We start from the raw sequence: 125,262 nt of genomic DNA on the forward strand, positions 1-125,262 counted from the left end.
CCTCATGCGGTGGCGGCCAGGACTGAGCTGACACCACTCAGGCCGGCTGGGTTTGAATGAGGAGGAGCGGGCGCGGAGAGGAGGGGGCGGGGAGGGCGGGGAGGGCCGAGGGAGGGAGGGAGGCGTCGCGGAATTTTTCTCGGCCTTTTGTGCGGACACCTCCCGGATTCCGCGCCCGCACCCGGCCCCCCAAAAGACACGGGGAGCTGAGGGCGAGGGGTGCAGCCATTCGCCGAGGCGCCTAGTGCCTTCGCGCCTCCAAGACCACCGCCCCAACAAAAAAGGAGCGTCCCTCACCCCTACCCCCGCCCGGAGGATTTAGGGCCTGGGCTCACCTCGGGCGCGGAGCTAAGTGTAGGCGCCAGGGGTCCCTAGAGCCGCCGGGGCGCAGCGAGTCCGGCGCTGGGTGACCGTTGGGTCAGAAAGTGTTGAGGTAGCAGCTGTTGCGCCCTCCCTTGGCCCCGCCGCTCGGAGACGCCCCGCCCCCTGCCTTGAACGGCCGCGCCGGCCCCGCCCCCTGCCTTGAACGGCCGCGCCGGCCCGCCCCGGCCCCGCCCCAGCGCCCACGTGACTAGCATAGGCGCGCCCCTGCTCCTCCCGCCGCCGCAGACTCCGCCTCCGGGACGCGAGCGAGCGGCGAGCGCGCGCACTACCAGTTCTTGCTCGGCGACTCCTGCGCACGCGCGCGCCGTGCCACCCTCCCCGCACCCCGTGCCCCGCACCTCTCCTCCCGCCATCCGGCTTAACCTGGTGGGCGCGCGCCGCGGCAGTAGCCGTGACAGGTACCCGGCGGGGGGGTGGGGTTGGCCCGCGAGGGTGTGCGCAGGCACAGACCCGGGTCCTGTCCCCGCCGCCCCCTCCTCTGCAAGGTGTGCCTGGGCGAGGGGAGGGGCCCGAGGCCCGAACCCCTGGGTCACCCCCGAATTACAAACAAAAACCTTAAAGCCATTGCTCGCGGGTTAGAAGGCAGCTGTGCGTGCTCAGGAAAAGAAGCCACGCACAAGAGACCGCACGCATCGTGGATACAGTGACACGAAACACCCAAAATCTCTTTTGAAAGGGAAACCAGGCACAGTGGCTCATGTTTATTATCCCGGCACTTTCGGGGGCCAAGGTGCTCACCTAAACCCGAGAGTTCAAGACCAGCCTGGGCAATATGGCGAAACCCTGTCTCTAAGAAAAATATAAAAATTAGCTAGGCATAGGGCTGGGCACGGTGGCTCACGCCTGTAATCCCAGCACTTTGGAGGCCGAGGCGGGCGGATCACGAGGTCAGGAGTTCCAGACCATCCTGGCTAACACAGTGAAACCTTGTCTCTACTAAAAATACAAAAAAAAATTAGCCGGGCGTGGTGGCAGGTGCCTGTAGTCCTAGCTACTTGGGAGGTTGAGGCAGGAGAATGGCATGAATCAGGGAGCGGAGGCTGCAGTGAGCCGAGATTGCGCCACTGCATTCCAGCCTGGGGGACAGAGTGAGACTCCGTCTCAAAAAAAAAAAAAAAATTAGCTGGGCATGGTGGCTGGCACCCATGGTCCCAGCTACTCAGGAGGCTGAGGTGGAAGGATCTCTTGATCCCGAGGAGGTCAAGGCTGCAGTGAGCCCAGATGGCATCACCGCACTCCAGCCTGGGCCACAGACCTTGTCTCAAAAAAAAAAGAGAAAGTGGGGAAGAAAATGTAATACAAATTAATATACCAACAGCAATTAGTGAGTACTTTTTCCATGGAGCTGGGAGAGAGAATAAATGTTTGTAAAATTAAAATGTTCTACGCTAGAAATCAACTTTCCTTCTATGCTTTCTTTACTTCACCCCTTATAGCTACTTAGTAAATCTCACAAATCCTATCCTTCTAATGTCTCTGAAATGTATGTACCCTTTCCTTTCTATTCTCACCACCCATGTTTCTTTGTTTCCTTCTGGCCTGAGTAATAAGCTCATAATCGCACCTCCTGTACCTGCCTTCTTTCTAGTCCAGAATACGTTTTCCTAAATTCCACCAATAACCATCCTGCTACTGCTTTGTGTGAAATTCTCCAAAAAAATATTTTACTTCTCCAAAATAAGTCAGGCTCCCTCTCTTAGGATACAAAACCACACCATGGTCCCAGCCAATCTTTCAGCCTGATTCACTCAGTATATATTTATTGACCTCTCCTTTCTCCCAAGCACTTGGCTAGATAGTAATTAAAGAGTGTGGCGCAAAACAAATTGGATTCCTCCCCTCATGGAGCTTGTATTTTAACAGGAAGCACAGACATTAAATAAATTAAAACACACAAAAAAAGACAAGCATATAATTACAGTATGTATCCTAGAGAAATATCACTCATGCAGAAAGCATACACAAGGATGCAGCACTGTTTCCAATAGCGAAAAGCTAGAAACAACCTACATGTTCTCCAAAAGAAAATTGCCACATAAACTATACCATATCCAAATTATCCAAATTTTAGAATATAGACAACAGGTTGGGCGCGGTGGCTCACACCTGTAATCCCAGCACTTTGGGAAGCCGAGGCAGGTGGATCACGAGGTCAGGAGTTCAAGACCAGCCTGGCCAACATGGTGAAACCCCGTCTCCTCTAAAAATACAACAAAATCAGCTGGGCGCTGTGGCAGGCGCCTGTAATCCCAGCTACTGAGGAGACTGAGGCAGGAGAATCGCTTGAACCCTGGAGGCAGAGGTTGCAGTGAGCCAAGATCGTGCCACTGCACTCTAGCCTGGGTGACAGAGCAAGATTCCATCTCAGAAAAAAAAAAAAAATAGAATATAGACAACAGGCCAGGTGCAGTGGCTCATGCCTGTAATCTCAGTACTTTGGGAGGCAGAGGTGGTCTGATCACCTGAGGTCAGGCGTTTGAGACCAGCCTGGCCAACATGGCGAAACCCCGTCTCTACTAAAAATACAAAAATTAGCTGTGCGTAGTGGCTTGCACCTGTAATCCCAGGTACTTGGGAGGCTGAGGCAGGAGAATCACTTGAACCCAGCAGGCAGAGGTTGCAGTGAGCAGAGATCATGCCACTGGGCAACAGAGCGAGACTCCCTCTCAAAAAAAAATACACACTGTGAATAAAATGTTTACTAGTTCCATATCCTGCTTTTGGATAAACATTTGATACACCATTCTATACTTACTCCTCTCTTTGCTCTATTCTGAATGCCTGCACCCCTCTCCGCCACCCAATCCCCCAACGTATATGCCATATATATAAGCATCAACCTGTAACCACCCTAATCGGCCCCAAGGTCACTCAAAATGCCACCTCCTTCAGTTACTCTCTCCTTTGTTCAATGCCTCCTTTATAACACTGTCTGCATTATGCCTAGCCCTGGGTACGTTATTTCTTTTACCACCTGAATAGTGGGGAGGTTCTTCCAAGGGAAGACCAGTTTCCTCCATGCTGTGGAACGGTCAACACACAGTAGGTGCTCCAACATTTAGCTGTTCCAATATGTAGCTGTTCTGTGCTCCTTGGGTTTTTGTTTGTTTGTTTGTTTGTTTGTTTGAGACAATGTCTCACTCTGTCGCCCAGGCTGGAGTGCAGTGGCGTGATCTCAGCTCACTGCAACCTCTGGGGTTCAAGTGATTCTCCTGCCTGAGCCTCCTGAGTAGCTGGGATTACAGGCGTGCACCAGCACACCTGGCTGATATTTGAATTTTTAGTAGAGATGGGGTTTCACCATTTTGGTCTCCAACTCCTGACCTGAAGTGATCTGCCCGCCTCCCAAAGTGCTGAGATTGATTACAGGTGTGAGCCACTGCTCCTGGCCTCCCTGGATTCTTTTTTTTTTTTTTTTTTGAGACAGTGTTTCACTCTTGTTGCCCAGGCTGGAGTGCAATGGCGCAATCTTGGCTCACTGCGACGTCTGCCTCCCCGGTTCAACGATTCTCCTGCCTCAGCCTCCCTAGTAGCTAGGATTACAGGCACCTGCCACCACACCCAGCTGAATTTTTGTATTTTTAGTAGAGATGGGGTTTCACTATGTTGGCCAGGCTGGGCTCGAACTCAGGTGATGCACCCGCCTCAGCCTCCCAAAGTGCTAGGATTACTGGCATGACACACCTCACCCGGCTCCTGGATTCTTTAATACACTCGTTTTTTTCCTCTTTCATGTGACATGTACCTAAAAAGCACCCACTATGTACACCAGGCATTGTTCTATGTGCTGGAGATGCCGCAGGGAACCAAATAGATCAAAATGCCTATCCTCATGGAGTTAACATTTGATATTATAGTGTGTTAGATATTATAATAAGTACTATGGAGAGAAATACAAGGGGCAAAGGGGCTACAGAGTGGAGGGGTGGTGAGGGAAATGTTAAATAGATTGGCCCTGAAAGGCTTCATCATAGACACATCTAAATAAAGATCTGAAGGGGGTGACAGTGGCAGCCACAAGGAGTTCTAGGGGAAGAGCATTCCAGGTTCAGGGACAGGCAAGCGAAGTCCTTGAAGCAAAGTGCACCCAGTGTTTCAAAGAACAGCAAGGAGGCCAGCATGGCATTGTGGCTGGCGTGGAGACAAGCCAGGAAATTAGGATAGGGATGGTGCATCTTGATTGCACGGATCTTTCTGGCCATGGTAAAGATTTTGAATTTCATTCTGAATGGTCCTGAGAGCTCTGAATAATCTGAGCAAAATGGCCGGGCTCGGTTAGTAAGTGGTGTATTCAATGGGTTCACACAATCAAGAGCACTCCTAAAATAGTAACACAGGGTCTCTCTCCTTTGCTGAAATCACTCAGATATTTAAATGTATCTCTATTTCAGGTTACTTCTACAACCATAACAGTAATAATAATAATAGTAAGAAGAGGGCTGAGCGCAGTGGCTGGCTCATGCTTGTAATCCAAGCACCTTGGGAGGCCAAGGCCGGCAGATTGCTTGAGTCCAAGAGTTCGAGACCAGCCTGGACAACATGGCGAAACCCTGTCTCTACAAAATACAAAAATTATTACAAAATTAGCCAGGAGTGGTGGCAGGCACCTGTAATCCCAGCTACTCAAGAGTCTGAGGCAGGAGATCACTTGAACCCAGGAGGCGGAGGTTACAGTGAGCCAAGATCATGCCATTGCACTCCAGCCTGGGCAAAAAGAGTGAAACTGTCTTAAATAAAATGAAATGAAATGAAATGAAATGAAATGAAATGAAATGAAATGAAATGAAATGAAATGAAATAAAATAAAAATTTGGCGGGCTTGGTGGCACGCGCCTTTAATCCCAGCTACTCAGGAGGCTGAGATGGGAAGATAATTTGAGCCCAAGGGGTCGAGGCTGCAGTGAGCAGTGTTCGTGCCACTGCACTCCAGCCTGGCTGACAGTCTCAAAAAATAAAATAAATAAAATAAGAAGAACAGGGAGGAGAAGAGGAGGGATAAGAAGGGGAAAAACAGGCCAGGCTCGGTGGGAAGCCAGCACTTTGGGAGGCAGAGGCAGGAGGATCACATGAGGTCAGGAATTCCAGACTAGCCTGGCCAACATGGTGAAACCCTGTCTCTACTAAAAGTACAAAAATTAGCCGGGCATGGTGGTACGTGTCTGTAATCCCAGCTACTTGGGAGACTGAGGCAGGAGAATCGCTTGAACCCCGGAGGCAGAAGTTGCAGTAAGCAGAGATGGAGCCACTGCACTCCAGCCTGGGCAACAGAGACTCTGCCTCAAAATAATAACAATAATAAAAGGGGAAAAACAAAATGATTTACTGCACCCCCACTATGTACCACTCTCAGCTCCAAAGCTGATTTATATTATGGTGTTACTTAGTTCTCCTGATAACCTTCATGCTTAAATCCATTTGCAGATGAGGAAACTGGGGCCTGATGTTAACTTTCTGACTTAATTCTCTTACTTGAAGATCTACAACTAGAAGAAAGTGGGATTCTAGCCCAGATCCAATGCCAAAAGCCATGCTGACTCATACCATTCTTTTCTGTCTTAAGTGGTTGACCTTGGCCTTAGGAAAACAGAATAATAACAATCACTGATTGGGCATTGACTCTGCGGCAAGCACGCCATCCTCCATTTTGAGATCCCCCGGCAGAGTTGGAATCCAAGTCTCCCAGAATACAAAGTGGCACCTAGGAGCGGTGACCCCCACAGCAGGTCAGGGCTGAGCTCTTGAAAATGGCTCTCTGGGTTCAAATCAAAACTCGATTCCCCAGCTGTGCCACTTTGGGGCTTCCTTTGAACTCTCTTTGACTCCATTTTCCCCATTTTACAGATGGGGATAACAGAACTCCCTAACGGCCGGGCGCAGTGGCTCCCGTTTGTAATCCCAGCACTTTGGGAGGCTGAGGCAGGAGGATCGCTTGAGCACAGGAGTTCTAGGCCAGCCTGGGCAACAAAGTGAGACCCTGTCTTTGCAAAAAGCCTAAAAATTAGCTAGGCATGGTGGTTGTGTGCCTGTGGTCTCCAGCTACGTCAGAGGCTGAGGACAGAATTGCCTGAGCTCAGGAGTGCAAGGCTGCAGTGCAGGCCAACCTGGGTGACATAGTGAGACCCTAAGATAGACAGATAGATAGATAGATAGATACATACATACATACATACATAGATAAAAATTGAGATGCACTGTCACTTGAGAATTTCAAATTATGTGATAAGTATCTAAGGCAGTCAAAGAAAGGCTTTGGAGATGACCAGAAAGTACCTTATGTAACTAAGTTATTAAGTCCCTAAGCCATTTATATTTAAATATAGAAAATATATTTAATAACTTGATACAGGAAAAAAGAGCTTGTCAAAAAATCCCAAAAGAATAAAGTCTATTGGATTTAAACCATTTCCTTATAGAACCTGATTGCTGTATTACAGATATGAACTCTATATGCACTCAAATCCTTTCATCAATAAAAGGCAATAAGACTCTTATTGAGTAACAATAAGAGGCAATAAGGTTCTTATTGACTGTAACATTATTTAGGATAGTTCTTTCCAATAGAAATATCAGGATCAAGGGGTTACATAAAAAAAAAAAAATTTTTTTAAGTCAGTACTATACCATCATCTCTGCAAGGTAACTGCTCAGAAACAGAGCCTGAGGAATCTTTTCTGATCACAGATCTTTTGGTTTTCCCTTGCCCAGTTCGACTTCTTTGCCGCACCATAAATCCACCAATACCTATCCAAAAAAGAAATTGGGTAAACTGATAAATAATTTCTCCCTACGTTTCCACAGTACACAGGATAAAAATGCTTTATCTTGAATAGTAAGTCATTTTCCAAAATTAAATCTGTGCTAGTCTAAATAAATAATCTGAGTTTTAGGTAAAATAGAAGTTAAAAGCAACTAAAAAAAAAAAAGGCAAAACCACTGTTATCACTTATCAAACAGAATACAAAAAGACCTGTGTGCACTTCCTCTTCTAAACAGTATCAGTGTAAATATCAAACACTAAATTACGCTGGCTTATCTATTTGACAAATATTAGTGTCTCATACATCACATAACAGTCATGCACTGCATAATGATGTTGGTAAACAAAGGGCTGCATGTTAAGGCAGTGGTCCCATAAGATTATAATGGAGCTGAAAAATTCCCACCACATACAGACATCACCATAGTTATAACACCGTAGCACAATTACTTTATTTTTTAAAATGAATTTAGCGTACCATACAGCCTAAGTGTGTAGTAAGCTATACCATCTAGGTTTGTGGAAGTGCACTCTATGATGTTCACACAAGGATGAAAATGCCTAATGATGTATTTCTCCGAACTTAAGTGATGGATGACTGTGTCTGTATATTAACCGGCTAACTGGTACATTAGCTGGAGGACAGAAGACACGAACTACCTAGATGACACAAATATTCTTTGACTGATATGATTTCAGGGGGACGGTGTCTGGTACTCCAACGTATGAGGGCATTTATACATGGGACACATAGAGCCCTGTGGTTAAGAGCATGGAATCTGGAGTCAGATTATGTAATTCTGCTTACTCACTAAATACTTCTCAATGCCTCAATTCTTTCACTGGTTAAAAATGGGGGTAAGGCAAAGCAGCTTCTCATACATATGTTAAAAGGACAAATAACATAAGTGAAGTGCTTAGAATAGAGGTCTGGTACACAGTCAACACTATAAGCTTTTGTGAAATGATATCGCTGTCTAGCAATATACTCTGTGACCTAATGGGTCCCTCAATTAGAGGGTTGACTTCCATGTGAGGCAGAGGAAAAGAAAACAGTAAATACAAGTTCCTGGAAGAAATCTGCAATGTCTAAAAAAGTACACTTATAAGTCTCATGATTAGGAAGAAATGAAATCATTTTCATAAAACGATTTAGAAGCAACTCATCTTAGGTCCTTATTATAGATATGACCTATTTAAAAGACAGGTTATCTTTTAAGGTCTCATGGAATACTAACGAAGTAAGAAAGTTCTTCCTTACATATCCAAAGGGATTTAGATCACTCTTACCAATAAAATATAAGCAATAAGAAGCATAAAGATTGTATGAATCTAATTTAAAACCTCATTGGTAAACAAGATATTAATAAACTGGCTAAGGAAAGCCTACTCAACACGTGTGAAAAGCGGAAAATAATTTTTCTTAAATAAATACATAAAAGCCTACAACTTCTGTATTGTGACAATTTTAATAATTTTTTCCAATAAGGCAAATAAAACTGACAAGCAAGACCGCTTTTCTCTCCACTCCTGAGGCAGATAAGAAATGAGTGTTTAATCAGTCATGGTTTTTAACTAGACTATAAATTCTAGGAGCCATAATAACTCTGTCTTATTCCCCTTCACACTGTATACTTGCTGGCACTCCTGCATAAACACTGAAGTAAGTTTTTTCAAAAAAAGATATTAGAAAGTGAATACTGAAAATTAAAAGCGTTACAGAAGTACACATCCAGAGGAACTATATAAATGGCCTTCAAAGTCCAAGTATGAACAAAAGCCAATCTAGTAAAGCATTTAATAAAATGGTTAACATTTGGGATAAGGCATTCAATAATGGTTCATTGTGAAGTATTCACATATTCAAAATAAAGAACTCTGGAGCTAAAAAGTCGTATTCAAATAGTTTAGTTCTTTAATTTATGTGCACATATTTTTGTTTAGACAGTTCTTAATCCTGAATATTTAATTTTAATTGAAGTCTTCAGTATTGCATTTTTCTTTAATTAACCAAGTGTTGATGATATTGAAATGTCTACCTCAGGCACTATACCTGGTCTGTATGGTTTCCTTTTTCTCTTTTTGACACCATCTGTTCCTTCCACTCCCTTAGTTTCATCATCCACAGCTTCCCGCTCAGGACTAGATTCTGATTTTCCATCACAATCCATAAGTTCTCCTTCTGGAAAAAAGTAAATATATACACAAAACTGGAAAAACCTATCAAATATATAATCCCTACATAATGGGGAATAAAAAGTAGGGTTGTTGCTGAGCCATTTTAATTGTACATCCCTGTTGGTAGGGAAAGTATGAAAGGAGATAGAAGCAGCCCCAAATGGTTGTAGAAATTGTGCTGCTTAGTGCAGTGTTCCCATGAAATAAAACATAATCAGAGAAGGGGAACACAGAACTCAGAGTTCTGTTAAGTGCAATCCATTTGCACTTAACAAATTCACTTGCTTTTAATTATGTCTTCAGGTCCAGGTCTCTAGACTAGAACTCTCTTCTGAGCTTCAACCACAGCTATAATTGAATATTACCTAGTTACTGAAAACTGTATATCCAAAATGAACTATTAATTTAAAATAAACTTTCTCCTTTTTCCCATGTTACCTATCATCATTAAAAGGCATGGAAATGTAACCTGGAGAAGACAGAGGCCTGGAAGACCACCTTAATCATTCCTAATCTCTTTCCTCCTACAACCAAGACTCCTCAATACCTCTGAAATGCATTTTATCACTCTCTACTACCATCTTAGTCCAACCTCAGATGACTCACTATTAATACAATATGCTCCTATCTAGTTCCCCACCTCAAAGCTTACCTCTCTCCAATCAATTCTTTAAATTACTGCATAAATGATCTTTCTATAAATATGTATCAATTTTCTGCTTAAAATCCTTTCATGTCTTCCCAAATGCCCTCAAAATAAACTTCAAATTGCAAGGCCCATTACAACAGTCTCTTGTAAACTTTCCAGCTTCATCTCACTCCCTCCAGTGAACTATACTCAGTTATTTGAATGTATCAAGCTGTTTCTTCCACTATCTTCCCCAGTTTCTGCCTTCTACCTAACTTATCTTTCAGGATTTATTCTAAACTTCACTGTATTAAAGAATTCCTGATATTTAGATAAGATTATGTCAAACAGTTTTATGCTTGCATGTATGAACGTCATGCTTCATTTTTATTGGTTCTTTAAAATCTGTGTCCCTGCTAGATTATACTCTCCATGAGAACAGGTACACAGATTTTCTTAGTAACAGATGTATTGTTAGTAGGATACCTAATACATGTTCAATAAATACTTCACTGAATGAGGTAAATGGAATGCTTAGAGAATGCTATTTTAGAGAATGCTATTTTAACACTGTGGTAATCAAACTTTTCCAAGTTATATATGCTTTACATTGTATTACAGGAAAAAGACATGTTTATCAAATATATTTTAAAATCAAGTTGTTAACTCCTTCAATATTCTCAGTATTAGAGATAACGTATTTCTGTAATGGCATGAACAGGGTATTTGTCTTTTCTTTTTTATTATATTTGGTCTATATTTGAGGCCAATTCCATAACAATCTGATAATGGCTATGGACTTATGACTAAACCATGAAAATAAAAGTTTATAGACCAGGCACGGTGGCTCATGCCCATAATCCCAGCACTTTGGGAGGTCAAAGCAGGTGGATCACTTGAGGTCAGAAGTTCCGTACCAGCTTGACCAACATAGTGAGTCTCTACTAAAAATACAAAATTATCTGGGCGTGGTGGTACACGCCTAAAATCCCAGCTATTCAGGAGGCTGAGGCAGGAGAATTGCTTGAACCCGGGAGGCGGAGGTTTCAGTGAACCGAGATCGTGCCATTGCACTCCAGCCTGAGCAACAAGAGTGAAATTTCATCTCTCAAAAAAAAAAAAAAAAAAAAGCCGGGCGCGGTGGCTCATGCCTGTAATCCCAGCACTTTGGGAGGCCAAGGTGGGCGGATCACGAGGTCAGATCGAGACCATCCTGGCTAACGCGGTGAAACCCCGTCTCTACTAAAAATACAAAAAATTAGCCAGGTGAGGTGGCTGGTGCCTGTAGTCCCAGCCACGTGGGAGGCTGAGGCAGGAGCATGGCGTGAACCCGGGAGGCAGAGCTTACAGTGAGCCGAGTTGGCACCATTGCACTCCAGCCTGGGTGACAGCGAGACTCTGTCTCAAAAAAAAAAAAAAAAAAAAAAGAAAGAAAGAAAAGAAAAGAAAAGAAAAAAGAAAATTACTGAAAAAAACAAACACCAAAGATGAGAATACCAATTGTTTACCTTCAAATAAACCCACCTAAAAGTTAATGACAGGGAATTTTGGGTTAAGGTGGCAGACTAAATTCATACATTAAAATTACATTCTCCTGAAACCCTACTAAAAACACACTGAAATAATCTATTTTTAAAAGATAAAATCAAGCTGTGGCATGGTGGCATGCCTGTAATCCCAGCTATTTGGGAGGCTGAGGTGGGAGAAGAGAATTGCTTGAGCCCAGAAGGTTGAGGCTACAGTGAGTTATGATCACACTACTGCATTCCAGCCTGGACAACAGAGAAAGACCCAATCTCCTTAAAAAAAAAAAAAAAAGACAATAGGAAAGGAGAAAAACAACTTAACAAAGGCAAATTCTCAGTTGAGAGCAGAAAGAACTGAAAAAAAGAATCCAGTTTATAACAATCCTCAGAAGGCTGAGAAACTAGGAAAACTGGCCACCTTTGGAAATAAGTGGGAGAAAACTGAAGCAACAAGAGATTTAATTATCTGCAGAAGTTATACTCCCTACACCTGCTTCCTAGGTTTACACACTGAGAAGCTGCTACTCTCATTTGTGGGATGCAGGATTCCTGGGTGACCTTAAACGGAACAACGGGATGAAGATCGAAAATAGGACCAAGAAAATATGGGCATACTAAGTGTGGACAACCCCATTCTGCTCCCGCTGCCGGACCCCACATTTCCCCACTGAATTCTCAGAAAGCTAGCAGCCAGATCTCTAGCCTCCAAGTATGAGGTTTGAAAAGACTGTTGTGGGGAACCTGATCAGTTCAAGAAGAACATCTAAAGATACTGAAACCAGAGGGTTCACCAAATGGTCAGCACAAATCACCCCACTAAACTTACAAATCGACAAGCACCACCACATACTCAAAGCTTTCTAATCAACTACTTAATTCCTTTTTTAAAAATAAAAATACTATCTATCCAGTCTCCATCTTTAGTTCTTCACTTTTAATCATGCATGTACCATAAAGATTATCTGACAATGGTCTATAACAAGCTTGTCCAACCTGCAGCCAAGATGCTTTAAATGCAGCCCAACACAAATTCATAAACTTTCATAAAACATTATGAGACTTTTTATGAGGTTTCTTTTTTTTAAAAAAAAGCTCATCAGCTATCATTAGTGTATTTTACGTGTGGCCCAAGACAACGCTTCTTCCAATGTGGGCCATGGAAGCCAGAAGATCTGCAACACCCTTGATCTGTAACATAAAAGACAGAGACCTGAGAACATAAAAGACAATTTGGAATTAACAGACTAAGTAGGAAGTAAAGAAAATCTTCAAAAAGATTAAAATCCTCTGAGGGATAATATAAGATACCCTTGAGGCAAGAATAGGATGCTACAAAAGAAACATTCAAAGGGAGGAAAGAAAGCTCTTGAAATAACTGAAATAAAAACAAAACTCAGTAGAGGAAGATAAAATAAGGACATGATTGGAAAGAAGCAGAGAAAAACTGAGTATGTTTCACATCTGAAAAGCAGAATTCTGGAAAAAGAGAGGGAATTGTTATCAATAATATAGTTCAAGAACATCTCCTACCACTGAAGGATATAAGACAGCAGACTGAAAGAGACCACTCAGTGCCTAACAAAACAGATTTTAAATGTCAAAAATAGACAAAAACAGACGTTATCCTCGTGAAATTTTAGAACACTGAGGACAAAGAATTTCCTAAAATCTTAAGAGCTTCCAAGAAAACACAGGTCACATAGAAAAAACCGAGTTCTTCATATACTAGAAACTAAAAGACGGTGGATCAATTGACTAAAAATGATAAATGAAAATGTATTTCCAACCTGGAAAAGATGAGTCAGGTAGGAAGGTAAAATAAAGACATTTTCAGAAGTATATAATGCTCAAAACTTACCTTCCACACATTCTCTGTCAGGGAGCTACGGAAGATACGTTCCACCCAAATTGAGGGAAGAAATAAAGGGAAATTCATGAAATTGCAGAAAACACATGTAACACAGGAGAAAACAGAAGATGATCTCCAGGATGATAAAGAGGAAATCCCCAAATTAATCATATGCAATGGTTTGTGGCCAAGGATAGCACTGGATCTAGTACAAAGACCACCTTTCACCTGAAACAATGCACACAAGGACAGTAAAAACCAAGAGAGCACTTTTATTGATGAGGTTCATAGTGACACCAGTAAGCATACATGTTGAGACAAATGGCATAAAGTAGCACATACAGTGCCCTAACACAAGTGGTATCACTGTAGCTAAAGTCTCTTCTAACCAACATCTTCACAAGGGCCTTCTGATTCCCACAGGCTGAAATAAAGAAAAAGACCGTTATCGGCCAGGCACGGAGGCTCATGCCTGTAATCCCAGCACTTTGGGAGGCTGAGGTGGGTGGATCACGAGGTCAGGAGATAGAGACCATCCTGGCTAACACGGTGAAAACCTGTGTCTACTAAAAATACAAAAAATTAGCCAGGCTTGGTGGCGGGTGCCTGTAGTCCCAGCTACTCCAGAGGCTGAGGCAAGAGAATGGCATGAACTTGGGAGGCAGAGCTTGCAGTGAGCCGAGATTGCACCACTGCACTCCAGCCTGGGCGACAAAGCAAGACTCCGTCAAAAGAAACGAAGAAAAGAGAAGAGAAGAGACGAGAAGAGGACAGAAAGAAAGACAGAAAGAAAAGAAAAGAGAAAAAGACCGTTATCACCCAAATATGAGAAATTCTCCCATATATACATACTTGTATCTAGATGACTAATCTCTGGAAAGTTATAAGAAAACACTGGTTCTTTCCAAGGAAGGGATGGCCAAAAGGTAGGCTAACTTAACATTGTTCACTCTTTTTAAGACTTTTGTATTTCTTGTATCATGCACAGGTATTGCCTATTCAAAAACAAACCTACCACAGGGAAAGACTGAAAGCTTTTCTTCAATATCTGCTACAAGGCAAGGATGCCTACTCTTAACACTTATATTCAACATAGTCCTAGCCAGAGCAATCACATAAGAAAAGGAAATAAAAGGCATCAGCAGAAAAAAGGGGGTAAAATTATCCCTGTGTGCAGATGACATGATCTTGTATGTAGAAACCCCTAAAAATTCCACAGTTACTAGAATAAATGAATTCAGTCAAGTAGCAGGATACAAAATCAATATACAAAAATCAGATGTATTTCTTTATACAAATAATGATCTGAAAAAAGTCAAGAAAACATTTCCACTTAAAATAACATCAAAAAAATAAAACACTGAGGAACAAATTTAATGAAGGAAGTGAAAGCTTTATATACTAAACACTATAAAATACAGACAAAGTAAACTGAAGACACACAGCCGGGCATGGTGGCTCACGCCTGTAATCCCAGCACTTTGGGAGGCCAAGGCGGGTAGATCACCTGAAGTCAGGAGTCCAAGACCAGCCTGGCCAACATGGCGAAACCCTGTCTCTACTAAAAATACAAAAATTGGCCAGGCGGACGTGGTGGCAGGCACCTGTAATCCCAGCTACTTGGGGGGCTGAGGCAGCAGAATTGCTTGAAACCAGGAGGAGGCGGAGGTTGCAGTGAGCTGAGATCACACCACTGCACTTCTGCCTGGGCAACAGAGTGTGACTCTGTCTCAAAAAACAGAAAAAAACTAAAGACACAAATAAATATAACGATATCCCCAAGTTTGTGGATTGGAAGAATATTGTTAAAATGTCCATACTATCCAAAGTGATCTACAGATTCAATGCAATCCCTATCAAATTTCCAAAGGCATTTTTCATAAAAATAGAAAACACAATTCTAAAATTTGTATTAAATCATAAAAGACGCTGAATAGCCAAAAGAATCTTGAGAAAGAAAAACAAAGTAGGAGGTATCACACTACCTGATTTCAACTTATATTACAAAGTGATAGTTATCAAAACAGTATGGTACTGGCATAAAAACAGACACATGGATCAATGGAACTGAATACAGAGCCCAAAAATAAACCCAAGCATATATTATGAGCTAATTTTTGACAAGTCCAACAAGATACAATAGGGAAAAGATGGTGTCTTCAATAAGTAGTGGTAAGAAAACTAGATATCTATATGCAAAAGAATGAAACTGGACCTGATGCCTATCTTACACATCATACATAAAAAGCAACTCAAAATAGATTAAATACCTAACACCTGAAACCATAAACCTCCTTGAAGGAAATTTAGGAGAAAAATTTCTTCATATCCTCCTTGACAATGATTTTTTGGATATCCCATCAAAAGCTCAGGTAGCAAAAGCAAAAATAAGCAAGTGGGACTACATCAAGCAAATAAGCTTCTGCATAGCAGTAAAAAAAAACAAAACAGGGGTAAAAAGGTGGCACAGGGATTAGGGGAAAATATTGGCAAACCACACATCTGATAAGGGGTTAAAATCCAAAACATATAAAGAACTCACACAACTCAGTAGCAAAAAAAAAAAAAAAAAAACCCAAATAACTGGATTTTAAAATAGGCAAGGACCTGAATAGCCATTTTTCCAAAGTCACACTAATGGTCAAATGGTATATGAAAAGATGCTCAACATCATAATCATGAGGAAAATGAAAATTAAAACCACAATAGATATCATCTCATGTCTCTTAGAATGACTATTATCAAAAAGGCAAAGACATAAGTGTTGGTGAGGATGTGTAGAAAACGAAACCTTTGTACATGGTTGATAGGAATGTAAATTAGTATAGCCATTATTGAAAACAGTATAGAGTTTCCTTAAAAAAAATACAACTACCATAAGATCCAACAATGCCTCTGTTGGGCATATATTCAAAGGTAATAAAATCAGCATCTGAGAGAGACATCTGCACTCCCACGTTCATGGCGGCATTACTTCCAATAGCCAAGATATGGAAACAAACTAAGTGTCCTGATGGACAATTTACTTACCCATTCAAGGACAGATGAATGGATAAAGAAATTGTGACGTTTGTATATACATATATTAAGTCCTCCCTTAATGTCATCAATAGGTTCTTGGGAACTGAGACGTTAAGCTAAATGAACATACAGCAGGTCCTCAAGTAACACTGTTTCCTTCAATCTAATTTTGGCATAATGCAAAATGAAAAAAAAAATCAGTTTTGTCATACTTTTTTTCCCCTCTTAACCACAGTTTCTAAGAACTTACTGATGACAATGAGGACTTTATACAATGGAATAGTTAGCTTTAAGAAAGGAGATACTGCCATTTGTGACAACATGGATGAACCGGGAGGAAAGTATACTAAATAAAGTAAGCCAGACACAGAAAAATACTGTATGATCTCACTTAATAAGCAGAATGGGAGGCAGCGGGGTGAGAAGCTGAACGTATAGAGAGTAGAATGGTGGTTTTGAAGGGTCTGGAGGTAGGGGATGGGTGGGATGGGCAGAAGTAGGTCGGAGGGTACAAATCTGCAGTTAGGTAAGATGAATAATTCTAGAGATCAAATTAATACACAGCATGAGAACCATAGTTAATAATATTGTGTACAGAAAATTTGCTGAAAGAGATTTTAGGTGTACACACACAGAAACTATGGAAGGTGAAGGATACAGACATTTGTTTGACCATAGTAATCATTTCACTATGTATACAAAGCATGTTATATGCCTCAGATATGTATAATAAAAAAATGAAAAAAAAACAAAAAACTGTATCCTACCTTCCAAAAACAGTTTCAAATGCATTATGTCTTTGGATTTAGCAAGGAATTCACCTTTGCAGGCCCACTTACATACAACATTATAAATATACCAGGTGATACATTGTACTATTCACAGCAAAAGATTGAAAGAAAGCCGGGCACGGTGGCTCACGCCTGTAATCCCAGCACTTTGGGAGGCCGAAGCAGGCAGATCACGAGGTCAGGAGATCGAGACCATCCTGACTAACACGGTGAAACCCCGTCTCTACTAAAAATACAAAAAAATTAGGCGGGCATGGTGGCGGGCGCCTGTAGTCCCAGCTACTCAGGAGGCTGAGGCAGGAGAATGGCGTGAACCCAGGAGGCGGAGTTTGCAGTGAGCGAAGATCGTGCCACTGCACTCCAGCCTGGGTGACAGAACAAGACTCTGTCTCAAAAAAAAAAAAAAAAAAAAAAGATTGAAAGACACCCAAAGGTCTATCAACAGGGGAAAGAACAGGTAAACTAAATTGTTTATATTTCCATACAAAGGAACATTTGCAGCCATAAAAAAATGAAGGACAGTAAAAAGTAGTAAGACAAAAGGAATAAAATATATATATACACACACACACACACACAAATATATATATATATATACACACACATTTCCTTGTACATGCATAAAACACATCTGGAAGATTACACGAGAAACCTCTGAGGTTTCTGGAGATGTAAACTGGGGGCATGAAGGCATGGGAAAGGGAGAGACTTCACTGTTTACCTTTTTATTATTTTCCAATTTCAAATCATTTGAATGTATAACTTGTCTAAAAATCAAATTTTAAAAGTTGAGGGAATTAACATTACAGAAAGTAACAAACCTCAAGGAAGCAGCCACCTTCACCAGATGGACAGTATACCTCACTCTTCCCATGCTCCAGTAGTTACTGAATGCCACTCCCCTCCCTCCATTCAGTCTGCCCCACCTGCTGGCCTTCTAGAGCCTCAGTGCAGTCCTATTCCCACACCTCCAAACACATCCATACACTGTGATGGTCGATCTGGGACCACCAGTTGAGAGGAAATGTGTTGTGTTTCCACTCTTGAGACAAACAGAGTGTTATTTTATTGAGGTTTGGGATTTTTTTCTTGCATTAACAGGGTTTCTAGATCCCAGTAGGTGAATGAGAAAGAAGTATGCTTTTATTGCATAAGGAATTTGTTTCTGATACACCAAAGTGATGATGTATGACTTTTCTTAAAGAAGTGGTTATTAGAAGAGTTAAAAATCAATAGAAACAAAAAGTCATAGGTATTGTTCCAATACTCCAGGAACATCACAATTTGGATTCTGTAGATGTGTGTAATATAATGTGTAATATTACATTCTGACAACCTCAAGTTGAAAACTGCACAGCCGAAGATCACTTATAGTCAGTAACACTTTTCAAACTTTAATTTTAAATTCATCAAGTCTCTACCTAATATATCATACTTTTTAATAAAGGAAACTGTCAGATACGCTATAATACAGAGGAAAACGTTTATAATACAGAGGAAAATGAAGAGTATGCTCTTTCATTATAATTTTTCCACAACTTCCAAAATGAAGAAAAAGACATGGAAACATTAAGTTCAGAGAATAATTGTGGCAGACAATTCCCTCCTCCTGAAAGTTCAATTACCCCAACACAGGCATAATTTCTTACTAACTCAAAAGGAACTGAATTCACATATAAAGACAAACGTGGGATTCTGTTGAGTTCTGTTGGACAGAGAACACAATTGCTCAAGCACTGGTTGGGCACTTGTATTCTAATAGCTCATGGTTACTGAGCACTCCATGTCTGGGAAGAGCCAGTGCTGGGTGCCTGGCATGCATCCTTGCACCTCATCAGCACAACTATCCTATGGGCTCATCCTGGTTAACCTATTTTATAAATGAGAACACTAGCATCAGAGAAGTTAAAAAATTTGCCTAAAAACATCCAGAGTAGGTTTCATCGTTGCCCACTACTTTATAATGCTTTCCCAAGGGTACTGAGACGTTATCAAAACATGTTAGTGAAACAGTCTAAAACATCACAAATTTTAGGTTAATAAAAAATACCCAGAAAAGGGCAGCGTTATTAGAAATCTCAGCATAACGTAATAATAAGAACTTATGATGATTGTATTCTTTTCGTATTTTTTCTCCCATACAGGCATATGAAATACCATAAAACTTACTTTAGGGGTGTGTGTGTACATGTAGTTTCAGGATAATATAGTAATCTAAAACATTTTTAATATGGCAAAGCGTGGCAATACTAAATTTTTAAAAAGGATTTTTATTTAGCAAACAGAAAGCAAAAATGTTGTCCAATTAACATGCATTTATTTTATCCCTAGGAATGTACCTTTCCTTCTGCAAAGGATGTGAGATCCTGGCATGTAAATGAACATGAGGGACTAGTCATGAAAATACTGTATATTCAATTCCTTAAATTCTAAAATTGTCGTAGCATTTAACATCCAACACACTAACAATCTTTTTTCATATTCAATAAAAATAAGGACAAATTCAGTAAACTCAGATGGGCTATTTTATCACGTAAATTTTAAAAAAGCAAGGGCAATTTTTCAACTGATTTTCTTTTACCCTGATACGAGTCAATGAGAAAATATGAAATTGAAACATATCACCATTTCTCAGTGTTTACAAGTGGTAAGTCACAAGGAAAACCTTCCAAGGTCTTCTGTGTTGTTTTAAAAAGGTATTATAATCACATAATTTGGGAAACAATGTGTACTATTATCAAGAAACCTTTCATATTTTGTGAAATGGAGCACTTCCCAAATTTAAGAGACTATGGAAACCTTTTTCAGACATTTTTTAACATCCTCAGAAATGGAAATTCTTGTTAATGCTGATCTGATCAATTCCTCCAAGTATATGGACTACTTCTTTGCAAACTCCAAGCCCCCAAATCAAATTACCTGTTCAACTGTATCTGAAAATCAGTTACATACAAGCATCAGAAAGTGTTTCTCCCAGCAACATAGACCCAAAACACACTAAAAAACAAAAATTATCAAGAACATACAAAAGACATATCTTTTCATGTATTTATTTATTTTTTGAGATGGAGTCTCACTCTGTCACCAGGCTGGAGTGCAGTGGCTCGATCTTGGCTCACTGCAACCTCTGCCTCCTGGGTTCAAGCAATCATCTGCCTCTGCCTCCCAAATAGCTGGGATTACAGGTGCCTGCCACCACGCCCAGCTAATTTTTGTATTTTTAGTAAAGACAAGGTTTCACCATGTTGGCCAGGATGGTCTTGATCTCCTGACCTCAGGTGATCCACCCACCTTGGCCTCCCAAAGTGCTGGGATTACAGGCATGAGCCACCGAGCCCGGCCACAAAAGACATACCTTTTCAAAGCCACAATTACCTCTCACCTGGACCATTGTTTCTCACTGATCTACCTGTCATAACTCTTGCACCTAATCATCTACTTATATCATAGGAGAGAGTTCCTCTTAAAATATAAATAAGATCATGGTGTTCTTCTTTTCAGGAACATTCAATGGCCTCCTATTCCATTGCTATTAAGCACAAACTACTGACACATCACCTTATGGTTGTGTGAGATATACTGAGCCGTCCTTCTTGTCCTTACATCTCTAATCTTCTCACCTTCTGACTGTCCCCTCTGCTCACTCTGTTGGTCTCCACAACACTCTTCAAACATGCTCAGCACACTCTCACCCAGAGCCTTTACACTGGCTTCCTCACTGTCTGGGATGCTCTTCTCTCAGGTAATCAAGTGGCTCACTCACTCACCTCTTTAAAATCTGTGCTCAAATACTGCTTTCTGTTCATATGGACCCTAAATACCTGTCTGTACTTCCAATTCCTTTTTTTTTTTTTTTTGGAGACGGAGTCTTGCTCTGTTACCCACGCTGGAGTGCAGTGGTGCAATCTCGGCTCACTGTAACCTCCGCCTCCCAGGTTCAAGCAATTCTCCTGCCTTGGCCTCCCAAGTAGCTGTGATTACAGGTGCATGCCACTGAGCCTGGCTAATTTTTGTATTTTTAGCAGAGAACGGGTTTCACCATGTTGGCCAGTCTGGTCTCGAACTCCTGACCTCAAGTGATCTACCTACCTTGGCCTCCCAAAGTGCTGAGATTACAGGCATAAGCCACTGTGCCTGGCCAGGCAATTCCTCTTTATCAAACTTAATTTTTACCATGGGACTTGCCAAACACATTACAATTAACTGATTTTTTTTAAGAGTTGAGTTACCTAACATTAAAATATAAACTCTATGCAGAGAATTCTACCTGTTTTGTACACTGATATGATTTCCAACATCTGACATACAGTAGGTATTCAATAAATTCTATTGTCTCAAAGCCGGCTGCAGTGGCACATGCCTATAGTACCTGCTACTTGAGAGGCTGAGGCAGGAGGATCACTTGGGCCCAGGAGTTGGAAACCAGCCTGGGCAATGTAACAAGACACTGCCCCTTAAAAAAAAAAAAAAAACTATGAAATAAAATGTAATGGAACAGAAATAATTATCGCTTCAATTCTGAATCAGTTGAAAATAAATAACCACCCCAAAAATGAGGAAACCTACAGTAATCCTCTTTAATTCATATCGGATTTTAGGTTACTATTAAAATATTTTGCTATCTCAAGAATTCAGCAGGCTGAGCAGAGCAGATGGCTTGAGCCCAGGAGTTCAAGACCAGTCTTGGCAAAATGGCAAAACCCCATCTCTACAAAAAAATACAAAAATTAGCCAGGCGTGGTGGCCCGCATCCATGCTCCCAGCTACTCAGGAGGCTGAGGTAGGAGGGTCGCATGAACCCAGTAGGCAGAGGTTGTAGTAAGCCAAGATCATGCCACTGCACTCTAACCTGGGCAACAGAGCAAGACCCTGTCTCCCAACCAAAAAAAAAAAAAAAAAAAAGAATTCAGCTAGAAAAACCTTATATTTACTTTGATTAAGAAAATGTTTATAAACCAATACTTTATGATGCACACTGGTGAATATTAAGTTATACCTGAAGTAATATTAAATGACAGCTTTTCCATTTCTAGAATGTATGCATCAACTACCTTCACTTAAACATGGTATTATCCAAGCTCACAGTATCTGAGAAGGTTTGTGTCGTTATCTAGCAAACTAAAGTCAAGCCCTCTGTATTTCCCCACCTGTGATCTTCAAAGATATGGTGCTCCTTGAGATTTCTGTAAGGTAGGTCTGTTCTAAAACGTGTGAAAGGAAGAGAACCTGAAAAGGCAAGGTCTAAGAAGATCACTCATTTGGAGATGGCAAGGGTCACATCCGGGTTATCTAAGTCAGTGTGATTTACCCTTTGGTAAATCATACACATATTTCAAAAGTTACTTTATATGCTGTAATTCTTGCACACATATTTCATGGCAAATAAATTAGTATTACCTCGACTATCATCCATATCACCATCCCTTGAATGTTCTGATTGGATGTCTGGAGGGGTCTGAAGGATGGCCACGCTATTCTGATTTATAATCTTTAATTTCAGTTTTGGTTTTGACAGTTTTCTTCTTGGAACTGCAACTGTGAGGCTCTGTAACTCAGTCATCCCTGATTCAGTCAAACACACACCATCCTGGGTATAAGTCTTGGGTGGGTCTAAAATTACAAAATCCGAAGAATACAAATTTAAACTTTCATTTTAAATTTGACTGATTACTGATTACCGATTACTGATACCCATGTCAAGGGAATGTGACTGTAGTTCTAGAAAGCAATTACGTATCTATGAAATGCATGAATAATTAACTTCATGAAACCCAATAAAAACTAGGAAAAATAGGTCAAACTTCCTTGGATTATAGGCAGAAATGTTACATGTTTTTAAAAAAATGGTCTTCCTGGGCCGGGTGCGGGGGCTCATGCCTGTAATCCCAGCACTCTGGGAGGCCGAGGCGGCAGGCAGATCACGAGGTCAGGAGATCGAGACCATCCTGGCTAACACAGTGAAACCCTGTCTCTTCTAAAAATACAAAAAATTAGCCGGGCGTGGTGGTGGGCACCTGTAATCCCAGCTATGCGGGAGGCTGAGGCAGGAGAATCGCTTGAACCCGGGAGGCGGAGGTTGCAGTGAGCTGAGATCGTGCCACTGCACTCCAGCCTGCGTGACAGGGTGAGACTCCATCTCAAAAAAGTCTTCCTGGCATTTCTATTTTCATGTCCCAATAAAAAGAGTTAGAAGCACTGCAAAGAAATGCAATGCTCAGCTAATCCACTATGAGCTTTTTCCTGGAAAAGATCAAAAGGCAGGGATCTATTTACACAAGAAAAGAGAGAATACTCCAGAAGCTCATCTGGAAAAATCAGAGTATCAACATAATTACTAATAGGGAGAAGTAATAAATAAGTACAAATCCTGCAGATTTAATTTTAAATGTACAAAACTGTTGTTCCTTAGAACAATTCCTGTACTATCCAAATGTTTTTGTATCAGGTGCTATTAAATACAAGTATTCAAAAGAATGACTGTTTAATAAGAATATCATATTAATCACCATACTAGGCTTATTAATTATTTTAAAAAATTAAGAGATTGAATTAATTCTAAAAGAAATCTGCTTGCTAACTAGGCAGTATTTTCTGCTAACTGATAATTAAGCACAGTAATATATCAATGAAACCAAAGTAAGTATGGCATTAATGGTTATTCTAAGAGCTGTTATTTTTGTTGCCAACTTGCTGAAATTTATAGGAATACTGCCCCAGTAAAGCTGGATGACATTTTGTATATCATTGTGGAAATGATTACCAACATTATGGAATTTGGATAGAACACCCATATGATTGAAGCAGATTTTACAAGTGGTAAGCCAATTATGTAAAAATTAAGCAAAGTAAATTAATTAAATTAAGTAAAGCATTTCAAATTTTACCTAGCTCTTTTACTTTTGTGACAATTTGTGCTACAAGTGAAGATCCACAGCAGTCTGAGGAAGGCACTGAAATGAAAAAAAAAAATCCAGGTAATTCTTTTCAGAAAAGGTAAAGTGTATTTACATACTTATATATGATTAAATTTTCTGTTTCTATACTCATTTTATTAAAATAAATGTTTGAACACTAAAGTTAAAAGCACTTTTTAAAGCAACAACAAAACAAGAAGTGATGAAGGAAATACTCAAGTCATGGAGGAAAACCTGGCTAAGAAAGAATCAACACATTGGATTTTGACATATTGTCAATAACTACAAGATCATGTTCCTTGGAAGCAAAATTATAGTTTACATCTAAAGTATGTGCTTTTTATTGTTTCATGTAAATTGTTTTATAACAAGTTGTGATAAGTCATGTATAACCAACAATAATATTTTTCATAAAATACTTGTCAAAGTAAGTTTCACAAAGATAAAATAGAGTAGAGCTAAGCTAATTCATTGGTTATGGACAGTAAGGTGCAAATGAGTGGTGCAAGAGTGCAGACTCAGTTTAAATTATTCTCTTACCATTAGACGCAGGCATATAGGGTCTGCACATGTTACAATCAAAACCAATGTCTGCTACATTTTCCACTTCTTCCTCAGTATTTAAGTTCTGACGAACTGCATGCATCCATCTGAAAAGACCATATTTGTACATTTTTTTAAAAAAATGGAATATACTGAGAACTGCTACCTTTTAAACCTGTAACACTGAGTCTTCAAACTTAAAAGCCCTAAGCCTCACATGCTCCTCCTACCTTGCCCTTTTCTCCTAACTATCCCTATTAACAGAAAAACTTTCATAGAGCTAAGGAGGAAATAAAAAGGAATGAGAACAACTATTAGAGAGGAAGCAAAGCACATTACACAAGGAAGCTAATTATTTTATAATCATATATTAAATATTTCAAAGACAGCAAGGAAGCTAGTTAGGGCAAACACAAAGGTATTCAGAAAACTGCAAATGGCAGTGCTAGCATATATGGGCTCCAGGCAATGCATCTAACTTGAAGTAGACATATCTCATGGAAAGCGATGTTGAATGGTAATTGGGAAATAAAGTAAAAAGTTGTCTTGCAATGGAACAGATAATTAGTAGCCAGAGTCCCAAGAATACTGTACTACTGATAAAATAATACTATCAATATATGTTCACTGCTTAACTTCTGAAGAGTACAACAATATACCAATGAAAGCAAGGAAACATTCTTGATTTTGAAATTCCACATAATTATGTAGGGAGGGCAGAAGGTGCTATCTAATACCTAGATATCTAGTATCTAGAGCTTTAAGAGAAAGTGGTTTAAGGAGAACAGAAAGTGTTAGATATTTTTTATAATCTATTAAAAGATTCAGAAACCCTTCATAAGAAACGGCATAGATGAAGGCAATAATTCTCCATCTAATTTCAAGGGATTCCTAAACCCTCAAAAAGGCCTAAATTAAAAATCTTTAGTGTTGGGTGGACACAGTGGCTCACGCCTATAATCATAAAACTTTGGGAGGCTGAGGTGGGCAGATCACAAGGTCAAAAGATGGAGACCATCCTGGCCAACATGGTGAAACCGTCTCTACTAAAAATACAAAAATTAGCTGGGCGTGGTGGCATGCACCTGTAGTCCCAGCTACTCCGGAGGCTGAGGCAGGAGAATCGCTTGAACCCAGGAGGCGGAGGTGGAGTTTGCAGTGAGCCAAGATAGCGCCCCTGCACTCCAGCCTGGCGACAGAGCAAGACTCTGTCTCTAAATTTAAAAACAAAACAAAACAAAACTTTAGTCTGGAGTTGAGAATTCAAAACAGGAAATCAATTCTGTAAGTTTCTAGGTGACTAAAAATCTACAAGGCAAAAAGTTCTGTACCTAAAACTTGTGATTAAGGAAAAGCTATTTTCCATTTTTTTTTGCTACATTTCAAAGAGAAAAGCTTTAAAAAGATGAAAAAATAGCACAATACCTATCACGTTGTCTACATTGCAGAATAAGATCTTCTTCTCTATAGTTTCAATAGCAGACTGGACAGGAAGATAAGCTTGCACAAGGAGCGCACTGTGTGTAATTGTTCTGCCATTCACATCTTAGACCTGCAGATGTTGCTCCACAGTGTCTGCACCAAATACACCTGAAATCCAAATCCCCCCGAAAAGTCTCAATTTTATTTTCTTAGTTATTCAGTTACTGTAATTCAGGAAGCTACATACGAACATAATGGGGCTAATGATTTAATGTGTATGTGAAAATTTTTCTGATTAGTGCTATCTATCATAGAATATGTGTATTATTCAATTAAATAGGTATGGCTAATTTTTAAAAACTAAAGTGGTATGAAAAAGCTCTGAACTTGAAAGACTAACAAGGCAAACAAACCCTAGAGAACCATTTGCACTTCCAGCCTCCTTTGGGAACTGTCTGCAATGGAGGGTCTAGGCACTAGGTGTGATAACTTATGTCACAATCATCACACAGCAAGAGTCTTCCTGGGTCAGTTGCCTTCCCACAGGCCTCACACACAGTGCACTCAAGACACCTCCAACCTTTGCTAAGAACCACTTTAGTGATCTGTAAAAGAAACAACCAATCCATGTGATTTATGCATTAACCTAACATAATCAAATATACTATATAAATTAATATGGTGCTTATGTACCTAGAAGCAGAAAGGGGCAATCAACTAACATTTATTGAGCACCTACGGAGGCCCAATACTGGGTTGGGCATGTTCATACACGCTTTTAGGAGCCTACTGAGCAGAATAATAGAAAATGGCACATATTTTAATGCCTTTTTAAAGTCCACATAATTACCTTATGCTGTACATTTAATGTCCACTATATTTATAGATATAGTGACCAGATTTTGAAGAAATCAAGTAAGCTTCACTATTATTGATACATAATTTGAAAATACATCAACAAAATCTCCATCTAGATTTCCATGCTTAGAATCAATAGAAAAAATACCAAAAAAAAAATAATGTAAAGCATGAGTTCTTAGGGACATTTTATGATCTTAGAGGATTTCTATTTAGACTATGAAGCTAGGAATTCTGAAGTTCACATTCACTCCTCTGTTTATTCTCCCCTCTCTCAAGGGTATAAGTTAGCAGAATATTTGGGAATCTCCAGATCCCTAACAAACTCCTGAAGGAAACCACACCATGTAATATTAAGATTGTGGAACTTCTTTAACATCTCAAAAGACTAGGTTCATCAGACAGAACCAATCAAGTGCCCACATTATAATGAAACAGCAAGTAATGAGGGTACAGAATAAAAATTCAGATCATGAGGTACATGAAAGCCTAAAAGCTACCAGAGAAGAAAATAAAAGAGTTAAATTCAAAGGAACACCCATCAGAATGGCACAAAACTTCCCAACTCCAGATGCTAGAAGAGTATAAGTTTCCAATTCTACAGGAAAATACTTTTCAAAGTACAATTCTCAACCTAGCTACACAAGCAACTATGTGTGAAGACAGAATACGTTGTAGACACAGGAAGACTCAAAATTCAGCTCCTTCATTCTCCTTCTAATAAAGTTACTTAGAGATATGCGGAACAGAATGAGGATGTATTACAAAGAAAAGGAAGACTTGGGATCTATAAATCAACAGATCCAACAAAGAACATCAGGCCAGGGAAGTTTAAGGATGAGAACAACACACTCAGAAGCCACTGGCACATATCAGAGCAGGAGAAGGGAATGTCTAGAAGGAGGGTAGGACTTCTCCCAGAAAAAAACAGTACTTTAAAAAATAATCTTATATGATAGTTCTATAGTAGGCAAAAACAAAGAACGAATGGAGAGTCACTATTACTTTCTTGTTATTAAAAACTCCATGAAAGACAAAAGAAACTCATAGTATACTGTTTAGATCTGCAGTGAACATTTACTGAGTCATAACCAACACCTTATTAATTGAACTAAACATAGTAATAGAACTATATTGGGAGAAGGAAGGAGGTGTATTTTAAGACCTAAATCAGAATTTATTTATTCATAGCAGAAAGTCAACAAAATCTAGCATTGATAAAGCAGTAAACCAGTTGATTATTTAGAGCTGTAACATTAACCACAAGAAAAAAGACCTGAAAAGATTAAAAGTGATTGCCTCAGATGTGGAGGTAGAGTAAGACAAGAGTTGGTTGTTCATTACAAGGCCTTTTTTTTTTTTTTGAGATGGAGTCTTGCTCTGTTGCCTGGGCTGGAGTGCAGTGGTGTGATCTCAGCTCACTGCAACCTCCAGCTCCCATGTTCAAATAATTCTCCTGGCTCAGCCTCCTGAGTAGCTAGGACTAGAGGAATGAGCCACCACACTCGGCTAATTTTTGTATTTTTAGTAGAGATGGGGTTTTACTGTGTTGGCCAGGCTGGCTTGAACTCCTGCCCTCAAGTGATCCACCCACCTCGGCCTCCCAAAGTGCTGGGATGACAGGTGTGAGGCACCACACCTGGCCCATTACAAGGCTTTTAATGTCATTTGATTTTTAAACATGTATATTTATTATTTTGATTAGCTTATTGATTTTTAAGAATTTGTCTTAGATTACCAAGTTAGTATATTATTTGCCCAAATGAAGGAAATGGCCTGGGGTAAGATCAGGGTGGCTTAGAGCAGTAGCCAGCAAACATTTCCAATAAAGGGCCAGAGAGTAAACACAAAGTTTTGAGGACCATATGATCTGTTGCAACTTTATAAAAACTCTGCCAGTGTAATGCAAAAACCGCTACAAATATATGTAAACAAAAGAACATGGCCATATTTCAATAAAAGTTTATTTGCAAACACAGGAAATGGGCCAGATTTACTCTGTGGGCCAGTCTGCCTGACCCTGGCTTAAACAATGACCTGAAGACAAAGTGGCAGACAGATCTGAGGTGTTTAGTGGCAGAATTTTTAAAATATTTATCTTCATTCCTATTAAGTTTTCTTCACAGATACCTGTGGTCCCTTTTACAACCAAACTCTCAAGTTTCTCCGCTTATATTCACTCTTCAAAACACTACAGTCTGGTCTCTACACCCACATCCACTCATAACTGCTTAAGCCAGGCTTGTCAAGACCTTCTTATTCTCAAATCTAATGGAAACATTAGTGTTTGTGTTTCTTGACTTCTAGTACTTCAACACTTCAACAATTTCTCCCTCTTTGAAATTTCCTTTTAACTTAGGTACTGGGGTTGTACTATCATTTTTTTCTTCTGTTGAACCAGTTTAGCCTTAGTTTTAAAAGTTTTTTCAAATAAGATGTCATCCAGGATTCCATCCATGGTACCATGTCCAAAGTTGTTACAGATATGTTTTATAATCTAATACGGATACATGCTTCAACGATAATGGAGTAGATGGGACCAGCCTGTTCTCCCATAAGATAGTAGAAAATTGGACAAAGTGTATGAAACAACTGTTTTCAGATATTGGACAACACATAGTAAAGGAGACACTGGTCTCTGAGAGGAAGGAAACACTCAGGGAGTCCTATGATATTCTGCCTAGAAACATTTTCCAGAACGCTGCCCAGGGAGGGAGAACCTCAGCAGAGTACAATCAATGGCCTCGCTGAGGTTAGGGAAGGTGAGGCAGTGGAATTTGCAGGACACAGTACTCAAAATGAAGAAGCAATAAGGACTCAGAGCTCCAGAAATCTACAAAGGATCCCCTGAAGTCTTTGGTGGAACACCAAGCCGTACTTCTAGAAGCCCAAAGACCCACCACCAGGGGAAAGTACATCTACTGGGAATTTGTAAGCTGCACAATTACCAGAGCTTGCAAAAGGCTCAAAGACAAGTGAAGCACAACCAGTCAGAGTACAAAGACACTGGTGAACAGGGGGTAGAATTCAGTAGTGATCCCAGAAAGGCCAAGTCTTAAGTATAGGGTTAAACTAATGCTAGGACTGCAGCTACCAAAATGTGGACTAGGGAACCCCAGTGGGTCTGTAAAGTTAAAACAAGTTTAAATAATACTAAGATTTAATTTGCCTTTTTTCACTTTAATTTATTCACGATTATACAGTGGTGTTTATAGAAGCTACATGTTGTATCATAATATTACACTGACATTGTACAGGTTGTGCTTCTGTAGTCTTGTGTTACAAAATGTTCCTAGTTTTAATTTCTAAAATGCTGATTAGTCCATACTTAAAATCCTCATGAACAAAAACTATGGCATCCCCAGTAATTTTAAAGAGTGTTAAGGTTCTAAAACCATAAAGTTTGAAAATATCCACCTTACAGTGAAGGCTTTCTAGACTTGCCCCAGCAAGCTTAAAAAGAAGCTTCAAAGGTATCAAGCTTATCCACAAACAATTGCCTCCTGCAATAAAAATGCAAGCTGAGCCAATTCACATATCCCTAGTATATTTCTAGATACTGCTGTATTTCTCAATGAGACTGCAGTATTCTATACTGTCCAAAACAGTGTCGTGTAAAAGGAACCACACATAATTTTTAAAAACAGGAATAACTAGGTGTCTGATAGTGCACTAATTGTCCAATCTTAACTTATGTAAGTCGTACTCATCTGTAAAATGGGAATTCGGTAATTGTTGGATGGGTTAAAAGAAATATATTACTATCTTGAAAGGGATCTTATTCAATTTCCTTAGGTCCAAAACATTAAGTATTCTAAAAAACAAAATATAATGATAGCAGCTAATTTATACAGAATATAAAGCACAAAGAAGAAAAGAAACATGTTTTATGCATATATAACTCCATCTTTAATTGGCTTTATATACTCTGTGTTTTTCAGTCACATACCATGAGCAACTAATTTTAAAAATCTACATAAATTAACCGTACTAGTCTTCTATTTTGGATAGTATTAATTACAATCTTTCATTTTGATTCCTAAATTCACAAAAACCTGTATTACCCTATAAAATAAATACTAGTGTAGTTATCAACAAAGAATTCTGAAGGAGATAATGTTGATTGGCTTACTATACTGACATTTTACTGACAATCATATAACACAGTGATGTCTGAAGGGCAGGGAGAATGGTATAAAAATCACTCATGATTCACAACCTATTATTGAAACTGAGGTTAGTATTTATATTACGAGGTATGGCAATACTAGAAAAGATTTCCTTGTGGAGTATACAGTTTAAGACCTCTGCTGTACAGCTATACCTCCATGCTTGCTTCCAGTGGCCATGACACTTTATTCAAATATGTAAGTTTTATTAAGACTGAGTTCTTAAAAAGATAAAACCAAGAACCTTAGATACAACTAGTGAAGTATTGAGACCTGTCCATATTTAAAACCAAGCACACGATACCACTTAAAAGGTTCCCCAGAAAGCCTCTATCCTGAAATGCTTGAAAGTGAGCAGTGCTGACTCTCGATTATTACCAATTGCATTAAATATGACACTTGTTTTGTTTCTTTTGGCTGTAAGGAGAAAATGTCATTTTGTGTATGAGTGAGCACAGAGGAGAGAGAATGTGGGAAAGAACAGAATGGGCTAATAATTTTTTACTAAATACTCCAGTTCTCAGCTTTATAAATCAACAGACAAAATGAATCAGCTAAACCTAAAATCTTTGTGAATAGTATAAATTGTCTTTTAAATTAAATGCATATATTTTTATGTTTTACTTTTTCAAGACAAAAGCAGGATATTAGTACAATATAAGATTTATAGAGAAGCAAATTTCTTGAGATAGGAAACCCTTAAAAGCAGTATTTAAAGTACTTAAATACTGTCACATATGTTTAATAATCATAATACTTAATTGTGAGAACTGGGAGCTCATGTTACTACTAAAACCAAATAAAAATTCAATACATATTTGTTAACTCAATTTAAGGATGTTTACCTTAATACTGACACAGTATGGATGGTAACACTGACCACACTGAGAACAGGCAAGTAATCTTCCTTCTGCTCCTTGGCCAAAACTGCCACAAACTACACACATATCCTGAAGTTAAGAAAACAGAACATATTTTAAATGGAGACTAAGCTACAAACCTACAAATTTTACTTTAAAAATACCTTCTTAACTAATACAGCTCTATAGCTAAATATTGGATCACTTCTGTGTATATGAGATAAAGCAGAAATGTACAAGGAGGAATTCAATGAGGAAGACAGTAAATTGTCAAGTTCAAACCTGATTCAAAGTGAATTTGTCACTGCTGGAAAACAACACAACCGTAGTGTGCATAGAGTTTTCTTCATCATCCTTATTTGATGAAATATCTGCAGTAGACACCTATAAAAAGCAAAATACACAAAATACAAAGTTATATTTTTCACTTGTTTTACACTTAACTGGAAAGCTTCAGAAAATTCATAATCAAAACATATATTTTTGCTAAGGTCTAGAATAACAATTCCAAATATTAATGCTAAGATACTACAGTAAAATGGAGTCATGACATTTTATTATTCAACTCATTCTCTCTTTAGAGGTAGAATTCCTTTAGACCAAGAAGTAATGAGAAAATATAATAAACCTGTCTTAGTAGGACTTGATTATGCAGAATTCTAATCAAGAAACTATAAATGATAATATTATAAGTATGTACACACACAAATCTATCACTATTTTAATGACACACACTTGGGATCTGCAATGTAGTCTGAACTGAGATGTCCTGCAAACATAAAATACAGCACGTAATTACATATTACATGTTGAAATGGTAATATTTTAGATATATTGGTCAAAATGGAAGGCATTAAAATTAATTTCGCCTGTTCACTATAACCTTTATTTTGTTTCGAGATGAGTTTCACTCTTGTTGCCCAGGCTGGAGTGTAATGGCGCGATCTCGGCTCGTTGCAACCTCTGCCTCCTGGTTCAAGCTGTTCTCCCTGCCTCAGCCTCCCAAGTAGCTGGGATTACAGTTGTCCACCACCATGCCCAGCTAATTTCTGTATTTTTAGTAGAGACGGGGTTTCACCATATTGGTCAGGCTGGTCTCTTAACTCCTGACCTCAAATGATCCACTGCACCCAGCTCACTGTAACTTTTCAATGTGGCTACTAGGAAGTTTTAAATTGCACATGTGGTTCTCATTATATTTCTATTAGCACCGCTTTAGAATATTATTTTTAATAACATCCAAATTTCAGTATCAGCTAAATGATTATCAACCAATATTGTTCAGTCTGGACTTAGTTCTATTTGACTAAATCAACTAAGTACCCACTGGTTTGTTAATAATTTCTAGAGTGATTATGAAACAAAATAAAGCTCTGAACTAGAAGTTGTAGAAAGAAGACAAGAAGGGCACTGCCAAAATCATAAAATACAATCCTGTTTCTTTAAAAAGCTTATAACCTAAGCCTGGAAAGACAGAGTTGAAACACAACAGGTTATGTTCAAGGTCAAAACATAAAACAACTGAATTACTTTTCTTGAGGAACAACTGAAAGAAGATTAACCAGCTGGGTGTGGTGGCTCATGCCTATAATCTTAGCACTGTGGGAGGCTAAAGTGGGTGGATTGCTTGAGCTCAGGAGTTGGAGACCAGCCTGGGCAACATGGTGAAATACTGTCTCTACCAAAAATACAAAAAACAGCCGAGCGCCGGGCGCGGTGGCTCACACCTGTAATCCCAGCACTTTGGGAGGCCGAGGCGGGCGGATCACAAGGTCAGGAGATCGAGACCATCCTGGCTAACACGGTGAAACCCCGTGTCTACTAAAAATACAAAAAATTAGCCGGGCGTGGTAGTGGGCGCCTGTAGTCCCAGCTACTCGGGAGGCTAAGGCAGGAGAATGGCGTAAACCCGGGAGGTGGAGCTTGCAGTGAGCCGACATCGCGCCACTGCACTCCAGCCTGGGCGACAAAGCAAGACTCCGTCTCGAAAAAAAAAAAAAAAAAGACAGCCGAGCGTGGTGGCACATGCCTGTAGTCTCAGCTACTCAGGAGGCTGAGGCAGGAGAATCACTTGAACCCAGGAGGCAGAGGTTACAGTGAGCCAAGATTATGCCACTGCACTCCAGCCTGGATGACAGAGTGAGACCGTGTCTCCAAAAAAAAAAAAAAAAAAAAAAGAGGAAGGAAGGAAGGTTGGTTGGTTAACTAAATAGAAGGACTACATCTCAGTATTTTTCAATACAAATACATTTAAAAGCAGTTTTTTTTTTGTTTGTTTGTTTTTGAGATGGAGTCTTGCTATGTCACCCAGGCTGGAGTGCAGTGGCACAATCTCAGCTCACTGCAAGCTCTGTCTCCCAGGTTCACGGCATTCTCCTGCCTCAGCCTCCCGAGTAGCTGGGACTACAGGTGCCTGCCACCATGCCCGGCTAATTTTTTGTATTTTTAGTAGAGACGGGGTCTCACTGTGTTAGCCAGGATGGTCTCGATCTCCAGACCTCATGATCCACCCACCTCAGCCTCCCAAAGTGCTGGGATTACAGGCATGAGCCACCGTGTCCAGCCTAAAAGCAGTTTTAATGGATAGTACTAATGCTTTATAAGAGCAATTTATAGTCATATGAACCCTAATGACTACAAGTGTTAATAATGCCAATATTCATCATTAGGGAGTAAGTAAAGCCATGACAAATCCAAACATTAGAAAATTATGCAACATTTTAAAAGTAGGGAGGTAGAAACTTGTATAGACTGCCATGAAAGAAATTACAAAAGACGTTGTTGAGTGAAAAAATAAATTGCAGAACAGTATTTGAGGTATAGCACTATAATATAAAAACCTGCAAAGTCATTACATGTAGTCTATGGGCACATATAATAGGTTGAATCATAAGAAATTGCTGCTTTTCATCAGTTCAGAAATAATATTGGCAATTTCATATGGATCAACCTAATATATAAATATACCAAACTGGTAACAGGGAAATAAGGAGGACTGAGGAGTTAGTAATGGTAAATTCTGATCTACCTATAGCGCTTTAATTTTTTTAATAGAGAAAATGTATTGATGTGTTATATGCATAGCATTAACAAAATTAGCTTTCTAAGATTTTAGAGAATCATCCAAGATGATTCACAGAAGTAGAATCATCATCATCAGTAAGAAATTAAGTGACTACTAAAAGTAATCATTAATTCAGTCATAGGACTAATGATGCATTGACAAGACTATTGAGATATATAATTAGGGAAATGGCTAAAATAGAGATAAAGTATCTATTTCTACCTCCCAACTACTAACAGAAAATTCAACACATTATACACACTGAGCAGCTCAAAGAAATTGTAAAGATCCATTATTATTTTTAAAAGGAAATTTAACCAGTGGATGCTTTCACTGAAAATGATAAACAATATATTCCCAGTATAAACCAGAAACAAAGTCTGCAGTAGAAAACTGCAATGTCCCTAGATTCAAGTGGGGGTGGGGAGTCATATTTAAATAATAAGCGCAGAAAAACCAAAATATTTTAAAATAATTGTCCACGCAAGAAAGAAAACAGTATCATCTAGCTTGAAGACCCACTGTTTTTATTTTATAATTTATTTCATGACCTTTAGACTGCTAGAAAAATAAAACCTAACTTGAGGGCAAAGGTAATCTTTGAGAAAATATGTGCTATTGTTGCCTGCATAGATAATAGTGTGATTTATCCAGAAGGTGATAGAAATTTCATTTTCCTAGACCACAGATATAAGCCAAGGAGAATAGAAAGCTCTGACCTAAACTTCACAAGTGTCCCTTCCAAGCAGGGACATGTAAGAGTAAACAAAAAAAGAAGATCAAATTAAACTCAAAGTGAGAAGATAGGAAAAAATAAAGATGAGAATATAAATCAATAAAACAGAAAGAGGAAAGAAAACAGAGAAAAGTCCATGAAAACAAAGGCTGACTCAAGAAGATCAATAAGATTGATAAATCTCTAGCCAGACTGATCAGGAAAAAAATAAGACAAGATACAAATTATTAGTATCAAGAATGAGGAAGGTGAAATCACTACAGATTCTACAGGTATTAAAATAATAAGAAACATTATGATCAACTCCATTCCTTTAATTTGTCAAGATAGACAAAATGAACAAATTTCTTGAAAGGTGCAAATTTATGCAAGGAGAGACAGATAACCTAAATAGGTACCTATTAAAGAAATACAATTTGTTGTTAAAAACTGTCCCACAGGCTGGGCACCGGTGGCTCATCCAGTAATCCCAGCACTTTGGGAGATGGATCACCTGAGGTCAGGAGTTCGAGACCAGCCTGGCCAACATGGCGAAACCCCATCTCTACCCAAAACACAAAAATTAGCTAGGCATGTTGGTGCATGCCAGTAATCCCAGCTACTCAGAAGGCTGAGGCAGGAGAATTGCTTGAACCTGGGAGGTGGAGTCTGTAGTGAGCAGAGATCACGCCACTGCACTCCAGCCTGGGCATGGTGGGTCACGCCTGTAATCCCAACACTTTGGGAGGTCAAGGCAGGTGGATCACCTGAGGTCAGGAGTTTGAGACCAGCCTGGCCAACATGGTGAACCAGGGGGCTGAGGCAGGGGAATCACTTGAACCTGGGAGGCAGTGGTTGCATGAGCTGAGATTGTGCCATTGCACTCCAGCCTGGGCAACAAGAGCGAAACTCCATCTCAAAAGAAAGAAAAAAAAAGAGAAAACACAACAAAAACCCCCCACAAAGAAAATTTCAGGCCAAGATGCTTTCACTAATAAATTCATGTATAATATAAGAAGATACATTTCCACTACTACACAACTTTTCCAGAAAACTGAAGATGAGAATATACTTTCTGATTCATTCTATGAAGCTGGAGTTATGCTGATACCAAAACCAGATGAAGACATTACAAGAATGTAAGACTACAGGCTGGGGCATGGTGACTCACGCCTGTAATCCCAGCATTTTGGGAAGCCAAGGTGGGAAAATTGCTTGAGCTCAGAAGTTCGAGACCAGCCTGGACAACATAGTGAGATGCTGTCTCTATTAAAAATTTTTAAAAAGTAGTTGGGTGTGTTGGCACACAGCTATGGTCCCAGCTGCTTGGGAGACAGAGGTGGGAGGTCAAAGCTGGAGTTAGCTATGATCGCACCACTGCACTCCAGCCAGGAATTAGAAAGAGAACCTGTCTCAGAAAAAAAAAAAAAAAAGAAAAAAGTGCACAGGTCTACAACTGTGGTGCATCCACAGTTTTATTAATACTCAGTAAGAAAAGGGAGTACACTGTTAACAAGTACAACAGCATAGATGAATCTCCAAATAATTGTGCTGAAATAAATCAGTCCAAAAAGCATACAGTTCTGTATGATTCCACTTATATACAACTCTAGAAAATGCAAACTAATCTTGGGGACAAGGACGGATGGCATGGGGAATGCAGAAAATTACAGAGGGACATGAAGAAACGTTGGGAGATGAATATATTCACTATCATGATTGTGGTGTCGTTTTCAAGGGTGTATATGTATATATCAAAGCTTATGGAATTGTACATGTCAAATATAGCTTATATCAACTATACCTCAATAAGCCTGGTTTGAAAATTTTTCTTTTTGAAAAAAGGACGAGAATCTAAGCTTCCTTATTCCTGGTTTAGTAGTAAACTTGAACAATTTCACCTGTCTCCTATACTTAAAATGACATTTCAGAATTTTAAAAACAGGATTTTAATAAATAGCAAAGTTATTACATAAAATATTTGCTAGTAGTTAGCAAATATATTTGTAATACACATATAAATAAAGCCTCATAACGTGATAGTAAGCAAATATAAATCTTAAAATTTTTTAAATTAAAGAGCAACTATATTACATACTGACTTTTTAGAGAGGGTTGGCATAGAAAGATAAGGAGTCAAAGAGGAAGGTAAGAAAAGAGAAAGGATGAGAAAGTAAATATACAAGAAAAAGTAACCAGAGGCTCAAAAAAAAAGCAAAGTAGGACAGTAAAATAAACATTTTGACCTATTTATATGACTCTTAAGTTCAAAATAACTTGCTATGAGATTTTCATCATTAACTGACATTTAGATTAGAGAAAATATACATGAAGCAAGCCTCACCCCAGGCAATACAACAGCTCCGATTCCACTTTTCAGCTTTGACCTGCCTCGGCCACCTCGCCCCGACAGTCCTGCACCTCGAGGTCTCCGCTTTCCTGGAAATCCAGACCCATGGCCCTATGTAATAGATTAGGAAAAGTCAACATTCTGTGACAGCCCAAAATAATTTTTAAATCCAAATGCCACTGAGATAAAACATTTTATTAAATGTTATACAAACACTTCTTTAGATAAGTATTAAGAGACCTGGCTTATTATTTTTATCTTTAAAAGTATACTCCACAACTTAAAAATCTAAATATAAAATGCTTACAACCTTAGAATCATACTTTCGGGCTGTCACTGTGAATGCTATCAGCAAGCCTTTGCATGATTTTTCTCTTTCCCACTCCTACATTCTCGGTGACGACAACAACTATAGCCTTATCCAGATATTTCGAAGTGCAACAAATTGTATTCAATATAGAGTAAGGATAAGGAAGAACTCTCTCATTAACTGGTCTCGCGGTGATTACAGTAATAGCTAACATCTGTTGAGTACTTACTATGTACTAATCTAAGTATTTTTTACTCTCAACAATCCCATATAGTAGGTTTTATTATCCTCATTTGAGATGAGTGTGCTGAGGAATAAAAGGGTTAAGTAATTTGTCCAAGGTCGCTTAGCTAGCAAGTCTGGCTCCAGCGTCCCTGGGTTGGAAGCATATTCTGTACTGCTACATCAGCATGAAAGTTCATTTTTGCTAGTGTGTAACAGTATTCTTCCTGTCACTAAAATTAAGTCAGTTTCCTTCACTATTCAACAGTTCTCTTATGAACTCAACATTTCTACCTCATTCACCATTGTATTTAGAGGAAAATTTATTATTATTGTTATTACTTTTATTTTTGAGACAAGAACTTTCTTCGTTACTCAGGTTGGAGTGCAGTGGTGTGATCACAGCTCACTGCAGCCTAGAACTCTTGGGCTTAAGTGATCCTCCTGCTTCTGCCTCCCAAAGTGCCAGGATTACAGGAGTAAGCCAAAGCGTCCAGCCAGGAAAAATTATTTGAGGATTACAGGAAAGCTGACAAAAGGCTTTGTGAAAGCTTTGCTTTAAATAATCTGAATAATAAATACTTGAAATGGAAATAATTTATCTGACTTCTTACACAAGAAATAAACCTATTGGAAAATGTGTTAAATTCCCTGATAATTTCAGACATTAAGTACCAGAGTATGGTGTTCCCTGCCCCCTCACCCTTGTTTGTACTAATTAATTACTCCTTGAAAAAACCTGGCACCTACCTAAGTAGATGAATTATGTATATTTAAAATTATCCAGATGCTCAGGAAAATACTTAGGTGTTTCCCTCACCATAAGTTAAATAATATGCCATATCTTCAACTGATGTCCCTATCATAGTTTGAAATGAACTTATTCCCTATTTAGCAGAATGGTTTCCAAGTCAAAAATTGATGGTGATACTGTAAGCATAAAATAGAAACACATGAACAAAAGGAATGGGAGGAATGGCTTTTTTCCCTTTGGATGTAATAAATACAGCCAGCTCCCAGCTTCAAACTGCCACTCCTGTCTTCTCTTACCCTGCTCTCCTTGAGATCCCTTTTGAGAAGTGCATCAGCTTCTTTGCACAACAGATGGATGGGGTCAGGTTAGTTTTTTGGGTTTTTTGTTTGTTTGTTTGTTTTTGAGATGGAGTCTCGCTTCTTTGCCCAGGCTGGAGTGCAATGGTGTGATCTTGGCTCACTGCAACCTCCGTCTCCTGGGTTCAAGCTATTCTCCTGCCTCAGCCTCCCTAGCAGCTGAGATTACAGGCACATGCCACCACGCACAGCTAAATCTCTTTGTATTTTTAGTAGAGACGGGGTTTCACCACGTTGGCCAGGTTGGCCTCGAACTCCTGACCTCCAGTGATCTGCCCCCTCAGCCTCTCAAAGTGCTGGGATTACAGGCGTGAGCCACTGCGCCAGGCCGAGTTTGTTTTGTTATTAAATTGGTATAAAAGATTTTTGAAAAATTAAGTCAGCGATTAAAAATCAAGACTACAGTAGTCTCTCAATTTATTTTCTCAAACATGAAATGCTGACCCAGAAAAAAAGTAAGTAAAAATTGGTGGTCTATATTATCAAACTGTCAAATGAGGTATATTTATACCTCAATATCTTGGATGATATCATGGGGAGGTAGGGAGGTTAAAAAAAAATAGTTCTTCCAGTCATGAAAGAAAATAAAGTATAATCTAGAATTCCTTAAAATCCTTGATTAGTCTGAATTAAACAGCCATATTCCAGAATATTAAATATAGAATATGAGGAAAAACTGTCATCTCCAGTCAATGAAGTATTTTAACTTTTGAGTTAATACTTTTTCAAATTAATTTTTTTCTCTTCAAAATGCATCACACTACTTAACTCACTTCAAGGACTGGCAGAGCCATCAACCAATGTCATGGGGGGAAAAGCCTTGTCATTTTAAGGTATTAAACAGACAATGAACTCTGCCACAATTTTGCTATTTCTTCTCCATGAGAACATAATAAATTAATGGAGTTTTTCTTCTGCTTTTTTCTAAGCAACAAAGTTTTATGATATCATGAATGAAAAGGTCCTTAATTACCTTTTGGTCTACATGTCAAGGACTTCTCCTTCATAAAACCAGTAGTAATCACAACAAAAGGAATTAACCATAAAAAGAGGTATTAAAAATGTATACTTGATTTTTAAATGCAAGCATATTATTTCTTTACATTAAAATTTTTAGATTTAAATAGTGTTTCTAGAAGCTCAATCTAGAAAAGAAAGATTTAATTCTTAACACCCAGTAGGGCAAAACAAATCAGACAGAAATGATATATGAATGTAAATGCAATTTTATTTACCACTTTGATGCTCCAAATGGCACTGCCAGGAAGCTGCCTGGGTTTAAAAATTTCCCGACCTTCTGAAATGTCTGGGGACCAGGAAGGTGGGCTCACTGTATTATGGGTACTCCAAGCCTCCTAGAATATGGCAGTTGAGAAAATAGATGTGTAAAACTCAGCAACATAAAAGGTCAAAGCCAGCAACTAAGGAATTTTAGAACAGCAAAAACAAATGCAAACGTATGGAAATTTAGGACAAATTGCTTCAAGGAAGGCAAAATAAGCTAATCACTAACAGTGATTTAAACATTTAAGTATAACTTAAATAACTTAAATGTTTGCTGCTACAGAGACATCACTACAATGAAACTTTAAAAATTAAGGTTTATATGATATCAACATTGACTCATGAACTGCAATTACTGCACCAAAAAGTAAATAAAAGTCAATCACACTTTAAGAATTAACACTAGAAGAAAGTATTGGGGGGTTATTTTTCTTCTAACAACTATCATTCTACTTAAAAGGAGAAATGGATAACCATAAGGAATTCTATATTCTATAGCTATAAACAACCAAAACCAGTAGGCCAAAGAATGCAATGAGAAACATAAGCAATCGATAAATGCATAAACTTTACACTGTAGAGAGCTGGTAACATTCAAATGCAAATACCATTATAACCTTAGCATTTAATCACTCTTTCTTCAGTGACCATTAGTTGTCGGTTTGGTTTCGGTTTTTACTTAGAGAAATGAATACTTTATGGAAATTACATCCAATGGACAAAAGTGAAGAAACGTTAAAGCAAATTGTCCTAAATTTGCAAATTAAAATGCCTAAAGTACCTGATAAATTATATAGAAAGTATTATCTTATTAAAATCTATATAACTAAAACTAAAGCATTTTACTTCCAAACAACCACATTCAGCAATACCCTGAACTAATCTGAAGATGCTAAACAGCATAAAGAAAAATGTTTACTCCACAAAGATAACATTTTAAAGAAAAACAAGACAAATGTCAAACAATAAATGAATATATTTTGAATTAGGTAATTCAATGGTGCATGCATAATTTTACCAATCAAGTAACCAAAACTTAAGACAAGGTACATAGTACTTACCAGGTTTCTGGAATATCATCAAATTAACAAGTACTATCTCATTAATCACATACAAATACCAGGAATTAAAATAACCAGGAATAAGAATGTGACTACTCTTGGGGTAAGAGATAGGTAATGGAATAACAGTGTTTTGGAAAAGCCACACAAGCAATAGACTGGTTTCATTTTTAAGTCACAAACTCAACCCACACACATTGAAGTCCAGCAATCCAACTCATTCTCTCCAGCAAACACTTTATTTTTTTCCCCTCCAGGATTACCCTCAGGTGTTCTTTCTTACCCATCAAATCTCTAACCTAGCTCAGGTAATCACTATGCTGATTTCACTGAGCAGCAACCACTGCAGGTCAATTACCTCACTTTCATAATTTGAAATCAACTTGAATCTGTACCTATGTCTTCTTCCCTACTATTAGTAGGGAAGTGTTGTCAAAAGCCATTTCTCTTTTCTCATTTTACTCATGCTCCTAACATCTGGCATACTGTTCTGCTGGATTTGGCAGCAGCCCACCTGTGGATATTTCACTGACTTCCTCGCTAATCTTTCTTCATCTCCTGTACGTGTTCTTCCTCTATTTGACTTCCAAAGCCCTGAAGTTTCCCAGGGCTTGAGCCTAGATCCTAAATGGTGTTATCTACAATGAGGGCATCTTGGAAGTTGATGCTTCCCACATTCTTATTTCTAGTTTTAATCAAAGATCTCCAAGTTAGCAGGATTTTCAACTTCCTTCTTAGCATTTCCATTTTCTCACATAAAACCCCTCTTAATTTTGCCATGTTTAAAATTTCTCCCTTAACCGGTTTCATCCCAGTCTTCCCCATCCTTATAAATGGCATCCAGTCCCTTGTCACTCTCCTCTGCTCCTTCAGTCCTCTCCCCCAACACTTCGTCAATGCAAATCATCAGCAAATTCAAGACTTTTTATCTTCAAGTTTTGTCTCCGATCCTTCTACTTCTTGTCACTTCCACCACTAGCAGCACAGTCGTGGCCACCACCATCTCTCACCTAACCTGCCACAAGAGTCTACTGCTGGTTATGCTTCTCCCACCCTGCATCTACTCAAGCCTTTCCCCACAGCAGCCAGAGGAACTTTTCAAAAGTACAAATGTGATCAAGCAAGTCACTATTCTATTTCAAATCTTCAATTGCTTCTCAGAGCACTTAAAAGATAAACCTTTCCCCAACTCATCTTGTGGCACTTGTCTCCCTGCTGCTATGCTCCAGCTATTCTGGCTTCCTTGCTGTCCTTCAAACATGCCAAGCTCTTTATCAATCAGAGCCCAACTGACTCAGAACACTTCACTATACCATTCCAGCCCTTCAATAAATGTCTGGCATTTTCTTTCTTTCTTTTTTTTTCGAGATGGAGTCTCGCACTGTCACCCAGGCTAGAGTGCGGTGGTGCGATCTCGGCTCACTGCAACCTCTACCTCCCAGGTTCAAGCAATTCTCCTGCCTCAAGCCTCCTGAGTAGCTGGGATTACAGGCATGCACCACCACGCCCGGCTACTTTTTGTATTTTTAGTAGAGAAAGGTTGTCTCCAAGTTGCTCAGGCTGGTCTCCAACTCCCGACCTCAAGTGATCTGCCCACCTTAGCCTCCCAAAGTGCTGGGATTACAGGTGTGAACCACTGCGCCAGGCCAATATTATTTTTTAAGAAAATACTAATAAAAAGAAACAATTGATAGTAAATAAAATTTAACTATTGACTATAAATATATGTTTCAAGAGATTTGAGTGAAAATACCATTCTATGTTAAAATAAAAAACATGACATTCGATAAATATAGTAATAACATGTTCTCAAAGGTTCAAGGGGCTAAAGCTAATGAGAAAAAGTTAAATATAAACACCTTACAATTTACCTAATTACTTGAAATAGAAACTTATGTTCATTCCTGTATTTCTCCATTTTTCCAATTTCTAATGTCTACTTCTTTCCATTTTGTATTTTCTTGTATTGAGGAAATTTAAAGAGGATATGCCAGGTCTTCAGAAAGCCAAGAAATGAACATAAGCACTCTGGAACCTATCTGAACTTAATTTTTCCAAGATTTTTTTAATGGTTAAAAATTGGCTCAACTGGGGATACTAAGAGGAAACATCAGGGGCAAAGGGGATTTGGGTTAAACAGATCGAACAGGATTCTTACTGAAGGCAGGCCAGGCTGATCAGAAATCATCTGGAGGGTGGTGGGAGATAACAAATTTGATCAGATATCAAAGGTGATCAGTACTGAGAGTGGGGGATTCTTTGCAAGTTTCTTCCTAAACCTGAGAGATGTGGGCCAGACTAGGATGAACACTGAAGGCTGAGGCTGAGAGGAGGCTTAGAGGATCCTGACTAGAGTTTGGGCAAGGGGAGAGGCTTTGTCAATAAAACATGCATTCAGCAATATTACCAAGTACAGATGCATGCACATAAAAATACTGAAAGGAAATATAAGAAAATGTTTAAAAATTTTTAGTGGCTTATTTATTTTATGTAATTTAAATATATGTATATATAAAATTAAGGTGTACTTTGAACACATACTAACACATTCAAAGAATTAAGTATACGTTTGATAATACATAATAGTTACAAAATAAGCAAGGTCTTCATGCAAACGAGTTTAGAATTTCCAGGGTTTATTACTTAGCATTTGATTAGCAGGCCTGTAAATTCTTCTGCTGCCCATTCATTGCCCACTTTATTAAAAATTCCTCAAGTGGATGCATTGGAATGGAAGAAACACTGACTCTTTCCTTCAAAGAAGGAAACAACAAACCTTGTTTGACAACCCTGTCAAACAAGACAAGGACCAAGTGGCCAGTGGTAAGGAAAGTTGGTCAAACTAATGAATGACATTTTAGATTAAAAGTGAATTTTATTTAACCCAATTATTCTTATCCTATGCACACAAATTTGAATTTAAGTTAGCTTGATGCAGATGGTCACCCCATTCCAAAGCATGGGTCCAAATACCCTAAGGTTCCAGGAGGAGCCAGCTTTCTTCAGAAGGTGGCAAGTGCATTGCAAAGTACTGAGGAAAACTTTCTTTAAAGTATCTTTTTTCATCATTCCATATTTTGCTCCTTATAATTGCAACTGCTCTCCTTATACATGTCTCTTTTGAAACTTCTCACTTGTCTAAGATGCTATTGTTCCTGCTCATCTTTTTTTTTTTTTTTTAATAGCATAGTCTCTCTCCCTCGTTGCCATGCTGAAAAGGCTTCTGACTTGCTGTTCTTGCCAGGAAACATTTCTGCAGGGCGTATTGGAGTGGAACTACTTACAGAGTGTCAGGGCAAGTCCTTACATTTGTTTATGCTTAGGACACAACACAGAAGATAATTTTCTAAGTTAAAGATTGTATGATTTTATCTTGACTTCAGAAACTGGTCATACTTTTTTACTTTAGTTTCTAAGAACCTCAGAGCTGAACTTGAAACAACTTTAATAATTCCAATGAGACATTTGTTATTTATCCTTTTTAAAAAAGACTTTTCTAATTTAAATCATTTTATTATTGCTCTAAATTTGCCAGGTTCATTTTAGAATTTTATAAACTGTTTTAAAACTAATTTACATTAAGTTGGAATAAAGTTAACCAAATTAATACAAACATATTTTATTGCACTTCTCTTTATTGTGCTTCACAGATAGGAACATTTTTTCTTTTATTTACAAATGAGATGTTTGTGACAACCCTGGTGAAGCAAGTCTATTGGTGTCATTTAACAAACAGCCTGTGCTCACTTTGTGTCTTGGTTTCACACTTTGGTAATCTTCACAATTTTTAAAATATTTCCTTATTATTATATTCATTACAGTGATCTGTGATCAGTGATCATTAATGTTTTGGGAGGCAGAGTTTGCAGTGAGCAGAGATCATGCCAGTGCACTCCAACCTGGGCAACAGAGTGAGACTCCATCTCAAAAAAAAAAAAGGAGTTTTTTTATGTAGGGTACAAAATGCTATCTGACCTTAAGGTGTGTGCAAATTTTTCTGAATTAATTAAGACTTAAATATCAACAGGAGTGATTGTTTTTGTTACAATCACCAGGTGGGTGATCTGATACTTTCCCCTGAAAAATGCATATACAAAATTTTCACATAATTTAAAAACATCCACAGATACATAGCTATGGATTCAGTTTATGGATCAATAATTCAACTCCTCAGAAGTAAAAGATTACATGAGAAAGTATCTGATATTGAGGTGACAAGGAATAATGTTGAAATGTATCTCATTAAAAAGTGCAGACAGTTGTGGCTAAGACATTGGGTATTACAGAGGTGCATCCATGTGTCCAGTGAGAAGACTTTAAGAATCTGTTTGGGAATAATGAGAACATGAGCATTCCCCTCCCTACCTCTAGCACTCCCCTCCTGCTATTTGGATATGGTGAATTTACCAAACACAGTGATTTAGGTCACTTTTATTATTTCAGAAATTCCAGATACCTTACTACTTATATAAAATAGCCCTTGAAAGGATGCTTACCATTAAATAATGTCTAATACAAAGAAAAGACAAATGTATGTGATCTGTAGTGCATAGTTATAATACAATCTGAATACTACATTTAAATTTTTTACTCCACTTTCCAAGAAATAAAGCATTGATTCTAAATATATTCTCTATTTGTCAAAACAAATAGAAACTATCTAGTTTCATTTATAAAAAAAAATTAATTAATGGTGTCTCTAAGTTAATTTTTTACTTCTTTTCCCCATATCATTTTTATATTATATAAGAGAGCATATTTTTCTACTCTACCCCGGGATTAATAAACAAAAAATAAGGTATGATATTTAACCCAGGGCTACCACATTTTTTTCAGTGTATTTAGTAGGTTCTCCTAAATCTGGAAAAGAAAACTTCAAATATAAACATAACCAAATTAAAATAACACCTTTTTTCTTCTATTTACTTTATTTCTTGAACTCAGTGACGTAATATGTCTTCATCTGCCTCTGAGAATACACTTAAAACTACAGAAGCAAATTAACATTTTCCCAATTCACATGTAGTGCAATATTTAAGATTTCATCTAATTGAACACGTGTTGGATGAAATTTATAATACTAAAAGCACTCTTCTACATACTGCAATGTCTAGATGGAAGACAAGCTAGTCAGGTGGCAGAGTGAACATCATTCTGGTAGGCTTTTTCAAGCTGTCACTTGCAAGATGTTTGGACTGCTGAGAATGTTAGCCATAATTAATTGCAGAGATAGGAGGCTGCAAATGGGTGAGGTAATGTTCAAATGCATGGAATGATGACTAGTCATAGTAAAAGATAATAGATGTGGCCACATTGCTTTGAGAAAATTTAGAGAATATTTTGGGTCACAATGATACATTTCTGCGTTATTTGTGGAATGTTTTCAATGTAATTACATCACACAGGTAGACTTCCAGATCCTGTGTCTAACTTACTTTCCTTGGCTCTGTGGGAGAAAACATATTCTAATGAAGTTCATTTTAAGGCAAATATTTCTTGAAAATACAAAACTGATAGATATATGTATGCAGGTTTCCTTCTTATACATCTTTTATAAACAATGAAGTTGTATTTCTCCTTTAGTGTTTAATGTGTTTCATCAGATAATGCCCTAGAAGTTTTATCAAATTTTTCTGTCCACCATTTGAAGGTGTATGAGAGGGAAAAAATGCAGTCTGCCTGCTTCACTAACAAAAGTAGGACAAAGGCCATCACAACTGAAATATGTGAAACACTTGGTTTTATGAATTTCAAGCATTTTATATCTCTACATTTGGACTCGAGTAAAGACATTTCATAGAAAAACAGAAATATTTTTATTTGTTTATTTTTTAATCTTGATAACCTGCAATAGTTTACAGCCAGAATGGCAGCTTTTATATATGTACACTCATTTAAATACAGTTTCATACCGTAAATAGCCATGGGACAAAATATCTGCCTCTAGGCACAAAAAAAAATCTTTCCCGCTAAATAAACACCTTTAAGTGATACTGCAAAGAATAGATGTGAGGTAATTTTTTACCTAAATGACTCTGGCCTGTATTAAGACATATTCACTGTAACAATTCAAGTTTTAAAATCCTTGTTTTGTAACTCAAAAATATATCTTTTTTACAAAACACATCTTTACATTTATTGCTATTGTACATTTATTTGGTGGGAAACAGGGATGTTTGATGTCTTGCAATGATAAAGCAATCGTATTCAATAGAAAATTGTCTCACATTCTGCATGACTTTTGAACATTCTATAAGACAATTACATAAGTGAAAAACAAATTTGTAGATATTTGAGTAAAACCATTTAATATATGAATAAAAGCAGTTCAGAACATTTTAATGTACACTGCATTTTCTGATAGTAAGATTTTAGGTTAAAATAAGATTATACTTCAAAAAGCATACCATTTTGAAAAAAAAATCATATCACTGCTGCCAATGCCGTTTTCATACTAGTCCAACATATTGCTTATCCATCTGTGTTTGTTTGATTTTACTGTTATTACATTCATGGTAATGCTAAGGTACATACATACACGCACGCACACACACACACACACACACACACCCCTAAGGTGTGCAGGCTTTCATCCAAGCTTACTGGTATTAATTAAAAATCAACCAGAGGTAGGGAAAAATAAAACTTATTCAAAAATACTATTGCAATAGGGAGAATATTCCAAATTCAATCTACAGGTGTCTCAGGATCAAACAGGAAAAGGCTTTCCTTTTCTAGGGAAGGACAAGCAGGGCTGGCAGAAGCCTCCTTGGAGAGAAGGACAGGCAGTGGGGTGAGCAGGTGGCAAAACCAGGATGCTCCAATAAAAATAGTTTCTCTGGGAGTCCTGCTCATTTTTGGAGTGAGCTGTTAGCGGGCTGGTCTGTCCTTTAGTGCTTGTTCAGTCTTAGGTGGTGAGCCAAGGTCCAGGGGCCTGAGGAGAGGAGACAAGACTGTCTGAAGTTTGATAAAATCAAGTCAATGGGTAGTTATGAGTAATTGTGAGCAATCGGTCAGCTTTGGGCTCAGCACACACCCCACCTTATGTTGTTTACCACAAACAAAACTTGTCCCTAAAAATTTTTAGGAATGGCATCAGACATAGCGAAGGTTTGCAAACTGATTTTCAGGGTTGGGCTGGTCTTCATGTGTTTGTTAACCTTGAGGACTAGGTATATCATTTGTTAAGTGTGTTATTGGACTGACAGCTGCTGTCTATGAAAAGTAGATAATCATTGAATATAATAAAAAGAATAATTATTGAAGGTTGGATAAAGAGGTCCGCGATGGGCGAGTACGCGGGTGCCACACGCTCCTCGCCTTCTGCTGCCTGCAACTGGTGGCAGCGCTGGAGCAGCAGATCTTTGACTTCCAGGGCCGCCTACCAGTGAGCTCCCACCCTAGCCCATTTCCTGCGCCTCGTGGCGCTCACCCTGGGCATTGTGGGCACCGCAGTGTGGCTGACGCTCCGGGCTGGCCTGACTGCGTTTATCACCTGCTTCTACCCGAAGGCTGGACCCAATATCCCCAGACTGCGACTTCCCCACAGCGTCCAAATGCCCCTGTACCGATCCAGGGATGGAGAATCGCCGGGCAGCGGGCGACTCCGGTTCTGAACTTCCCCTGGCCATGGGGGGCTGCCGTGCAGTCTTGTCCCTGGCTGCCTGCTGCACTGTCCCTGCAAAGAAGCCCTCAGCAGCGCCCGCAGATCCTCCTGGCGCTGCTCCACTTCCTGTTCGCCAGCTGTGGGAGCAAAGTCTTCCTGAAGGAGGAGGCAGCTTTGACTTCATCAGCGGCTTCCACTCCTAGGGATGCCAGGCGCCCCAGAAGACGTCACGTTGACACCAGCAGCCTCTATGCGCTTCGGGTAGCCCTGCCCTGCCTGCCCTGGCCCTGTGCCCTTGGCGCTGGACAGACCTCGGCAGCCGCGATCTTGGTCAGGACCAGTGGGCACAGCCCTGGGGGCTCGGGACCCACTGCAGCCTGTGAAGGCCCCATGGCTCTGCACACAGAGAGGCGGAGCAGCAGACTTTGGGACTTGGCCCTTCACAACCAGGACTTCAGAGAGGAATGGGGCGGGTAAGGGAGGGGCCACGGAGTCCGCATTTAAAAAAATTTCAGACTTAGTGTGAGCTGGAGCTTTTCTCCCTTCTCCAGCCTCTTCCTTTCACCCTTCACCCAGCATCCCGCCCCTGTCCAGAGAGAAACAGCAGGAGGGCTTGCCCTTTCTATTCACCGCACTCACTCCCCAGCCTGAGGAAAGCCGGGGGAACTAGGGGCAGGAGTTCTGGTTTCTCATCGCAGGTCCATCAGACTCTAGGTGACAGCTAGCAGAGCCCTAGCCCTCTCGGTGCCTCAGTTTCCCCACCTTGCCATTAAAAGAGTCCCTTGGTAGGTGAGCTCTTCTAGCCTTCTCATATAACTCTGAATTCTGTGGGCTGGGGTAGGATTATAAATCCCATTTTGCAGATGTAGAAACTGAGGCCAAGAGAAGTGAAATGGTTTGCTTGAGGCCACACTGCTAGATTTTGGTGGAAGCAGGCCTTGAACGCAGCGGACTTTCTGTAGTTTCAGCCTCTAAAACCCAGTGTCCTCTCTGAGTTCCGTTTTCAGGCCCCTCACTACATTCACACATCACCGCTTGCCAAGACCTCTCCTCAACCACCATCTTATCAAAGGTGACAAGAGTCACCTTTGCTCCAGTTCTCAGCAAGTTCCTCATCTCCATCAGAGACTGCCTCAGCATGGATTTCATTGTCCATATCATTATCAGCATTTTGGTCAAAGCCATTCAACAAGTCTGTTGGAATTTCAAACTTTCCCACATTTTCCTGTCTTCTGAGACCTGCAAATTGTTCAACCTCTGCCAGTTACCCAGCTCCAAAGTAGCTGGGATTACAGGCACACACCACCACACCCGGCTGATTTTTGTATTTTTAGTTTCATCATGTTGGCCAGGCTGGTCTTGAACTCTCGACCTCAGGTGATCCTCCCCCCTTGGCCTCTCAAAGTGCTGGGATTACAGGTGTGAGCCACTGGGCCTGGCTGCTGCTCCTTTTTTTGTAATGGACCTGGGAGATCTTTAGGAATGAGGGAAATGATCATTTCTTTGAATAAGGCAGAATACTAAAGACTAGCCAGCCCTCAGGCTCATGGTGGTTGCTGCTATTCTGTTGAACGTGAACCATAGCCTTTAGAAAGGAGCAAGTCTTTGTGGAATACACAGGATTTGAAGTGCAACAAAGGGGTGGAAACCCAGCTGACCATGATACCTTCAAGTGAGTTTTTCCACTGAATTTGATTATTTTCTCATTTGGCACTTCTTTCTGGGTTTTTTAAGCAGCCCAAAAACTCTAGGTGATTTTACTTTTGTAATTGTATTCTCTTGGGAATGCTCATTCCTGATTCCTCGTTTCACCAAATAGGTGTGTAACCTTCTTGTTTCTGCCTATAATAATTCTGGAGTCTTTAAACAAAACGACTGTGACTTTTCATGATGAGTAGAAGATAGGTTTTACTCATGCTACAATCAATATTAATTCCTTGCAGTTCAAAGACACTGAGGCCCTGTCTAATAATATAGAAGTTGAACTTGGACTTGGGAGATGACTCCTGCCTCTCGTCCTCTCTGTGGCTCTGCTTTCTATTATTTTACTCATAAGCTTGTTTTGTCTCCTTGCTGAGAATTGTCAAACATGAAATGTAATTTCAGGCTATAGTGAAGAAAGATGACATAGGCAGAAGAAATTGGCAATCATTTGGCCTGTACATGTTGCTTTTTGTTTTTTTTCTGGACTTAGGATATAGACCACACCTTGACATTTCTGGCCTTTGAGTCTTTCACAACTGTGATTATAATACATTAGCTCTTCTAGAAGTTAGAAATGACTTTGGATTAAGTCTTTCATAAGGTGGCTAAATGAATTTATATGGCTCATCACAATTCACTAGATTGGTTAAGCAGGAAGTTTACAGAGATTTTTTTCTTTGCTGTAAATGTTTTTCTAAATTGAAAAACTTCTATTACTGTCTTCTGGAGTACTAGAAATAAGTGCAAGTGATTGTTTTTGGCAGGAGGCCACATAAACATTTCTGCTTCTCTGTGCCTTATGGGTAGCATTGATATAAATTGTTAAAAATAAAGATTGTAGATAGATAATGTATCAGAGTTTGGGCTCAGCCGTGGTAGCTGCTGTTGACCCAGAGGGACCACTGGGATCCTCACATCTCAGGGCAGCACATCGTTTGCAGCAACGGTTGGTTCTACACAACCTTTTATGAAATTAGGTGAGGCCCTTGCTTAGAATTTTTCAAAAGCTTAATATGAGTTTATATCTCTTTAAATATCAGTTTCTAATATTTTTTTAAAGGCCTATGTTTACAACAAATTTGAGAGATACCTATATGCACTACTAACTAGTGTTCTTTTGTGGTGCTTTAGAAATTCTGGCTTGCTTGTATTTTTGCTGGCCTTCTAATGATTTCACTCATCAATCAGAAGATATTTGTATCCACCTCCCTGCTTCCTCTCCGGTGATCTTGTCTATTCTTGGCCATTTTAGAGTTGACTTAGCAGCCTTCACAAAACTGATTGGAATTTCCACTGGGATTAAATTGATAGGTCATTTTTGGGAGACCTTTGCAATACTGAACTTTCCAATCCATGAACTTTACTTATCTGCCCATTTATTATGTTTGTTTTTGGTAGATTACAAAATTATATGATCACTCCAAAAATTACCTTGCCCTTTATAGTAAAACCTTCCATTGTAAACTTCTGGCAATCACTGATCTGTGTTCCTCTAGCATTGCTTTTTTTTTTCAGAATTTTATACAAATGGAATCGTTCAGGATGTAGCCTTTTGAGTCTGGCTACTTTCATGTACTGTATCAACAGTTATTCCTTTTTATTGCCAAATAGTAATCCATTGTATAAATACTACATGGTTTGCTTATTGGTTTGTCATTGGAGGAATATGGACTATTTTCACTTTTTGGTAAATTATAAGTGGATTGGAATTCACAAAGTGCTTTTTGTCTGAGCATAGGTTTTCATTTCACTTGTGCAAATGCCTAAGGGTAGGATTGCCGAGTCACATGGTCCATGTACATTTGACTTTATCAGAACCTGCCAAATTGTCTTCCAAAGTGCTGTGCCACTTCTGTTTCTTTAATAAATACAGGGGTATTCAAGCTGTCTGTTTCTTCTTGAGTTTTGGTAGTCTGTCTTTCAAGGAATTGATCTATTTCACCTAATTTGTAGAATTTAGAAGCATATAGTTGTTTGTTTTGTTTTTGTAGTATCCATTATAGCCTTCTAGTGTCTACAGGATTTGGAATAATATTCCTTTCATTTCTGGTATTGGCAATTTGTGTTTTCTCTTCTTCCTTTGTCAGTCTGCTAGAGGCTTCCTCATTTGATTGATTTCCACCTCCCACCACCCCTGCAAAGAACCAACTTTGGATTTCGTTGAATTTTTTTCCTTTACTGTCTTTGTTTAAATATTACTGATTTACTCTGTTTTTCTTATGCCTGATTTGAGTTTATTTGGTTCTTTTTTTACTTAAAGTAAATGCTTACATTATTGATTTGATGCTTCATTTCTCATAATTTAGTGCAATAAATTGCCCTGTAAGCACATATTTTGATAAGATGATGTCATATTTATTAAGTTCAAACTGTTTTCCAGTTTGTCTTAAGATATTCTCTTTGACCTATGGGCCATTTAGAAGTACGCCATTTAACTTCTCATATTTGGGGATGTTCTAGAAATGTTCTAGATTCCTAGTTTAATTCTGTCATCAGAGATAATAATTCACTGAATTTTAATTGTTTAACTTTAGGGTTTGTTTTATGACCCAGAATATGATCTCTCACCACCGCCATCCAGATAATTCTTCAGGTTTTGACGTTTCCCAACCTGTCTGCTGGTTACTTTTCAGAGTACTTGGGTCATTGCTATTTATATTTTGTCCAGAGTTTCAAATTGTGATCAGTGGAAATGACAGGCAGTAGCATGCATACGCCATCCTGGCCAGCATCACAGGCGGTCAGCATATCTTTCTGTTGTTGTTTTGAGACAGGGTCTCACTCTGTTGCCCAGGCTGGAGCACAGTGGCATGATCAGGGATCACTGCATTCTCAACCTGCTAGGCTCAAGTGATCCTCCCACCTCAGCCTCCCAAACAGATGGGTCTATAGATGTGCTGCCATGCCCAGCTAATTTTTGTATTTATTATAAAGACGGGATTTTGCCTTGTTGCCCAGGCTGGTCTCAAACTCCTGAGCTCCGGCCATCCTCTCACTAGGACCTCCCAAAATACTAGGATTATAGGCATGACCACCACACCTGGCCAGTACATCTTAAAAATAATTGCTGATCCATGTTGAATAATGATGGCCTGTAAATATTTTTTCTTGCACTTGCCTTGCTGGGTTTTGATATCAAGGTTATTTTTATTTTAACCTTGTAAAATGAACTGGGGAGTCTTCTTTTTTTATTCTCTGTGTTGGTGGCAGAGTTTTTTTTTTTTTTTGTTTGGTTGGTTGGCTTGTTTCTCTTGTATGTTTCATGGAACTTTTTAGTGAAGGCACTTGGGCCTGGAAATTTCTTTATGGGAAGTTTTTTCATTACTGATTCAATATAGTTAATCTATGTAAGTTTTTTTTCTACTTTTTGAGTCAATTTTGATTTTTTTCCCTAGAAATTCATATCTCACCAAGTATGGTGCATTATGCTTGTAATCCCAGCACTTTGGGAGGCTCAGGTGGGAGGACCACTTGACTACAGTAGTTCAAGACCAGCCTGGGCAATATAGTGAGACTCCATCTCTACAAAAAAAAAAAAAAATTAGCTTGGTGTTGTGGTGGGTGCCTGTAGTGTGAGCTATTTGGAATGCTGAGGTGGGAGGATCATTTGAGCCTGGAAGGTCGAGACTGCAGTGAGCTGTGATTGTTCCACTGCACTCCAGCCTGAGTGACAGAATGAGACCTTGTCTCAAAAAAAAAAAAAAAAAGATTTTTCATCTATGCTTTAAAGTCTGTTGGCATAAAGGTATTCATAATTTTACATTATGAATTTGTTTATTTGAGACAGGGTCTCACTCTGTTGCCCAGGCTGGAGTACAGTGGTGCAATCATGGCTCACTGCAGCCTCCACCTCCCAGGCTCAAGCCACCATCTTGATTCAGCCTCCCAAGCAGCTGGGACCACAGGCACGTGCCACCATGCCCAGCTAATTTTTGTATTTTTGGTAGAGACGGGGTTTTGCCATATTGCCCAGGCTGGTCTCAAACTCCTGAATTTGAGCATTCCTTCCACTTTGGTCTCCCAAAGTGCTGGGATTACAGGTGCGAGCCATCGTTCTTGGCCTGCAAGTTATGACTTCCTTTCAGAGTCTTTCTATCTGTAGTACAGTCTCCTGTGCAAGATTGTTTTTTGAATGTTTTTTCTTCACAAATCTTGCTAAAGGTCTGTGAATTTTATAATGTATTTTTAAAGAACCAGGTTTTAGTAGGGCATGGTGGCTCATACCTGTAATCCCAGCACTTTGAGAGGCAAAGGTGGGAGGATCGCTTGAGCCTGTAAGGGGGAGGCTGTACTAAGCTGTGATTGAGCCACTGCACTCCAGCCTGGGCAACAGAATGAGACCCTATCTGAAAACCAAAAAAACCACAAGTTTTAGCTTGGCTGATTCTATTGTGTGTTTCTTTTGTATTTCATTTGTTTGTTATGTTTTTCCTTTTTCTTTCTTTGAATTTAACTTGTTCTCTGTCTGATTTATTGACTGATGCTTAGTTTTTTTTTGTTTGTTTGTTTTTGTTTTTGTTTTTTTTTTTTGAGACGTAGTCTCACTCTTTCACCAGGCTGGAGTGCAGTGGCACAATCTCGGCTCACTGCAACCTCCAGCTCCCTGGTTCAAGCGATTCTCCTGCCTCAGCCTCCCGAGTAGCTGGGACTACAGGTGTGTGCCACCACACCCAGCTAATTTTTGTATTTTTAGTAGAGCTGGGGATTCATCATGTTGGCCAGCACAAAGTGCTGGGATTACAGGCATGAGCCACTGTGCCTGGCCAGTGCAAGTGTCTTTAGCCAGCTTCATTTACTCCCTAACTCCTTGCCTCAGGTTCTGCATCCGTAAAGTGAGGTCACTAGGAGTATTTACCTCAGAGGGCTGTTGCCGCGGAATAAGAAAACTCTTAGTCACATTCTGTGTTATGAGAAAGTTACTTAACCTTGAAAACCATTTCCTTGTCTGGTAAATGCGGCTGTAATGAAATCGACCCCATTCACTGTTGTGAGGATTAAATGAGATGATGTATGCAGAGCAACTAGGACAGTGTCTGGGAAAGTGCTACTCATGATCATTTATCTTCAGTTTAGAACAATATATACTTGCTTATTTAAAAAAGGAGGTAATAGAGAAAAGGTATTGAGAAAAATAGGAGAGGAGAAAATCACTCATATTCTCACCATTCAGTGATTCAGCCCAGTATCATCAATGTTTTGTTTGGTTGTTTTTGTAGGTGTAGGATTTTTTTTTTTTTAAACGTAATTTTCCTGCATATGCAGTTTTGCATTTTTAACCCAAACTTAATGTTCTTTTTAATGTTCTTGTACTTACAAAGATTTATCCTGTTTTTAGATTGATATCTCACCTTGACAGAAATGAGATAAAATTTTAAAATATTAATTTGGTGGCTTTCACAGTATTATTTGATCTCTAGGGTCTCCTGTGAGTTTGCTACATGGTGCATTGTATTACTTTCATCTTATAGATGAAGAAAGATACTAGTGTGGCTGAGTCGCATGCAGAATTTGGAGGAGCATGGTGCTGAATGGGCTTTGATGATTGTAGGGGCCACAACTGGAAAAGTAGAAGTAAAATGGTGAGGTTGATCCCTCTGACACTTTCACATGCTCAGTCACGCATCTTGAACATGTAAGTTGGATCCTGTGCCTAGAGAAGTAGGTTTCTGAGCCAAGGCATATTCCAAAAATTGCATGAGAAGCTGGCTTTCCCAGGCACAGTGAGCCCTCCCAGCTCACTAACTCCTGAATCATACCTCCTGCCCCTAGCCAGGTTTATCTAGGACTTGAGCACAAAGAAAAAGTGGGAGCATCTTTGAACAAGAAATATCTTGAAAAACTAGTTAAGTGGTATCATATATTTGTGGGATGGGTGATTTCAAAACCCAGTCTAAAAGGACAGGACCTTGCTCATTGACAATTTATTGTCTGATGCAATGTTTCTTAATCTTTTTGGGTCTTGGCCTTTGAGAATCTTTTGAAGTTTATGGACTCTTTTCCCAGAAGAACACTGTCATGTGTATGTAACACAATTTTGCATCCAATCTTAGGGATATTAGTTATATATTGGTGTAAAAAAAAAAGCCCCAAACTTAAGGCTTAAAGGAACAATAGATGTTTATTATCTCACAGTTTCTGTGGTTCAGAAAGTCAGTAACATCTTAACTGGATACTTCTGACTCAGAGTCTCCCAGGAGGTTGCAATCAAGATGTTGTTGGGGGGAAAGGGGCAGGTTCAGTGGCTCATGCCTGTAATCTCTGCACTCTGGGAAGCAAAGCCAGGAGGATTACTTGAGCCCAGGAGTTTGAGACCAGCCTGGGCAACACAGTGAGACCCTATGTATTAGTCAGTTCTCACATTGCTATAAATACATGAGACTGGAGAATTTATAAAGAAAAGAGGTTTAATTGTCTCACAGTTCCACAGGCTGTTCAAGGAGCATAATGCTGGCATCTGCTCGGCTTCTGGGACAACCACAGGAAACTTTCAATCATGGTGGAAGGTGAAGGGGAAGCAGGCACGCCTTACATGGCCAAAGCAGGAGCAAGAGAGAGAGGGGGGAGGTGCCACACACTTTTAAACAATTAGATACTGTGAGAACTCTAATGAGCACAGCACCAAAAGGGTGATGCTAAATCATTCATGAAAGATCCATTCCTGTGATCCAGTCACCTCCCACCAGGCCCCACCTCTAACATTGGGGATTATAATTGAACCTGAGATTTAGGTGGGTACACAGACCCCAACCATATCATCCCGTCTCTATAAGAAATAAAAAAGTTAGCCAGGCATGGTGGTGTGTACTGGTGGTCCCAGATACTCAGGAGGCTGATGTGGGAGGATCACTTGAGCCTCGGAGGTCAAGGCTGCAGTGAGCTATGATTGCAGCACTGCACTCCAGCCTGGGTGACAGAGTGAGACCCTGTCTCAACAACAACAAAAAGATGCCTGGGGTTGACATTATCTGAAGGCTTGACTGAGTTGACTGAGGCTGGAGAATCTACTTCCAGTCACATGCTAGCAAGTTAGTGCTAGCTGTTGGCAGGAGGCCTCATGCGGTCCTCCCCATATGGCTGCTTTGATGTCCTCATAACATCGTGCTTGTCTTTTTATGACCTAGCCCTGGAAGTCACATTCCACCATTTGTGCATTTCCTATTGGTCACATAGGTCAGTCCTATTTAGTGCATAGGGCAAGGTCTGAGAGGGGAGTAGTGCTGACTGCCCATGCCCTCTCCTGGTGCACACCGCTTCCAGCACCCAGAAGCTCTCCTAACTCCGTTATTTAGGGTTTTCATATGGGATTTCATTACATGGGTATGACTGATCAAATCACTGACCAATGCTGATTGGATCAATCTGTGGTCCCCCTCTTGTCCTTGGAGGTCTAAGCGTGGGGCTGAAAACTCCACAACTCTAAGCGTGGCCAGCTCCTTCCTTGAAACTGCCTCCGTGCTCACCTTCAGTCACCTCATTAGCATAAACTCTGGGATGGCCAAAAGGGGCTTCTTATAAATTACAAAAGGTATTCCCATTGCTTAGGAAGTTCCAAGGGGTTTAGGAGCTCAGTGCCAGGAACTGGGGACAAAGACCAAATATGTATATATATATATATATATATATATATATATATATATATATATATATATATATAAATACTACAGTAGTGAATTTTATATAGCAAACATGCATTATTTTTCTTTTCGGCTAAAATTTTTTTCTAGTTATAAAACTGGTACACACTCATTGCAGAGGACTGGGGGAAGGAGTAAAATATTAAGAAAAAAATAAAAATCACTTGCCATCCTGTCACCTAGTATTTTCTTTCTAGTTCTTTTCATGCAGTTATATATAACATTTTGATCTTTCTTTTTATGTTACAGAAGTCATATTTGCTTATTGCAGAGTAATCCAAAGAGTATAGAATGTCTAAAGTTAAAAAAGTTATTTAAAAAAAATGATCCTTGCCTGGGAGGAACTTTCTATTGTAGGTTGAGAGGGGAGATAGAGGGGCTGTGGGTCAGAGGATGCCCTGGTCAGGGTTGGGTGCCTGTGTCTCTTTGGAGGCAGCAGAGGTCTGCACAGCAGTGTATTACCATTATAGGGAAATGGGGGGGGGGGGATGTGTGGAAGGGGAATTAAACTGCCAAGAAGAAAACAATTATTTTTATTTTGAGAAGCATTATTTTCAGGGGTCAGAAGCCCTTTGTGGGGCAGAGGGAAATTAAGGAGGTATTTAATAAACAGGTGCAGCTGAATGTGTGTGGTTGAAGTGCAATCCAGTAGTTATTTATTTGTCCGGATTGTTTATAACCTGCTTCCAGCCTAGACAAGTTGATTTGACCCTGCTGTCCTGGCTCATTCAGGCCACTTAACACTGTTTACCTTTGGGTGGGGAGGACATGCATGATCTGCTGGCCGAGTGCCATTGTAAGGTCTGTAAATAGGATGCATTCTGGTTAAACTCATTATTGCATCACAAAAGCCAGTATCTGATGTGTCTCAGCTCTTTTCTTTTGCACTGGGGAAGACTGGAGGAGAATGAAACTTCCTTGAACCAGTGATTGGGTCTCTACCAAAGAGAGAAACTTAAAGCTAGTGAGAGCCTTAAGATATTTCATTTGAGCACTTGGCTGGCACCATGTAGGTAGAGACACTTTAAAGTAACAGTGCTTTGCTACACCTGATTTGAATCATCTGTGGAGCTTCAAAAAAAATCCTAATTAATCCTAAGACCAGTTATGTCAGGTGGGGTCCAGGCACTGTTATTTTTTTAAAGCTCCACAGGTGATTCCAGTGTAGGTCCAGGACTGAGAAGGAGTCCTTGAAGATGCTGGTGTACCCTGACCTGCCTCCAGCCTTCTTTGCAGGGGATGGATGGGGGTTGGTTGTAGTTGCTCTGTCATAGAACACTGCAATTCAAAGGATACCTAATGTTATGAATGTAGGTAAATTGTTTGCAAAATGTTCTGTGTTTCAGGAATACTGCAATCATTTGATTCAAATGTCACCATATGTGTGTGTGTATACAGTCATGGGTCACTTAATTATGGGGACATGTTTTAAGAAATGTGTCGTTAGGCAATTTCATTCTTGTGTGAACATCATAGGGTGTATTTCAACAAACCTAGATGGGATATATATTTTCATTTATATATTTTATTATGGAAAATCAAATGTCCCAGCACTGTTACTAAATAGCAGTCATTTCCCCTACTTGATCTGCCACGCCAACATTAAGTGCCATATATTAGATCTCTATATATGCTCCATTATAATCTTACAGGATCACTGTTGCACATGTGTTTCCTCATTGACTGAAATGTTATTCAGTGCATGACTGTACATATAGTAAAAATGTTATGCAGCATATTTTAACATACTGATATTACTAATGAGTTGTCCTCATGGTGACTTTAAATGTCATAATTAATGCCATCAACCAGAATATATCAAATAAATTCAGATACCACTTGTTTTGTTTATTTCCTTCCCCTGCCAATTTTTTATTTTTCCTGATTCTGCTGAAGCCAAGATGGGGTTCTGTGTAAGATTTTGTTTGTGAGGAAAGGTTCTGCATGAATTAAAGTTTTGCAAGCCATGGGCATTTCATTGTATGGGCCGTTTTGAGGTCTGTCATCTTGCAGATTAGATTAGCTTACACTGAGGCACAGTCACCTGCTGGGCTGGGCAGAGAGCTGCACTCCACTAGTATTTGAGCTGTCCCGGCTGTTCACCAGCTGGATCCACTTCAGATAGGCATAGCCAGGGCAGCCGCCATTCCCATTTGTGGGGGAAAAGGGAAGCTATCACAAGAATGGGCTGCAGCTGTGGGATGAGGTGGGCAGCCCAGTGATGGTGTCATCGTCAAGGGGCCATTGAAATGTCCTTAAGCAGTCATTGGCCAAATCCTGTCCTCTATGGATCCAGAGCCACAGAATGTTCCAGCAGAAATGTGTCTTAGCCAGCAGCTCTTTATTGAGGACTGATTGTGGGCTAGGCTCTATGCTAGGGTCTTTACAGATATTACTAAATCTTCTCAATAACCCTATGAGACAGGCATTATTATCCCCATCTTACTGATGAGAAAACTGAGGCTTAGAGAGGTTAAGCAGCTTATCCAAGACCACAGTTAATAAGTGACAAAGCCAGCATCGGAACCCATGCTAGTCCTCTCTAAAGCCTTCTTAGAAATCATGTGATAGATGAGAAGATCAAGGTCTGGAGAAGAAAAGCAAGTTGTCTGAGATGACACAACCAGCTCTAATTGGTGGCAAAGCTGCGCCTATAACTCACCTGCGCTTTTCACAACCTGCAGTACGTGACCACAGCCGAAATGAAGAGGCAGCGGTGTGCCCCCTCCCACCTTCTGAGTGGCTCAGGCACAATGAGTGTTGAGTTGGCATGAAATGAGAACTTAAACTCACCATGCCACTTTAAGAAGAACAAGGAGAAGGCAGGCAGAAGTGACCTTGGAGAACAGTATCTGAGCCAGAAGGCAGGAGGTCAGCAGGGGAGTCTTGAGTGGGAAACTCAACGGTAGCCTGACTGTCCTTGTCACAGGTTTAGCTGGGCACTGTTAGTTCCCCCCTTTGTCAGTTTGTTGGAATCTGGGCATCAGGGATCTGTTTCAGCCCTTCACATTTGTATTTGGGTGTTCTCAGCTTAAAACGATAGCAGCCTGCAGGAGCTCAGCTCTGCCTCCATTTATGGAGGGAAGAGAAACTAAGGAATGCTCCTTGGGGTGGTGTTGGGGAGCAGCTACATGGGAAAATGAAGGGTGCAGCACCAGTAGAAAGGTGCTCCCAGGACTCCCTCCCACCAGCACTCGGACCAAGGAAGAAGCATTTAATTTCAGCCAGATTTCTAGATGGTTGCTTTTATTTGTTTTCATCTGAATTTGTGCCAAGGATTCAACTTTTCCTGCTTATTTTATTAAAAACTTTATACACAGCATTAATAAATAGATATAAACTGCCATATACATGACAAACAGAGGGGCTAAATGAAATTCCCAAGGGTCAGCTGTTGAGTAAGTAACAAAAGCACGTCTTGGCATGATCAAATTCCCATATATGCAAATTAGGGACAGTGCTTTACCACAGAGTGTTTTAATTAATATTTATAAGTCACAGAGTGCCTTTGAAAGGGCCAGTAAGCTGTTTATATTATTATCATGTCACACAAATAACAAACCCTTTGGAGATTGCTGCCTACTTTGCATTTTGGTCTAAGTAAGTGAGCATGTTGCCTGTGTTTCTCTCCCTTGTAGGTGTGGTGTCAGCACAGCGGCAGGTCACCGTTCAGGAAGGACCCTTGTACCGCACGGAGGGCTCCCACATCACTATCTGGTGCAATGTGAGTGGCTACCAGGGACCTTCTGAGCAGAATTTCCAGTGGTCCATTTACCTGCCTTCGTCGCCACAGCGAGAGGTGCAGATCGTCAGCACCATGGACTCTTCCTTCCCCTATGCCATCTACACCCAACGCATCCGCGAAGGGAAGATCTTCATAGAAAGAGTCCAGGGGAACCCAACCCTATTGCACATCACAGATCTTCAGGCCTGGGATGCCGGAGAATATGAATGCCACACACCCAGCACCGATAAGCAATACTTTGGGATTTACAGTGCAAAGATGAACCTAGTGGGTAAGGAGAAGCTGTCTTCACGTTGCCAGCGTCTGGCCTGACTCAGTTCTTTAGTAGTGTAATTTTGCTTTATGCCATGCATTTGACTTTAAAAAAAATCCCAAAACTCCCAACATATTTTAGGGGTCAACAGATAGCACAAGGAAACTAAATTTCTGTGTTCACTTCTAAATAATAGGTGGTTGAGGGTGAAACTTTAAAAAGATCTAATGCAGATGTTAAGAATTTCATAAGTTAACTCACCCTGTAACTGGTGAAAAGGGATATGAAAATATAAGGCAAGGACGTTTGTGGTTGATGATCTGAATGACAAGGAAGGTGAGACTTATGACATCAGTTGGAAGAGAGGAGAAACCTCTCGGAAGGATAGGCCTTTGGGTAGCTCTGAGACCCACGGGGCACTGCTGAAGCAGGAAGCACATGTGGCTGCAGGTCCTTGCTCAGACCTTGTACATTGAAGGTCCTTTGGCTCCATGCGTAAGGAACTATGAACTGGCTGTCTCCCTTGTTGCTCCTTAATGCTGAAGGAAACATGAGGAAGAGGGATGCAGGAGCTTCCAGTGTGGGCAGCACTGGTCACAGTGTTTGCCAGTTTCAAAGGGTTAACCGTATCGAGGCTGTTCTGTTTTTCTGCCTATCTTAATGTCCAGTTTTTATTATCACAACTAAGCAGTGGGTGTTGCTAGTTCTTTTATTAATACACATACTATCATTTGTTTATTTTTCCTTTCTCTAACTAGTCTGTGTCCCAGCAGGAGACCTTTTATTTTTCATGTGTGTGTGTGTGTGTGACAGAGTTTCGCTCTTGTTGCCCAGGCTGGAGTGCAATGGGGCTCACTGCAACCTCCACCTCCCTGGTTCAAGCAGTTCTCCTGCCTCAGCTTCCCGAGTAGCTGGGATTAGAGGCATGCACTACCATGCCTGGCTAATTTTGTATTTTTAGTAGAGACGGGGTTTCTCCATGTTGGTCAGGCTGGTCTCGAACTCCCGACCTCAGGTGATCCGCCTCCCTCAGCCTCCCAAAGTATTAGGATTATAGGTGTGAGCCACTGCACTTGGCCGTTCCCAGCAGGAGACCTGTAAGACCCAATCCTTGGGTGAGAACAGGGAGAAAACACATACTAGTTGTGACTAGGGTACTCTCATCATACAGAGAGGTGGTGCTATTTAATCTCCAGAAAGGTGCAAGCAAGGATCAGGGTATGATTCTGACCAAGGGATCACGGAGAAAATCTCTTCTCTTGCCTGAATCTCTCCAGACTGTGGCTTCCTTCCAGTGAGGACCCCTTTGATCGATGAATTGCGTGAAAATTAAACCCACTAAAAATAGGGTATGATGATTATAGTTTCTACCAAAAATGGTTTTTTAAAAAAATCATCTTCCTAGGGCTGCATTGCTGAAGTAAGTTACAGGATGGGGATGTGGGAAGGAAAGAAAGGATGTTGTATAGAAATGTAAAACTAAAAGTTCCAGGAGGTATTTCCATTAGAGGATCAGTCAGAAGTGAAGTTAAAGTATCTCAAAGCAGTGCCAGAATCAACAACAAATGTTATTTGACCTATAAGACAATTGTTTAAAGACAGTATTTTCAGGGAGTTCATTTATTATGTAATATGAAATACACCCCATGTTTTATCCAAGTGTTATTAGAATTCGAGACAGGTAAGTGTAAGCACCAAAATAATGCATTTCCAAATCTGAACAGAAAACTTTCTGTTTATGTGCATTTGGGGCTGTCTGTGGCCTTGAATCGATGGTTCAAGGATGACAGTTAGGGACGCAGTGCAGTGACACCTGCGTGGAATGGGAGCTTAGCTCCGGGAGTCTCAGATTCTGTGGCTTTGTGACTGCAGTCTCAGGACATTTCTGTGTTGCAGTGATCCCAGACTCCCTGCAGACCACTGCCATGCCCCAGACTCTGCACAGAGTGGAGCAGGACCCACTGGAGCTCACTTGTGAGGTGGCCTCGGAGACCGTTCAGCACAGCCACCTGTCTGTGGCCTGGCTCTCGCAGAAAGTTGGCGAGAAGCCCGTGGAGGTCATCTCCCTGAGCCGAGATTTCATGCTTCACTCCGGCAGCGAATATGCCCAGAGGCAGAGCCTGGGGGAGGTGCTGCTGGACAAGCTGGAGAGGACCACCTTCCGCCTCACCATCTTCCACCTGCAGCCTTCTGACCAGGGCGAGTTCTACTGCGAGGCCGCCGAGTGGATCCAGGATCCGGATGGGTCATGGTATGCTATGACCCGAAAGCGTTCCGAGGGAGCCGTGGTCAACGTCCAGCCAACTGGTCAGTCCCTCTGAGCCTCTTGTCCTGTCCTTTACTTGGTGGTGAAAGCTGTCAGATACTGGGAGAATGTGGAGACTCCTTCTTTGGGCACCTCTACCAGGACAGCAGGTTTTCATGTGAAGTTAAAGCCGGTCTTGTGTGCGGCCGGAGGGAGCTGAGGGATGTGCGGGACATAGGTATCCTAAGACCTGAGTCACAGGCAGGTGCCACACAGACTGAATCCTGCTTAGAGACATGCTTTCTTCCACCTATGTGGTGTTTACACTTTTTTGAATTAGAAACTCATTTTAAAAATTGGGAGATTTCTGAGAAACCATTTGTATCTTAAAACTCTGGGCTTTCATTCCCATTAGCCACAGTTGCTGCCCCGTTTAATGATGTTGCCTTCCTTGGGTACCCATCTGGTTTCATTTGCAGAAGCCATTTGAGATAATGAGACTTCCATCCAAGGTCTAACATTATGAACTAGAGAAATTTTGGCTTAAATTATTATTTTTTATCTAATAATAGTCTTTGGTGATATTTTGTAATTTCCAAAATGCTTTATCACATATTACTTCACCATCCCCCAGACGTTCTGTGAGGTGAGTAGGTGGTAGTACTCCTATTTTGCAGGTGAGGATGCTGAATGCAGATTACTTTACGTTGGGGCTCAAGAGGAGTCATAGGGCATGTGGATGAGGCCAGTCTGAGAGTACCAAGTTCCACTGTAGATGTTTTCTTAAGTGAAGGCCTGGAAGCGGTCCTTAGGAGGTTGCGTGATGTCTTTAGACACCATCATTTGTCTTGAGGCAAAATGATGGTGGCACAACCAGCTGAAACCCTCCCTGACTTCTCTTGGTATCTCCTGTGGCCCCAGACTCTACTCCCCAGTCTCATGAGCCCACCAGGCTCCAGGCCAGAGCTGACAGCTGTTGCTGGCTGCCTCTGCTGGGCTGAGGGCAGGTTCTCACATGGGCCTTCAGTTCCCCCAGCTTTGGTTGGAGCGTGGTTGTTGTGCCATCACTAAGTTGGTGATGAGTGGCCTGAAAGCCTTTCCTTGTGCGGATGCTCACTTCCAGTGAGGACTGTGGTGGTTCTGGTGAGTGAGTGTGGCTTTGTGGGAAATGAGCTGGTGAGTTGCAGTACAGGTGGGGTCCTTCTTCAGGACCTGTCTCTTGGGCTCCCTGTCCCATTTGCTGCAGTTAGTTGTCTGGGTCTTTGCATACTTTCTCTGCCATTCTAGAGTAATGCCTCAGACTCAGCTAACAGTACACATTTTGGGGCTTCTTCCCAGAAGTCTTCAATTGGAGGCTCCTGGGATGGGACCTGGGAAGCTGGATTTCTGGCATGCTTCCCAGGTGATTCTTCTGCTATCTACATTTTTTTCAAGCAAAGCTTCTAGGGCAGAAGCAATTCTCTGGACATCACTTTAATAAGTCATCTAATGGATGTGAAATCTTTTACCATAGGGGTTGGTAGGGATAGGGAGCACTTTATCTGCTCTGTAGGACATTTAGCAGCTTCTGGATTTTTCAGTATTAAAAAATCTATCCAAGGGGCTTTATTTTATATTTATCCTTTCCCTTCCTGGATAGTTTTAAGATCAACTTCAAAAATTTGGGCCAAATTTTGAGTCCTAATGCTTTTAAATTAGGTTGCATCAGTTAATCTTCTTTATTTTAATCTTACCAATTTGGAATTAGAACTTTTTGAATTTACCCTGAAAATGTATCTAGACTAAGCCATCAAAAGGAAAACTAAGTGAAAAAAAAGTTGATGACTTCACTCTGTATTCCTGTGCTGTTTAGGTTCAGCAGTTGCATCTCCAACTCTACCCTTCTCAGTTTATTTCAGTAAACATGTAGCCAGTCTCCACAGCATTGAAGGTGTGATGGTGATAGGCATTAAGGGCTTCAAAGATGACTAGCACTGGTCCCTGCACTTAGGCAGACCTGAGAACCAATGGACAAGTAAAATGTGCTAAGTGCATTGATAGCATTTGTATAGAGTGCTCTGGGAATACCAGAAATAGGAAGTGTTCTTGCAACCATAGTTTTCTGTGAATGGGATGGTTGATAAGACAAATCCAGGAACACCAATAAGTTTCTTGACTTGAACTGAGTCTGGAAGCTTGAGGAGTCAGCAGTAGAAGAAGCATAAAAGTGCAAAAGTGTTTGATATGTTTGGCAAGCAGAAAGGAGTCAAGTATGACTAGTTCCAGATGTTGAGTTCCAGATGTGTGTGATGAGAGGAAAGGGAGCCCAAAGCCCCAAATGCAGTGATATAGAGCCGGGGCTTGACTCTGTGGGCCAAGAGTTTTCAAGCTGTTCTTGGAACCCTGGAAGCCCCTCAAAGGTGCCTAGGAGGTTAGACATGGGTGTGTGTTGGTGTTCATGTGCACGTGTGCATACCCAGGAGTGCAGGGAGAAGGCATGCGAGGGCCTGGGTGGTCCCCCCTTGCTTCAACTATGTTTGGCAGCAGAAGATTTTATATGAATAAAAAGTCCCCTTCCTTTGTCCTCTTCTTCATAAAGTTTGAAGACCTCTGCTGCAGACAGCTGGAGAGGAGGTAGAGATTTTTAAGCAGGGAGAAAGACAATCAGATCAGGGTTTCAGAAAGAAAAACCTATGGAGGCCACCTGGAGGTTGATTAAATCTGTTGCATCTGAAGCCAAGAGACCAGGTAGAAAAGAGCTAATAAGTGCCAAGGCTAGGTCAGTGGGTGCCAGAGGTGAAAGAATAAAGAGCACAATGGAAGGAGGGGTCCAACTGTCTAGAAGCCCAGGGGCTGGGGCTGTGGCTCTGGGGGTTCCTTGAACTGTGGGAGGGAAGGAACAATAATGAGGACATGCGGGACCTTTGCATTTGTGGCAGCATTGGCTGCCTTTTCTTTTTGTAAATTCTAATGAAAGAGCCCATCCATCAGATAGACTCTGATAGAGATGCTCAGTATGCGAAACACCCAGTGGGTCCTCAGACATAGGGGTCTGGGGCTCAGAGACAGAGCCTGAGAGTGATCAGGGCCCTGGAAGAGCCCATGGGGTTAAAATGGGAAAGGGCCTGGGAGAACAGCAGCAGTAAGAGGTGACCAGAGAAACAGGTGAGAGTGGAACAGAGTGGGCAGGCCAGCAAGAAGAAGAGCAGGAGAGAAGGGATCATAGAGCAGGCTCAGAGGCCTCAACCTGCTTGAGGAAAGCCTTTGGTTAGGATGGGGGTAGGGGTAGGGGTAGGGTGGATCATTCGTGACATTTGCTAAGTCAGTGAAGCCTAATTTCAGTGAGATGAAGTGGAAGGGGTATTGGAAAAAGCACAGGTCAGTTTCTAGAGATGTAATTGACTGGGCATAACCAAGGGCAGAAACGGGGGTGATGCGGGTAAATCTTGTGTCTTCAACCTGGGAACATGAAGGTGTCACCAAGGCATGGGGGGATTCCCCTGAGATAAGCAGAGTCTTTGGCCGCTGAAAGAAGAAAGCCAGAGTTACAGCCAGGCTAACCTGGAGCAATGGAAAGGTCTGAGGTCTAGGGTAAACCTTGCACAGCTCCAGTGGTGTTTATGTGGAAGGAGTGCTTTTCTGCCATTGATGTCGGGTTATAAATGACTAATTGGGTTGACGTGAGAGATAATATCCAGCAGATAACACGGGGACTGTCCCATATGGGTGTGTTCATCCAGGCAGATGGTGGCAGAGTGAAATGTGCTTCCTTCAATCCATGCCTCTTAAGACTGGTCTCTTGGGAGCTGGAAGCTGTGACGGCAGCTACTTCATTGGAGGGGAGGCCCTGGAGTTGATGACGTGGTTTTCCCTGTCAGGAAGTTTGGCTGCTAGAGGAAGTAGTTAGGTCACTGGAAAGAAGGGGTGTTTGCAGCAGGACACTGGCCTATATCGGGGGGAGGGGCTGGAGAGCCTGAGGAGCGGGAGGGGTAAAGCTGAGCTGTGGCTGGAAAAGAGGAATGTGGATGCTGCTCATGCGTGACTCTTATGTTTTCTCGGGGAAACAGAAACCTCGTCTGCTTGAAGAGTGCCTAGGACGGGATGAATGGGCAAGATCTTGAAGATAGTGGGAAAGACTAGACATGCCAGTCTAGGGAAGGCAGACAAGGTCAGAGCTAATGAATCTACATGGAATTCAAACATCTCTGCCATGAGATTTTTTCCATCTCAGTGTTCTTTTTAGAGGAACAGAGCTAGAACTGGGCAGTGGTCACAGCTCCAGTCTCTAACCCTTAACTCCGTTTTCTTCCCCCTGACTTCTGCCCTGGGTGCCTATGAGATACGATAGCTGTCTAATGGGATTAATAGCCACTGTACACTGGTACACAGGTTGTGGTGATGCTGTTAGTGGTGATGAGGCCCTCTTTGGTCACCCCCTCACGCCTGGTTAAACACCCAACTCAACAAAAATTAGCCAGATATGGTGGCTACTCTGGAGGCTGAGGTGGGAGGATGGCTGGAGCCTGGGAAGTTGAGGCTGCAGTGAGCCATGATCATGCCACTACACTCCAGCCTGGGCAACAGAGCGAGACCCTGTCACAATAAATAAGTAAATAAATAAAAATTTAAAAAACACCTAGCTCTTTGGAGGCTGCTTGGGTTTAGTAATCATTTCAGAGGCTGTCTGGCTTTCAGCAGAAGTAGGTACTTTCCTACTAAAGTACCTACTAAGTACTTCCTAAGTGGGAAAGTACCTACTAAGGTTTAACCAGGCGTGAGTACTTTGTAGGTACTTTCCCACTAAAGTAGGTACTTTCCTACTAAAGTAAGTACTTAGTAGGTACTTCAGTGGGAAAGTACCTACTTCCATTGAAATCTGCCTAAAGATTTGATCTGACAGGTGGTAAACTAGTGAACAGACATTAGTTTTTATTTTTTCTATGTAATTCTGTTAGGGTTTTGTCATAGCTACATCTTATTTCTAGTATTCACATGGCGGGGGGTAGAGAGGGAATTTTAATCTTTGAGCATTTGTTAGGATTGGGCCAGCACCTAAGCCACTCTGTAATTTTTTCCCACAGACCTCAGTGGGGTAAGTCTTACAATATCTGCTGAAAATGTTTATAATGCTGTTGCTTAAATAGAGTTCTGGGTGCATATATCAAGGCTAGATATTTGTAATCCACCATTTGAGTGATATTAGTAGCTTCTCACTGAACTGGGGGTCTCATGCAAGACATCTAAAGCTTCAGACTGAGCCCCATTGGTTTAACTGGGGTAACAGTTTGCTTAGACCGTCTGGGCTGAAGTAGTTTTGAATTCTGTCTGTGATATTCAGGCGTTTCTCTGGACCTCAGATAACCTGGGTCTGAGTTGGATTTTACTCTCAAGCCAAGTGCTGTGGTCCTCCCCGCAATTAGTATTGTAAAGAAGAGGAAGGATAGTGGGAATGAGCTAATGTGGTTTAGTTGGCTGGGGCCCTCATTCACCCAGAATGTGTCTCTTTTCTTAATTGTTCTCTCAGACAAAGAATTCACTGTTCGGCTGGAAACAGAGAAGTGGCTGCACACGGTGGGCGAGCCGGTGGAGTTCAGATGCATCCTGGAGGCTCAGAATGTTCCCGACCGTTACTTTGCTGTCACCTGGGCCTTCAACAGCTCGCTCATCGCCACCATAGGCCCTAACGCTGTGCGTGTCCTCAACAGCGAATTTGCTCACCGGGAAGCCAGGGGACAGCTTAACGTGGCCAAAGAGAGCGACAGTGTTTTGTGCTGAAGATCTACCACCTCCGCCAGGAAGATAGAGGGAAATACAACTGCTGGGTGACTGAGCGAGAGAAAACCGTGACGGGGGAATTCATTGATAAGGAGAGCAAGCGTCCCAAGAACATCCCCATCATAGTCCTCCCCCATCGGTAAGTAGAGAGATGTGCTGCTTTCTTCTCCTTTGGCTTAGCATCATTTAGGAGAGGTAGGGGGAGAGAGAATAGTGTGGTGAGGGTGAGGGGAGACAGATGGAACCCTCGAGGTTAATGCAGAGCTGGGGGAAAAACCGTTGAGCCTCTTTTCCCTGTTGTAGCCCACCTGCCTACATTTAGCAGTCTTCCCATAGCAGAGGATCAGGATCAGGGGTGTCCAGGATCAGGGTGTCCAGATAGGGCTGGGCATAGGCCTATCTGATTGCTAGCAGCCCTGTGCATACACAAGCAGTGCCAGCTCAGCTTGGAGGGAAACCAGGAATCCCAGAAAGCTGTTTGCTCTTGTGTGGGAATCAAGTCCCAGAAGAAGTGGGTAGATAGATGCCTGCCTTGAAATCTCACTTAAGGAGAGCTGGTCTTTTATGGGAGGATTTTAAATCATAAAGTGCATTATTAAGGATTTGCCATCTGGGTTTTTCAGGTATAAAGGCTGGCATTTCCCTAAATGGCTTTTCCCTGTTGAAATTGTGTTTCTAAAAGTCAGTGGATGGGACCTCTCACATCTTCCTGGAGCATAGCCTTTTAAGCTTAGCTGATTTCTGAGGCTGCCTCAGTGGGCTCCCAGCCTTCATGTAGACTGGCCTTGTGTGGGTGGGTAGTGGCCATTGCTAGGGATTCCAGAAACTACCGGTGTTTGCTTGTGTTGTGTTTAAACATTCATAGTATCAAGATATTCTTATTAATCTCATTCTCCCATAGTTCTGTTTTTAGTAAAGAGAATAAAAACCTATGATGCTCTGATTTTAAACAAGTGGTAAAGTTTTAAGACTAACCTTTAACCTTTTCTCAGCTGCTAAAACTATTCTTTCTCTGAGCCTTGTAATAATTTCCTTTACTTTTTATTTATATGCTTTAATATTTAAAATATTTCTCTTCAAGTGTGAAGTAAAAAGTAGCCATAGGGGTCCTCTTGTCAGTCTTTTCTTCTTTTCTCATCAACTGGATTATTTTCTTTTATGCTTATTATTATTTTGTTAAAAACCATGCACACACATACCTAATTATCTTTTTTTTCCTGGCAATACATATTTTAATTTGTTTCATTTTTATGATGACAAATAATTTTCAAGTTTATTTCCTTGTTTAAATACAAAGCTAAACCACAAACAGGTATAATCAAGACATTGTGTCTCACATTTATACTCCTGTCGGATCCTCTTCCAATTTGCTGACCACTGACCAGGGTAGCATGGGGGAGGGGGTGGGAGGGAAGACTTTCTTAGGTAACACCGTCGTAAGGCCCGAGGTGGGGTTGGGGGGAAAATCAAAGATGAGGACAGGCTCTCATACCTGTCTCCATTCACATTTACCTGGGACCAGGGTGGGCAGGAGACACCAGGTCATGGCTCCTGAGCCCCGGCCCCCTGGACTGAAGGGACAGTGTGTGAGAATCAGTTCTGTGAAGGGCGGGAGGAAGCAGCCACCTATTCCTCCTGCCTTCACTCTTAAGGTGAAAACCTTAGTCCTATCCTTGATTCCTGGGGGCTGCCGGGCCCTGTGTGCTCCCCTGCACACCTGGGTGCCTTTCTGAGGCTGGCAGCAGCGGCTGGGGTCAGGGGTCCTGGGCTCCTAGGCTCACACCTCAGCTCAGTTGCATCCTTGCAGGAGGACACTGGGTATCTGACAAACACAAGGCCTCGACAGCAGGTCTGGAACTTTCAACCCCAGCAGGATGAGGGGGAATGGGGGTGGATGTCAGGTAAGTAATCTCTGGTTCCACTACAAAACTTTATTTTTGATTAGAGTACCATTCTCAATCTCTTCTACAAAAAGCCAAAGAAAGCAAAAAAAAAAAAAAAAAAAAGCAGCCACTTCACTCACTTCAAGACCTGTATACATGTAAGTTGTTTTCTGTGTTTTTTTTTTAATTATTTTTAATTTTTATTATTATTTTTAAAATAAATTCAGTGTTCACATTTCTATAAAGAATTAACCTAGTTTCAGGAAACCCTGCCCCAGCGGGGCAGGTAAGCAACACTCTCCCTGCCCACATCTAGTTTGATTTCGCGCCCTGATGCTTCAAGGTGCCCAGAAAAGCGGCAGCTTGTGGAAGAGGAAATCTATGCCCGGCCCGTGCTTGGGGCCAAGGGCTCAGTAAGCTTTCGAGAAAACAGAGGGGAAGACTAGCTTACTGCAAAAACCTTTTTAAAAAATATTCATACACTTCAGTGAGCGCCTGTCGAGACGTTAGGAGAACAAGAGCTTGGAAACATCCCGTCCAGGCCATTGGGAGGCAGCGTCTTCCTCACACCCCGTCCCTGGATGTCGGGGGTGCAGGGGGAAGGTCCCGGCTCTTCCACTGGAGAAAGGTGACTCACCTAGCTTCCTAGTTCATGTTTGACTATTTCCTCTAAAACCTGTGCTGAGTCTTTGACTGCATGCACGGGAAGCACAAACGTTCGGCTTGTATGCAAAAGAAAGTACAAAAACAACTAGAATATAAAAGTTTTGGTAATATAAGGCCATCTGTTCAAGTCCACCTTGGAAACCTGTAACAGATATTTAAATACTACAGTGAAAAGGCATCTTAATATACTTTTTAAAAACATCTGAAGTAATCCGCTAAGATTAAGTGTGTAAAAAAAAATTCAATTCCCTTTGAGGGCACTTTGTCCTTTGAAGAAGGGAAAGTGGGGCGGGGAGGGCGCGGGGCCCACCGGTTAATGCTTCAGCCACGGGTGGGCTTCAATGGAAGCCTTGCTGCGGTCCCCATAGTCATACAGGAGCTCCTCCCCAGCCGCCATGTCTTGGGAGGAGATGAGGATGAGGTGAGGTACGCCGTCGATGTCGTGCAGTTTGGTTTGGCAGTTCCCACATTTGCTGTGATTGATCGGTCTTCCTAGGCAATTTGTCTCTCTAGTTGCATCCACGCAGTAGGTTTTGCTCAGATACTGAAAATAGTACATGTAGCAGCCCGTGGAAGGGTCCTGTGCGTACAGAGCCTCCCGTTTCTTGGCGTCGGTGATCTCGATGAGGTCCCCGTGGTATTCCACCACAAAGTCACCCCGGGAGAACTGCTTGGTGGCAATCACACCCCTGCCTTTGCCATCGATGAGGTCAATCTTCATTCCTTCTTCCTTCCCACTTTCAATCAATTCATCTATTCTTTTCCTTTCTTCAGACTGCAGCTCGGCTTTGCTCTTCCTGGAGCTCCTTCGGACAGGGTAGAAATCCGTAAGTTTGCGATTCTGTTGCGTTTTTCCTTGAGCTTTTTTTCGGGGGGCCTGTTTGCCCTTGATGGGCTTTTTCAGGGCTTGCTTGGCGATGGCTGCATTGGTGGAATCACAAGATGAGGGTGGAGTTTTTGGAGGTTCTGCTGCTTCAGATTTTTGGTTTGGAAAAGGTACCAGGGGACCTCTCCTGGCGTCTTTGATCTTCTGTTCCTCGGACTTCATGGCGCTCCGTACTGCGTTCCCAGCATTTCTTTTCTCTTCTCGTTTCCTGTAGATTCCGGCTAATGGTTTCCCCTGGCATTTGACTTCGTGATGTGTAACTGAGTTCTCTTCCTGAAGGGGGAAACGCATTCCAGAGCATTTGTTCGGGCTCATGTAGGAATAGATCTTTGACTGCCCGGTAAATACTTTCTCCCAGTCGGTGCGGGACCTCCCCGGGCCCCTCCGCTCCACCATCTCCAGGCCCAGGGCCGTCGCTGCCGCCGCCACCGCCGCCGCCGCCTCCACGGCGCGGGGCTTGGACATCTTCCTGCCTGCAGCCCGGCCAGGCCCATGGCAGCGCGCCCCGCGCCCTAGCCGCCGCCACCGCTGCCCGGCAACCACCGCTGCCGCTGCCGCTGCTGCTGCTGCCGCCTCCACCAGCGCTGCCGCGGCGCCCCGGGGAAGGGCCGGCAGCGCCCCATGGCGCCCCCTTCCCCCATGGCCGGCAAGGCAGGGCCCGGCACCTGCGCACCGCGGCAGCCCCGGGCCGCCGGGGGTGAGGCATGCAGGGAGGGAGGCGCAGGCGGTGCGTCCTCAGCAGCCCGCCCGCCCGCTCCACCTAATTATCTTGAAATTCTTTTGTTTCTTAGCCTTTTCCGCCCTGCAATGCCTAGCATGGTGCTTTGCATAGAGTAGGTGCTCGCTGAATACTGTACAACTGAAATTATTGAATTGAATGCCCACTGTCTTTACTATTTTCCTGTCTGTGCTTGCCTTAACCACGGACTCTCTACTTTTAAATCTGCAACTAATTCCTCATTGTTTTCTAAGGATCAAGTGAAGGGCAGCCACGCTGTTTACTTCCTATATTTTTTGTACTAAGATTTCCCCCAACCCCTTCTGAGAACTGGTTTGATGATCTGTGGCCTGCTATATTGCTTTTCCAGCAGATAACTGGGTAGTTAAAGTCCCCCAGCACCACCAGATCCTGTCCCAAGGCCACTTGGGTAAGTCGGCTGAAGAACAACAACAATCACATCGGTAATGGTGATAATGCCTTGGATTTTAATGGCGCTTTTCCTCCTAAGAGACCAAAGTGCTTCTGCATATATCATCTTCTCCGCTCCCACCTCTCAAATCCTCGTGGAGGCCAATATGATATCCATCTAATGAATGAAGAAATCAGAGCACCACACAGGAAGTGACAGAGCTGATTGTTCAGTTAGTGGTTGAGCTTGCATTGCATTAGGAAATATTTGCTTCTAACTCCACACCCACCGCCCTGCGCTTAGCCTGTGCTACACCATCAACTTCCTGATTTGAAATTTCATTTGCGAATGTGTACTCAGATTTTTATTAGTTCTGTCCTAGTTTTCACTTAATCCAGAGAGTTTAAAATTGTCGGCTGCCTTTTCTCAGGCCTGGAGATTCTTGTAAATAGTGTTAGTGGGCAGTGAGGCACCAGGTCTGTAGTTGCCTTTGCCTCAGCTGCTGTAATAAAATAGCATTTCTTCTTGTAGCTCCACATTCTAACTATGTGGGTTTCCAGGTTTGCTCAAGCAACAGAGCACCACCAAACAGTAGCCCTTTCAATAAATGAGCTAAGACTTGCGTAAGAGTCCACTGGGATGACAGTAGGGGATGAGAGTAAGGTCCTGCAAGTCATTCTCCTACTTAAGACAAGTGAAAGGATTTTCTTCCTTGATGATGCAGTTGCCCTTTTAATCCCTTATTTTGAATTGGTAACAGTGGGGATGAGTCTTTAATCTAAAGAGGAATATTGTTGTTATTAATGATGATGAAAAATAATTACCTCATCTAATCCTGTCAATGTCATGCCCTAAGAAGTAGGCACTATTAGTATCTCCATTTTTCACATGAGAAATTGGAGCTTTGGTAGGTTAAGGAAGAACCACAGGATTACAGAGTTAGGAAGTCTCCAAATGCATCCCCTTAGCCATTAGTGCTATAGATGGTGACTGTTCAGGAGCCTGATTATCTCTATGAATCATCCTGGTATGACTCCTGGGGGAGGTTGCCCTCCTGGGAAAATTGCTATTCCCTGCCCCATCCAGACCTTTTATTTTTCACATAAAACAAGCACATCCAGAATGGCTAGCAGGCATCCTCACTATAATAAGAGCTACATTTTGAGGCTCAGTGCTCGTCTTTGTTTCTGCTTGTTGGGGAAATAAAGGAGAGAAAAGATTTGATTCAAATGCATTGTTATGTGTATGTGTGTGTTTTCTCTTGGTAATTGGGTGTGCCTCTTAAAATCTGGGATTTGATTTAATTAATTGGTTTAAATTATTGCATGTATTTAATGTGGGTGGTACCCAAAAATTGGAGCCAAACTAGTTACTTTGTGTTCTTTAATACTTACAGACCTTCTGAACTCAATGTAGATAATTATACAAAATACTACATGCATAATTAAAACATATTAGGCTATCTGTGATGTTTATAAAAACAAAGAGTTATGTGGAATAGTAAAATTAATCATGATCATGATGACCAGTTTTTGAAAACCTACTATGTGTTAGGTGAATCTATACGCATCACCTCATTTACTTTTTAATATTTAAAGAATTCTACAATTAAAGGTGGCTCTCTACCTGTCTTACAGAAGAAGAGGCTGAGGCATGTCGAGTTTAAATAATTTGATTGAGTGAATTCAGATAGTTAAGTGAGCAGCAGAGGCTAGATGAGACAGGGAAGGGAGTGGAATCCTTATCCCAAACTTTTGATTGGCCGAATGTTTCTAGAAAGAGAGCAAAGGAGCCCCAGGGCTGACTGGACAGGCGGGAGAGTGGTGGATGACGAGCTGCTGGCTTTGTTTTCTTCCTGTGTGTTAATGAAAGAATGAAAGCCTGCTCCTCATGCACTCTGCGAAACTAGACCATCTGTGCTCCCTTATTACCCACACTTAAGCACACATTATCATCCAAATACTTACTGTCAGTTTTTTTTTCATATTTCCTAAATTGTCCTGAAGGACTCAAATGGCACATTATGGATGTTCAGCTTTTATTTGACTGCTGTAGTATCGAATGGTAGGAAGAGGGAAGTGAAGTAGGATTTTGGAATTACTCTTCTTGCTGAAAATTCAACTTGAAAAATCCTGAACTCCAGCTGAATAGATTACCCAATAAATTGTTTTATGCCCTAATCATCATGCCACTATGTTGTATTTCTTAGGTTCTTATTCAGGCTCAGGTCTTAGAACCTCGTTATCACAGTTCTCTGCACACAGCAAAGAACATCCTAGATTATCAGATCTAAAACCACAGGGAGCAATGCCCAGAACCAGCCAGGGCTTACATCAGCTAGGGTCAGAGTGTTTTTGACCCTCTAAGGCTCACCGTACCTGAATATGATTCCATTTGCACCCCTCCTCCTGTTTCCTCTGTGGGGAGGGAGCTGTGGAGACCATAAAGCCTCCAGGGTGTTTCTCTCTCCCTCTTCCTAGAGAGCAGCATCTCCGTGGAGGTGGCCAGCAATGCCAGCGTCATCCTTGAGGGCAAGGACCTGCGCTTCTCCTGCAGCGTCCGCATGGCAGGCAGGCTGCAGGGTCGCTTCTCTGTCATCTGGCAGCTTGTGGACAGGCAGAACCGCCGCAGCAATATCATGTGGCTAGACCGGCATGGCACCGTGCAGCCAGGCTCGTCCTACTGGGAGCGCAGCAGCTTTGGGAGCGTCCAGATGGAGCAGGTGCAGCCCAACTCATTCAGCCTGGGCATCTTCAACAGCAGGAAGGAGGACGAGGGCCAGTATGAATGCCATGTGACTGAATGGGTGCGGGTGGTGGATGGCGAGTGGCAGATTGTTGGGGAGCGCCGGGCCAGCACTCCCATCTCCATCATAGCTCTTGGTGAGTGAGCGGTGGGACTGGCAGTGGGTCTGGCATGGAGACAGCTTCAGTGTCAAACACCTTATCCTGACTTTTGTCTGTCAGAGTTCTAGCAGAAAACTATGGCCAGTCTTTTACCTATACAGTTTGAAGTACTTTCCTTTATATCTATTTTGTTTCTTATAAGGGTTTAATTAATTAAGATAGTGCTAGCAAGGACTAAGGGACCCACAGTGGATGATGGGGCTCCTGAGGGATAGCAATAGCTGGAAGCTGTGACTACTCCTAGTCTGGCTGGGAGAGAGTGATGTTATCAGAACTCCATCCAGGTTAGTGAAGCCACCCAGCCATAGTGGTGGCCCCAGGTGGAGGAGCATGGCCACTGCCAGCCTGGCCTTAAAGACAGCAGACTGGCTGAGCACTGTGTGGCATGTCTTTCCTGCCCTGCTGCTCAGGGGCCAGCCTTCCTGAAAGAGAGCAGAGAAGGGTATAAAATTATCTGTTGTCATTTATTTAGCATTTACTATGTTCCTGGCTAATCCTTAACACTTAAGCTTAGTTGTCCCATTGAATCCCCACCTAGCCAAGTGACAGACACTTTCATTTTATGGAGGAAACTGAGACTGAGACACATTAAATACTTTGCCTAAGGCTAGAAGTTTCTACTACCTGATGGGGCCCATACCTAACAAAGTTATTCCCTCATTAGCATGGAATGAAAAGATACCTTGAGATTTGCTAAAACCAAGGAAGATTAGATTTGCTTCTCATTGGGGTAAAGAGGCTTCTATCAACATTTATCTGCCTGGATATAATCAGTATATTAGATTTTAAATGACCAGTCTGTGACTTTGCTGGGAAAGAAATTTGTTATGTCAGGTCTTCCTGTTTATCAGGAGACATCGGTTGTCCTCAGCAACTTTATGTCCCACTCCCTGGGACTGTGTCACCACCTTCCTTGCAGGTCGGGATGGTGGTGCTTTTGGATACTTCCAGTAAAGACGGCAGCCCCGAGTGGTTTTTGTCCTTGACAGAGTCCTCCATTTTCTTACCCCTTTGAGATTAGAATTACATTTGTTTTCTAAAGCTTAATCCTAAAGATTGACCTGCTTTTTGCAGTAATTATATGGCTCAGATTTCTGTCTTAGAAACTTCCTCCAGTGATTGCGTTTCCTGATAAGCTCATTTCCTGTGTCCATACTCAGCAACTATGTGGACCCAGTGAGATGGAACTTGGGGGACAACTTTTGGATGTCCAGTACTGGTTTTTTTTTTTTTTTTAACCATCCTGGAAGGTTAGGAATGTCCAATGAGTGATTAGAGTTAGTGAGGATTGTTTCTCTAGAAGTAATTTATGGTATCAGGTTATCCCCTCAGTTTTTTCTTACTCACCATATGTCTGGTGGTTCTCACAGCCAGGGGCACTGAGGGGCTCTGCCCTGGGATCTGGAGGCCAGCACTGTTCACTTGATCTCCACCACTGAGATACCTCTGGCTACAGCCATAATCAGGTGGCCCAAAGGACTGAACAAGGAAGAATGGGAGGGCACTCTAGACTAATTAAGGTTGTCTTTTCAGTCTAAAGTTAACAATGACACACATGAATTTTCATATCAGTATAATTAGATGCGGGTCCCAAATGTACAATGGGCCATTATGGCTGTTCAGTTAGAGCAGCTTGGGTGCTCTGTGACTGTGGCATGTGTCTGTGTCAGGACTAGACAAAGTCATTTGCTTGGGGAAGCTCTCTCCCCTTCAGGTGTGAGGCCAGGAGCACCTGGTGTGGGTCCTGTCCCTGAGGTTCTGTCCTACGCCACCCTCATGCAACACCTACTACACACAGATGCACAGTGACTGTCAGAGATGCTTCATGTTTAAGGATGGGCCTCCGTGTCATAAACTTTTTTAAAGGGTATATAGAGATAGCCCATGAAATCCAAATCAAAGGTCCAGAGTTTTCAGCAAATTGTACCTACCTATTTGCCAACTTAACCTCCCCATAGAAAGCCAAAAGATTCATCCTGTATCCAGTCTTTCACATTACAGTGTTTAAAGTACTTTTTTTAAATTTCTATTTCATTTTTTAACAAAATATTTAACAAAATATAGTATATCTCATGTGCCAGGTACTATTTGTAATATTTATAAACACTGATTTATTTAATCTTCACAGAGACTCATTTTACAGATTGGAAAACAGAGGCAGAGAGAAGTTAAGTAACTTTAATGTCACTTAGCTGGGAAGTATCAAAGGCTTGGCTGCTGGCTCCAGAGTCTGGACCTTTAACCACCGTGTTATGCTTTCCATGGGTAAAGTAACCTAAAAAGGCCCCTGGAATCAGTTACATGTGGTTGGAGACTAACTCTGTCATTGACTTACCAAATGCTTGATATTGGGCAATTTATCTAACCTCTCTCTGCATCAGTTTCTACATCTGCAGGAAGAGATGACAAGCCTGCCTGTTCTACAAGGTTGTTTTGGGGATTCAGTGGAGCATGATGAGAGCAAAGCAGTTGGCACTATGCTTGCACCTAGATAGTGCTCAGTAAATACTGGCTACTGTTAGCTTTATGATTTTGATCAATGTATGAATATTAAACAGTATTTCCAGGCTGAAGGAACTCTGAGGTACTCATATTGAGGAGTCAGTATTAGAGCTTAGCAGTGCTGCCCATTCAATAAGGAATATTGAGAGACCCACAGCCACTGAGACTGCAGAACCCTGCATTTAGGACAATTGTCCCACCCCACTGGAGGTCCCCACCTGCTCTGTTCTTGGATTTCATGAGGGATGTGAGAAAGGGACTGGAGGCCGACTCCATCTGCTTCCCTTCTCGGCACCAGTGCACTAAGGGACCAGGAAAAGAGGTGTTGGGGCTGTGTGGTTGTGTTTTCCTCCTGTGCAATGGAGGAAATTGGCTTTGGGGTTTTCTTTTCCTGTTTTCTCATGGAATCTCAAGATTTCTAGGAGCAACCCTGCCTACATGCAATCAGTCCCTGAGAGGATTGTGATGTCTAATTCCAGGGGAGGAGCAAATGCACGAGGATCTCATTGGGAAGGGTTAGGCTAGTGCTGTTCAGGGGGAATTGTGGTGGGCCTTTCTTTGGAGTCTTGGAAACTCTTGGACTGGGCCTCAGCAGGATACTAAAAGCAACACTAGCCTGAGAACTCAAAAGGGGCCCCGAGAGCCTCTGCTCCACACTGCTTGCTTTGCCAGCTGCCCCATTGCTGATGTCATACTGCCCTGAGAAAGCCACATGCCTCCTCTGGTTGAATCTCTCTGCTCTCTCTCCAGAAATGGGCTTCGCAGTCACAGCCATCTTCCGGACACCGGGGGTGACCTACAGCGACTCCTTTGACTTGCAGTGTATCATCAAACCCCACTACCCTGCCCAGGTCCCCGTGTCAGTGACATGGAGGTTCCAGCCGGTGGGCACGGTGGAGTTCCATGACTTGGTGACCTTCACCCGGGACGGAGGGGTCCAGTGGGGGGACAGGTCCTCCAGCTTCCGAACCCGAACTGCCACCGAGAAGGCTGAGTCCAGCAACAACGTCCGCCTAAGCATCAGCCGAGCCAGTGACACGGAAGCAGGCAAGTACCAGTGTGTGGCAGAGCTGTGGCGGAAGAACTACAACAACACCTGGACACAACTGGCGGAGAGGACCTCCAGCTTGCTGGTGATCAGGCTGCTGCAGCCAGGTGAGTGCTGAGGACCTGTGGGCTATGTGCCCATGCTGCCTGAGCAGACGTGAGGGAAAAAGAAAAGTGTGCATGGAGCCCTTAGCATCACTTCCCCCTTTCCCAGCTCTTCATTTAGAGACATTGCAAATCAATAGGAAGTTTTAAGAATCATGCAGTGGACACTTGTATTTCCTTCCCTTGATAGCCAGTTGTTGTCTGACGGCATTTGTTTTCTTCCTCTGTGTGTATGTTTGTTGTTGTTTTTGAGCCATTGGAGGCAAAGCTGTGGACATTGGGACACTTCCCCCTAAGTACTTCAGCATGTAACTCCTAAGAACCTACACACCCACTGCACCATTATCACACCCTTGGGGTTTTACGTTAGTGTAGTCCTATCACCTACATTTCCCCAGTTGTCCCAATCATGCCCTTTATTTTTCCCTTTCAGATTAGGATCCAACCAGGGATCACACATCACATTTGTTATCCTGTCTCTTTAGACTCCTTTAATCTAGAACAATTCCCTAACCTGTGTGTTTGCGTGTGTGTGTGTGTGTGTGTGTGTATGTGTGTGTCTGTAGACATGGACATTTGTGAAATGCACAGGCCAATTGTTTTAAAGAAAGCCCTTTTCTTTACTTAACCTCATCTCCTGTAATCCTCATACAATTATGTGGAAGTGATATCATTGTCTCCTGTTCATAGACAAGGAAATTCTGAGTAAAGAGGGAGGGTAATAGGCACCTATTGAACATCTTCTTTGCATGAGGTGCTGAAGGTCAGTTATTCTATTAGAATTGCACAACAACCCCAGGAAAGATTTAAGTGACTAGCTTAAGGTCATGTACCTAGTGAATGGTGGAGCCAGGATTTGAAACCCGGTTATCTTTCTCCCACAATGTTGCCTGCACCCAGGCCCTGTCCAGTTGTATGGGCCCTGAATTTGAGCTCCTTTCTCTATGGAGGCTGAGTCTGTCTCAAACCGGATCATCAGGATGCATTAATTTGGGGAGCATTAGTCAGTAGGGTTTCTGCAAACACTCTCGCCTTCATCAGGCTCTTCCGCTGACATGCGGGAGGAGTTAAGTACATGCAGCTCTTATGGTTTTCCTCCATCTGTCCTTGTCTCCTGCCAGGTTACAAGCTGGTGGAGGGTGGAGCCCAGGCGGTAGGCTCCTGTGTTCCTTCCCTCACCCAGCCTATGCCTCGGCTAGAACAGATACCTGTGCAGGCAAGGGCAAGGGTTTGACTTTGCAAAGATGGTTGGAACGTCTTGCCAAAGGGATTTTTCTGTCCACTAACAGCCATGGTTAGGGCCTGACCTGGTCTGCCTGACTACTTTAGGTGGCCACAATGTTGTTTTCATCAACATGAGGTTAAATAACGGTAACCTTTGGGTTTCTCCTTCACCTCTTCCAACCCCATAACAGAGTTCTGTTCTGTACCAGATTTGGAACAAGTGAGTTGTATAAATGATGAGACTGTTCCCTTGGCCAACGAGAGCCTAAACTTTGACTGACAAGAGGCTCAGGGAAGAGGCTGTTTTACTTAAGTGGATTTTCAGGTTAATGGAAGGTTAAGCAGAGACCCCATTTTATGTGAACCCTTGTTGTGGAAAATGTCGACGTACCTACTTGCCTGCGTTATTGAGTGGGACATTAGGATTGTAATTGCACCTTTTTTGGTCCCCTCTGGCTCTCAAAGTCAGTTTTCTGAGCAGCATTGCCCATCACATGGTTCTGCAGCTGTAGAAGGTAGAGGAGATGCTGGCCTCAAGACCTTGTCTGACATTGCCTTTTTGAATCCATCCCTAGTATTTGCCTGTTTCTGGTACTACTTGGAATCTAAGACTGGAGTGCCTAAGGGAAGAATACAGAATGAGTTCATTGAAGGTTCTAATTATTTGGATTAATTTATGGTGTTACTAAAGGCAGACAGGGAAAAATATGTATGAAGTACCTCTTGGATGCCAGGTTTGTGCTTAGTGCTTTACTCATGTTTTCTTTTTAAAATTTATCCAACAACCTAATAATGTAGGTGTTTGTATCCCTATTTTGCTAATGAGGAAACCAAGGCTCAAAGTGGTCAGGAATCTTGATGGAGGCAAGCCAGCTGGTTAAGGGGCAAAACTGAGATTTGAACTGAGATTGGAGCCCAGGTATCTCTGACTTCCATAGAGCAAACGTTTTCCTTTATACCATAATTGCCTCCTGGGTAAAGTAGCTGGAGGGTTGGGAGACCCCAGATCTGCTCTGAGGTTGTCTTTGTGTCTTGGGTGTCTCGAGTTGGTTTCTGTTGTGTTTTCACTATAAAATGAGAATGAACAGTGGTTGGCAGAGGAGACTTATGAGTATCACTGTACTTGGGCTGTTACGAGTCCTCTACTTAAAGGTGCACAGTAATATACTTTCATGGCCCTTTGGAGGCTAGAAAGAGCAAAGGTGGGTGCTTGAGGCCGTGCAGGACTCCCAGAGGGCAGCTGAGGCACCAGGAGAGTGCATCCCCTTAAGTGTTACTGTCTCTCCTCTATTAAATATTTATGCATTTAGCACTTAATATTTTCCAGAGAGCTTCATAAGAGTTTTTACTCTTTCCTGTATACTTTGGTGCTGGTGCATTCATTTTGGGGAAATAGAAGTGGAAAAATACATGAGAGCTGACTGTGTGCTGGAGACTGTTGGACACTTGGTGTATATTATCTCACTTAATCTTCACTGCAACCCTGGGAGGAACATATTGCTTTCCCATTTTATAAATGAAGTAACAGAGGCTCTGAGAGGTTCTCAGTTCCTCAAATTAAACACCTAGTGAGTGGGGGAAGTTGGGATTTGAATCCAGGTGTGCCTTGTTAAAAAGTAATTGCGGTAGGGAGACTTTGACCTTTTTAAAGGCTATGCAATCAGAGATTCTTCTTTCTGCATTCAGTTAATGCTGTCCTTTACAGAAGAATTTTCTCCTTGTAGATTGCTGATGTGGAGGAGTTATGGCACTAGCGTTACTGGTAGTAACAACAGTAGCAGCTGATATTCACTGAGCATTTCTTGTAAACCACTGGGAATGCTTTACACATAATAACTTAGTTCCTTGTTTCTTAACCCATGCAGTGCTGTGAGGGGGACCGTTTTACCCAACTTCACAGATGAGGACACTGACACAGAAGTTACATAAATTGCCCAGTGTGCCATAGTAAGTGGCAGAGCCAGGATTCAAGTCCAGACAGGCAGTTTGGCTCCAGAGTCCAAGTTCCTAATTTTATTATTATATGTTCTAGACAAGTGCTTTTCTTCTCAGGAATCCTTTTTGTTACCGTATGCTTGTATTTAATGTTTCCTCTCTCTGGTTAACCACTGCTGATTTCCTAATCCCCTTTAGCAAATCCTTAAATTTGTTTTTTGCTAGTTGGGGTCATAAGACACTGGTAGAGGTTCCTCAAGACACAGTTTGCTGATGGTGTAGAAGTTCTATCTTGTGCCTCTTTTAACTCCTGATTCTTCCAGCTTCTGCCACAAGGTGGCTCTAAGACCTGGGGATACCAGCGCTATCCTCTCTTCTTTTGCTCTCCCTGCGTACCTTGCCCCTTAAAACATAGATTCTTAGCCCTGCTCTGGTGTCTTCCATAGAAGTGTCCCCTGCTACCCCCGTTTTAAAGAATATTGTTTTAAATATTCGTATTCCATCAGAATCAAATAGGAACCCAGGGACTGTTGAGTCACTCATGCTGGTCCATTTACCATCAGCCTTCCACTGCTGTGATATCATTTATCACAGCAAGCTTCTTTGTGGTCTGTGCCCCAGACTCGTCCCTGCTGATCCTGCCCCCATATCAGTATTCATCAGAATCTCTGGTTGGATGGCACAGTTGACTTGTGGATCTGTTATTTGACCATGCCCTGTGTGTGCTTCCTGTTGCGTATGCACATCCCCAACAGAATCTTCAAGGAATGCCATCAGTGTCATGTTGCCATTGATCTAGCTTCGTCTGATCCCCATTGATCACATAGTGTGACCCCTCAAGGGGGGCTTAGGCAAGACTTTCAGCCAGTTCACATATTTGATTGTTAGCTCTTAATCAGTTTTCTCTTTTAATTGTAAAGCATAATTGCCTTGCTTCCTTCTGATTTTTTTTAGCTCAAAACGCCCTCCAATTACACATCCCTAAATACAGAAGCAGTAAGGGAAATGTCAGCACTCATTTTTCAAATGTTTACGACAATATCTTGGTTTGGCTATTAAAATTGACAAAGCCATAAACAAGCTCCCATGAGGACAGCCTCCAGTGGTGGAAAGCTGACTTGTCAGAGGGTGTATTCTGCTGGGATTTTACTGATGGGCACTCAGGATGAATATTTAATACCCTCTGGATGTTGCCAAATCGGTTTTCTTCTATTTCTTATTGCTGACCTGGCAGATTGGGATAGCAGAGGGCTTTTCTTTGACTTCCATGAGTCCAGAGCATGTGAACACTGGCTTCCCTTTCACATTCTGAGGGATGACTGCCCCATCCCTCAGAGGACTGGCCTCTGCCTTCTTTCAGGGGAGTCTGGGGTTCTCCTTCTTCCATCCCAGGTGGCTTCTGCCTGTTGTCTGTGCCAAGATAGAATGGGCATGAGTGCAAGAGCCCTAAGAGGAGAGCCCAGCCCCTCCCAGATGCCTCAGGCCTGTTGTCATGGTAACACCGGGGCACTTGTTATTGGCATCAACGAGCCAGGGTCACTGCCCTGCCTGCAGACAGGTAAGGCAGGGTAGGGCGCATCTGGGTAACCTTCATTAGCTATTTCCACCTGCAGACTCTTGCTGCTTTCCCCTTGCCCCTCCCTCCCTGTCACTCTGCATACATTGAGCACCTGCTAAGTGCCAGGTTGCCATGCTGGTGAGGCTGCTGAGATGGGTGTGTCACATTCCTGCCTTGCGGGCTCTGTGGGAGGCAGGAGGCCTAGGGACAGAGGAGAGCAGAAAAGCATTACAGGTGTGGAGGCAGAGCCAGCACAGGGCATGAACACGGGGCAGGGGGCAGGGGGCGTGAGGAGGGAATGGGGTAGGGGTGAGGGTGGGAGGTTGGGAAGGAGGAGTGGAGCATTTCAGGCTCAGAGAAGAGTGTGAATAAAGATAGTCATGGAGGGTGGGAGCAGCATGCTTATCTTGAGATGACTAAAGCATGAGGTCTGGGAGGGGTTCACCCCCAGGCAAGCTGGCAGGGATCAAGAAGTCCCTTTTGTACATGGGAGCATGGGGTGAGGGTGGGCATATGTAATAGCTAAAAGCAAGGACAGACCAGATGGCCTTGGTTTGAATCCCAGCTCTACCACTAAGCCAGCTGTGTGACCTTGGGCAAGTGTCTTTATAAAATTGGGAATAATATTTATTTCATAGGATTGGTGAGGACCAAATAGTTAATATCTATAAAGTGCTTAGAATAGTGCTGAGCACATAGGACCAGATGAAAGTTTGCTAAATAAATAAGAACATCCTAAACTCAGAAATTAGGACTTTAGCTCATACCCAGATCATATACTCCATTTTTGTAATAATTTATAATATTCCCTTTACCCAGAAATGAAATTCATATACAATATAACATTCCTAATCATATCTTTAAAATTTGCTATACTGTCCTAGTTGTGGGATAAAGAAAGTATTTTTTTTATAAAGTAGTTCATAGTAAAATAATGTGTTTCAATGTGTAAATGCTCAGGACAGCTATGCTAGGAGGCACAGTCACAGTCAACGCTGTCCCTAAATGCACACTAACAGTCACCGTATCAGACTTGGCACCATGAGCAGGACTGCCATCCTGACAGGGTTTCTGAAGTCCTGAGTAACTCTTGCTACAATTCTGAACAAAACAAAGGAAAATCCTCTCTTGACTGACCTGGCAAATATTAAAACCATGCAAAATAAAAGAATTGTGATTATAGTAAAGTGAAAGTAGGTTCTAGGCTCAGAGGCATAATTTTTGCCCACATGAATGTCATTTGAAAGTCACACAGGACACGAGGCAGAGTTTTGTTGCATGGAGTTGTCCCAGATATGATTTTACATCTTTAATGGCTTTATTCCATTGAATATATACCCCTCCCCAAATCAATATGGCAACCAGAGACCTGCTTGCAATTAGCTGCCTTATTGAGAACTGCTGTCATGGGCTGTGGGGTGGGCAGCTGTGGGCAGTAGCATGCCCCATTTGCCATTTAGGGAAATCCCCTGGCTGTGGCTAGGCCGAGAGGGAGGGAGTGTCATATGCAGGCCAATTTTAAGAGCCTGAGAAGAAGATCATTGAGGGCCCAAATAGGGAATGGTCATGTGGAGAGAGCAGGGAGCCAAGGGGTGTTAAGGACAGAGGGACTCAGGGGTAGTAACAGTTTGACTGGCAGGCGCCTGTGCCACTGGCTTCCCATGCAGCTCACCCTGCATTCTTTCCTTGTCTCTCATCTGACTTGCTTCTCTCCACTTGAAACATCTCTCCTGCCGCAGACACTGGCCGCCTCTATCTCTAGCATTACTGTCTGTTGTCTTTAATAAAGAGCAGTGTCTTCCTCCCTCAGTGCCCATCTCTTTGCACCTGCCACTCTGGCTGCTGCTCACACCACTGCACAGGAACTGCTTTCTCCAGACTTACCGGCAACCACCTCAGCAGCACAGCTATTGCTTCTCAAACTTGAATGTGCATCAGAATCAATTGGAGGGCTCATGAGCCTGCAGGTTGCTGAGCCTTACTCGCAGTTTTTCTGACTTAGCAGGTGCTGGCAAATTCCCAGGTGATGCTGATCTGCAGATCCATGGCATGCACCCTGAGGGCCACAGGTGGTCAGGATCAAGTACAAGCTGCAGGCCCCTTGCAGTGTGGCCGAAGCTTACCTTTCTAACCTCATCCACTATACCTGAGCACTTGCTCCTCCTTGAATAGAGTGCACAGGGTAGTTGTCATCTTTCTTCACTTGTCCCCTCTCTCTGGCGTGCCGTTTCACTCTCCTTCTCCACTTGTTTCTCAGGGCCTAGCTCAGAGGCCACATACCTTTTGAAATGTTCTCTTTTCTATCAAAATCAGAATTGCCCCTCCTTTTAAAAAGTAACCACATTTATTCAACTATTCATTGATTAGTTTAACAATGATTGGGTCAGAGTCCCTGCCCTGCATATGCTTAGAATTTTGTAAGAAAGAGAAGACTTTAAAAATTACCTTCGTTGTAAGGCAGCAGTAACAGCTATAGTGGAGCATAAGGGAATCCTTTATTGAAGAAATAAATGAGTTTTGAGTGAGAAGAGCACGCACAGAGTGGAATCTGAAGGGAGGGTAGGCTGGCTGAGAAAGCTGCTGCTGGTCTCCGCTGTGGAGTTCTTCCCTCTTCCTGTTGTCTCACCTTGAAACCACCCTACCCTGGCTTGTAACAAACGCAACAGCCTCTCCTACCATACAAAACACAGATCTTCCAAGTTTTAATCACAAGCCTGGGAAGGAAACTCTCCAGCTGCGGAAAGAAAGGGCCACTCCCTCAAAGCAGGGCCTGGCCCCTGGGGGCTGCTGTGAAGGCAGCTGCTGGCGTGAGCTGGAGCAGTTCTCGGACCCTCTTCCTGTCTCTTGCTGGATTCTTTCTTCCTCCTGCCAATTCGCTGTCGGGGATTAACCAAGCCTCACTCTTTTCTTTCACGTCTGCATTTATGGCCTCTCAAAGCCCGTTCACTCACACGCCAAGTCCAGGGTTTCTCAGGCTTGAAGCTACTTGTGAATCACCTGGGGATCTTGTTAAAGTGCAGATTCTGACTTACTGGGTTTGGGGTGGGGCCTGAGAGTCTGCATTTCTAACAAGCTCCCAGTGCTGCTGGTCTGAGAACAGCACTTTGAGCAGGAAGATTACCACTTATGCTTGACAACTCCCAATCTAAGTGTTGAACTTTGAACTTGGGACAAGGCACAGAAACCAAAAAGGAATGAGAATAGCTAAAATTCACTGGGTGTTTGTTATATACCAGGTTCTGTGCTAAACTCTTTTTATAGACAATTGCTTTTAGTCTGCACAAAACTCCTAATGGAGATAGAGACATTGTTCTTATTTTGCAGATGAAAACACCTGTGGTCTCTAAGTGGGCAGGGCTCTCCTAGCTCTGTGGAGGAAGGTGGTGCATGCAAGCTGTACACCACCCAGGGCAGGGCTCTGGCAGGACATGGGAGGGCTCCCTAATTATATGTGGAGCTTCCAGTCTCCCCTGTGCCTCAGGAAAGGTCCTACCTGCCCTGGAGATGTGGGAGGAAATCCAGAGCATAGAATAGGAGCTGACCCCTTGCCCACCTGTCAGACATGCACCAAATTTAAAAAATGCCTCTCTTTCAAACTTCTCAACACTTCACAATATTTTGACACAGGAAGGAAAAAAAAATGGAAATGCTTTGGAACATTTCTCTTCCTTGAATTCTTGTTCTCAGACCATGTGACTGAATAGAAGTTTACTCACAGGATTCCAGTTTAACATATGCAGTTACTATAGCAATTGAGGTTTCCTTAGTAACAGTTGCAAAAATAATCCAGTCCCAATTAATAATACATTTTAAACCTCTTTCTACTCCATGCTGAACAACCCAGTTTTTTTGGCCAAGTACCAGATAATTCAGGTGGTGTCATTTGCACTGATATAGATATCATTTGCATGCGGTGAATTGGGTTGGAAAAGAATGAAAAGGGAGCCGGTTGTTTCAAGTATTATAGGAATCCAATCTGAAAAGTCGACTGGCAAGTGAATGCAAATCTAACTTCCAGAGCTTGGGAGCTTAATGGTAAACCCTGTCCTGGATTCCTAGTGTGCCCTAGAGGACTTTCTGCGTTTGAAGAAGGGAGAAGGCAGAAGATTGGACTTGCTAACAAAAAAGATGAACCCGGGAGGGTGGGGCTGTGGCACACAGGATTTCTCTCTAAGTGGTGCCTGGTGTGTTCTTGATGGCGTGAGAAGGTCTGTGGGTTTGTGAATTCAACAAGTCTTCCTGGAGAGAATGTCTGATTCACCACCGGGAGATGCTCCGCAGTGTTGCTCAGTCATGGCATTGGGAATTGGACTTTGCCACACCTTGGCTTGCTAAATCCTTCCATCCATTCAGAACATTTGTCTGTGTGTTACAGGGAGACCAAGTGGCAGTCTGTGGCTTTCACAAGTTTTGGGTCTGTGATGCATGGGACTCAATCAACCCTTGATGCTGCCAAACCAAGCTTAAGCCAGCTGGCAGGCCAGGGTCATGACCAGTGGGCTGGGTCCTGGGTCTGGATGCAGTTCCTGGGGTTGAGCTGGACTAAAGAGACAAGAGTCTGACAAGAGTCCAGCAGAGTGCTGGAGCCTGGCCAGGCATCCCTGCCCTGCCCCTGCCCCTGCCCTCCACACAAGCTCGGTTGGAGGAGGCCTAGGTTGCTGTCCCTGGGTGGAATCTGCACCTTGCCTCTGCTTTCTTTCTCAGCTGGGAAGTGGTTTGGTCCCCGTGGCGGAAAAACTAAGTGTGAAGAGAGTGGTGGAGGTGAAACAATGCTTGTGCTATTAGTTCCCTAAGAGGAACTTAGAATTGTTTTTTTTTTTTTTTTCATTTTTAGTAGCATGAGAGGCGTGGGTGGGGGAATGCAGAGCCAAGGTTAATGATGATAGGGTGGGTGAGATCTCAAATCACCTTCCTAAGATGGATTTCATTAGACCTTGGCTTCTTGCCACTGGCAAGGTGAACATCGTCATTAATTAGCTGCTGGGGAGGCGCTCCACAGGCTGCCCTCTTGTCTGTTTTTGGAGCGGGACAGTGAGGAGAAGGGAGGATTGCAGTTGGCTTTGCCTTGTCCCGTGGTTTACTGTCTTCTCAGCCTTCTCTCTCACTCCCCTAGAGGAAGCCGCCTCTCCCCGCCCCTGCAGCATCCTCTAATTACCTGTTGCCGTGTTTCTCCAATGTGCTCTCATTCGCTCACCCACTCATTCACCTATTTCAGCAAACACTGATCAAATGCTTTCCTGGCCCAGGTGTTGTGCTAGGCTCTGGGGGTGCAGCGATAAGAATGTCTGCTAGGCCTTCCGCCCCATGAGGGCTGGGACTCTGGCTTACTCTTCAGGGCATCCCCAGCACTTAGCATCCTGTGGGAAACTGAGTGGGCACTCCGTAAATACTGGTTGATTGAGTGGAAAGAGCTTGATCCCTGCCCTGGGGGAGCTCACCATCTAGGATATGGGAGAGAGATGTGAGGACACACAGCCCAAAGATATATAGAGGGTGCTGAGGAAGGGTATGGAGCCCAGGGGGATGGGAATGAGGGATAAGTGGAGAGAAGGGTGAGGGTGGGAGGTGGCAGAAGGAGACTGGCAGAGAGGACAGCAAGGGCAAAGGCCAGCACTCAGGGAAACTGCACCAGGGGTGTGCGCCTGTGGAGGGTGCCTGAGGGTGAGTCGTGAGAGATGAGTCAGGACACTTGGGTGAAGGCCAGATCCTGAAGGGACTTTGTGCTGTGAAAAGGAATTGTTTCTCTCTAGCCCATAAGTAGTTCAGAGCCACTAAACTTCTCAAGCAGAGACCTGATATAGCTAGATTTGTACTTCAGCAGGATCACCCTCAGAGGCCCTGTGATGGTGGGCTGTGCACGCAGTGGATAGGGGAGAGATGGTGAAGGCCTAAGCCAGGCACATGGCAAGGAGGAGACAGGGAAGGATATTTAGCGGCGGCCTGGGCTCCGTGCTGCCTTCCTCACACTGAAGCCAGTCGGTGTTAAATCCCCCAGGAACTGTGCTGGAGGAAAACTGACTCAGAGCCTCAAGGTGGATGGGCCACGTTTCTGGGAGTCTGTGGTGATTCCTGTGTTCCCCTTTCCTTTGCAGTGACAAAGCTGCAGGTGAGCAAATCGAAGAGGACCCTCACCCTGGTGGAAAACAAGCCCATTCAGCTGAACTGCTCAGTCAAGTCTCAGACCAGCCAGAACTCCCACTTTGCGGTGCTCTGGTACGTCCACAAGCCCTCAGATGCCAACGGCAAGCTTATCCTGAAGACCGCCCACAACTCCGCCTTCGAATACGGTACTTACGCGGAGGAGGAGGGCCTGAGAGCCAGGCTCCAGTTTGAGAGGCATGTGTCGGGGGGCCTGTTCAGCCTCACCGTCCAGAGAGCCGAGGTCAGCGACAGCGGCAGCTACTACTGCCACTTGGAGGAGTGGCTGCTGAGCCCCAACTACGCCTGGTACAAGCTGGCAGAGGAGGTTTCTGGGTGCACAGAAGTCACTGTGAAACAGCCAGGTAAGGCCGCAGGGCACGGCTGTCCTGGGCCAGTGGGTTTAGTGCAGAGACTGCCTGGGGGTGGGTGGGGCTCTGTGGGGCTGGTGTGGAGAGACTGTCTGCAAGGTGCATGCTGAGTGTGGGTGCAGGTACACAGACCATCACCCTAGCACACTGCAATCCCATCCATTTTACCTGCAGTGGGTCCTGATGCTGACGGCAGACTCATGGAAGCATCCTTGACCCTGCTTCTGTGGATAGCATCTTCACCAAGGAGCAGGGCAGCTATGGTTAGCAAAATGTGGCAAGGCAGGGTTCATGGCAGCTCCTGAATCTTCTTCTGGGTTTGCAGCTTGCACCCTGAATCTTGGGCTGACACCAGCTCCACACCCAGAGTTCCTACCTAGAAGGCATTTTCTGGTCTTATGCATCTGCATCCCCCTTCTTCCTTAGCTCCCAGCCCAGCCCAGACAAGCCTTTCCTGTCTCCAAACTGAATCATTCCTCCTCTGGCCCTTCCTCGACCCCATGGTGTAGCCCTTATTCCTCTCCCTCACAGGTGGCACTCAACCTCTGCCAGAATGCTTCCAGGGAGGTAGAGCTACTCACTCTGCAAGCCTCAGTTCCACTTTTGGGCAGCTCCAATTGTTGAAAATTTCACTTTCCTGTAATTTCCCTTTTGAGATCTGCCCATGGAAAAACCAAAGAGAAGTCTGCGTCATTTCCTTTCAAATACATGAAATGTATGCCCCTTCTCTGTTAAAAATCTCTAGTTCTTTCAACTTCTCACATAGTGTAGCCTTAAGGGCCTCTCCATCCCTCATTCTCACATCCCTACAATTCGTTGTTGTCTCTGCCTGTCCTTCCTGATGGGCCATGGAGGGTGCTGTGTTGCCACTCTTAGCCTTGCTAAGAGTGACAATTCTGGCAGGCTGCAGACCATGTGTGGACCTTGATCTGAGGGCTTAGAGGCTTCGGCCTGCCAGCCCTGTGGGGGCACCCACCCTATGTCATCTCATTGAATGGGGCAGAGCAGGTGAGGGCATGATGGACGGATGGGCCTCATCCCCCTGCTTCCGTTGCCTGGGGTCCTCGGTCAGCCTGTCTGCTCAGACCCCTGAAACTGGGGGTTGAGGAAGGACCCTCCTGGATCACGTGACTCCGTTCAGTCCAGTTGACCAGGGTCCTTGGAGTAACAGCTCCTAGAGCCCAGCCTATAGCCCTGAAAGTTGGGGAGAGGGCCTGTTAGGAGAAGCATCCCCTGCCTTGGGGTTGTAGAGGTGATCTAGGCTCCTCAGACCTTGTGGGGCCTCAGATGCTTACATCTCCAGCTCCTCCTGGCATGGGCATCTGGCTGCAGCCCAGATCTGTGGCCCCATCTCCCAGGGAACCTTTGGTCTAATCTGCCTCCCGCTGAAACCCAGCCTCATTCAGCCCCACCGAGGCTTTCAGAGTTCAGGTCTCTCATTCAGGGTTTGAGACCCCACCGGGCTCAGAGAGACCTGCAGCCTGCAGCGGTCCCAGATCACACAGCCCCAGGGATGGGACCAGGAGCCAGCCCACATCCCACCTGCAGCAGTTCCTGTGCCTTTAAAGCCTCCCCTCCTCCCTGCCCCGCCCCCAGGCCACTGGGGGAGGGAAGGAGGAGCTGGGTCACAGCAGGGAATCTTAGCTTGGTTTTGGTGTGCTGCTGGACGACCAGACCGGGCGTCGGGTGAGCCCAGAAGTGAGAGCAGTTGGCTGCGCCCCAGTGCTGTGTGACCCAGAGGCGCCACTCACCCTCTCTGAGCTGGTGGACATCATAGGTGGGGAAGCTCAGGTCAGGGCACTCCCATGAGTGTCTGGAGTCCTGAGTCCCATTCTCAGCTCTGCCATATGCTTGCTGCGCTCTAGAGGAGTTCCTCTTCCTCTCCGAGCCTCGGTTTATGTACCCGTGCAGTGGGAGTGAGTTGCACTTTGGGGTGAAGGGGGCAAGACTTGTGTGGGCGCATCCTGCAGAGGGATCCCACAGAAGGGGAGAGCCCTGGGTTCTTTATCCGACTGGGTCTGGGCTGGGGGGGGCTCTGTTTCTTGGCTGATGAGTTTACGTGAGTTCGAGTGAGGTATGTGGGTGGGTGAAGGAGGGCTGGGGGGAGTCACCTGACTTGTGCGAAGAAGCTCTTGAGAGAGCCGTGGCTTCTTGGAATTAAGAGGAAAGAGTGCAGCATGAACAAACAGGCCCTGGAGGATCTGGCAGCCCTGAGTGGGGGTGGGGGGCCAGCTCTGGAGTACAGCCAGAGCTGTGATGGGGTTGGGGGACCGTGTGTCCTTGGGCCATGCTTGCCTCGCTCCTGGGTTCTGTTTGTGGCTGTGGATTGGTGTGGGGCAGGGCCAGTTGTGCGAGGGGTCATTGCCCAACTCCAGGGGGCACCTGCTACCTCTCAGCTATATATATAGGGATATATATAGTTCTTTCGACAGGTTTCCAGCAGGTAGTGGTTATTAAATCTTACTGAAGGGGTGTTTTTTCTGATTCTCAACTCTGTGCCGCAAGGGTGGAAACTGTGAGAGACAGATTCCATCTCCACATCTGGGTAGTAAGCATCCAGTCCAGGGGTGTAGACGGTCCTGGGGAAGCAGCCAGAGATCTCTACATTCTCATATCCAGGGATAGCGACTCCAGGCTGGGGGCTGGCAGGGTAAGGGGTGGGTGGGTCCTGGGCTCACCCGCAGGTCTGCAGACATCCTGGAGCCAGCTGACCTTGGTAAATCCCTTTTGTCTAAGCTTCAGTTTCCTGCCTGTGAATGGGGTTGGGGCTGTGCTCTGGTTTCACCTTTGTGGCTCTGGGGTTGTGGTGACAAAGCCATCAAGCTGGGTTGAAGGATTAACCAGGAAACCTCAGACTGGCTGCCATGTCTACCTCTTCCTCCTACTCCTCTCTCTGCTGCATCCTGGGAAGCTGCTCTGCTCAGCCTAGATGAGGCTCAGTTGTGTGTGTGTGCACGTGCTTGCACGTGTGTTGGAAGTGGGTGGTATTGATACCAGAGTCAGTGTCTCCGGGTGAGTGAGGCTTGCACATTTCTCGGGAAAGGGAACTCACTACCTTATGTGCCCAGGACAAGAGCTGTGGGGTCTGGAGAAGACTTCTAGGCCAGCCCCTGCAGTCTTTCCTCAGGTGACATGGCTTCCCCAGACCCACTTACCCCTAGGTGCCCTCTCTGCATTCAGGGGGTAGAGGGCTGACTGGGACAGAATGTGACACACTCAGCATGTGAGGAAATGCCTCCTTCATTCTGTAGGCCCTACCTCTATTAACATGTCCTTTGATAAAGTGCCTCCCCTCCTGTCTCCCCTCTCTGGAATCCTCAGCTACTGCCAGGCTTCAGCTGTACCCTATTGAAGGCAGCTCTGTCTCCCTACTTTCCCCAGCCCAGGGTTTTCCTTTTGGGGTCAGCTGCAGGGATCTGGGCCATCCTTTACCCACTCAGACTTTCTTCCTGCCCACCTGCTGCTGTGAATCCTGTATGTCATATATATGTGTGTATATATATATATAATTATTATATTTATGTAATTTATATAATATATTATAATATATAAATATATAGTATTATATATAAAATTATACTTTAAGTTCTAGGGTACATGTGCACAACGTACAGGTTTGTTACATATGTATACATGTGCCATGTTGGTGTGCTGCACCCATTAACTTGTCATTTACATTAGGTATATCTCCTAATGCTATCCCTCTCCCCTCCCCTCACCCCACGACAGGCCCCAGTGTGTGATGTTCCCCTTCCTGTGTCCAAGTGTTCTCATTGTTCAATTCCAACCTATGAGTGAGAACATGCATGTCTTATATGCTCTCAGGCAGAGAGGAAACTGCTGAGCAGGGCAGGGGACAGAGCCCTGTGGCTCTCCACTTTAGACCCCTCCCGGCTGACTGCCATGGAATGCAGCCACTTAGCAGGGCCAAATCCCCTGATGTTCCTGTTGGCTGTCTAGCCTTCAGGGACAGGTCATGGGGCCTTGGTTCCTGCCCTGTCATCTTCCCAGTCACCCTGATCTTCAGGGGGAGGAATAGCCTGAGAAAGGGCTTGTTCATAGCACCTCCATCCTAGGGCTATTGAGGATCTCACAGTTGTGTGTCTGGTGGGTTCTGTCCAGAGCCCGTTTGAGAGCAGTGGATGACAGGACAGGCCTATGTGACCCAGGCAGGCAGCAATATTGGGTCAGCCTTCATGTCCCCTTCTGTCAGCTTGGGGCAGCCTGGAAGGATGATTGTGGGGTAGGTGTTATGGGCACGAAATAGACCTCAGGTGGAGGCTGCAGGGGCTCTCCGGCACTGTAGACACAGCAGGCCAGGATCAGGGGAGGGAGCCATGACTCAGGGAGACTCTGGCCCATATCCTTGGCAGATGAGGGCCACAGGGGAATGGGCAGCACTGTCCAAAGTCCCCTGGGCTGGGTCCGCAGCTGTTCCTGGCTCAGACTTCTTGGTGGGCTGGTCAGAAACATGCAGTAACTTGGGGCAGTTACTAGGTGGCCAAGTCTGCACTGCTTGGCTCTGTGAGCTTGGGCCAGCTCAGGCCCTCTCTGGGCCCTGCCTTTCTGGGCCGTTCAGGTGGTTCCTTGGGTCTGGGGTGCTAATGTTTCTGGATGGGCAGCAGAACCAGTCTGCACTCAGGGCCCCAGGCCATGTTCCCGGAACACACTTTTAGCATTGACAGCAGCATGTGGTGAGGCCCCTTAGTCTGGGTTCTGGTCTAGTGCCAGGGGCACCACTACTCCACCACCTCCAGAGCCATCTCTGGGACACTGGCTGTGAGTTCAGATGTTCTGAACAGGGACAGGGAGAGCCAGAGGGACCCAGCCTGGGGCTCACTGGAGGGGCTCGTGGGCAGACAGTGCCCTTTGGAGGGAACTGAGTCTGAAAGGAAGGAAACCCTTTCCCCGGCTCATAGCACCTGCCATCCAGGGCCCTGCCAGGGCTGCGTGAACTTTAGTCATGTGGTGACAGGCCGAGTCACCGTGCCAAGTCACTGTGTGCCTCCTTGCTGCTGTGACGTCAGCTTCCCTATCCTCCCAGCCAGGCTGGATCTCTGTGAGAGGCCTGCCTGTCCTGCACCCTGTGTGGATGCCTCCCACTGTCCACCAGGGCTGCTGGGCACCCCCTGGCTGGTCTCTTGGACTAGGTAAGCTCATGGGTCCTCTGGCCGCTCCTGCTCTTTCCCTGCCTCTGCTCCTCCTCGGAGGTGGCCACCCCCAGATCCCACTCCCAATTCGGAGGCCCCCTGAGGAGTGCTGCAGGGGGCCGCAGGCGTGGCTCTGAGCCACTCTGGAGAGTGGGGGGGCCTAGCCAGTTCTGTGGCTGGGACTTTCCCAGGCAGACAAGTCTGTCTCTTCCTCCCCAGCGGGTGCAGCCCAGAACTGTCTTCTGAGGAAGAGGTGCTCTCCTGGGCCCCCACTGTCCCCAGGCCTCAGGTAAGCCCATCAGGGTCACAAGGAAGGGGTTCTGGGTTTGAGGCCAACCACGGCAGCTGACCTACTTTCTAGCCTCAGTTTCCCCTAGTGTGTGCAGCTCTCACACTGTTTGGGTGAGAACCAGGCCTCTGGGCTTGGACATTCTTTCAGTGAGTTTTGAGGGTGGAGGGATGGGAAATGGAAGCCCAGGACCTCAGCAGGGTGTCTTCTTCCAAGCCGGGGACATCTGCCTATGGGAGGCTGGGCCCACCCTCCCTTGCTGACCTGCCCTGGGAGGAAGGGACAGGGCCCAGCACTGCCTACTCCCCTCCCTGTTCTTCCCAGCAGTCTAAGCCTGGCTGGGTGCCCCCTGCTCCTCCAGGTGCCTACTTGGGCCTTTGGGTAGACAGATTAACAGACAGGGGAGGCTGGGTCATGGTTGGACCACCCCAGGACCCTGACCGGGGGCTCAGCTCATGACCCTGAGCCTGGGAGAGATGAGGCCATGCCCTCCAGGGCACTCAGCATGACCCAGCCCAGTGGACGGGACTGGGTAGCTTCCTTGGTGCAGGGGGCTGTCATGCTAGGACAGGGTCACTCACCAGGCCAGGCCCCTGCCCCATGACTTCTGGTGGAAATGTCCTTTTGTTTTTGTTTTTTGCTTTTGTTTTTTTGAGACGGAGTTTTCCTCTTGTTGCCCAGGCTGCAGTGCAGTGGTGCAATCTTGCCTCACTGCAACCTCCACCTACCGGGTTCAAGCAATTCTCCTGCCTCAGCTCCTGAGTAGCTGGGATTACAGGCACCTGTCACCATGCCTGGCTAACTTTTTGTATTTTTAGTGGAGATGGGGGTTTCACCATGTTGTCCAGACTGGTCTCCAACTCTTCACCTCAGGTGATCCACCTGCCTCTACCTCCCACAGTGCTGGGATTATAGGCGTGAGCCACTGCACCCGGCCATGTGATGGGAATGTTCTGTGTCCATAATAGATGCTGCATATTGCTGGCCCAGCTCCTGAGGCTCTTTGGACCTCCAGGAATCGGTGTCTCTATCAGGAACGCTTAATCCTGACCCGGACTCCCGGCTGGGACCCAGGGTGTTGGAGTGGCAAGAGCACTGTCAGGCCTGGTGAAGGGTGTGAGCTGTCCAACGGGGCAAGGGGGAGGCAGGGCCTGTTCTGTAGTTGGACAGACAGAGCCCTCTAGCTGCTTTCTGGAAGACTGAAGGGAAGGCGATGTTGGAGGGAGGGAGTGCAGGCAGCGGCTGTGAGGGAGTTCAGGTCAGAAACAGGTGGCACCTGGATTCACGCTGTGGTGGTCACGGTGGGGATGAGGGGCTGCTTTGGATTGTGCTGGGGATGTGGGGTGGTGTGCTGCTGCATGACTACTGGCAGGTCTCTCTGCTCTTGGTGTCTGCATCCAGGGCTGGGAGGCGGTCAAATGTATCACACTATCGGCCCCAGGCCCACCAAGCCTGGGGAGGTGGCCACACTTCCACGATGGCATCTGGATGTTCCCTGTGTGTGGGGAGGGCACAGGGACTCCATTCGTAGACCACCTCGTGGACAGTGTGTCTGCCTCTGAGGTCAGACGCTCTGCACTGGGACAGGGTGGAGTGGAGGGAAACCCAGCTTGGGGCTCATTGGAGGGGCTTGCTGGCAGACACCTCCCTTTGTGGGAAACTGACTGTGGGAGAGGGGAACTCCATCCTCTGTCACCACATCTCTCTTCCCTGTTGTCACACCTGTCACCTGCTGCCATAGCCATGAGACTTCCCAAGGGTCACTGCTGCCACTCACTGCACAGCCTGGAAGGGAGTCCACAGGGGACATAGGGTGAGCAAGAGACCTGTGCCACTCAGGCCTCCTGGGGGTGTCCCCAGTGCAGCCATGATGATAATCACAGCTACCATTCACCAAGTCCTGCCCACAGTCTAACCTACTCTATTCACAACACTCCCAGCAGCAAGGCAAGTGAGGTGCTGCCGTCATCCAGGCTGGACAGTTCAGTGATTTGCCTGAGGCCCCACAGCAGGTGAGTGGCAAGTCCAGTGTCAGAGCAGGGCAGGCTGGCAGTGCCCCCTGAGCCCCCTTTGCCATGCTTACCACATGCACATCCTGGGCTTCTGCAGGAATGCCCTGTCCCCTACCTGCCCTGCTCCATGCAAAACCCTCTTTGAGCTGTGCCTGGGAGACGTGCTGAGAGAATTCATGGAAACAAATGTGTTACTGACAGCCTCTTTGCCTCCAGAGTTCAACAGGAGACAGAGAAACCAGCCAGAGGCAGAGGGAGGTAACACGGAGTCCCCCAGAAAGGTCTGGGCTGCACGTGCTTCAGGTAACCTCCCTTGACCTTCACGAGAACGAGAAGGCTGCCTGATCAGAGAGTCTCTGAAGAAGATCCTGTGGCTACAGGCTTCAGCAGCATGTGAGGGAGACCCCAGTTATTTCCTCAGGTGTTTCCACCAAATCCTCCTGTCTTTCATGGCCAACATCCCAGGCAAGGCTTGGGGCCCCCGTCTGCTGCTGGACGGTAAGTCCTGGCCCCGTGGCAGTGAATCTGTGGGGTATTCTGATTGTGGGCACTATGGAAGCTAAACCCCATGCTCCAGGTGGGGTGGAGGGTCTTCAGAGGACTCCTGGACAGTGCCAGGCTCTAGGCTGAGGTGGGGGACACAGGAGAAACCAGGCCAGGCCCATCCCTACTGGAGCTTCTCCCTAAGCAGTGGAGGCTCAGCCACTGTGAGGAGGTAGGCAAGGCCCTGCAGAAAGAGGGGTGAGGAAATCTGGGGGCTCCCAGGAAGGGTCGCTGCTGGAGATGGGGTTCTTACCAGGATGGGCTCTGAAGATAAGCAGGGAGGATTTGGGAGGGCAGAGATGAGGCCCAGAGCTTCTGGCAGAGAGCATGGCCTGCGCAAAGGTCTGGGGGCCGGACAGCCTGTACGTATTCTGGGAAGCAGGAAGGAGACACAGGCCTTGTGTTTCTGAGCCCCGACTTTAGACTGTGCCCTGTTGGGGAGGGGCCAGGGAATGTCTGAGGCTGGGCCTGACCCTGCTCCTTACCCCGTGGGAGCAGCAGAGCCATGAAGAAGAAGTTAGTGGTGCTGGGCCTGCTGGCCGTGGTCCTGGTGCTGTTCATTGTCGTCCTCTGTCTCTGGCTGCCCTCGGCCTCCAAGGAACCTGACAACCATGTGTATACCAGGGCTGCCGTGGCTGCGGATGCCAAGCAGTGCTCGGAGATTGGGAGGTGAGTGGGGCAGGGCATGGGACATGGGCCCTGAAAACTGGGCAAGTGGACCAGAGCAATACCTTCACCCCTCTGAGACTCAGTTTCCCCACATGTAAGCTTTGCTTGGACTCTCTCAGTAGCCTTTGGGAAGGGGACGGTGACTCCGAGAGCAGGATGTGGGTCTCCTAGAGCCAAACAGGGCCACTTTTCTCAGTTCTAAGAGTCTGTCTCTTTGGATAAACTCCACTGTTTTGTTGTTTGGTGGATATTTTTACTTATTTCTTCCTATCTATCTATCTATGTATCTATCTATCTATCTATCTATCTATCTATCTATCTATCTATCTATTTAGAGATGGAGTTTTGCTCTGTTGCAGGCTGGAGTGCAGTGGTGCAATCTCAGTTAACTGCAACCTCCGCCTCCCAAGTTCAAGCGATTCTCATGCCTAAGCCTCCCAAGTAGCTGGGATTACAGGCGTGTGCCACCACGCTCAACAAATTTGTGTGTGTGTGTGTGTGTGTGTGTGTGTGTTTCTGAGACAGAGTATCACTCTGTTACCCAGGCTGGAGGGCAGTGGTGCAATCTTGGCTTACTGCAGCCTCCCCCTCCCAGGTTCAAGTGATTCTACTGCCTCAGCCTCCACATTAGCTGAGGCTACAGGCATGTGCCACCATGCCCAGCTAATTTTTGTATTTTTAGTAGAGACAGGGTTTTGCTATGTTGGCCAGGCTGGTCTTGAACTCCTGACCTTGTGATCTTCCCACCTCTGCCTCTCAAAGTGCTGGGATTACAGGTGTGAGCCACTGTGCCTGGCCTAATTATGGTGTTTTTAGTAGAGATGGGGTTTCACCATGTTGGTCAGGCTGGTCTCGAACTCCTGACCTCAGGTAATCCACTCACCTGGGCCTCCCAAAGTGTTGGGATTACAGGTGTGAGCCACCATGCCCAGCTTATTCTTTTCTGTTTTTTTTTTTTTTTTTTTTTGGATAGGAGACAATTTCTTTCTTTCTTTTTTTAATTTTATTTTATTATTATTATACTTTAAGTTTTAGGGTACATGTGCACAATGTGCAGGTTTGTTACATATGTACACATGTGCCATGTTGGTGTGCTGCACCCACCAACTCGTCATTTAGCATTAGGTATATCTCCCAATGCCATCCCTCCCCCCTCCCCCCAAGGAACGCTGTTGCCCAAACAGGGACATGAAGGGCTTATTCTTTTTTTAAGGTGGAGTCTTACTCTGTCACCCAGGCTGGAGTATAGGGGAGCGATCATAGCCCACTGCAGCCTCAAACTCTTGGGTTTAAGTGATCCTCCCGCCTCAGCTTCCTAAAGTGCTGGGATTACAGGTGTGAGCCATGGTGCCTGGCTTCTACTGTTTTATTCTATTTTAGACTCTTATCTCATGTTATATATAAAGATCAGTTCCCTTCTAAAGACTTAAACAGAAAAAATATTATGTTTTTCATATTTTGAGACAGGGTCTTGTTCTGTCACCCAGGCTGGAGTGCAGTGGCATGATCATAGCTCACTGCAGCCTTGAACTCTTGGGCTTAAGCGATCCTCCCACCTCAGCCCCCTGAGTAGCTAGGACTACAGGCGTGCATCACACCTGACTAATTTAAAAAGACTGTTTTGTAGATATGGTCTCACTCTATTGCCCAGGCTGGTCTTGAACTCCTGGCCTCAAGTGATCCTCCACCTTGGCCTCCCAAAGTGCTGAGATTACGGGTGTAAGCCACCATCTCTAGCAGGGAAAAAAAATGTTATTAATGAAGTATAGCAATTTCCCTTTTTGTCCCAATTATAAAAATCATGTACATTTGTTTGCTTCATAAAGAGGAAACTGTCTGGGCAAGGTGGTCTACACCTGTAATCCCAGCACTTTGGGGGGTTGAGGCGGGCAGACCACCCGAGGTCAGGAGTTCGAGACCAGCCTGGCCAACATGGTGCACTCTGTCCCTACTAAAAATATAAAAAGTTAGCGGGGCTTGGTGGTGTGCGCCTATAATCCCAGCTACTCAGGAGGCTGAGGCAGGAGAATCGCTTGAACCCAGGAGGCAGAGGTTGCAGTGAGCTAAGATCATGCCACTGCACTCCAGCCTGGGCAACTGAGTGAAACTCTGTCTCAGAAAAAAAAAAAAAGAAAAGAAAAAGAAGAAACTGTAATCCCAGCACTTTGGGAGGTTGAGGCGATAGGATTGCTTTAGACCATGAGTTCGAGACCAGCCTGGGCAACATAGAAAGACCCTATCTCTACAAAAAAGACAAAAATTGCCCGGTGTGGTGGTTCTTACCTGTAGTCCCAGCTACTCAGGAGACTGAAGTGGGAGGATTGCTTGAGCCCAGGAGGTCAAAGCTGCATTGAGCCAAGACTGTGCCACTGCACTTCATCCTGGGTGACAAAGTGAGACCCTGTCTCATAAAACAAAGGCTGGGCACAGTGGCTCATGCCTGTAATACCAGCACTTTGGGAAGCCAAGGTGGGTGGATTACTTGAGCACAGGAGTTCTTGACCAGCCTGGGCAACATGATGAAACCCCATCTCTACAAAATACACAAACAAACAAAATTGGCTGGGCATGGTGGCGTGTGCCCATAGTCCCAGCTACTTGGGAGGCTGAGATGGGAGTGTCAATTGAGCCCAGGAGACTGAGGCTGCAGTGATCTGAGATCACACCACTGCACTCCAGCCTGAGCAACAAAGAGAGACTTTGTCTCAAAAAAAAAAAAAAAAAAAGAGGCCAAGGCAGGCGGATCATGAGGTCAAGAGATAGAGATCATCCTGGCCAACATGGTGAAACCCCGTCTCTACTAGAAATACAAAAATTAGCTGGGCATGGTGGCATGCACCTGTAGTCCCAGCTACTCAGGAGGCTGAGGCAGGAGAATGGCTTGAACCCGGGAGGCAGAGGTTGCAGTGAGCTGAGATCGTGCCACTGCACTCCAGCCTGGCAATAGAGCAAGACTCCATCTCAAAACAAAAAAGAAAGAAACTAAAAACAAAAACCCCAAAACTCGAATGGACTTCTCTTCCATCCTCCTTTGGGCAGGTGGGCAGCAGGGTGTGTATGAGGGCCAGGGTGGAAGCCTGCAGGTTCTCATGCCTTTATGTGCCACGTGGCAGGGATGCACTGCGGGACGGTGGCTCTGCAGTGGATGCAGCCATTGCAGCCCTGTTGTGTGTGGGGCTCATGAATGCCCACAGCATGAGCATCGAGGGTGGCCTCTTCCTCACCATCTACAACAGCACCACCCATGAGTGCCTCGGAAGAGGAGAGGGAGAGGGGCAGGGGTTGTGGGTTGGGCCGAGGCACAGCTCAGTGGCCCCCAGGCTCACGTGGCATAAAGGGTTTGGGTGGGTGGGCCTGCCTACCTGCTTCTCCTTCTAGGAAAAGCTGAGGTCATCAATGCCCGCGAGGTGGCCCCCAGGCTGGCCTTTGCCAGCATGTTCAACAGCTCGGAGCAGTCCCAGAAGGGTAAGCCATGCTGCAGACTTGGGGCATGGGTGCAGAGCTGGCTGAGCCACCGGGAAGGGGCCTTGCCCACAGGAGCCTGCTCCCGTCAGGGTTCAGGGGCAGTTCTAGCACCCCCATCCCTTCCTGGCCCCATAGCACCCTCCCACAATGAGTGGTCAGGACCATCATCACCACGGTAAAGGGCCGGGAGCTTCTGTTATTTCTGCTAAGGCCTCCGGGGCCACTCTGTGCAGCACATGGAAAGAATAATTATTATGCTAGCAGACCTCATGGACCAGGGCTCACTGGGGCCCACGCTCTGCTCTGCACTTTTCACCCACGAGCCTCTCACAACCCTCCCTGCTCCTTTGGGCTAGGGGATGCTGTGTGGATTCCCATTTTACAGGGTGGGGATGCTGAGGCTCAGACAGGTCATGCAAATCATCTGAGGTCACACAGCTGGGAGGTGGTGAAGCTAAAATTGAACCCAGGCTGTCTATATCCTGCCTTTTCAACAGGCATCCCATTCACTCATTTGTTCATTTGTGGGGATGGCGCTCTAGAATGTGAGGTGGAGTCTCTCTTTTCTAATCTGGTCTTAAGTGGAGAGGAGGCCCCCAAATTCCCCAGGTACCTGAAGGGAAGCCACTGTCCATCCAGGAAGCCACTGTCTGTCCCCAAAGGAGGCACAATAGATTGTGAGATAAAAGTTGGAGGATGGGAGGGTCTCAACAACTCAACGCCTCTAGTCCTAGCACTTTAGGAGGCCAAGTCAGGAGGAGCACATGAGCCCAGGAGACCTGCCTGGACAACATAGCAAGACTCCATCTCTACAAAAAATGGGAAAAAATATTAGCTAGGTATGGCGGTGTGTGCTTATGGTCCCAGCTACTCAGGAGGCTAAGGTGGGAGGATCACTTGAGCCCAGGAGGTTGAGGCTGCAGTGAGCCATGATTATACCACTACACTCTAGCTTGGGCAACAAAGTGAGACCCTGTCAAAAAAAAGGCTGGGCCTTTTTTTCACAGGCTCACGCCTGTAATCCCAGCACTTTGGGAGGCTGAGGCAGATGGATCACCTAGGTCAGGAGTTCAAGACCAGCCTGGCCAACATAGTGAAACCCTTTCTCTATTAAAAGTACAATAAGTCGGGCATAGTGGCACAGGCCTGTAATATCCCAGCTACTCAGGAGGCTAAGGCAGGAGAATCGCTTGAACCCAGGAGGTGGAGATTGCAGTGAGCCGGGATCATGCCACTGCACTCCAGCCTGGGCAACAAGAACGAAGCTCCGTCTCAAAAAAGAAAAAAAAAACAAGTTGGAGGATGGAGGGGCAGGACACACTCACCATAGCAGGCCTTAGACTTCAGGTGGGGGTCGTGGGTGGTGCCCTTTGGAGTCTTCTGCAACATACTCAATCTTTGATTTCTTTTCTTTTTTTTTTTTTTTTGAGACGGAGCCTCACTCTGTCGCCCAGGTTGGAGTGCAGTGGTGCGATCTCGGCTCACTGCAAGCTCTGCCTCCTGAGTTCACGCCATTCTCCTGCCTCAGCCTCCCGAGTAGCTGGGACTACAGGTGCCTGCCACCACACCCGGCTAATTTTTTGTATTTTTTAGTAGAGACGGGTTTTCACTTTGTTGCCCAGGCTGGTCCCTCGATCTCCTGACCTCGTGATCCCCCTGCCTTGGCCTCCCAAAGTGCTGGAATTACAGGCGTGAGCCACTGTGCCCCACCAATCTTTCATTTGTTTTTAATACTCATTGAGAAAGTCAGCATCTGTAGACATGAAGTTGCTCAGGGTAAGAGAATGCGGGAATCATAGGCTTGGCACCTTGTGGATGCTTAGAATCATTTATTTAACTAGAATGTATTGAGCATTGTCTTAAAGAATCAGCTGTTGTTCCTGAAGCTGGGGTGAAAAACAAAGATGGCAGATGAAATCTGTGACACTCCAGGTGGGAAAAGAAACTAGGCAGGTGCGGGTGTGTTACGGGCTGTAGAAAAACAGACCTAGAGGGCCTCAAAATCTGGGACTCTATGGAGGGTGACCCAGTCAGGGAAGGGGACATCTGAGCAAAGACCCAGAGGCAGAGATGGGGTCAGGGGAGTTATCTCCTGGTCTGCTATCCAGGTGTGATGGCAGGGACAGAGCCCTGTGGGGAGCTGGGGAGGCTGCAGCAAGTGACCCAAGGGAAATGGCCCAGGTTGTGTGGGATCTCTTAGGTTATGGTGAAGCCTCTGCTTCCTGTCCGAGGGAAGTGGGGGCTCGTGGAGTGTGTGAGTGGAAGAGGATGGATCTGGCCTACGGATTGCTGTGTAAGGGGCAGGGAGCATGTGGGGACCTGTCCAGAGGTCACTGCAGTAGTTCGTGGAGAGGGTGCTGGGAAGTGGCTGATGCTGGACAGACACACTTGGAAGTGGAGCCTGTGGATTTGAGGATGGGTTGGGTGTGATGCTTGTGTAGGGAGTCCCCGGGGACCCCTGATCTTTTGTCTGTACCTGGAAGGATGGGGTGACCCTAATGGGGACAGGCAGGGTTCTCAGGAAGCAGGTTGAGCAGACACTCAGGAGCTCGGTTTTGGGCACGTTGAAGTTTGAGATGCTTTCTTCGAGCAGGCAGGTAGATACTCAGGTCTGGTGATCAGAGGAGCAGTCCAGGCCAGCAGGTCAATTTGGGAGTTGTCAGTGCATAAATGGAGGCTGAAGCTCAGATGTCAAGCAGACCACGAGGAGAGAGAGCAAAGACAGAGGGGAGAGTAGGAGCTAGGATGGCAGGCAGGGGAGACTTGGGTGGAGCCAGGTGCTGGGATGCAGGGGTGGCTCTCAGGGAGAGTGACGAGCCCAGTACAGCTGAGAGGGGCACTGGGTCTGGCAGTGTGGGGGTCACCAGAGAACTTGGCAAGTGTGGCAGCATGAGAGTCTGATTGGCCTGAGGTCAGGAGAAGATTTTTTTCTGATATTGATACATGATATTTTCTATATTTATGGGTACATGTGAGTGCTTGTTACATGCATAGAGTGTATAATGATCAAGGCAGGGTATTTGGAGTCTCCGTCACCTTGAATATTTTTCATTTCTGGGTGTTAGCACCATAGTCCTCTCTTCGTTACTTTGAAATATACAAAATACTGTTGCTAAGCATCATCACCCTGGTCTGCTATCAAAGATTAGAACTTCTCCTGTCTTGGCTGGGCATGGTGGCTCATGCCTGTCATCCCAGCACCTTGGAAGGCTGAGGTGGGTGGATGACCTGAGGTCAGGAGTTTGAAACCAGCCTGGCCAACATGGCAAAACCCCATCTGTACTAAAAATCCAAAAATTAGCCTGGTGTGCTGGCCTGTGCCTGTAAACCCAGCGACTCGGGAGGCTGAGGCAGGAGAATCGCTTGAACCTGGGAGGCGGAGGTTGTAGTGAGCTGAGATCATGCCACTGCACTGCAATCTGGGAGACAGAGCAAGACTCCATCTCAAAAACAAACAAAAAACAAAACAAAACAGAAAAGAACTTCTGTCTAACTACAAGGTGGAAGGAATCATGTGCTGGGTGTCAGACCTTCCGGGATGTATGTGCAGCTTCTAGGAATTGAAACCACCAGCTCTTGGAAACTTGTGTCAGGCTTCAGGGTGGGAGAGGCAGTTCTAGAGCCGCAGCCGCCAAGCCAAGCCAAATGGCCCCAACATCTCTCGCAAGAGCAGGAGAGTACCTGGGGGCAGAGGCCATAGTTGTACCTTTCTGGGCAAAGGGTCAGTGTCTGTAGTGTCCATATGGGCAGTGGGGCTCGGGGGGAAGCAGGCCCAGGGGTCTGTTTCCAATGACCTCCTCAAAAGTCAGAACTGGAAGGCAAAACCCCTTATAGACTGGGTGCACCTGTAATCCCAGCATGTTGGGAGGCTGAAGTGGGAGGATTGCTTGAGGCCAGAGTTTGAGACCAGTCTTGGCAACGTAGCAAGACCCCTGTCTCTACAAAAAATAAAAATAAAAAATTAGGCTGGGAGTGGTGGCTCACGCCTGTAATCCCAAAACTCTGAGAGGCTGAGGAGGATGGATCACCTGATATTAGGAGTTCAAGACCAGCCTGACCAACCTGGTAAAACCCCGTCTCTACTAAAAATGCAAAAATTAGCAAGGCATGGTTGTACATGCCTGTAATCCCAGCTACTTGGGATGCTGAGGCAGGAGAATTACTTGAACTCGGGAGGTGGAGGTTGGAGTGAGCCAAGATTGTGCCATCGCACTCCAGCCTGGGCAACAAGAGTGAAACTCCATCTCAAAAAAAAAAAAAAAAAGCCACGTGTAGTGGGGTATGTCTGTAGTCTTAGGTACTTCAGAGGCTGAGGTGGGAGGATCACTTGAGCCTGGGAAGCCAAGGCTGCAGTGAGCCATGATTGCACCACTGCACTCCAGCTGGGACAACAGAGTGAGACCCTGTCTCAAAACAGACAAACAAAAACCCTTATAGTTGGATGGAGAAACTGAGGCTGCAAAGGGGACAGGATGGAGGTTAAGGCTCAGTCTTGCCTCTCTGGGGCAGTAGAAAAGAGGAAGGGAGCCCTTTCTTGGGGCTAGCTGTGTCTTGAAGGTGGCCTGTGCTTGACCTGGGTCAGGGTGGGATCTGCTCTTGTTTTGGCACATTCTGGTGGAGCCCATGAGTCTTACAGGATAAGCCCTTGTGGTCAGCGAGATGGGAGGGGGTCTGGCCTGGCACAGGATTTTAGACATGCAGGCACCTGCACAGACAGACACCTCATCCTGGGACAGCAAAACCCAGCCGCATGCTACTGCTTCCCCTCCTGTGCCCTCCTCAGACATCCCTGGTCCATGTACACTCCTACCTGCTGAGCCCCTCTTAAAAAAAATTAAACATCCCCTCCTAAAAAAAAAAAATTAAAATTAAAAAATAAATAAAAAAATTAAAAATCCCCTTCTGCTGGGCGTGGTGTTCACGCCTGTAATCTCAGCTACTCAGGAGGCTGAGGTGGGAGGATTGCTTGAATCCAGGAGTTCGAGATCAGGCTGGGCAAGATGGCAAGACCCCAACTCAAAAAAGAAAAAAAAATTCTTTCCTCCTAAGCCTCATTGCCCCATCTGTAAAACGAGTCAGGGACTGTGCCTGGGATGCTGCCTGCGAGAGATCCCGATGTCCCCCACTCAGGGTCACTAACTGTGGCTCTCTCTCCCCAGGAGGGCTGTCGGTGGCGGTGCCTGGGGAGATCCGAGGCTATGAGCTGGCACACCAGCGGCATGGGCGGCTGCCCTGGGCTCGCCTCTTCCAGCCCAGCATCCAGCTGGCCCGCCAGGGCTTCCCCGTGGGCAAGGGCTTGGCAGCAGCCCTGGAAAACAAGCGGACGGTCATCGAGCAGCAGCCTGTCTTGTGGTATGTCTGTGGGTGTGGCCCCCTGACCCAGGCAGGGCAGGCACAGCCCAAGGACCTTGCAGGCTGTAGCAGCAGTGGAGCGGCCCTCTGCCTTCAGGACCCTGCGCTGATAATGGGATGAGGAGATACAGACCCTTCCCACCACGTGTGGGGACACGTTCTGAGCGTGGGGTCCCAGTGGCCACAGTGGCTGGCCATGTGTCCTGAGTGGCAAGGGACACTAGGAGGTTCCCGGAAGGGACACTAGGAGGATGAGCACTGAGTGACAGGGCCACCCACCTGTGACAGGCGCTGCCCCTGCTTTGTGCTGGTCTCCTGTGTGGGCAGGTGTGTGGGGTGGTCTATCTAAGTCCACCCCACCTGCTGCCTCACATGAGCCCCCTCTGCCCCAGTGAGGTGTTCTGCCAGGATAGAAAGGTGCTTCTGGAGGGGGAGAGACTGACCCTGCCACGGCTGGCTGACACCTATGAGACGCTGGCCATTGAGGGTGCCCAGGCCTTCTACAACGGCAGCCTCACGGCCCAGATTGTGAAGGACATCCAGGCGGCCGGTGAGTGGGTAACCTCAAGGGCCTGGGTGAGGAATTCTGCAGTGGAAACCCTGAGCTGTAGCCCAGAGCCATGGGGTCCTCCTGTCTTGCCTGAGCCTGCAGGAAGTTCCTGGTGGAGGAGGGTCAGTAACTGGCCATGTGGGTCCACAGCTCCTGCTTATATCAAAACCAAGAGAGGCCACACAGTCCAGGAGAGCAAGTCCCTGTTGGGGTAAATGCAGGTGTAGGCAAGAGCCAAGGCTAGGGAAGCACTAGAATACAGCCTGAAGATCCAGGAGGACTTCTTGGAGGAGGTGGTGGCTGGGATGCAGATAACTTCGTTAGGCAGAGAGAGGAAGGGATTCCTAGCAGAGGAACAGCTGGGCTAAGGCCCAGTAGAGGGGGCTTTGATTCACCAAGAGGGTTACAAGGGATGAGGGTCTCCTTGAGAGAGGCATGGGGGAGGGGATTTCTAGGGCAGGGGCCTGGAGCTTGGCTGTGGCTTTCTTCAGGTAATTTTTGTCACTGTTTCATGGAGGAGGGTGATTAGCTTGTCGACCTTTACCACTGAGGCTGGAAATTGGCATGCCAATACCCTGTCTGTCTGGAGCTGACTCCGGGAGAATTAAGAGCCTCCCTCCCTCCCTCTATCCATTCATCGTGAGGAGAAGAGGCCAAGCAGCAGGGACGCCGGCAGGAATTCTCCAGTTAGAAAAGGCCCTCTGAACCAGGTGCATGGCTCACGTCTGTAATCCCAGCACTTTGGGAGGCCCAGGCGGGTGGATCACCTGAGGTCAGGAGTTCAAGACCAGCCTGGCCAACATGGTGAAACCCTGTCTCTACTAAAAATGCAAAATTAGTCAGGCATGGTGGGTTGTGCCTGTAATCCCAGCTACTTGGGAGGCTGTGGCAGGAGAATCGCTAGAACCTGGGGGGCTGAGGTTGCAGTGAGCCGAGATTGCACCACTGCACTCCACAGAGTGAGACTCCATCTCATAAAAAAAAAAAAAAGAAAGAAAAGGCCCTCTGAGGCCAAGCTTGGTGTGTCATGCCTGTAATCCCAACACTTTGGGAGGCTGAGGTAGAAGTTGAGGCCAGGAGGTCCAAGACAAGGCTGGGCAACATAGTGAGTCTACAAAAAAAATATTGAGAATCTACATAAATACAGTGGGGGTGGGGGTGAGGAACAAGAAAACAAAAAATTCAAAGCATAGTGAAAAGAAATATAGCAAAACCCGGCAGGGCATCGTGGCTCACGCCTGTAATCCCAGAACTTTGGGAGGCCGAGGCGTGTGGATACAGGGTCAGGAGATCGAGACCATCCTGGCTAACACAGTGAAACCTGTCTCTACTAAAAATACAAAAAAATTAGCCAGGTGTGGTGGTGGGTGCCTGCATTACCAGCTACTTGGGAGGCTGAGGCAGGAGAATGGCATGAACCTGGGAAGCGGAGCTTGCAGTGAGCCGATATCACGCCACTGCACTCCAGCCTGGGCGATAGAGTGAGACTCCATCTCAAAAAAAAAAAAAAAAGAAATATAGCAAAACACAACAAAAAAAATTAAAATTTGCTGGGTGTAGTTGTGCCTTTAGTCTCAGCTACTGGGGAGGGTCTGCTGGAGGATCACTTGAGCCCAGGAGTTCAAGGCTGTGATTAAGCCACTGCACTCCAGCCTGGGTGACAGAGCAAGATCCTTTCTCTAAAAAAAAAAAAAAACAGAAAACACTCTCTGGCCACAGATGAGAGAAGGCAGACAGGAAGCCACTAAGCCAAGCAGGCAGAGGGCAGGTGGCCCCAGACTGGCTGTCAGGTGGTGAGCAGTGTCAGGGAGACAGGAGTGCCAGAGCTGGTGAGGTTCCCAAGGAGGTGAGGTTGCCTGTGGCCCCCTCCCAGGGCACAGTCCCACCCCTCCAGTAGTGCACCCTGTCCTCCCTGGTAGGTACAGGCTTTTCCCCACCACCATGGTGCAGCCATGCCTGCCCCCAACACCACTGGTGCAGCTCCATCCTCCACGCAGTGGTGCAGCCCCATCCCAGTGCCCATTCGAGCTGCTGTCCCATTGCAGGGGGCGTTGTGACAGCTGAGGACCTGAATAACTACTGTGCTGAGCTGATCGAGCACCCGCTGAACATCAGCCTGGGAGACGCGGTGCTGTACATGCCCAGTGCGCCGCTCAGTGGGCCCGTGCTGGCCCTCATCCTCAACATCCTCAAAGGTGAGTGGTTGCACCACAGCCGTGTGGTAGGACCCATGACACTGCCTCTCTCTCCCCATGTCCCACCCCTGCTGCATCTCTGCTCGCCCCCCATGCCACATCTTTCCATCACTGAGCTCCCGAGGTGTGTCCCTGCGTCACAGCTCACCATGTCCTGAAGGAGGCAGTGCAGAGCGACAGGGCTGAAGCGGGCAATGCTCAAGGGTTGGAGGAGGAACAGGAGTCATCAGGAGGGAGAGAGGTGCAGGAGCTCAGGGCTGCAGGGCCTGGTCCAGAGGGTACCCTGGTCCAGTGGGTGACCCTGCCACTTGGTCACTGAATGGCCAGAGCTGATGCGTGACGTGAGGCCCAGGCTCGGGAGCCCTCACCTTACTTCACTCTCACCACAGCCTTCTGAAGCAGCTGCTGCTATTGGTTATTAAACGCTCCTTGAGGTGGGCAAAGTGGCTCAGGCAGGTGTTAACCCTCTGAGCCCCTCAGAGTCTCTGGGGCTCAGCAACATGCACCTGGCTCTGATCAACCAGGGTACAACTTCTCCCGGGAGAGCGTGGAGACCCCCGAGCAGAAGGGCCTGACGTACCACCGCATCGTAGAGGCTTTCCGGTTTGCCTACGCCAAGAGGACCCTGCTTGGGGACCCCAAGTTTGTGGATGTGACTGAAGTAAGGGGCAGGGGCTGGCCCACTGTGGGTGTGGGGCCTGCTGTAGAGGCATCGGGTGGGCTCGACAGGGTGGCTACAGCCTCACATATGCTTTATGAATCCATTCCTGCCACAAACTTTGATTGCGGGCCTACTGTGTGCTCAGATGGACTGGTGGGTGACCCCCAGTCTTGGCTTCTGCCCCACAGAACTGACAGTGTGGGGAATTAGTGGCCACCCTCCTACCTCAGGTCCTTTGCACATGCTGTGGTTCTCGAGTGCTCAGTGCTGAGATGAGGAACACATGGGGGCATTGCAGCCCTCGGGCATGGTGAGATGGATGGGTGAAAGGGAGAGGGCCAGGTGAACAGAGACCTCGGCCACCCACTCCCTGTCACTCCAAACTAACGCTTCCCAGATGCCACCCTCAGCCCTGCACCACCTGACCCACTCACTCAGTAGCTGCCCCAGCTCCTCGCTGGGTCCCTATAAGATCCTGTCATATCCCTTCCTGCTGAGGATCCTCACATTCCTCCTTACCTACTTGGGTCCTTGGCATTCCTGGGTGGATCTGCAGACCCTCCTACACTGACCAGTGGCCTCCCAGGAGGGGCGTCAGCTGCCCGGGTGGTGTCTTCTCTTTCCCCGTGAGCATTCTGCACCTCTGACTCCCGCTGCAGCCAGTGACCTGGTGTCTTGTCTCTCTGAGGGGACAGAGCCACTGCAGCGTGTCCCTCTGCCCTCCCTTTTGGCTAAGGCCAGCTCTTTCATCTACTTGCTGGCTCGGGGTGCTGTTCCTACAATGCTCCTTTCTGCCTCTGACGATTTACTTCTTTATCACGGATTATTCCCGAAAGAAAGGCAGCTGTTGTTGCTCTAGAAATTTCTATCTGCTGCCTCCTTCTGTCCTTTGCTCCTCTTAGAGCAAACATGGCTGGGCTATGTCCTCTCTCCCTTCAGGGTATCCCCTCCCCTGCTCTATCCCCATGCCACCAGATCTCCATGTCCAGCCTCAGTTTCCCCATCAGGCCCCACTCAGCAGCATCTCACACAGCTCACCACACTCTCCTCGAGTTTTCATTTTGCAAATTTTTCGCACCTACAAAAATGTTAAAAAATCCCAAAACTGCGCAAGCATCAATGTTCCCTTTTCCTGGAGTCTGCAGTGTGGACGTTTCTGCCAGATTTCCTAACTCTCTCCGTCTCCACCCACATCTATTGGGATTCGTGTTTTTCTGAAGGATTCCACAGTAGGTTACTGATGTCACACCTCAGGGTGTGTCTCAAAAGTGAGACTTGAACATAGCACAGCAGGATGTTGGGGTGACACAACCTGCTGTCCCTTCTCTTTGCCTACAGTAGGCTCCCTTGGCTGTTTTGTTTTTGCTGTGTTTTTGTTTAGACACAGAGTCTCTGTCATCCAGGTTGGAGTGCAGTGGTGTGATCTTGGCTCACTGCAGCCTCAACCTCCAGGGCTCAAGCAATCCTCCCACTTCAGCCCCCTGAGCAGCTGGGACCAGAGGCACGTGCCACCAAACCTGGATAATTTTTGTATTTTTTTAAGAGACAGGGTCTTGCCCAGACTGGTCTCAAACTCCTGGGGTCAAACTATCTTCCCACCTCAGCCTCCCAAATTGCTGGGATTACAGGTGTGTTTTTTTTTTTTTTTTTTTTTTTTGAGACAGAGTCTTGCTCTGTCACGCAGGCTGGAGTGCAGTGGCGCTATCTCAGCTCGCTGTAAGCTCCGCCTCCTGGGTTCACGCCATTCTCCTGCCTCAGCCTCCCGAGTAGCTGGGACTACAGGCGCCTGCCACTGCGCCCAGCTAATTTTTTGTATTTTTAGTAGAGACGGGGTTTCACCATGATTGCGATCTCCTGACCTCGTGATCCGCCTGCCTCGGACTCCCAAAGTGCTGGGATTACAGGCATGAGCCACCGTGCCTGGCCTGTTTTGTTGATTTTTAAAGCCCAGGGCAGTAGTCTTGGAAAATGTCCCACATCGTGGATTTGCCTTTCTGTTTCCTTGAGGGCAGTTTCAGACAGAACACCTTTCCCTGGGATTGGTCAACTAATCTGTGGGGTGTTGCTGAAACTTTATTTTATTTTATTATATTTTATATTTTATTTTTGAGACGGAGTCTCGCTCTGTCCCCCAGGCTGCCCCCCAGGCTGGAGTGCAGTGGCGGGATCTCGGCTCACTGCAAGCTCCGCCTCCCAGGTTCACGCCATTCTCCTGCCTCAGCCCCCCAAGTAGCTGGGACTACAGGTGCCCACCACTGCGCCCAGCTAACTTTTTGTATTTTTAGTAGAGACGGGGTTTCACTGTGTTAGCCAGGATGGTCTCGATCTCCTGACGTCGTGATCCACCCTCCCAAAGTGCTGGGATTTCAGGCCTCGGCCTCCCAAAGTGCTGGGATTACAGGCATGAGCCACCGCGCCCGGTGTTGAAACTCTCTTGAGGCATTTTCTTCGGCCTTTGGGTCCATCCTCTCTGTCTCCTCCTTGACCTCCTCATCTCCTCCTCGCCACTGCCTTGGGGACCTTGGCCAGGCTCATGGCATCCAGCAGCCACTCAATGTCAATACTTCCATGTTCATCTCTCAGCCTGCCCTTGCCTGTGAACCCATGCTTATTTATTTATTTTTTTTATACTTGCACCCATGCTCTTCAGGTCCGATGAAGTGTCCAATATCAAGCTTCTGACCATCCCCAAACCTGCCCCTTCTGCAGGGTTTACCTCGCTAGTCGGCACCATCCTTGATTCTTCTCTTTCTCCCACCCAGGCCATCATCTCTTGCCTGGTTGATACCCACAGCCTCCCCTTTGGGATTTATCCTTATCCCTGTCATAGCTGCCAGAGGGACCCTGTGAAAACACTCCCCAGCCTGCTCATTCCTCTGCCCTAAGCCTGCATGGCACAGAGCAAAAGCCAGTTTTTATGGGACCTAGGAGGTCCTGTGGGTTGGGCCCCAGCCTGCATCTTCATCCTCTTCTCCCCACCCCACTCCATTCACTCTCTGCCTATCGCTCACCAGCCTATACCACCTGCCTCAGGGCCTTTGCACTGACCATTTAGGCTTCATTCCAGGCTCTTTTCACACGTTGCCTCCTCTGAGAAGCCCTCCCTGACCACTCTGCCCATACCTCATGCCTCTTGATTCCCCTTACCTGGCTTGTGGTTTCAGCACTTTCCCTGTGTGTGTTTGTTTTTCTTGGCATGAGGGCAGGACCTAAGTGTCTGTTCCCTGTTGATTCCCCAGTGCCAGGCATGCAGTGCAAACTCTAGAAATATTTTTTGCATGAAGGAATGAGTGATTGAATGTGGCAAGGGTCTGGAGGCTCAGGACCAGGCAGACAGACATTCAGAGTTACTGAAGCGCAACAGAGACAGGGAGTCAGACTGGTCGTGCAAGGTCCTGGGCCTGCCCTTGGGTCCTGGGGAGCCACGGAAGGTTGTGGGTGCTAGAAGGTTTTGGTCAGAGTCACAGTCGGGGGCCTTCTGACACCTGTGCCCCCTCCCCACCCTCCCTCCCCACCTCATCAGGCCAGCTCTGGGGTCTCGGCAGGTGGTCCGCAACATGACCTCTGAGTTCTTCGCTGCCCAGCTCCGGGCCCAGATCTCTGACAACACCACTCACCCGATCTCCTACTACAAGCCCGAGTTCTACACGCCGGATGACAGGGGCACTGCTCACCTGTCTGTCATCACAGAGGACGGCAGTGCTGTGTCCGCCACCAGCACCATCAACCTCTAGTAGGGGCTGCTGGGCCGCCTGGGTGGGAAAGTGCCAGAGGCGGGTGGCCCAGGGACCGCCCACTTATCCAGTAAGGTGGCTCCGTCACCTCTTTTCCTGGTGGGAAACTGAGGCCCAATCTTGGTAGCTTATCCTGGGCCTCTCAGTGAGTATGTTACAGCCTCAGTGGGTGGATAGGGACCAGGCTGGGCCAGGCAAGGTCGGGCGCTGTCTGACCCGGCTGGGTGGTAGCTTTGGCTCCAAGGTCTGCTCCCTGGTCAGCGGGATCCTGTTCAATAATGAATGGACGACTTCAGCTCTCCCAGCATCACCAATGAGTTTGGGGTACCCCCCTCACCTGCCAATTTCATCCAGCCAGGTATGGGGTGGAAGTCCGGGGGTGGGGGACTGGGGTGGAGAGGGGCGGGTGTCCTGGGCAGGCAGCTGACGGGCATCCCTGTCTTCTCCCATCAGCCGCAGGGAAGCAGCCACTCTCATCCATGTTCCCAACGATCATGGTGGGCCAGGACGGCCAGGTCCGGATGGTGGTGGGAGCCGCTGGGGGCACGCAGATCACCACAGCCACTGCACTGGTATGCGTCACCCCTTTTCTCCCTGGCCCTTCCCACTCTGCACAGCCCCCAAGCCATGCTGATCACACTCCCATGCCCCAGGCCATCATCTACAACCTCTGGTTCGGCTATGACGTGAAGCGGGCCGTGGAGGAGCCCCGGCTGCACAACCAGCTTCTGCCCAACATCACGACAGTGGAGAGAAACATTGACCAGGTGGGCCAGGGGTTGGAGAAACTGAGTCACGGTGTGGGGCCCCAGAGCATCCTGAGCTGGAGGCCTGGATCATCACAGAGTGGACAATGGTTGGTGTCCTCTCTCTAGTGTCTGGGCCATCTGGAGCCCCTGTGCCATGAGGGCCAAACCCCCTGCTCCAATGAGACTCAGAAGGCCCCAACCTGCTCTTCCTGATGACCTGGCCTGAAATGGCACCACCTGGGCTGAGGCCTGTGACCACACAGGCGTGGTTCAGGTGGCATCTGGAGCCCTGCTCAGGCTTCCCCTCTCCTCCCACCCCCAGGCAGTGACTGCAGCCCTGGAGACCCAGCACCATCACACCCAGATCGCGTCCACCTTCATCGCTGTGGTGCAAGCCATCGTCTGCACGGCTGGTGGCTGGGCAGCTGCCTCGGACTCCAGGAAAGGCGGGGAACCTGCTGGCTACTGGTTGCTCCAGGCAGACAAGGCTGACAAGCAATCCAGGGACAAGATACTCACGAGGATGAGGAAGAGGACTTGGGGAGGGGCTTCCCCTGTGAGCAGCAGAGCAGCATAATAAATGAGGCCACTGTGCCAGGCTCCAGGTGGCCTCCCTGACCTGTCTCCCCACTCTCTGGGCCTCAGTGTATTGTGTGTGAAATGGAGCCATCTGGCTGGGGAGGAACAGAGAGGTGGGATTCGGAGATCTTCACAATGCGGGCACTGGAACTAGCCTCAGCATCTTCAGCATGGGGAGAGCGGGGCACATGGCTGGGGGCCAGGGGAAGGTTCACACCAAGCCCTGCCCCTTCCCACCCTGATCCCTCGGACTTTGGGGCCAGGCCCTCCCTTACTGGGGCTGGGCAGTGACACTACCTAGGAGCAGCCACCAGGGGGTGTCACGACCCTGGCGCTTTCTTAGGCAGAGGGTGGCCAGCTGATGCTGGGAACCCGGGCGCCTTCTCAGACCCGTAGGTCTCCAGCTCACCCTGCCGATGACACTGGCGGTGAAGCTGAGGTCCGAGGAATGGGGACTGGGCAACAGGCTGGAGGAAAACATCTCGGTCAGAGCCACGCCCCTGGGGGGTTCCCAAGAGCAAGCCCAGACTGAAACCCAAGCTTGTGATCCTCTCCAGAGGAAGGCCTGGTTCTCAGGGAACAGCAAACGGGAAGATGTCCCCAGATCCCAGGGATCAGGGCTTGGTCCAGCCGGGGACGCAGCCCAGAGGGAGTGGGTCCAGAAGGAAACAGCTAGACACAGCAGCCTTCACCATTAGCAGCCCCTCCAGGCCTCCCTCGGGGCCTGCTCCCTCCTCTGTGCACAGTTCCAACACCTGGAGCAGGGTTCTGGGAAGGGCTGGTGGAGGTGGGCTGGTGGGAGGCGCTGATCACAGCCCAGCACCTGGATATCACCAGGGGCACTGGGGCCAGGGGCCAGGTGAGGCCAGGTCGGGGCTATCCTTCAGGAGCCCCGAAAACCTGGTGATTCCAAAGGGCCCATAGACAAACAGGGTTTTATGCCTGTGGAGTCAAGTCCCACTGGGTCTGAGCTCTGGAGGGCTGTGTCTCTGGGGCTCTGCAAGGGTGAGGTGGAGGTAGGCTCAACTGGTGTACAAGTCACTCTTCAATCCTTATTTTATTTATTTAATTTTTTTTTTTTAAATTAAACCAATAGAGATGGGGTCTCACTATGTTGACCAGGCTGGTCTTAACTCCTGACTTCAAGCAGTCCCCCCATCTCAGTCTCCCAAAGTGCTAGGATTACAGGGGTGAGCCACTGCACCCGGCCTCAATCCTTATTTTGGCCTGAGAGGAAAGGCTGTGACCCCATTTGCAGGGGAGAAGACTGAAGCTGGAGGGGCAGGCCTTGCTCTGGGTTGCACAGCAGCAAGAGAAGTGGGAGCTGGCCATTAGACTTCCTGGACCCGACACGCTGGCGGGGTACAGCCTGGTTCTCAAGGTCCCATGGGGCTCAGCCCAGAACTACCTCGGGGGGTGAGGGACTTAAATCCTCTCCTTCATTCTCATCACACTTTCCCCCATCATTTCCTGAGGAAGGACATTCAGGGACCTGAAGGGGTGGCCTGCCCCTCCACACCTGTGAGTGTTTCTCATCAGGTGGGACAAGAGACTGAGAAAAGAAAGAGACACAGAGACAAAGTATAGAGAAAGAAAAGTGGGCCCAGGGGACCTGCACTCAGCATATGGGGGACCCACGCTGGCACCAGTCTCTGAGTTCCCTAGTATTGATTGATCATTGTCTCTACCATCTCAGAGAGGGGGATGTGGCAGGACAATAGGGTAATAGTGGGGAGAGGGTCAGCAGGAAAACACATGAACAAATGTCTGTGTCATAAACAAGGTTAAGAAAAAGGTGCCATGCTTTGATGTGCATATACATAAACATCTCAATGCATTAAAGAGCAGTATTGCCACCAGCATGTCCCACCTCCAGCCCTAAGGCAGTTTTCTCCTATCTCAGTAGATGGAATATACAATCGGGTTTTATACCGAGACATTCCTTTGCCCAGGGACAATCAGGAGAGAGATGCCTTCCTCTTATCTCAACTGCAAAGAGGCCTTCCTCTTTTACGAATCCTCCTCAGCACAGACCCTTTACGGGTGTCGGGCTGTGGGATGATCAGGTCTTTCCCTTCCCAGGAGGCCATATTTCAGACTGTCACATGGGGAGAAACCTTGGACAATACCTGGCTTTCCTAGGCAGAGGTCCCTGCAGCCTTCTGCAGTGTTTTGTGTCCCTGCTTACTTGAGATTAGGGAGTGGTGATGACTCTTAACAAGCATGCTGCCTTCAAGCATTTGTTTAACAAAGCACATCCTGCATAGCCCTAAATCCATTAAACCTTGAGTCGACACAGTACATGTTTCTGTGAGCACAGGGTTGGGGCTAGGGTTACAGATTAACAGCATCTCAAGGCAAAAGAATTTTTCTTACTACACAACAAAATGGAGCCTCTTATGTCTACTTCTTTCTACATAGACACAGTAACAGTCTGATCTCTCTTTCTTTTCCCCACAGGGACCTTCCTGGCTGTGCCTCGGGTCAGGACTAGAATGACACCCATTCATTTCCCTGGGCCTTTGCTCGGGTGGTCCCTGCACCCTGGCCTCTGCCTGACGAGGATGGTGGAGAGAGGACGGGGGACGTCCCCCACACTGCTGTCTCCACTGTTCCTGCTGCCCAGGCCTCTGGGCTTCCAGGACTGCAGCGGGTCGATGGGTGGGCTGGCCTGAGCCCAGGAATGCACTTCAGCTCCTGGTTGAGCAATGTCACTGATGCTTGGGAGTCGGGTAGGGGCGGGAGGAGGCGTCCACAGGCCCCCATACCGTGAGAGGCAGCCGTGGGAACAGCCTACCTCTAAACAATCACTGCGGCCCAGGCTGACCAGGGGCTCTGGCCAGACATAGGGGCCTGGCAGGCTGTGTGGCCTGTAAGGACACACTCTGTCTCTGTGCCTCAGTTTTTCTGCTGCCCAGATGGAGGCGCCCGGACTCCAGGTGTAGACATCTGGAGCAGGCAGTGTTCAGCTGGGGAGGAAGCGGGGAGGACTGTGGGGGCCATGTGGGAAGGATTCCACCCCACATCACCTGCACCCCTGCTGAGCCTGGTCAACGGAGCCCCTCAGTGGGTCTTCACTCCCCTGGCTGCCTCCCATTTAGGCACCCTGAGGCCTTGGGAGAACAGAGCCAGGCCAGTGTCCCCAGAGAGGCTGCGCTGCCAGCACAGTAGTAGCGGATTTGGATTCAGGGAAGCAGACCTGCAGCCAGGGTGGGAAAGAGCTGCAGGTGGGGTGCGGCCCCCACATGGCACAGCCCCCCTCCCTGGAGGTCCATGCTGCATTTCCAGGACAGCAAGTCCCAGGGATGGATGGTGCCGGGTACCAAGGGCTAGTGGCATGGTCTGTCTGCATTTCCCACGTAAGTGTCTCGTAGTCACCAGTATTGGATGCTGTGAAGTCCCCCTGTCCTCTGTGCAGACTGGGAAGCCCTTGGTCACCCTGGGGGGGTTGGGGGACCCAGGCCAGGCTGCAGAAGCATAAGGACTTGAACCTGGGTCCTGAGTGACACCACCTTGGGTCCTCCTCCTTCTGCCTCTGTTCAGCTCCACCTTGATGCTGACTAGGCTGGGCCATGCGGAGAGGGTTAGGGGATAGAGATGGGAGCTGGGGAGCAGGGCTCCACTCTGGGAGGGGGGCAGCCTTACCGGATCCAGGGCAGAATTAAGCGGCCCCAGCTCTGCTTTCCCAGAGCTGCTGAGAACCTGGGGAATGGTGTGGAGGTTCCAGGGAGCCCTGCCCCTACCTGGCAACAGCAGTGCAGCAGGCACCAAGTTCTCCTGCACATTGCGACAGTGTGACAATGGGCTCTGGCAGGCGGTAGGTGGGGCCTTTGGACCTACCAGCAGTGAGGGAGTTAACACAGCAGCTGACTTCTCTAGGCAAAGAAAACTCCCCTCAGACGCTTTGCTGCCTGGCCTCCTGCCAGGAACAAGCAGGAGCTGAAAACTAGAAGTTGAGGCGTGAGTTTGGCCACTCCGTAGTGTGCACTTGGTGAGGGCAGCAGCTCACCACAGCTGCCAGCCATCTGTCCATTCACCCATCTGTCCATCTGGCAGCCCGCTGTTCAGACCTGTCTGTCTGTCCGCCCATCTCTGTCCCATTGTCTATCTGACCATCTTTCTCTTACTGTCCTCTTTTTCTAGCTATCTGGCCTGTCTGTCGATCCATCTTCGTGTCTGTCTTAAGCCCCCACCTGTTTGTCCATCTGTCCAATTACCTGTGAGTCTATCTATGCATCTTCTTGTCCATTCATCTGCCCAACCATCTGTCCCTCCGTCTGCCCACCGGCCTCCCCTCTCCTTCTGGGCCGCAGAGCCATGGCCCAGGACTGCGGAGCCATGGTTGACCTGGTCCTGCTGGGGCTGGGGCTGGGGCTGGCGCTGGCTGTGATTGTGCTGGCTGTGTTCCTCTCTCGACACCAGGCCCCAAGTGGCCCCCAGGCCTTTGTCCACGCTGCTGTTGCTGCTGACTCCAAGGTCTGCTCAAATGTTGTACGGTGAGTGAGACGTGGGAGGAAGCTGGGTGGCCCTTGGCAGCCAGCCCCTCCTGGAGAAGGCGTGTGTGTGTGAGCATGTGTGTGTGTGTGTGAGATTATGTGTGAGTGTGAGTGTGTTTGTGGGGTGTGGGTGGGTGTGAATGTGTGTGTGTTTGTGTATGTGTGAGTGTGTGGGTGTGTGTGGGTGTGAGTATATGTGAGTGTGAGTGTGTGGGGGTGTGGGTGGGTGTGAATGTGTGTGTGTTTGTGTATGTGTGAGTGTGTGGGTGTGTGTGGGTGTGAGTATATGTGAGTGTGAGTGTGTGGGGGTGTGGGTGGGTGTGAATGTGTGTGATTGTGTTTTGCTGTGGGAGGGTGTGTGTGACTGTGAGTGTGTGAGTGTGAGTGTGTGTGTGTGTAAATGTGTGTGATTGTGTGTGTGAGTGTATGTGTGGGTGTTTGTGGGTGTGTGTGTGTGAGTGTGAGTATGGGGGGGTGTGGGTATGTGTGAATGTGTGTGATTGTGTGTGGGTATGTATATGTGTGGGGGTGTGTGAGTGTGCGTGTGTGTGTGTGTGCACGTGCACTGGCCCAGGAAGCAGGAGCTGTGTGTGTGGGCTTCAGCACCTGCAGGGCTTGAGCGCAAGGAGACAGCCTCAGGGCCCTTGCACAGAACAGGTGGCAGGGTGTGCCCGTGGGGCAGATGGGGACTTTGGGACAATGGTGGTGTGTGAGTCCATACCTGGCTCCAGGATTCAGGAGGCCCATTTGCATATCCCAGGTGGGAACCTGTCTGGCCCCGCCTGACCCTGCTGGCCGGTGCAGGCCCCTTCAGTGAGGCCAATTCTCCAAGGCTGGGGTCTTCTCCCAGGGTCATGGGTGAAGGGGTTTGGAGGCTCCCTGCGTGGTACTGGCCTGCTGGGGTACACACAATGCTGCCATAGCCAGTCTGCCCCAACACCCAGCCCGGGGCCACATCTCAGGTCTCTCAGTCCTGAGGAGCCCGGTGCCCCACCCCTCACATCCTCTCTCCCTGAGTCAGGGCCTGGGTCTCGTGAGCTGAGTGACTGATACTTGGTGTCCTGGATGAGGTCGTGATGGAGAGGGGCCACAGTGGGTGTTTCCTGATCCTCTTCCAGGAAGGTGCTGCTGCCACTGCAGGGAGGACACATACAGGATGCCCCTTCCTGCCCCCTGCCTCCCATTGAGCCCACAAAAGCCAGGGCAAGCCTCCCCTCCCTGCTAGCCACCTGGTCTGCTTCCCAGAAATTCTGTCTTGCAGGCTGTTGGGAGGATCCCAGTACTTTGTAAACTAAAGAAAGGGAGGAGTGGCCATTCTCTCTCTTTGTTCATTTATTCACCTTTTCATTCATTCCTTCTTCCCTCCATTCCCCCATCTGTCCATCCTTCCCTGTCCTGATTGCTCACGCCACCCTCCTAGCCCCTCCTGACCTGATCCTTTGGTTTCTCTTCAGGGCTTTCTGTCTCCTCCCACAGGGCTGAGAATGGCAGCTCAGGGACAAGTGGGGGC

At 45.2% G+C, this 125,262-nt stretch overlaps 4 protein-coding genes and 1 pseudogene across 4 annotated transcripts; 2 read left to right on the forward strand and 3 right to left on the reverse strand.

Annotated features, from left to right (window-relative positions):
• Positions 1-348: 348 nt before the first annotated feature.
• On the reverse strand, positions 349-24,694 carry LOC129530470 (histone-lysine N-methyltransferase 2C-like). Its single transcript, XM_063702794.1, has 6 exons — positions 24,589-24,694; positions 24,019-24,084; positions 22,532-22,744; positions 9,195-9,323; positions 7,006-7,125; positions 349-908 (listed from the first exon to the last, which is right to left on the reverse strand). Exons 1-6 carry the CDS (start codon positions 24,692-24,694, stop codon positions 349-351), a joined length of 1,194 nt encoding a protein of 397 aa, XP_063558864.1.
• A 1,795-nt stretch (positions 24,695-26,489) lies between these two features.
• LOC129530498 (histone-lysine N-methyltransferase 2C-like) lies at positions 26,490-38,394 on the reverse strand. Its single transcript, XM_063702795.1, has 5 exons — positions 38,353-38,394; positions 38,024-38,140; positions 32,183-32,284; positions 31,886-31,990; positions 26,490-26,618 (listed from the first exon to the last, which is right to left on the reverse strand). The coding sequence occupies exons 1-5, from the start codon at positions 38,392-38,394 to the stop codon at positions 26,490-26,492; spliced, it is 495 nt and encodes a 164-aa protein (XP_063558865.1).
• A 24,176-nt stretch (positions 38,395-62,570) lies between these two features.
• Positions 62,571-101,251, forward strand: LOC129530497 (immunoglobulin superfamily member 3-like). Its single transcript, XM_055377305.1, is given in 11 exon segments — positions 62,571-62,976; positions 64,855-65,265; positions 70,707-70,943; positions 70,946-71,110; positions 75,481-75,540; positions 78,003-78,404; positions 81,681-82,085; positions 92,892-93,302; positions 98,678-98,747; positions 100,691-100,759; positions 100,976-101,251. Coding segments are annotated over 11 exon segments (2,682 nt in total). The 3' UTR covers positions 101,022-101,251.
• LOC129530502 (N-lysine methyltransferase KMT5A-like) lies at positions 73,481-74,872 on the reverse strand. Its single transcript, XM_055377308.2, has one exon. It carries the CDS (start codon positions 74,855-74,857, stop codon positions 73,820-73,822), a length of 1,038 nt encoding a protein of 345 aa, XP_055233283.2. The 5' UTR covers positions 74,858-74,872; the 3' UTR covers positions 73,481-73,819.
• A 40-nt stretch (positions 101,252-101,291) lies between the features above and the next one.
• Positions 101,292-119,295, forward strand: LOC101131358 (glutathione hydrolase 1 proenzyme-like; annotated as a pseudogene).
• The last annotated feature ends 5,967 nt before the right edge of the window (positions 119,296-125,262 follow it).

The sequence above is a fragment of the Gorilla gorilla genome, chromosome 22, assembly GCF_029281585.2.
Source record: "Gorilla gorilla gorilla isolate KB3781 chromosome 22, NHGRI_mGorGor1-v2.1_pri, whole genome shotgun sequence".
Classification (NCBI taxonomy): Eukaryota; Metazoa; Chordata; class Mammalia; order Primates; family Hominidae; genus Gorilla; species Gorilla gorilla.

Bases quoted from the DNA above. Each gene is read 5' to 3' on its own strand.
- LOC129530470 (XM_063702794.1), bottom strand. From the start codon at position 24,694: ATGCATGCAGTTCGTCAGAACTTAAATACTGAGGAAGAAGTGGAAAAT. The intron at 24,085-24,588 runs GTAAGAGAATAA...TTTTCATTTCAG, and splicing joins CTATATGCCTGCGTCTAATG to TGCCTTCCTCAGACTGCTGT. The intron at 22,745-24,018 runs GTAAAATTTGAA...TTGTAATTTTAG, and splicing joins CACAAAAGTAAAAGAGCTAG to ACCCACCCAAGACTTATACC.
- LOC129530498 (XM_063702795.1), bottom strand. From the start codon at position 38,394: ATGCAAAGGCTTGCTGATAGCATTCACAGTGACAGCCCGAAA. The intron at 38,141-38,352 runs GTATGATTCTAA...TCTATTACATAG, and splicing joins TTCACAGTGACAGCCCGAAA to GGCCATGGGTCTGGATTTCC. The intron at 26,619-31,885 runs GTAAACATCCTT...TTTCTTTTACAG, and splicing joins CATACTGTGTCAGTATTAAG to ATCACTAAAGTGGTTCTTAG.
- LOC129530502 (XM_055377308.2), bottom strand. From the start codon at position 74,857: ATGTCCAAGCCCCGCGCCGTGGAGGCGGCGGCGGCGGTGGCGGCGGCA.